At 34.1% G+C, this 144,179-nt stretch overlaps 1 protein-coding gene across 2 annotated transcripts; it reads left to right on the top strand.

The window, feature by feature from the left end:
* The first annotated feature begins 58,396 nt into the window (after positions 1-58,396).
* On the top strand, positions 58,397-133,588 carry LOC129218200 (putative uncharacterized protein DDB_G0284213). 2 transcript variants are annotated; one of them, XM_054852416.1, is made up of 17 exons: positions 58,397-58,655; positions 62,847-62,952; positions 63,029-63,065; positions 64,812-64,885; positions 68,508-68,548; positions 70,464-70,526; positions 74,035-74,093; positions 74,185-74,341; positions 74,423-74,496; positions 76,738-76,903; positions 86,377-86,448; positions 90,329-90,395; positions 110,992-111,130; positions 111,957-112,050; positions 123,778-123,928; positions 124,888-124,942; positions 133,469-133,588. In XM_054852416.1, the coding sequence occupies exons 1-17, from the start codon at positions 58,602-58,604 to the stop codon at positions 133,527-133,529; spliced, it is 1,470 nt and encodes a 489-aa protein (XP_054708391.1). In that variant the 5' UTR covers positions 58,397-58,601; the 3' UTR covers positions 133,530-133,588. The 2 variants fall into 2 exon arrangements, with proteins under 2 accessions (XP_054708391.1, XP_054708392.1); XM_054852417.1 differs by lacking the exon at positions 63,029-63,065 and having other exon boundaries at positions 58,633-58,655.
* The last annotated feature ends 10,591 nt before the right edge of the window (positions 133,589-144,179 follow it).

The following is a 144,179-nucleotide window of genomic DNA, read 5'->3' as shown; positions in this document are numbered from 1 at the left end:
TGCGTAATTCTTTAAAAAATGTGGGGCCCCTTAGGAACATGGGGGCCTAGGCCTAGTCAGCCTGTGTGGTAATCACGCCCTGGGCAGCCCCATTTTAGAAATCCCCCCTCCTTCTTGGTGACGGCCCTGCCTCCCTCCACAGACAAGCTTTAGTCCATGCGTAAAGAGGAGTTGAGGCTGTGTTTTGCGAATTTGTGTTATTCTAAACACATGCGCGCAAAATTTACATTTTGCTGTTTGTAGACAGGCCCGAAAGAATTTGCTGTTAGTTGATCGGCCCGAAGCATGACCGGCCCACCGGGCAAATGCCCGGTTGCCCGCCGGCTGTATCCGCCACTGTTCTCCTGGCATCTAATATGCTCGGCGCTCAAAATGCTCGACAAGCACATCCCCCCTGAAGCGCCTCTGTCCGCCGGAGGGCATCCTGACGAAAGTCTTCTAGACTTAACATAGGAAGATTGGATGGGTCTCAGAAAAACGCTTTTTTTTGTGAATGATCAGTTTTGTACTGACATTTCACCTTATGTCTCAAGTGCATAAGTGTATAGGCTATCACTTTTTATCATTTTTGGAACTCTAAGCGAGATATTGATTTAATTATAGAGTATTGATCTTGGGATTTTGGATTCCGATACTGTTGCCGGGCTTTTTAGCTTCACTAGCGTTGCGGCAACTATTCTCCGCTTCAGGAGCGTTTGATTTTCGGGTTTTAGAAGTTAGTTTTGCTTATAAATGGGTTTCATCCCGTAATATTATCACTCAAATGAAATAATTATGTGAGAATAAAATGCATCTTGATTGTAAGAAAAAGAAATATATATTAGTTATTATATGGAAACTATTTAAAGTTTATTCTATGAAGCTGCTTATTATTTATGATTCATTATAGAGAAAATTGAAACTGGTGCACATTTTTATTATTTACACACAGAAACCATAAAGGGGGGGGGGTGAAACTCAATTCCAAAACCTCACAGTGTGGAATGTTCAAAATTAAATAAGTTTAAAATTAACTAAAATCATTCATATTCATAGTGTGGGGTATATCCTAAAGTACTCAAATTCAACTCAGTATTTTTCATACTGTTTCGAAAAAAACTCAAGGAATTAGTATCTCTTCACGAAATTAATATATCATTAAACCACCATTTCGTAAAACATTCAACTTTACGCAAATTTAAAATTACCTAGTTGTAACAATCAGCTGACGATATACTTTTTATTTATTTTTTTCTAATTTCTTCGAAGATAAAAGTTTTTTTTATTTTTTTTTTTTAAATATACGTTGCGATAACCATTCGAAGTGAATTGTTTATTTTGTTTAGAATTTGTCTACATTTATAGAGTGAGAAACAATTGAATTATTTTATCAAGAATTCTCAATTCAACATTTTTAAAACAGTACATTTCAGTTATCTATAGCTAATAGTTTGTTTTGATCTTTTCAATTCTTATTTTCGTAAAAATTGGATATAGCAGAAATTAATTAAACTTATTCGTATGCATGTATCTGTACCTGGGAGGGAAAGGAAATTTAGTCACAAAAACAAAGCCAAGAGACGAGTTAGAAATTTTTCTTTTCTGATAATTTTTATTACTCGATTGGATTGCCATTTATGACCTTATAGAATGAAAATTAGTTCGTTGAAATCTTCGCATATAATTCTTCTTGTACTTCTAAATAGAGATTAAAATGATGAGTAAGATAATGCAAAAGTCTCGATCTTGAATCGGGTGATTTGCCTTGAACCGACCAGCTATAGATGTATTATGTTTCCTAATTTGCTTCAAGAGAAACTTTTTTTTATTGCACGTTGCAATGAGCAATGGAAATTAATTATTTATTTTTTGAATTTTTTCTCGTTGAAAAACAATTGTCATAGCTTTTTTTTTTTTTTTTTTTTTCAAGAAGACTCATTTTTAACCCCCGACAAACAATGGAAGGGGTTATAAGTTTGACGTGTCTGTGTATTTGTGTATCTGTTTGTGGCACTCTAGCGCCTAAACGGATGGACCGATTTTGAAAAAAAAAAAATGTTCGAAAGGAGAGCTGATCGAGAGTGTTCTTAGCTAGGTTGCATCCTTGGATGACATTCAATAACGAAGATATTAATTAAACCCGTCTAAAACGGTTTTTCGCAATTTTTGCAGTGAAAACATAGTTATTTTTTTTTTTAATTTAACACCAAAATGAAGAGAATTTTTTTCCGCGTCGAATAGAATGTGTTTGGAACTTCCATATTTCATAGAATTCGAATTATAACTTTTTTAAAGCATATTTTAATAACGACTAAGCCTTTATTCACGCGATTGATAAACGAATTCATTGTTGGCCGACAAGGAAATTAAAAGCAATGATTTAAAATGATATTTTAATATGTTGCCAGTTTCTATTCAATAGCAAATAAAATACTTGACATTGATTTTTAATAATATAAGGCTTTTAAAAGGATTTTCAATTTTTCCTCTTGATTCTACAGTTGCGACTCAGTCGGGGTTTTTTTTAACTTTTAATTTTTAAAGTAATGGTCTTCTTCTCTGATTCGTTTCTTTTGTGAAAGTTAAAATTTGTCATTTACTTTGTTTTCATTCGCGCACACATAGCACATAATATGTAAAGGAAATGGTGATGTCGCTTATCATTTTCAAATTCGTTTTTCATAGAAACCTTATGTATGTATTTGTTTTTGGAGGATAAGTGAAAAGAAAGAATGGAGAGAAACTCAGTAGCCTCTGCGAAATGCTTCAGAAGCTGAAGTCACGTCTGCTGCCAAAACCGCGATAACGATTCACACTTGGTGGCAAATCGCCAAACGGTCAAAATTTTCTCTCGTCGCATCTGGACGAAAGTTGCGGCCGCGCTTGTCCGGGGGGAAAAAACACCGTTGTTGTCGCCACTCTGTTCTCAAGGCACTCTAGTCCCATCAGCTGTCTGTCTGCGGGTATTTTGACCAAGTACGTAGTGTCAGCATGCTGAAAAGCTCGTTTTATTTAAAGATTACTGAACTTCATACGCATAATGAACATGCTTAGGACTTAATCAGACTAGTGAGTCAATGTTGCCAGATTGGGGGAAATTTCCCCATTTTGGGGAAATCTGGTGCTCTCTGGGGAAATTTTGGGGAAACGGGTTTTGAGGGGAATTCATTGGGGAAATATTTTTTCCTTGGGGAAAACCTGGGGAAAAAAAACCTCGGGAAAAAAGATTTTTTTTTTCGTATTTAAATTCGCGTCAAGAAGTAGTGGGAACATTGTTTGCATCAAACAGCTCTGGGTTAGCTTTGCTCAACTTTATGGAATTCGCATTTCGCATTATGTGGAATATTATACTATGGAATTCGCATTAATGTTCTGCGTGAGTAACTAGTGATACGTGAAACAGGTAAAAATAAGTGTGATGAAGAGTGTTCTTGGATAAATATATACAAAAATCATAGTTTAAATGTACATACAGAAGCAGAGTAGTAAATGCGAGTAGAAAAAAAATATTTGATTATTTCTTATCTCTCGGTCAGGCGCTTGTATTTATGACTAATGGCACTCGCACGGCTTTGCCCGTAGTAGAAAATTAAAAGGTATTTTGGTTCCCCTGTATATTTACAAATAATGCATAATGAATTTCTCGCCAATTGGATAGCCCACGCTACGGTTCCACGTTATGATAACTTGGTAATTTACTCGTCCATCTTATGATAATTTTGCTCGGGAAAATGTTCTTAAAATTGGAATAGAAAAAGAACAAAATAAAATTTTCAAAAAATCGCTTAAAGGTGCACACCCCCATGCTACAAACTAATTCTTTGCCAAATTTCATGAAAATCAACCGAAAGGTCTTGGCGCTATATGCGCGTTAGAGATCCTGACAGACAGAAAGAGAACCGGACAAAGAGATATCCAGACAGAGAGACTTTCAGCTTTATTATTAATAAAGATAAAGAAAGATAAAGAAGGCAAAAAAAAAAAAAAAAAAGCGAAAATGTAAAGAAAAAAAAAAGTTGGGGAATTTTATAAGAAAATTTGGCTATTTGGGGAAAAAAAATTTTCAAGAGACAAAAATATTAGAGGAAGTCGATTCATTTTATGAAAATATTAGTGGAAAAATAATTTTTGCATTTGGGGAATTTTGGTAGAAAACATCGCGTTTTGGGGAAAAGTTGGAAGGGAATTGGGGAAATCTGGATTTGACCATCTGGCAACACTGCTAAATGACTGCATGAAAAAAGCTCAGAAAAGGGAGAATCCGAGTTCTTTCACCAGGTTTCTGATCAGGAACCAGATAAGCTAAAACCCATGATAATACGATAATAAAGAGTATCAAATGAATCGTTCTTCATTCTTTTACAACGTTTCTTAGTTAAAAACTTTTTTAAAAAAATCTAATTTTTAAGTAGAAAGAAGAGTTTATAAACCGCACAAAAGCAAGTGTTATTATACTGGACGTTGTTAAACTGCCTTCACGAACAATAGAAAGATATCTCGCCAGGTCTCTACTTCGCGTGGTTTATCGCGCACTTGGCAACTAAATTGTTTCTCTGAAAAATGAAAAATTTTCTTCTGAATTGCCGTTGCCAAAATATTTTCAAAGAAAGTAAATTCTTATAAAATGTAAAGGCACAGCGCGATTCACAAATACAAACCCTCATTTTGTTTATGTGCGTGTGTAAATGGAAATTAATACATGTACCAACGTTATTTCTTCCTTAAAGTGTACATACCAAGTTTTAACCAGGACCAAAGGCCAAATAATCGTGCTTTCCCCTTATGTGTGGGGCAGGAGGACGTGGATTAGATTCCCATCAGTCAAGGCCACGTCAACCTAGTCTAGTGTCCCTATATGAAATCATATAGGGACTGTAGCAAGGGCGGATCCAGAAAATGTTCAAGGAAGGGGCGATTGTTTTTTACTTTTTACTCTTTGGAACTTAAATTTCTAAAAACTTTCAAAGGATTTTCCTGGGCTCTATCGCTTATCCGTAAATAATCAAAGGTGTCCTACAGTTGCGTTTCTTTCAAAAAATATCCGGGGTGACCCCTTTGAAGCTGTCCATAATATCATCTAAGATAGTCTAAAATTGAAATTTTGGACCTTCAATTTCAAAAAAAGTTCTGGTTCCGATTCCCAGAGTAATGGAAAAGGGCCACGATTGCGTTTTCAAGGTTTCAATTCTGGGAGAATTCCGGGGATGAGCTAACTTTCTTCTAATACCATCGAATGTTATGTAAAATTGCGTTTTTGGAACTTTAATATCGAAAACATACCCGAAGAAAATTCCTGTATCTCGGCTCAAGGAGGGGGCGATCGCCCCCATCGCCCCTACCTTGTATCCGTCCCTGGACTGTTGCCTAGTCAGAAACTAGGGTTCCGCCCATTGAGGGGGGGGGCTGTCTGAGAATCACAGCAATGTAGATTTTATAATTTTTAAAGGGAGAGGGAGCCCAGCAATCATTTTCGGATTTTTTTTCTGACGATTCGATAACTTTGGGAACAACATTACAGCATCGAGATTCTTCAATCATTATGTTGTTTTACGTTATGTATGCATGATGTTTATATGTATGTATGCATTATTTATATATGCATTACGTTATGTATGTGTATTACGTATGCATACTCGTATTTCATCATTCGATAAAATTGAAATTTCATTCAGCAGAATGTTCCGACTTCCGAAAATTTTAGTTCAAAGCGTCCCTGAATGTGTGATCTAATATCTATTCCTCCTTGAGAAATAGATAATTTTTAATCCAAATTTGTGTATGATCAGGCTCATCATTTCCAAGTCTTCATGGAAGGGGGGGGAGGCAAAGGGTTTGTGTTCAATACGGTTTCATAGGGAAAAAAAAAAATACTTATAAAATGCCTAATTTTCATGATGTTTCTAAATGCATGAATGTTCATAATGAATGCATGAATGTTTCTAAATGCTAAATGCATTTCATGATGTTTCTAAATCCAGGACCCTCGGATTACCTAAATGACGGGTCTGTGTATAGCATTTTAAACTTTTAAAACCTTTTATGTATCGTTGAAAAAGAAACAAACATTTAAATATTGATATATTTCGTAAATTTTCAAAATATTTTTAATTCTTTATTTCCGCCACCTGCACACGACTTATACACTTACTAGACGGACACGAAAACTATTTGCTTTCTTCTTCAATCGGCACCCACACAGCACACTCGTCTATAAAACGACTATTTCTCGTCGAAACTCATCTAAAACTCAGCTATACTCATCTACATCTAAAGGTGATATCTATTCTGCGACTAATAAACGTCATTTCTAGATGTTCCATTAAACGTCTATAATTGGACGTCTATTAGTTATCCATTACAGACGTAAATTAGATCATCCACAAGGGTCGTCTACTAAACGTCGAATAGAAGTGTCCAGTAGAATCAACACAAACAGTGATTGGTGAAAGCGGATTGCGGTGGTGCTAAATGCTGCAAAAAGTGAATTAAAAATAGTTCATTAGTTCATGTAACAACGGTTAAAGGGCTAGAACTTTATTTTCAGAAAATATTAATGACAATGATGATATTTATAATTTATTGACATAATTGGCAACACTTGTTGCTATGTTATTAGTGTTGAAGCACGTGCTTCAACGTACGTTGAGCAGCACCGCCGCTTTTTACTTCTGATATTTTAGCGTCTGTTTTATAGCGCCTTATTGATTTCGGTAAGCTTATTCATCTTGTTGATGATTTCTGGTTCAAAATGATATATGGAAATAAGACTGTTGGATAAAAAAATAAGCTTACACACATGAAAAATTGAAAATAAGGTTTTAAGTTTAATAGTGTAATTGCAATAAGTACTAAAAAATTGAACTATTGAACTGGCAGATTAGACAAAAATGTATGAATGTTAAAAGGTTAAGGAAAATGTAATGTGTCGTATAAACATTACAATTAAGAGTCCAGAATTGAAAAAAGGTGTGCTGCGTTAATATAAGCGCACCTAGAAGACGTTTTTTAGATCATCTATAATTGTTCTTGGTAACGTTATCTAGCGCTATGGATATTGTCTATTATATATCTAATTCCACCATTTTTCATTCATTGTAGTCGTCTTTTCGACGTGTACAAGACGACTTCCGACTGTTCTGAGGGGACATTTCGACGAGTTACAGACGGTTTTTAGATCAGTTATAGACGATGTTTAGACCAGATTCGACGACTTTTCAACGTCTATTCCACCAGTTTATGTTGTGTGGGCAAATTCATGTGCAGTCACGTCTCCTCCTCGGTTATGACCAAAGACAACCTAAAATTTAGTTTTAAGATTTCCAATTTTGGAATGTTTCCAAGACGGGAGTTGTTTTGAAGTTGCAAGGAAAATGTATAAATATATACGTAATTTTTCGCTAAATATTTTCCCAAATCCAGTCGTGTTGCAGTGGAGAGCAGTAGAAGCAGCGAAGCCCCCCCCCCCCCCATATATGCCTGCATTTACTGATTCCCCCAGGTATTTTTAGACGAGTTTAATGCGCTCTGCTCTAAAATTTTGGCAATCTTAAGTCCATTTCTGGGTTTTTCACAATTTCGGTTTCCCATTTGTTAAAACCCTCTTCCAACATCAGCCTATTTGCGGGGAAGGATTTGTAAATTTATCAACGTTCTCAAAAAAAAGAAAAAAAAAATGAAAAATGAAAAATATCGAGGAAAAGTGAAAAAAAAAAAAAAAAAAATGACAACAAAAAAAAAAAAAAAAAAAGAGAAAAATCGTGGATCGGCGGAAGAATTTCGATTGCTTTTCCTCATTTTTACCGCAATTTCGATTGTAATTATCTAAAACTAAAATAAAACTGATTATAAATGCCCAACTATGTCTTCCTTCACCAAGGTCCTTTTTTACATTATAATAATAATAAAAAAATGTGGTAAATCTGAGATAAGGCACACTTATAAATCTTGTAGAAGGAGGGTGCGCTGCGCACCTGAGCCGATGTACGCCATCATTATGTCAATGTCTTTACAGAGGTTCCAATCTCGAAATTATCACAAAGACCGCCCCCCCCCCCCCAATGAGAAAAATATTCCTCAAAACAGCTCCGCCCCTCGCATTTAAATGGCGCAGTCTGCGCAATGACAGACTAGGTGGGCACTCCTGGTCTATTATGACTATTTATAAGAACTCATTTAATCATTTTTTGAAAATCACTATATGGATATTCTGAATTCAAGAAAAGAATTAAACCTTAGAGAGAATAAACTTTTATTTTATTTAAATAGCCATTTATAAAACCAGCCAAGATGCAATTCAGGCTCAGAAAAAAACACATAAAACCTGGTTTCCCTAAAAAATGATTGGTGAAGCACTTGAAGTGCTGAGTGACCATGATCCTCTTTTGACTTTTTATTAAGCCTATTTTAGCCCTCTTACACCACCAGTAGGGGTTCTCAAGAGAAAAATAACTTTTCCATTTCAGAATTGGAAATTTGCGATTGCTTCCCAGTAAGCAATAAACAATTTTGTTAAAATCTATCCCATTTGAAAAAATTTAAACACTTTTTTTTCCTTTTTATTTGTGGATTAAAAATACTCTGGAGTTCTGGCTTTCGGCTCTGCCAATGCTCAATTTAATGCAAATACTGCCCCAAGTACAAAACAGTCAACAAAACTGTACAGATGGTGTTAGTTGAAAACAAAATAACGTTCATGGTACAAAGATCAGTCTTCTCTGCAAAATAACAACGCTTCAATGCTTCTATGGTTTGAGACCCCCCCCCCCTTTTTTTTTCGTCTTATATAATGTAAGCGTGATTTTATTGAATGCAATAATAGCCCTTTAATTTTCTTCCAAAAAATTGTGAGTAACATCGTTATGATTTGCACAAATTGCAATGACATTCCTTCAAGAAATATGAATAGTTAAATTTAAAAAATAAAAGTTCTTCATCTGTTGGGCCAACACTATTGTTTTGTAATAACAATCCCTTTTCGAAGGGCAGTTTCACCAGAAAGTAATAATTTTAAGTATTTGAAAAAACTGTCAATTTGTTTGATGAATTAGGTAATGTTATTCAGTTCTTTTTATCAAATTTTGAACACTAGGTAACAAAGCAAGAAGGGTTGTTTATTTGGCAATGGAACATTGTTAAATCCTCAATAACCATAAGAATTTTTATTGAATACTAATTTGTTAAATGTTAATAAGAATGAATTTCTAATTAATTAATACTTTTCAATACCCCTGCTATTTAATATTTGTTGAAATGTTCTACTTATAACATTGCTAAAGCAGTTAAGAATATTTTGTCTTCTAAAAAATGTTTGAATGTTCAGAACATGTAGAGTGAAACTGAATAGTTTAAACAATATTTTTCAGAAGTACCATTTTTTTTCTTCTGTGCAATTTTTAATTGGAAGTTTGCCATTCTTCCTCAATTTTGAATAAGTTATAACTTTGTTTTAACTAAGTTATGCTTTCACAATACATTAAAATATGAATTTTGTTTTAAATTCTTATTTAGTTCTTATTTTTAAGTGCATTAGTTTTTAGTGTATACTTGCGTATTTTTTCTTGAACTTAGAAAAAGTAAAAATTAGGTTATAAACTATAACAAAGCATTTATTAGGTGTAGGATCAGAGTTTCAGTTTTAGTTACTTAATTCAATTTCTTCACACCAGATATGCTACATAAATACAAAAGGCTGTCCATAAATGATGTCACTTTTTTTTTTCAAAATATTTGATCCCCTCTCCAGTGTCACACTACATTACAAAAATATCCTTATTTCAAACCATGACATACAATGAATCTTCTTGTATGTTACCCCCTCCTTTCCCCTTGTCAAAAATTCTGATTTAAAACCCCTCTTTCCTCTCAAAGCATGACATCATTTGTACACTACCCATAAGGGATAAAATGAAAGTAAAGAATAAAAATTCTACCAGTGCAAAAAATTTAGAGGCATATAGGAAGCTACAAGCACAAAATAGACAGCATTACCACACACATCAAGGACAATTTCTTCCCAATTGTGTGTCATAGACAATTCAATAAAAGCATGTTCTGAAATTTCAGGGAATAATATGTATTATGTACAACAATATGATACTTTGAAACGAAGTAAAATTGTGTGAATACATTTTCAGTTTATCATTATTTATCTGCCTATTTGCAATTGCTGCCCCAGCACACAAAAATTATCATTAAAAACAACAAAAAAGATTTCATTTAAAATACTACATGTTTATTAACAAAATGTGGCCTTATTAGGTACTATAAAAACACAAGTAATACAATGTTTGCACAAAGCTAAACATTTTTAAGGAGAAATAAACATTCCTTTAAAATTCTTGATGCAATTGTTATTGTTATACATTTTATTAAATTGTAAACAAGTATTATAGTAACTGATTTTTTTTAACTCTTTCATTGTTGATAACTTGTAAATAAAAATTGAAAACCATAGGTTAATTATAAGATGAATTTCTCCTACTTGCCATTGGCAGAAGTTCACATATTGAGAAAGTCAACATGTGTACATAAAAATATAAAAGGAAGTTCATCTAATTGGTGGTAAAAGGTAATATAAAACAACAAATCAAACAAAAGAAGCAATACTAAATAAAGTAATAAGTATGTCCACTGAAAAGCTACAACAGGAATTGATGGAGTGCAATACACAAAATCTCTCTGTATATAACAATTCGGTATTAAAACATGCAAAAAAACAGCAATTCTTCAAGGCTTCTTCTGAGAAATCACACCAACAACAATTGATTGCTAATCAATCCTAAAACGGACATCAGGAAAAGAGAAAATACAGAAATTAGTTGTACATGAAATATGTATTTTTATCAAAATTATGCAAAAATACATTCTATTAATAAGCAAACAAATATCCTTGCAACAAAGAGGCTGTCTTGCAAAAAATAATAAATAGCTTAGTAATATTTACATCTCTTTGAATTAGAGCTACAAATAAAACAAACTCTAGATAGTTCAAATTTTCTTTCAAGGTCCTTAGTTTTTAATTATCAAGAGTAGACTGTGGTAATCTTATACACTTGTGAATACGCATACAAAAGCAAGTTTATCTAATGCAGTGATAGGTGAAAATAAAACACCAAACCAAACAAAAGAAGCATCTCTACACAACTACTATGAATCGACTGAAAAGCCGCAACAGAAGAATTGATGAAATGCAACACACCAAATCTCACTGTCATGAAACCATTCGGTATTAACACATGCAGAAGAAACAGCAATTCTTCAAATCTTCTTCTGAGAAATTGCACCAACAGTACGGTCCTAAAACAAACATCAAGAAAAGAAAAAAATGCAGTCATTAGTTGTTTCAAATACATATTTGTATCGAAATAATGTGCACATACATTTTATAAGTAAGCAAGCAAGTATAACTGTATGCAGAGAGACTCTCTTGCAAGAAACAATGTACAGCTTAATACATACATATGTTGTAAATTAGAAGAACTACAAAAAATCAAACTCTCGTTCAAGGTCTCTTGAGTTTTCGAGTCAACTATACTACCCTAATATACTTACGAAATGCTTGCAGAAGGAATGTCACCGAATGCAGAGGTAAGTGAGAATATAACCTCAAACCAAATAAAAGAAGCAGCTCTACACAACTACTATGTGTCCACTGAAAAGCCACAACAAAAGAATTGATGAAATAGAACACACCAAATCTCACTGTCATGAAACCATTCGGTATTAACACATGCAGAAGAAACAGCAATTCTTCAAATATTCTTCTGAGAAATTACACCACAGCAAGTGATTGCAAAGCACAGTCCTAAAACAATCAGGAAAAGAAAAAATGTTATCATTAGTTGCATAAAATACATATTTGTATCGAAATTATGTACTCATCCATTTTAATAGTAAGCAAGCAAACATTCGAGCAAACAGATAATCATGCCAAAAAACTTAAAATACAGTGTAGTCTCGAAAATCCGAGGTAATTGGGGCTAACGCCACCTCGGATTACTGAAAATTTGGATTATCCGAAAATCCTTCCAGATTAAAATTTTAGACTTTTTGATGTCGTAAGGAGAACTTTTACTTCCTTATGTAAAGAGCAAGTGTTGCCTTCACAAAAAATATTATCACTAAAATTTCAGAATAAATTTCTCTTAATTACCTTTAAACGAATTTTGAAAAAAAAAAGAAAAAAAAAAGAAAATTCTGTGTATGTATTTATGTATGCAAATTTGAATGTTACCAAGCCTGCATTTTGAGTTCCCGAATCCATATCTATGAGTTTTGTCATTACGTCTATATCTATGTGCTTGTATATCTGTCGCATGAGACATTATCGGTCACTTGTAAGGTAATTTTTGTATATACGACTGGTGCAGCGTCAAGTTGTGAATCTTTTTTTCAGTCCTATCGGGTGTTCCTAAAGGCATGTTTATACGTTCTTTGTGGTTAATCAATGTCAATTTTACGTATCAAATTATGATTTCCAAATCATCTCTCAATCCGTATTTAGCAGAGACGATGAATATTTTGTGGCAGTTCTCTTTTCAAACTGTTAACTCATATAGAATACTCTTTACAAATAATTCTAAGCACACAAGCATTTGAATGCACACAGAATCAAGAAGCAGAAATTGACCAAAATGACTCTGGCTTCTCAAATCCACAATATCAAAGATGCTAAAAAAAGTATGGCAATCCAAAACTTCCAACTCATAGAATATTTACATTTTACATATTACGTTGGGTTTTTTCCTCACAACTTTCTCAAATTCTTTATCTTTTTGTGACATTGAAAGTAAATATTCCAAATTAAATAAACAGAATGGCATTAACATCACAGTACAAATGGTATCTTTCACCGATTCAGAATGCAATTTGATGAAACTCGTAGGAGTCCTTCGCAGATTAGTTTCAGTGTGTGGTTCTGACAATCTGCATGAGTTTTAGATATAATGTGGATTCAATAAACGTGCAAGGGTCGCATGTTGCTCGAGTTCATTTAGCATTATTACTAAGAACCTTTAGCAAAATAAAAGAAAAAGAAACAGATGTAATTTAAACACACAGAATTTCATGAACTGATTCAGTATTTTCATAATTCATAATCAAGTAAACCCTGAATAACACTTTTAATGTAATGCATATGTAAAGAAAACCACTTACTGCTATACAAATGTACTTCCAACTTCTTAGAATATTCTTTTTTGCTTCCTCCGGTAGTTCAGAAAGAATAAATCTGCCTTTGCACATAGACACATTCATTCAATTTAATTACATAAAAACACTAATATTTACCACTACAAAATGTACATTTTTATATACACATGCCAGAATTACAACAACGTGCTTCGTTTCATACAGCAAACCTACAGTATTTGGAACCTTCGACCGAAATCACGCCAAGTTACTAACCTTCAGTTCAAATTCGGTGCTTGGCGAGAAGGCATTTTAACCACTTCCTATTATACTCTGTACTACCGGATTTTCGTCTGCTACAGTTCCCACAATGCACTGCAGTGACAATTTTGACCCGCAGTGACGTCAGGTGAATACTGCTGTCCATTGCTGAATGCAAACACATACACCGCGTGGTTAGTCCGGTGTGGTTATGACGTATCTGGAATTTCTCTGGGGAGTCTGATGGAACAGCTGTATTTCCGAACGTTCATGGATTCACCGCGGTAGTTCTAGTTCAGCAGCAAACGACGCTCCAATCCAAGCGTAACTTTCGTCATGAGAAAGTCACGTGCGTTACGATCAAAACATGAAACCATGGAGACTATAAGCATGAAACACGACTGGATTGGCCAACACAGACTTTGTGATCTCGCTAACCGCGTGACACATTGGCGCACCCAGGATTTTTTTCTGGGAGGGACTAGAAGTTTCGTAAGGAGCTCCCATTCGTAAAATAAGGGGCATATTTCGAGAACGCCCCCCCTCCCCCGATTGACGCCAATTTTTTTTTTTTTTTTAATTTCGTTTTAGTGTAATTTAAATTTTTTGTCGACATTTACAAACTTTAAAAGAACAAAATAGTTTTATTTCCTCTTCTCAGAATTTTTTTTTATTCGTCTGACTACGAAATTATTTAACATTTTTAAGTGGTAATAAGACAAGCATTTATCATTCTGAAACTAAGAAAAAAATTTGAATAAAGAAAAGTGCAAATAATATTATCTAGAAAAAGACGTGGTGTGTTCCACAGTTGTAAAAAAAGCCTTTTTTTTAAATGAAATATCTCTTTTAATTAAATTTTCTAAGTTCCGTACTTTTTCCCTGAAATTGAAATCAATTTTAGGTTAACTTTGATGATTTTAGGGGGTCGAGGATTCATCTGGAATTTTTCCGAAATGGAAGCTTTAAAAACGCAATTTTAGGCTGTCTTTGGTGATGTTGAGGAGATGGAGAAAATTCTGGGGTTCTCTCTCCAGAAATTTTTCAACGCTGAAATCTAAAAAGCGCAATTGTGGGCTCTGTCTTTGGAGACATTAGAGGGAGCAATAAGGGATCTGCTCTGAATTTGTTAAAATCGGTCTTCTTTAATAAGACACAACATTAGACACACATAGAGCGACATTAAGAATCCGACGGCTCACCTCCGAGAAATTTTCACCATTGAACTGTGACTTTATTTTACTCTGAAATTTACGACTTTGGGCTTCGTTTGGAACGAGGATGCAGGATGTTCGGGGTTTCCTCCCGAAATCCTTTTCGCAGTTTTTGGGGGCAGTAAAGCAGCGGAAATACGGAGAACAAAATTTTAATTTATTCGAGGCAACGTTTCATGGGAGCGGGTTCCCCCATTGCAAAATCTCGGAAAATTTCGGAATTGAAGTTTTAAAAACGCATGTTTAGTCTATCTTTGGGAGAGACAGTTTTGGGGGATATTTAGGAATCTCGTTCGGATTTTTTTCGAATTTTAAATCTTAAAGATGCAATTTCGGGACATCGTTGGTAGTAACGTTTGGAATAAATTTGAGGATCATGCAGCATTTTTTTTTTTTTTTGAATTCAAGTCCTAAAAATGCATTTTAAGCTATCTTTGTCAACGGAACAAGAGGCCCAGGATTCAGGGGCTCTGGATCTACCCTAAAACTTTTTACCAGAAAATTTTTGGTAAAGTTGGGTGGTTAAAAGTGGTTCCGTTGAGACACGAGGAAGGCTTCCTAGAGCTGTGTTTTACAATCCAAAAGACAATCGAGACCGTGTCAGACCCAAAAAACGAACCAAGAATTCAGCATAGGCTTTTATCTTGGGCCTTGATCATGATGAGAATTTTGGAATGCGTCTTTCTCCTTGATTTTTTTTTTTTTTTTTTGAAATTGTAAGACTAAAAATGCACTTTGAGGATTATGTTTAGTGATAAGGTTTGTGTTCCACAGAAATTTTCAGATATTGAAGTTCTAAAAACGCAATTTTAAGCTATCTTTTGTCATTTTTGTCATGCCCAGGGGTGCGAGATTCGGGATTTCTCCATCCTAAAAACACATTACAAAGCTATCTTTTGGGATCTTTAGAATGGGGAAGCGGGAGATTCCCTGCAGATAATAGTTTGAAATAGAAATTCCAAAAAAAGTCATTTCAGGCCACGTTTGGCAAAGTCAGGGAAGAAAGAGAGTGAGTGGATCTAATCCTAATATATATATATATATATATATATATATATATATATATATATATATATATATATATATATATATATATATATATATATATATATATATATATATATATATATATATATATATATATATAACTGAAATCCTAGAACAATTATTTAAACTCATCTTTGGGAAAATTAGGAAGGGGTAGAGATCGGGGGCCCCCTCTTTCAGAAATTCCCCGAAATTAAAGACCAAAAAACGATATTTTATACGTTCTCTTTGATCTGATCAAGGGATTGAAGACCCTTTTTGTATTCCTTTGGCTTCTGGAAGGGGCTTAAGCCTCTTAGTCCCCTCCGTTGGTGCGTCACTGGTGCGACAGGTTGCTACCAGGTCGACCGCAGCGTTTCCGAACGCGGTTAAGTGATGTAAATGTATAAAATAAATCAAAAATAATAAATCATCTTCGTCCTGAAATAAGTCACCTTTACCGCTGGAAAACTTTTAAATTGTAAGCTAAGCTCTGGAAACGATTCATGGTATTACTTATAAATGTTATAGTTGTGCATTCATGAAGCAGAATGTGGGCAGTGTTTAATTAGTTTCCCGTATTACCTCCAGGGAGTCACTTCTACACAGGGATTCAAGTGAAACACGGCCGATCGCAATGCACCGATGCGATCGCTATTTCCCCAATTTGAATTCAAGTGTAACATTGCGATTGTCTTCAGTCCCGATTCCCTCGCAAAATTTGCAATTGCTCTCGAGCTCTTGTAAGTCTGGAAAATCTCTCGCAAGTGCAGAAAAACATCAATGGCGTCTGTTTTGAATGCAAAGTTGATTTTAGAATTAATGGAATGTTATTGTTGAAAATTTTCAATTCTAAATTGGCAACTCAATGCAAGACTCGTTTTTTGTTTACCATAGCATTTTTGCAGTAGCCTTCATTTTACATTGGAAGTAAAATTGGTTTTATTTACTTAAAATATACGATACTTCTTCAATTTAACATTGTTTTCATCCACAAATGCAGTACTTATTTTAATTATGACTTAATACTTGATGGCATAATATTCTGCATAGTCATTATACTACTTCGTCGTTTTGAAGAAATCAACGGCATTTTTTCCCGGCTGAACAACAATACAAGTTGAATTACGACTGTGATGAGAAATTATAATTAAATTCTCTTCATTGTTGTAATTTTACTAGTTAGTACTATACTAAATGAGAAAGAAAAATAAAAGGGATTGTTGAAAGTGAGTAAATTTGTTTAACGTTCACTATCTTACTAATATAAAATCTCAATTCTAGGCTAGTATTTTTCAATTATTTGCTAAAATTGCATTTACTTGCGCGTTATGGTACAATAACAAAATGCATCAAACTTAGCTACATGGCCCCGGCATAAGTTCCTACTATGACATGCATTGTACTCCCATTAAAGGTAAATTGTGAAAGTCTGAAAACTGGTAAATGTCGACACTAGTCAGTGCATATTAACATACACATACCAAAGGCATCGGTGATATACTTAATATTTCTGGTGAATCGTCAGTAAAAGTCGACATTCTTTAATTTTGGTATTTTGCAGTAACATACATGTACTGCATATCCACGAAAAAAAAAAGTAATTGGCAGAAACATTTCGCTGTAAATAAATGAAGATTCAAATCCCGTTGTTTTTTTTTCCAATGAGGAAAAAAATAATGGCAATACTTCACAAAGGTGCTTATGCAAAACGTAGTCAGACAAGGGGGGCAAATTTCGAATTCAGTCATTTAATACTGGTTTGGGAGGGGGTGATAGTGAAAAAGCGAGCAGTGCCAGATGTTTAATTTTTCAGTTATTTTTATATGTCTGTGGCAAATGTTGAAACTGATGCCCTCACTAGTGATGGGCATTATCGAGACCTTTTGATAATCAATATCTTTCCAAATTGAGTACTTGAGCGATTGATAAACCAGATCTTTTGAAATCGAGAACTCCAGCTGAGTCAATCAATAACCAAGAATTCGTGACAATAAGAGTTATCAAGTGATTCGATTATGCCCATCACTAGTCCTTACCCGTCTACCTTCAAGGTTTTATATCAAGTTTGAACAAATTTGAAGAAAATAATTATGGTGAATTTTGCCGCCTTTCAGAAGTTGCCGCCTGTAGCAAGGGCTTGCTCCCATATATGTAGTACAGTCCAACTCAGTAAAAACAAGCGCAAAGAGACTGCAGCATTTGCTTGTTATATATACCAGAGTGCTCGTAAAAAAAAAAGGGTTTGTGGAAAAAATCATGAAAATTTATACATACTGAGTTATTTTTATATTTCAATATAACACCAAAGTTAGCTATTTTCTTTGAACTGTCTTATTTCTCTCTTTCTTGTTATTTTTTCAAGGATTTCGTGATATGAAGAACATCGCCAATGGCATCTGCGGCTTAAAATAGTTTGAATTTTTTCTGCACTTTAGAAACTATTGAATACTGTAAGCCCCGCTTAATCGGGTAACGGATAAACGAATAACCCGTTTATACGAATAAAACCTCCTGGAACCGAATATTTCCCCATAGATGCAATACTAAAGATCCCCGCTTAATCGAATAATTTCCCCGGATAATCGAAAAATATTAATCAGCTTTCACAAACAATTTTGATGAGAAACATTTTGAATTCATTAGAAAAAAATTAAGTAAGAACACTTATTGTTTGCATTCGACGAACCTCACCGGTCGACCGGTGAGTAACGGGTTACTAACCGTAACGTTCTATCATCTTTCGGTTACCATTTTAAGCTGTTGATTGGTTGATTAAAGCACATGATCGGTTAACTGGTTGAGCCGGTTGCAAGAAAGCATCGAGTTAAACTATAAAGTAATATTTATTGCCAACTATCTTTACATTAAGAAAAATAGCGCAGTCGATAACCTGATTAAATAACACAAATAAATATTGTACACAATTTAGACGATGATAAATTGACAAATATTTAAAGTAAGATACAGTAGACAAGGAGGGGGAAAAGGGTGTCAGAAAGTGTTCCCAAAAGATCTTGAGCGAGCAATCGCCTATTATGGAATTTTTCAAAAAACAATGTTGTTCTGAAAAAAAAGTGCCAAAAATAAAGATTTCATTACTGAAGTTGTAAGCTACTTTTCATAATTTTCATACGTGCTTGTAATGTACTTGTTTATATAAGAAATTATTTTGTTGTTTATTTAGCTTATTTCTAAAACTTAAGAAATAACATTAATTATTTCCCTTAAAAACTTGTTTTTTATTATTATGTTTTAAGACAAGTTGTAAATTTAAAAAGATAAATAAAATTTCCCCGCTTAATCAAATAATATTTCTTGGAACCGACGATATTCGATTAAGCCGGTCTGACAGTATGTCCAAGGCTTAAGGCTTAGAGCTACAATATCCTTGGAAGTATATCTCGGAAATGATTTAACATTCGCTTCAACAAATATAATTTCTAAATCCTCCTAAACTCCACAAATTTTTTTAAAAAAGGCTGTGTCACTTTTTCTCAGGATTTATGTCTTTTTTTTTTAAATTTAAAATGTTAATGAAATTTTTCGAGAAATAGAATAATGTTTTCTGCAGTGGAAATTGACAGAAATTTTATGACTGACAAAAATATTCTTGCTTAAAGCGGGGTTTGCTCGATAAGGTGAGTTACGCTCTTATAGGCCAGCCAAAGTACCAGCCATTGTACCAGCCAAAGCTTTTTGATTCCCTCGCTAAATCCAAGTTCTCGTTAAAACAGGGCTCGTTATAAGCAAATTCGACTTTATTAACCAGATACACTACAAGAAATGGTTCCGTAGGTAATTTAGACCTTTTAGGAAATAGGCAAGTGCTCGAACAAGATGCAGGCGCGGATCCACGGGAGGGGAACTGGGGGAACATTCCCCCTCCAAAATCCCAAGTGGACCTAAAAATTTTCAAAAGAGAGTACGGGAAAATAATTCCATTTTTCAAAACTTGAACTATAAGAAAGGCGCAAGAAAAAGATAGGAGAGATTTGCAAAAGCGGATCTAAAGAGGAGAACTGGGGAATGTTCCCCTCTTCCCTGCATAAAAATAAATTGTTACAAATCCTGTAAATAGTAATTATTGTAGGAACGTAACCTGTAAATAGTTTCCCGTAATGAATATACAACCCCTTTTCATATGGCTAAAGTATACGACCCCTATTTCCTTTTTGTTCATTGATAAAATTTGATAACGGTCTACTACTTTACAGAAGCGTGTGGAATATTTGAGAAATTTCTTTTCGGTGTCTATAATAAGCCGTTAGCGATGGATAAACAGGGGAGTTTGGATTGAGATTTCGAACTGAGAGCATTTTTGCTCTGTTTATTGCGAGGCATTTCGCTGTGTTGTTTTCGTATTTGGAAGTAAATACGTGTGTAAACGTTGAGTTTACGGTGTTGTGTGATAATTGCTTAATTGCTGATGAATAATTTAGCAGTTGTTGACGATCTTTCCTGTACATAGTGTAAATAAATTTCCTGTATTTTTTAATCAAGAACTGTGTCATCCTTTCGAGAAAGTTGGAAGCCGCACCGAATCCGTTACAATTTGGCGCCCAACGTGGGGCTTCTTCTGGACTTTCTTGGAGTAAGTGTGACTTTGGACATTTTTTCATAAAGACTTTTTTTGAATTAGGACTTTATTTTTATGGTGATTACTCGCGCAATGGATGAACAATTAAAACAACTTCTTGACGCAATCAACTCTGTAAAAAATTATATGGCGACTAACCAAGAACAATTAAAAAATGAATTGGCGACTAACCAAGAACAGTTAAATAGTGATTTAACTGCTAAAATTACTACAAGTCAAGATGAAATAAAAAGTGACCTAACGTCGATGAAAACCATGATGGAGAATCAACTAACCGCCATGGGAGATAAAGTTGATGCTCTGGAAGAAAAATTTGATACTGTGGAAGAGCGTATCGCCAATGTGGAAAATAAGTTGGAAGAAGAAGACAAGAAATTTACCTCATTTAAGGAAGAAATAATTAAAGACATGGAAAGGAGATTGGCGACCGCGGAAAGCAGCTCTGTACAGTTTTGCGCTCCCACATCTGTTGCTCGACCGTCCATTAAACTGGCCACATTTGATGGGAAAAGTTCGTGGCAGGTGTACAAGACCCAATTCATGATAGTGGCGGAAGCGAACGGATGGGACTCTGCTACCAAGGCCTGCCATCTTGCAGCATCCCTGAGAGGTGACGCAGCGGACATTCTTCAGACCCTTCCGGACGGCCAGCGCCTGGATTTCGCCGCCCTCACATCTGCATTGGAGCTTCGCTTCGGTGAGAAGTGCCAGAAAGATTTCAGCCGACTCCAGTTGAAGTCCCGTTTCCAGAAAACCGGGGAAACCCTGCAAGAGCTAGCGGCGGACATCGAGAGACTGTCTCATCTTGCTTTTTACGACTGCCCTGCGGATGTTCGAGACAACCTGGCACTCAACTACTACATCGACGGGGTTCGAGATCCGGAAATCCAGAAAGCTCTACGGATGGCGGATGTCAAAGACCTGAATTCTGCTGTTGTGTATGCGATGAGATACGAGGCCGCCCAAGAAGCAACCCGTGTGGATCGCTATCTAATCCGGACTGAGGAAGCTGATGAGTGATTCCAGGTCGTCCCATCTCGCTGAACTTGAGAGACAACTCGGTGACTTGACAAGACATCTGAGCAGCATAACAGCCCAAAAGAAACAAGAGCAGAAGTGCTGGAAATGCGGTAGTGAAGGACACCTGCGAAGGAGTTGTCCGGCTCGCCAAGCTACGCGAGGGAAGGAAATCACCACCATTAGAGCTCTGCAGATTTCCTCTTCTAGTAGTGGCAGTGATGGACTTTTCATTTACGCACATGTAAATGGGAACCCCTGCAGACTGATTGTCGACACTGGAGCCAATGTGACAATCATTAGGACAGATGTGGCTCGTGAATTTGGATTGAAACTGCTGTGGACATCGCCACGCGTAAGTCTCCAGACTGTGACAGGTGACAAGATCGACATTGACGGTAAAGTGGACTTGGAAATAGTGTTTGGGAATGCCACCTACCATCATACGGCATTCGTCGCTAATATCACAGACCCCTTCATTCTCGGATTGGACTTTTTGAAGAAATATGACTTCACTCTCGACTTCAAGACTAATGAGCTGCACTCGATGAGAGAAGACATAGCCGTTTTCCCCGCAGGAAGTGATGTAAAATCCGCTCATCAAATAATAGCCCAAACAGATTTATCGATTCCCTCAAGGTCAGAATCATTAATACCTGGCTCCATTGAAGAAAGCAATAGTTTTCGATTTGGACTCATTGAATCCCCCAACTTAAGCAATAACCCAAAAGGAGTGCTGGTAGCATCTACGCTTGTGGACCTTTCTAAGGATGTAATTCCTGTAAGAGTCGCCAACGTGAGTGAAAGGCCAAGGAATATTCGGAAAGGTGAAGTGTTAGCAACTTGTACTCCAGTAAACTGCATCATTAGAAGAATCAATTCCCCCGAAACTGTGTCTTCTGAGTCCTTGACATCGAAGTTAATTGGGAGTGCGCCATTATCGAAAGATCAAAGAACTGCTGCGGAACAATTGGTGGACGACTTCAAGCATATGTTTTCATGTACATCGGAGGATGTTGGCCGTACGAATTTAACGCAGCATAGGATCTACACTGGAGAACACCCCCCAATTAAACAGCATCCAAGACGACTACCGTTCGCCAAGAAGGAAGAGGTTGAGACCCTCCTGAAAGAGATGAAGGAGAATGATGTAATCGAACCTTCATCCAGTCCTTGGGCCTCTCCCATCGTCTTGGTCCGAAAGAAAGATGGCTCCACCAGATTTTGTGTCGATTACCGACGGCTGAATGAAATCACCAAGAAAGACAGCTACACTCTTCCACGGATAGACGACACCTTGGACACTCTTTCCGGACACAAGTGGTTTTCGACCCTGGACTTGAAGAGCGGCTACTGGCAGGTTGAGATACACCCTGATGACCGAGAGAAGACAGCGTTTACAACTGGACAAGGCTTATGGCAGTTTAAAGTGATGCCCTTCGGCCTCTGCAATGCACCAGCTACGTTCGAGCGTCTTATGGAGACAGTGTTAAGAGGACTTTCTTACGAATCCTGTCTGGTCTACTTAGACGATATCATCATCGTGGGACACAGCTTCGAAGAACATCTGGCAAATCTTAGGAAGGTGCTGCAAAAGCTTAAGGAAGCCAATCTGAAGTTAAGCCCGTCCAGGTGTAATTTGTTCCGCCAGGAAGTGAACTACCTTGGTCACATCATCTCTTCTGAAGGTGTACAAACCGATCCAGAAAAGGTATCCGCGGTCAAGAGTTGGAGTCGTCCCGAAAACATCCATCAGCTGCGAAGTTTTCTGGGGCTCTGCACGTACTACAGGAAGTTTGCGAACGGTTTTTCCAACATTGCACGACCTTTGCATAAGCTGACGGAGAGCAAGCAAAAGTTTGAATGGTCCAAAGAATGCGAAGATGCATTTCTACGACTGAAGGAGGCTTTAACATCAACGCCTATCCTCGCCTATCCTCAGCCTGAAAAATCCTTCATCCTAGACACTGATGCGAGCCACGAGGGCATCGGAGCTGTTTTATCCCAAGAAATTGACGGAAATGAACGTGTGATCGCTTACTGGAGCAAATGCTTATCAAAGTCGGAGCGAAATTACTGCGTCACCAGAAAGGAGTTATTGGCCATAGTGAAAGCTATAGAACACTTCCATCATTACCTCTACGGCCGAAAATTTCTGCTTCGGACAGATCATGCCTCATTAACTTGGCTTTTGAACTTCAAAAATCCGGAAGGTCAGATAGCCAGATGGATACAGCGGCTCCAGGAATATGACATGGAGATCAAGCATCGAAAAGGGTTATCTCACGGTAATGCTGACGCTTTATCAAGGAAACCCTGTCCTGAGAACTGCCACTATTGTTCCCGAATCGAGAAACAGTATGGAACGACTAGCCCTACCGCCTATCAGGTGACAGTGACTCCAATATCATCAGAACCTGATCCATGGAGTGACGACCAAGTTCGAAAAGATCAACTTGAAGACCCCGACATAAAACCAATTTTGGAGTTCATAGAAAGTGACAGTCGTCGACCTAGCTGGCAGGACGTTTCCATCTTCAGTTCTGCAACAAAAAGATACTGGACTTTATGGAACTCGCTCCATTTACGGAACGGCGTGCTACACCGAAAATGGGAATCTGACGACGGCAAAACATCTAGGTGGCAGTTACTACTTCCCCAATCAAGGATTTCAGATGTTCTGAAAGAAATACATAGTAGTGCGACTGGAGGACATTTTGGTGTCTTGAAAACCCTCAATAAAGTTCGGGAGCGCTTCTTCTGGAGTAAGGCGAAGGATGACGTGGAGAAGTGGTGCCATTCTTGTGACGCCTGTGCTGCTCGTAAAGGACCGAAGAAGAGAAGCAGAGGGAAGCTACATCTGTACAACGTTGGAGCTCCTTTCGAAGGAATTGGGATCGACATCCTGGGTCCTATACCAAAAACTGCTGATGGGAACAAATACATTCTTGTTTCCATCGACTACTTCACCAAATGGCCGGAAGCATATCCCATTCCAGATCAAGAGGCTACCACCGTAGCAGAGACTCTAGTCCAACATTGGATCTCGAGATATGGAACACCTTTGCAGATTCATTCCGATCAAGGGAGGAATTTCATCTCTGCTGTGTTTAAGGGACTATGTCAAATTTTCGGAATTGAGAAAACTAGGACAACACCACTACACCCACAATCGGACGGCATGGTGGAGAGATTTAACCGCACAATCCTAAATAATCTCTCGCTTATGGTATCCAGAAATCAACAGGATTGGGACAAGAAGCTACCTTTGTTCCTGCTGGCCTACCGCAGTGCTGTCCACGAGACTACCGGATATGCCCCATCTCAGATGCTCTTCGGACGAGAACTTCGGCTACCTTGTGATCTCGTCTTCGGTCGTCCTCCGGATGCGCCTGCATCGCCTGAGGAGTACATCCAGGATCTCCAGGCCCGGTTGGAAGACGTTCATAACTTCGCACGAGAGCGAATCAACATCGCGGCGGAGAAGATGAAGACCCGATACGACACAAGGTCTACTGGACATGAATTCAACGAAGGCGACAAGGTTTGGTTATGGAATCCCATCCGACGGAAAGGTCTTTCACCCAAATTGCAGTCGCATTGGGATGGACCCTACAAAGTCCTTAACCAACTGAATGACGTCGTAGTGAGGATCCAAAAATCACCTAATGCAAAACCTAGGGTTGTACATTATGATCGGTTAGCCCAATACTATGGCCATAGTTCATGAGCATTACGTAAACAACCATGGTTGATAACATAAAAGTTGTAGATAATTTTTGCTTTTAATGTTTAGTAATATTTCTTGTTATTATTGTGTTTTCTGTATCTGTTAGTTATTAATTAATGTGTATATTTGTAAACTTGTGATAGAAGTTTGGCACCCTTTCTGGGGATTGTACTGCCCGGGACGTGCAGTTCTTGGGAAGGGGGCAATGTTACAAATCCTGTAAATAGTAATTATTGTAGGAACGTAACCTGTAAATAGTTTCCCGTAATGAATATACAACCCCTTTTCATATGGCTAAAGTATACGACCCCTATTTCCTTTTTGTTCATTGATAAAACTTGATAACGGTCTACTACTTTACAGAAGCGTGTGGAATATTTGAGAAATTTCTTTTCGGTGTCTATATAAGCCGTTAGCGATGGATAAACAGGGGAGTTTGGATTGAGATTTCGAACTGAGAGCATTTTTGCTCTGTTTATTGCGAGGAATTTCGCTGTCTTGTTTTCGCATTTGGAAGTAAATACGTGTGTAAACGTTGAGTTTACGGTGTTGTGTGATAATTGCTTAATTGCTGATGAATAATTTAGCAGTTGTTGACGATCTTTCCTGTACATAGTGTAAATAAATTTCCTGTATTTTTAATCAAGAACTGTGTCATCCTTTCGAGAAAGTTGGAAGCCGCACCGAATCCGTTACAAAATAAATAAATAAAGACAAACCTGTTTAAACTGTTTTTTGCATTTATTTGGTGAAGGATTGATCATTATATTTAAAGCTACTGCAATTCAGTGGCGCTATTAGAGGTGGAGGCTGGAGGGGGGGGGGACACAGGGCGACAGGATCCGTGATCCCCCCAGAAGGCCGAGTAGAATGTTTTTGTAAAACATTTCCTATAATTAAAGAGAACAATAGAACGTACCTTGGAAACAGTCGCCTTTTTTAGTCGGTATAAAAATAAGAAAGTCTTCATAATGTCGGAAGTCCGCTTCCTCTGCCAATACCTTTAAAGCGCGTCTCAAATCTTGTTTTCAGGACTTCAATTTTGAAAATTTTAAAGGGGAGAACTACCTAACACCTCGCATTCTAATAACATCGAGAATCGTTTAAAATTGCTTTTTTGGAGCTTCAATTTTGAAAAATTGCCAAACCCCTGACGTTACCAAATATGGTCTACAGTCATTTTTTTAAGATGTCGATAACGAAAAATTTCCGGACAAGGGTCCGAATGGTCCTGTAGAAAATCTGAACATTAAAAAATTAAGGTTTTGAAAAATTTAATGGGGAAAGCGTTTAAATCCTTTATCACCGAATATCGCTCAAAAACTTCGTTTTCTAGGACTTCAATTTCGAAACATTTTTTGGGAAAAGCCCCAGAACCGTACTGCTCGATGTATTGTCAAAGTTAGTCTGTAACTGCGTTTTTGGAAATTCAATTTCAGAAAATTTAGCGGAGGGATTTTCGATTTAAATCTATTTTACAAAAAAACGGAGGCAGCCCCCCAAAAAAATCTCATCTCTGACCCTACCGTCAATAAATATCGCCTATAGTTGCGTTTTTAAAACTTTAATTTCCGCAGGTGGCCCCCAAACCTTTCTTTTTCGTAACATTACCAGAAGCCGTCTAAAACTGCGTCCTTAAGACTAAAATTTCAACATTTTTTTTCAACAACCGCCCTATCAGATGGTGAAAATTTTAAAAGTGCACCCTCTATAAAACTTTTGTGGTTGAACCACTGGTGCAAATATTATTTCCTTTAAGCACATACAAATAGAAAAATGAACAAACTTTTTAAACTAATTATTTAAGAATTGTACTTTTAGAATTTGTAATGAATACATTTTTTTCATAAGAGGCATTAAGAAGCAGTAGATACATTGTAAAACTCAATATTTATGGTTATTTTTTAATGAGTAATTTCATATAACTCCCCCACCCCCATAAACATACTTGCTAGAAAAGTTCCCCTCCCAAATCCATAGTCTGGATCCGCCCCTGACAAGATGTGCAGAAACAACTTCTGCCGTAGCCTCTGATAGGATGGAAACAGCATTGTATCCTCGATGGCTATGTTTTTGCCCATTTACTTCAAAATTTGCACAGTCGGTGGCTGCAGCTGAGTTTTGCATCTAGTTATATTACAACATGCTTCCTTCACCCTGGATCCGGCACTTGATGTACGAGAGAATAACCTGCAATTGTACCAGACAGTCTGTTTATCACATCCAAAGACTGCAGTTTGGTTCTTATTAGAACTCATCAGTCTGGAATAGTGTGAACAACCGAGCTGGAGGCAGATATCAACTCATTGGAGCTGAGAACGCCAACAAACTGGTAGACAAAGTAAATTTATCTCACCAGTGAGTGTCCGCAGCATGGTGCGGTTGACATGTGGCGGGTTATACAGCATGTAGCTCTGTAATACTACATGAAGTACATATGGCTGGTTTAAGGCCAATGTATGCCTTTACGTGCGGCAGTGATGGGAAAATTGTATTACAGCAATGCATTTGAATTTTTAAATCTCAGACTTGTTTACGCAGGGCCAACGAGAGACCATTGCAGCCTAGTCGAAAACTAGGGGTCACAGCTCAGAGTTTTATGAGGAGAGTGGGGGCTGGGGACCAAACTAACAACAGGTTCGCCTTGGCTCTCAGCTGCCCTGCTTTTACCCCAAAAGCAAACCAATTTCCACTATTACTCCGTATCCCTGAAACAGCTATAGTCTAGAGGGTAAAAGATTCCAAATTCCTAGAATTTCAAAGCTTCCAACTTGTATCTCCTAACCTAAAATTGGCCTGACACTGCAAGCCCGGTTATAAGTAAACCTTCACCTCCATATAAAAAATTTCTCGTCATGCTACAATGCCCAAAAACACTCCTTTGTGTCCATTTCCAGGGCTCGCAGGCCCCTTGTGAGCCAGCTTCAAAGTTTTTGCCTGGCACATGGCTGTCCAAAGAGAAGGATGAGCAGGGCATCCCCCGCCGGGCGGGAGTGAAGACATGACAGCGAGCTCTAAACTGAGCTTTAGCTGCATTAAAAAGTATTCTTTTGACTTTTATTCAGTACTACTAGTGGTACCCACACGGCTTTGCCTATAGTAGAAAATTAAAAGATCATTTGGTTCGCCTTTATATTTAAATAATGTATGGTGAATTTCTCGCCAATTCGCTTGCCCATGTTACAGTTCCGCGTTATGATGATTTCGTAATTTACTATTCCACATTGTGATAATTTGTTCGGAGAAATTTTCTGAAAATTGGAATAGAAAAAGAACAAAATTGATTTTTTTAAAAATCGCTTCGAGGTGCACACCCTCATGCTACAAATTTTGCTAAATTTCATGAAAATTGGCCAAATGGTCTAGGTGCTATGCGAGTCATAGAGATCCAGACAGAGAGACTTTCAGCTTTATTATTAGTACAGATTTAATTTAAAATACTAACACATTCCTATCTTTTTTAATAAAAGGAAAGATAACATGGTCAGTCTCTTTGGACGGCCCTGCCCCTGCTTTCCTACCCTCTGTGCGGCCTTGGTCAGGCCCGGATCTACATACTCGCAGACCCTGCAGTGTGTGTGGGGAGGGGGGCATGCCACTGAAAGTGCCCCCCGCCCCTTAGTTACATAGAAATTTACACAGGGATTCAAGTGAAACACGGCCGATCGCAATGCACCGATGCGATCGCTATTTCCCCAATTTGAATTCAAGTGTAACATTGCGATTGCCTTCAGTCCCGATTCCCTCGCAAAATTTGCAATTGCTCTCGAGCTCTTGTAAGTCTGGAAAATCCCTCGCAAGTGCAGAAAAACATCAATGGCGTCTGTTTTGAATGCAAAGTTGATTTTAGAATTAATGGAATGTTATTGTTGAAAATTTTCAATTCTAAATTGGCAACTCAATGCAAGACTCGTTTTTTGTTTACCGTAACCATAGCATTTTTGCAGTAGCCTTCATTTTACATTGGAAGTAAAATTGGTTTTATTTACTTAAAATATGCGATACTTCTTCAATTTAACATTGTTCTTATCCACAAATGCAGTACTTATTTTAATTATGACTTAATACTTGATGGCATAATATTCTGCATAGTCATTATACTACTTCGTCGTTTTGAAGAAATCAACGGAATTTTTTTCCGGCTGAACAACAATACAAGTTGAATTACGACTGTGATGAGAAATTATAATTAAATTCTCTTCATTGTTGTAATTTTACTAGTTAGTACTATACTAGTTGAGAAAGAAAAAGAAAAGGGATTGTTGAAAGTGAGTAAATTTGTTTAACGTTCACTATCTTACTAATATAAAATCTCAATTCTAGGCTAGTATTTTTCAATTATTTGCTAAAATTGCATTTACTTGCGCGTTATGGTACAATAACAAAATGCATCAAACTTAGCTACATGGCCCCGGCATAAGTTCCTACTATGACATGCATTGTACTCCCATTAAAAGGTAAATTGTGAAAGTCTGAAAACTGGTAAATGTCGACACTAGTCAGTGCCAGTGGTTGGAAGTAGCGCGCTACAAGTAGCGACGCTACTGTAGTAGCTACATTTTTTAGTAGTTTGTAGTGTAGCGCACTACTTTTTAAAAAAAGTAGTGTAGTGAGTAGTTAACTACAAAAAATAGTAGTTTGTAGCGATTTCTGGAAACTACTTTTAAATAAACTGAAAAAAAAAATCAAGGTTCAAACGAATTTAACTGGCGTAAATTTTACACAAGGTACATCATCAGATGCAATGAGAAATAAGACTCATAAAAATACCAGCTGACCTCAGGCATTTCATTTTGACGCCATACGTTCTATCTGTTTGACGCCATTAGTTTGTCATCATAATTTTCATATTTCACCAATATTTATATGGAAAAAAGCACTTATTTTCGCAAAAATGAAGATAGCGGTGATTTCGCAAGTTGAAAATTTTGTGAATTTTATATGAACAGACCGAAGATTGTAAAATAAAAATATTTTAGCGAGGCTTAAATTTTCGACAGTATTCACCTAATAAAAAGAAGCTACTAAAAATGTTATAGAAAAGGAAAAAAATGAACTGTTCTGGAGGACTTACAATAAATACCAGCATTACAGTATATGAGAGTATGATAACGGGCATTTTTCATAGTGTCTTCTGATGAGTTAATTTATCAATCGTTTTTTGTTCAAACCTCTTACGGTGTGTGTGTATAAGGGTTCCCCCCCCCCCCAAAAAAAATCGAAAGTTGGTTTTTCAAGTCGCATATTTTATCCTTTTACGTCAAAAAAAAAAAAAAAATCATAATTTGAACAACGGCAACAAGTGCCGATTATGTCTGAAAGTGAGAACCAGCACTTGTAATGCTAGGCAAAATTAAAATAAAATGTTTTTTTAGAAACTAAAAATTTATGTTGATAAAACATTGCTCCTATACCCCACATATGCACCTCAAAAACATGTATTTAAATTAAAAGCCATTTAGATATCCCACACGTGGCCTAACATTTATAATTTTCATCAAAAAATTAAGTTTTTGATACACATTTTCAGAAAAGTAAGATTTTACGAAATTATCAAGCTGAAAAAAAAAAAGAAAAAAATACAGTAAAATAGAAAAGTGGGTAATTAGCGTTAAATAGAAATTTTTGTTTTCCTGCAATTTTTAAGTCTCCCACATAGTACTCAAAGATATGGATTTTTTCCAGGTTGAGTTAAAATTTTCATTTAAAATACTATATTATGTATTTATTATTCGCTTGTAATTGTTGATTTGTAAATGTGTTCGCCAGTAATTTTTGAACTTGATATTCTATTTAAATTTATATGGAATTTTTTAAAAGATAACTGACAAAAAAATCATTTTTTTAAATAAAATTATAAATTTTAGGTCAAGTGTGGCATATCTAAATGTTTTTTAATTTGAATAAATGTTCTTTTGGTACATGTGGGGTGTTGGGTACAGGGGAAACGTTTTATTAACAGAAATTTCGAGTTTCTAAAAAAAAAATTCTTTTTTTCTTTTTTTTCGATTTGGCATAGCATACAAGTACTGTTTTACACTTTCAGGTGCAAGTCGGCACGGATTGCCGTTGTGCAAATTATATTAAACTTTTTTTCACAATTGTTTTGACACAAGAGGAAAAATACAAGAGGGTATACGACTTGAAATATTGACTTTAATTTTTTGAGGGACAACCTAATGTGTATGCTTTTTATTTACTTATTTTTTTAGAAAGTAGCGAAGTAGCGACTACATTTCAAAAGTAGTTTGTAGTTGCTACATTTTGAAAAAAGTAGTTGTAGTTGTAGTTAACTACATTTGTAACAAAGTAGTTGTAGTTGTAGTTCGCTACAAAAAAAATGTAGTTTTTCCAACCACTGGTCAGTGCATATCAACATACACATACCAAAGGCATCGGTAATATACTTAATATTTCTGGTGAATCGTCAGTAAAAGTCGACATTCTTTAATTTTGGTGTTTTGCAGTAACATATATGTACTGCATATCCATGATTTTAAAAAAAGTAATTGGCAGAAACATTTTGCTGTAAATAAATGAAAAAATAAATGACAATCCAAATCCCGTTGTTGTTTTTTTCCAATGAGGAAAAAAATAATGGCAGTACTTCACAAAGGTGCATATGCAAAACGTAGTCAGACAAGGGGGGCAAATTTCGAATTCAGTCGTTTAATACTGGTTTGGGAGGGGGTGATAGTGAAAAGCGAGCAGTGCCAGATGTTTAATTTTTCTGTTATTTTTATATGTCTGTGGCAAATGTTGAAAGTGATGCCCTCACTAGTGATGGGCATTATCGAGACCTTTTGATAATCAATATCTTTCCAAATCGAGAACTTGAGCGATTGATAATCTAGATCTTTTGAAATCGAGAACTCCAGCTGAGTCAATCAATAACCAAGAATTCGTGACAATAAGAGTTCTCGAGTGATTCGATTATGCCCATCACTAGTCCTTACCCGTCTACCTTCCAGATTTTATATCAAGTTTGAACAAATTTGAAGAAAATAATTATGGTGAATTTTGCCACCTTTCAGAAGTTGCCGCCTGTAGCAAGGGCTTGCTCCCATATATGTAGTACAGTCCAACTCACTAAACACAAGCGCAAAGAGACCGCAGCATTTGCTTGTTATATATACCAGAGTGCTCGTAAAAAAAAGGGTTTGTGGAAAAAATCATGAAAATTTATACATACTGAGTTATTTTTATATTTCAATGTAACACCAAAGTTAGCTATTTTCTTTGAACTGTCTTATTTCTCTCTTTCTTGTTATTTTTTCAAGGATTTCGTGATATGAAGAACATCGCCAATGGCATCTGCGGCTTTAAATAGTTCGAATTTTTCCTGCACTTTAGAAACTATTGAATACTGTAAGCCCCGCTTAATCGAGTAACAGATAAACGAATAACCCGTTTATACGAATAAAACCTCCTGGAACCGAATATTTCCCCATAGATGCCATACTAAAGATCCCCGCTTAATCGAATAATTTCCCCGGATAATCGAAATTAAGTAAGAACACTTATTGTTTGCATTCGACGAACCTCACCGGTCGACCGGTGAGTAACGGGTTACTAACCGCAACGTTCTATCACCTTTCGGTTACCATTTTAAGCTGTTGATTGGTTGATTAAAGCACGTCATCGGTTAACTGGTTGAGCCGGTCGCAAGCAAGCATCGAGTTAAACTATAAAGTAATATTTATTGCCAACTGTCTTTACATTAAGAAAAATAGCGCAGTCGATAACCTGATTAAATAACACAAATGAATATTGTACACAATTTAGACGATGATAAATTGACAAATATTTAATGTAAGATATGGTAGACAAGGAGGGGGAAAAAGGTGTCAGAAAGTGTTCCCAAAAGATCTTGAGCGAGCAATCGCCTATTATGGAATTTTTCAAAAAACAATGTTATTCTGAAAAAAAGTGCCAAAAATAAAGATTTCATAACTGAAGTTGTAAGCTACTTTTTATAATTTTCATACATACTTGTTATATACTTGTTTATATAAGAAATTATTTTGTTGTTTATTTAGCTTATTTCTAAAACTTAAGAAATAACACTAATTATTTCCCTTAAAAACTTGTTTTTTTATTATTATGTTTTAAGACAAGTTGTAAATTTAAAAAGGTAAATAAAATTTCCCCGCATAATCAAATAATATTTCTTGGAACCGACGATATTCGATTAAGCTGGTCTGACAGTATGTCCAAGGCTTAAGGCTTAGAACTACAATATCCTTGGAAGTATATCTCGGAAATGATTTAACATTCGCTTCAACAAATATAATTTCTAAATCCTCCTAAACTCCACAAATTTTTTTAAAAAAGGCTGTGTCACTTTTTCTCAGGATTTATGTCTTTTTTTTTTAATTTAAAATGTTAATGAAATTTTTCGAGAAATAGAATAATGTTTTCTGCAGTGGAAATTGACAGAAATTTTATGACTGACAAAAATATTGCTCGCTTGAAGCGGGGTTTGCTCAATAAGGTGAGTTACGCTCTTATAGGCTTAACATTGTACCAGCCAAAGCTTTTTGATTCCCTCGCTAAATTCAAGTTCTCGTTAAATCAGGGCTCGTTATAAGCAAATTCGACTGTATTAACCAGATACACAACAAGAAATGGTTCCGTAGGTAATTTAGACCTTTTAGTAAATAGACAAGTGCTCGAACAAGATGTGCAGAAACAACTTCTGCCGTAGCCTCTGATAGGATGGAAACCGCATTGTATCCTCGTTGGCTATGTTTTTGCCCATTTACTTCAAAATTTGCACAGTCCGTGGCTACAGCTGAGTTTTGCATCTAGTTATATTACAACATGCTTCCTTCGCCCTGGATCCGGCACTTGATGTACGAGAGAATAACCTGCAATTGTACCAGACAGTCCGGTTATCACATCCAAAGACTGCAGTTTGGTTCTTATTAAAACTCATCAGTCTGGAATAGTGTGAACAACCGAGCTGGAGGCAGATATCAACTCATTGGAGCTGAGAGCGCCAACAAACTGGTAGACAAAGTAAATTTATCTCACCAGTGGGTGTCCGCAGCATGGTGCGGTTCGACTTGTGGCGGGTTATACAGCATGTAGCGCCGTAATACTACATGAAGTACATGGCTGGTTTTAAGGCCAATGTATGCCTTTACGTGCGGCGGTGATGGGAAAATTTTATTACAGCAATGCATTTGAATTTTTAAATCTCAGACTTGTTTACGCAGGGCCAACGAGAGACCATTGCAGCCTAGTCGAAAACTAGGGGTCACAGCTCAGTTTTATGAGGAGAGTGGGGGCTGGAGACCAAATTAACAACAGGTTCGCCTTGGCTCTCAGCTGCCCTGCTTTTACCCCAAAAGCAAACCAATTCCCACTATTACTCCGTATCCCTGAAACAGCTATAGTCTAGAGGGAAAAAGATTCCAAATTCTAGAATTTCAAAGCTTCCAACTCGTATCTCCTAACCTAAAATTGGCCTGACACTGCAACCCCGGTTATAAGTAAACCTTCACCTCCATATAAAAAATTTCTCGTTATGCTACAATGCCCAAAAACACCCCTTTGTTTCCATTTCCAGGGCTAGCAGGCCCCTTGTGAGCCAGCTTCAAAGTTTTTGCCTGGCACATGGCTGTCCAAAGAGAAGGATGAGCAGGGCATCCCCCGCCGGGCGGGAGTGAAGACATGACAGCGAGCTCTAAACTGAGCTTTAGCTGCATTAAAATGTATTCTTTTTACTTTTATTCAGTACTAGTGGTACCCACACCGCTTTGCCCATAGTAGAAAATTAAAAGGTCTTTTGGTTCGCCTTTATATTTAAGTAATGTATGGTGAATTTCTCGCCAATTCACTTGCCCATGTTACAGTTCCACGTTATGATGATTACGTAATTTACTATTCCACATTGTGATAATTTGTTCGGAGAAATTTTCTGAAAATTGGAATAAAAAAAAGAAACAAAATTGAATTTTTGAAAAATCGCTTCGAGGTGCACACCCTCATGCTACAAACTTTGCTAAATTTCATGAAAATTGGCCAAATGGTCTAGGTACTATGCGAGTCACAGAGATCCAGACAGAGAGACTTTCAGCTTTATTATTAGTACAGGTTTAATTTAAAATACTAACACATTCCTGTCATTTTTAATAAAAGGAAAGATAACATGGTCAGTCTCTTCGGACGGCCCTGCCCCTGCTTTCCTACCCTCTGTGCGGCCTTGGTCAGGCCCGGATCTACATACTCGAGACCCTGCAGTGTGTGTGGGGAGGGGGGCATGCCACTGAAAGTGCCCCCCGGCCCTTAGTGACATAGAAATTTAGTAGGCAGTTAGCCACCGTGCTGATTTTTGGCAGGGGGCCTCAAAATTGATAGATTCGGGCCCGACCCTGGTCATACTGTGTTCTTTCATTGTTCGTATTACAGTACATGTAGGTGTAATTAGTTTTATGATTTTGTATTTGAATAAAATTTCTTTTTTGAAGCTACACTTATTTCAGGGTAACAAGAAATTAGTTTACATTTTACTGATGAAAAAACAACTGACTTCCCTTAAGAACAAAGAAGATATACTGCAATCACACCTGTTTAAACGAAATCAAAGAGACCTATTATGATCTAGATGAACTAAAATAAATAAAATACAGTAAAAATGTGTTTAGTTGAAGTAAAAAGAACTTATCTCTGCACAATGTGTATCAGCATTTCAAAACTGGATGTATCTTATCAATGTGATTATTTGTAACTATTCTAGAAATTGGCTCCAACTTTTGAATTTAAACTTGTACATAACCCAAACTATTAACAAAAACTCTCATTTTGCTTCATAAGTAAACATATTTTTACTTACTACTTGTGCAAATGTATTCAACGTAGGGAAATAAACATGTTCAAATCAAACAGATATTACAATAGGCAGTTTAAATTCAAAATTCTCTAAGTATTATTCAATTGTCGTTGTGAGAAGATTATTTGAAAATCTTTGATCCTCATCAGATTCATTCTCATCGGATGATTATCAAATCGTAATTTTCCTTTAAACATCATGCGTTTTATTCAAAACAAATACAATATGCATGTGGAACATATAAAGCATTTCTTAAACTGCAACATTTTTTATCCAGTTTGCTTTCTTTTCTAACTGTAGAACTGAAAGTTGAAAAAAAAAAAAAATAGCACGGAACATATCCATTACGCGAGCGAATATGAATTCAACATCAAAACAAATATTGCATCACGATTTTAACCATCTCAAACCCAGGGAGCGCAAACCTAATTCTCTCATTGGTTGACATCAGTTAATCGCTCCAAGTACATGCGATTATCATCGACCAGTAGCTCCTACCCCGACTTCTCACTTGCGATTGTCCAAATTGTTTCACTTGAATTCGACTGCCAACAGCGATTGCAAATCTCGACGATTGCGATTGTCTTTTTTGCGATTGTGTGTGTTTCACTTGAATCCGGCCCCTAGGTAGCATTCGATGAGCGACCGGTACCCACAGATCTGAACTAGAATTTCTGGATAGCTCACTTCCCCTTCGCCGGGGGAAGCCGTTCGCCGCCTTCACGGAGAGGGTTTCCGGTGTGGTTCCAGCTCCTAGCGTGGCTACTTTATCGCTAGTTTGGCAGATATTTGGCGAAGATGCCTTTTGGCGAGGGCTCTTTTGTTGTTCATTGTTGCATTGTTCAATGTGGTTCCAGTGTTGGATTTTTAATCGGATGCGTATAGCTTTTTTTTTTATAACAATCAATGCCAACTTGTAGTGCATATAATTGCTCTTATATAAGCATCCAAATGTTAAAACCTCAGAGAAAACGGTTCATCTGTGACAGAGGGGCGGATACAGAAAAAACTTTTGGAGGGGTCTGGAAATTAAAGAGCGCACCCCCCCCCCCCCCCGCATACAATGTTTCATAACAAAGTTTTCATGACTTTATTTTTAAATGTTTCTTTTAGGATCACTTAGGGCCTTTTCGTCTACTTTTAGGTACATAAATATTATACACTAATATGCTTTGAATGTGGACGTAAAACATCTTTAATATTTCAAGCTAATCAGGGGTGCCCACAGGAGGGGATAATGGCGCAAGTTGCGCAATCAAAAGTTTTTTTTTGGGGGGGGGGTTTGTTTTAATGTTTTAATTTATTTTTTTGAATTTGATTAATTTTTAATGATTATTTTTTAAAATTTAAATTTATTGATCAATTTTTAATTTAAATTGTTTATTTATTTTTTTTTAATTTAAATTTATTGATTAATTTTTAATTTAAATTGTTTATTTCATTTAATTCTGTTTATAATTTATTTCATTTATTTATTTAGTGTGTGTGTGTATGTATGTCATTGGCGTAGCACAGAACTTTTCTGATAAAATAATCACAATAGCAATTAAAATTAAATAAATAAAATAAATTAAAAAAATAAATACAATAAAAAAGAGAGCAAAAACAAATGAAAAATTTTAAAAAATGGAAAGAGGATTGAGAAACATGGGGGGGGGATTTGTGCCATTGAATTTGGGGGGGGGGCACCCCTGAAACGAATTAAATACTAAACCCAATATAACATCACTGAGATATTATAAAATGAACGCTTTTAATTAGGAACATTGTCGTACTGATTATAACACGAGGGCAAGGCTATTAAATAAACCCATACCCCTTTGAGTTTTTATAAATTAATTTATATTTTAGCTGTAAAATGTCATGTAATTAAGAAAATCATAACACATAAGTTTTATTGAAGAATTCAGAAACTTTGTCCTGGATCTACGTACCCGCAGACTAGGGACGTATCCACGGGGGGGGGGGGCGGACCCCTCCCCCGAATCGTTTTGCAACATAAAACAGAAGAAAGGTTTTTTTAAAGTCTTAACTGGGTAACTATTAAACGAGTGAAAATTTGAAGAAATGCAGAATAAGCAATTATAGTTTTCATTAGCTGCAAAGCATACTTAAAATTTCGACACTTATTAGAGCTTCCTGCTCTCTTTCCCAATTCAATTCAGAGCCGTCCAAGACCAAGGCAGGTGCTCAGTCAGTTTGGTAGACTTCCCCTCCTCCCCCAAAAACTCTTATAAAACTTACAGTACACCAATTTCGAAACTCCTCAAGGGTCGAGCCCCTAGATTCCGATTAGGCAATAAGTGTCTGATTACCAAGATGCGTCTAATTCAGCTCCTTCCTGCCTAAAAAATGCAAAAAGACGATTCTCGCGTTTTTGTGAACTCAATTATTGTTGTGTGCATAACTTTTAAAAGGTTTTGTTTGCCTATTTTTCTTCATATTTGTAGTCTCAATTACCACCATATAAGGCCTCAAAATACAGATTTTTATATCTATTTTTTTTAATTTTCTCGGAAGAGAAACCCCCAGAACCCCTGAAATTATGCATGTTCTACATCCCATTTAAAGGGCCACTCTCCTGTTACCAGGTGAATTAAAGATAATAAGAAATTAAAATAAAAACAACGGGGAGCATTAAAAAATGTGTGTGTGTGTGTGGGTGTGTGCTAGGGCAATTGTTCGAAAAGAGCGATAACGAGCCCCTCCCGAAAAAAAAATTCTGGATACGGTCATACCGCAGGCCCCACAACACTAAAAGGCCGACGGCCCAAGAAACCAAGAAAAAATCAAAAAATAAAAGAAACCTTCACAAAAATTTTAAAGGATTTAAATATTTTTGTAATGTTTAGTAAAAAATTGAGGAAAATTAAACGCATACTACGCATCAAGAACAAAAGCGAATCTTAACTAATAGGAGCCGACATTGAAATTACAAGAATTTTTGAATTTCGGGAGAGGGGAGCAATGTTAAATTATGGGAGACTTGTTACTTTGCTGACATAATTCATAAAATCTTGTTTAAAAAGCCCACATAACTATCTAGGAGGTAGAAATATTAAAGCAGTTTAAAATATACTACAATCACTCTTTTCATTATTAAGGGGGGGAGGAGGGGGAGGTGAGCAATCCCGTAGGCTATTATGGGCATTGCTGATTTTTTTGCAGGAGGGCCCAAAATTTTCTGATCCGGGTCTGCAAAAACTATTTCTTTGCGAATTTCAAAGCAGTAACAGATATGTTTTTAGAGCCATGATGCAGTTCAGGTGACATTTTGAAACTACCTGCTGTTTCTATTAATATAATTGTTTTACAAAGAAACTACCATGTGAGTTCTTTCATTTTGCATTTTTATGAGCTGAAAAAGAAATCTATTATTTTGAAAATAGCTTCTTGATAGAAACAACTGTTTTAAGAACGTCTACATATTATTAATTCCATCATTAATTATTGATTCCATCAAAGAAGAGTTAATGGACGAATTGCGGTATTACGTTCCCTTGAATTCGAAGCGAGTAAAAATGCTTTTTTTCAAAATATGCTGTTTATGTTTCGTGGTCTTTTTAAGCAAAAAAAAAAAAATGTTATACAGAAGTCAATTAAAAATAATAAATGAATTAATTTATCCTTTTTTTGGGGGGATCTGCCCCCCCCCCCCCACTCTTCCATAATCCGCTACTGATCTGTGAGTATGGGAATCATTTTGATTTGTAGATATTTTTTCCTGCTAAGTTTTCGGAAGAAACACGTTGAATTATTTGAAGCTTTTGTTAATAAATAGTTTAAACTAAATTTTATTTCATACCCATGTATTAAAAAAAAATAAAGATAATGAATGCTGTTTAATGGATAATTGATTTACGTTTTTTTTCGGTAAAGGTAAGCGGTAACCACTTTGATAGTTTGGACTTTTAATTGGGTGATTTCATCTTGAGGTGGATTTAAATCAAAATTCATAACTCATGTGTGTGTTTTAAGTAGTTATCATATTAACAATAGAACATGAAGCATTTCACGTATGACAAGAAAATATATGCAAAGTTAATTCCCAAAATTATGCAAAGTTAATTCCCCCTGAAACACTCACAAACTTTTTTTTTTATTTTTTTAAGTTTTATTTTTTCAAGAAAAATCTGTTTTACAGTTGTTTGAAAATATAACGGAAACTTGTTCAAATCAAAACACATTATCTATTTCTCATCAAAAGCTCTTTCTTACAAAGTTTTGTTGAAGCTAAGTCGCCTCTAAGTTCAAAATTTATATTTGTCTTGAATTTTATTTTATTTTATTTATTTATTTTTTTTTTTGAACAGTTCAATACTGAACGAAAAATTGTTCAAATAAAAAATAAAATGTGGGAATGAGGTGTCCTCTTTCGATCAAAAAAAAAAAAAAAATTCTAATTGGACCGTTCACTCAAAAGTAATAGGGGGGACAGAACAGACAGACATTTTCCCCCATCTCAATACCCTACTTTGAAATTTTTAATTTTTCGATATTAATTTATCTATTTTATTTATTTTTGACTTTTTTTTTTTTTGTTTTTCGCAATGTATTTTTTAAGTTGCAGAAAACCTTTGATGATATTTTCTTCTTTACTGGGAAAGTAAGCTAAAAATGAAAATATACAAATGTGCGCAGATTTAAATTGTATATTTAATTCAAATTTTTTAAAATTTGATTTAAATTTTAATTTTTTAATATGTTTTCTATGAAAATTATAGGTTTTTTGAATCTTTAACTGAAGATCATATTGCTTTTAAGAAATGAAATCAATCCCCTTAAATTCTGCTTCAAATAATTCTTAAAATTTAGAAAAAAAATTTAATTGATATTATTAAAAATATGTTTTTATTGTTTTAATATTAATTATTTTTTATTAGTTTAAAATCATAAATTAATTTTAATAACTAAACTATTAATTTATCCCAAAAATTAATGTAAGAAAATAGAATTAAAATAATTAGAAAATCACTTGCAAAATGAGTGATAAAAATATATCAAAATATATATTCGGAACTCCAGCGCTCGAATACGCTACCTTGCGGTGATTTACAAAACTGCAAATGAAACTAAAACATTGCCACGTTGCGTTCCACGTGTGTCTGTTGACGTAAACACAGGCAGTTTGTTCTGAGTATTTATTAACGCAATCGATGTGTCTTAGTTTGCTTTCAGCTACAGAAATTAATTCGTCCCTTAGTAGTATTCTCGAGCTTCTCAAAATAATGATAGTTTTCATTATTTCCTTAATAATTTGTGAAAGCGAAAATTCTGGATTAACAAACTTGGATAACGTTATACAAGGTAAAAAATTTTATTGTTTTGTATGAATTTGTAAGAATATGGGGTTTTTTTAAATCTTAAATTAATTAAACTTACCATATTTTACAGCAGCATTTAGTTGGAATGGACAGTATGCAAAATATTTTCTTGAATATATTATCGTAGAACAAAATGAATAACCGAGAAAGAATTTACTTTATTCCTTTTATTCTCAGCTGAAAGGTTTCGCCAAATTTGTTTAGGGTTATAGTTTTAGTATAGTGCGAGCAAAGTAGCCTTGGCGAGATTTCGCGTTTTTAGTTAAACCATTTTTAATTTTTATCATGAGTGGAATAAAATGGTAGTAAGATTACAGAATTCGATAAGTGAAAAGAAATAATGGTCAATCAACTGAAAAGAAAACTACCACCATATATCCGTGAGAATTTTGTTGATGATTTGCATAACATGACACAATTAAATCGTAACTCAGAAATTAGAAAAATCGAAACAGAAAATTTTTAAATTAACCGATTCGGGAATTCGAGAGAAATAACTCAGCTACAAATGGAAAACAATAAGCGCTAGCCAAGCAAGGCAAAAAAGTATCATCTTCTTTCGATAACAATTTGTAATGTCATATTGAATTTTCTAGCATTAATTGTTATTCTTGTCAGGCCACAATTATTGTTTAGTTTTATCAAGAATTGATAAATATCGAATTCAACATCGTGGAAATAGCTGCTTAGAACTACGAACTACGTAGTTTGCATTAATCTTTGACGTTTAGTATTGCTTCTTGAATTCTCATTTCTTTCTACGTGGGCCAGAATATCCACAAGACTTTGAAAATTAATTTAAACAGAATAAAGCGAAAAAAATCATACGTACGAACAAAAATCACAACACTTTTAGCATTTTCTTCGTTACCATGTGCGTTTGTTTTAGTTTTTAAGTCCGCCATTAGACAGTGACTTCAGTGCCCCCTATAGTTCGTTGGAGTTGCGAATATAAATCGAAATGCGTGATAATAACAATTTTATTTAAAAAAAAATCAACTTTAATGGTATTTATTCGTATATGAAAAGAATGTTATACCTATGTCATTAAAAAAAAGTATATCCGTTATGTCATTAAAAAATATTTAGTCGATACGTTATGTCGTAACAGGTTACAGAATATTATTTTTCATAGTCTATTTTCAACAAAAAAAGAAAAACGAAACTTAATTTCGCTCTTCGCGACGCGGCAAACGACGAAACAAAACTTGGCGACAAAAATATCTTCAAGATTGAGCTACGTTTTGTAAAGTATTTAAAATAATTCGTTGGCCACAGAAAAAAAATCAATCCTCGTAGCTCAGAAAATGAAGAATTTTTAATCACTTATTGCGTTTGTAACTTTCGAAAAGATTAAAATAAACGTTCTGCCCGCATTTAAAGTCGAGCAAAATTCCGTAGGACTCCATGGTCAAGAGTGTCCGCTCGGGTGGGGTAGGGGCGTTTCCTCTAGGGGGGGGGGGTTGCTGGCCTTCATTTCCTCCATGAGCGGCGGCGGGGTTTAATCCTTCCAGCTGTATAGAGTTCTATTCTATTCTATTCTATTCTATTCAGAGTCACAACTGACTACAACTGTATTTATGTCGAGGACTGCATACTAAGTGCCTTGCCTCCATTATTTTATATACCGATAGATGGCAGCACCATCACCGGATCGAACAGTTGAGAATTTAGAACTATTCCAAGAGCTAATAGCTACCTGGTGCTAGCACCCCCAGAGGTATCGTTTCACTTGGAGGACATTGAGACCACGAGCATATTTAGCGTCGCCCAGTCCCCTTTAATGACGACGGTGGGTCTTCGACCAGCGGGGATCGAACCCGAGACCCTCCGGCCCCGAGTCCAATGCCTTACCGATCAGGCTACCACGGCCCCCTGTATAGAGTTCAGTGTCGGTACCTAACCAGCTAAAATAATGACGTCACCTCCAATGCATTAGATGACGTCACAGCTGTCAAGTGAACATCTTCGAGTTGAACCGAACCATTGCTTCGGTCACTCGTCTGGTCTGCTAATTCTATATTAGCTACCTGTTTGTTTTGCACTCTTTGCTTCCTTAAGAGGTTTTCCATCTCCAGCTCAGTCACTTTCCTATGCCGGGCTGTTGAGTGCTAATAAGCACGAAACTGCAGTCCTCGGTTGGAAATGACTGAGCTGGCGGTGTATTTCACTAGAGTCCCTATATGAAAACGTAGTTTTCAAAGTTGCGACAACAGCTACGCTCGGAAAGCGCAACCGGTTACAGGGGGAAGATAGCGTTGCCGCCGAGCTGCAAGATTGGCTCCTTGTTCGCTTTCGAGTTTCCTTTAAAAAAATATTCACAAGCGGGAGCGGGAAGAGTGGCTGAAACGGGTTCTGAAGGATGTGAGCACGCGGATTCGAAAATGCATGCTGTCAATAAATGAAACGCTCGATTTTGATTCAAACATTAAAAAAAGACAAAATGGTCCTGTGTTAGCAGAATTAAAAACAGATTTTTTCTTAAACCTTATTCTCTTTAATACGATTAATTTTAATTTAATCAAAAGATTCAGAGACAACGAAAATTATATAGTTTTAATTGATTCAAAATGATTGAAGGAATAAAAACTGATTAAGAAAATGAAAATTAATAAATAAGCAACAAACAACGAACATAAAAAATTGCTTGTTTTTGCTGCATTAAATTAAGCGTTATAAAGATTTTTGAACATAGAAATATTTCCTATATTGATATCAAAAGCATTACTTTTTTTTCTTTTTTTTCTATAAAGGGGAAAAAAATACAATTTTCTGATTTAAATGGAAAAAAAGTTTAGCATTAGCTTAAAAATTCCGAAGGGAAATATATGCCTGGGATGCCCACCTAGGGGGGAAGGGGGGTTGTGGGGTGCTGTTAGGGGTGTGTCACCCATGTATATGCAAAGGAAAGTTTGAAAGAGTAATACTAGAAATATGTAGAAGCTTAAAACAAGGTATCCTATCAGGTTCGGTCTATACATTTTGGGCCTCCCTGCAACAAAATGTGTGTGGCCCTCACCAGAGGCCATCAGTGTATATTTGTAACGTTAAATAAGTCTTAGTGCCAGTTTTTTTTTTCCAAGTTTTTTTTCCTTCAATTTCATTGGCTGTTGGATCCTTTACGACGTGAGCCACCCCACACTGCGGGGATCCTTTCTCACTCCCCCCCCCCACTCCAAAAAAGAGATTAAGAACCTCTGAATATTTTAATGGTTTAGTGGGCAGCCCTAGTTAAAAGATTAATTTGTATAAAGTTGAAAACTGAAATTACATTAATCAGAAGTCATTTTTATTTGAAACTAGATGCAGATAGAAATATTCAGAAATAAATTGGGAAGTTAAGGGGGGGGGGCATGTATTTTAACACATTATATTTTTTCAACATTTGTATATGCAGGGCTCCCAACACATTTTAGCTTCAGAAAAGGGTAAAAGAGGACCATTTTCAATCAAAAAGGGGACTAAAGAGGACCAGTTAGGATCAAAAAGAGGACCTTGGGAGGACTACTCATAGTTAAACTCAGGAAAGCACCAAAAGGAAAATTAGTTGCCAACTGCTAAATTCGTGAAGATAATTGGTTAATTAACTATAATAATGATACAATTCCTTTATCACCTGTGAAACTGATCTTTTTATTCGTTGAATAATATTATTTACACAAATATTTGAATGGGAACGGGGCATTTAGTTCAGCACTTAAGGCAGTCTCTTTAGAACTAACCCAGTAAGCAAAATATCTTGCCTCAGTATTGCATAAAGGTTGACATGCAAGAAAAATCATCTTGCATTAATACTGCCTCAATGTTGTTATGTTACTCCCTTTATGCTGTCAGCAGGCTGCCACAATATTGACTGACAAGGTGTATGCAGCATAATATCAGGAAAATATCAAGGTAGGCTGCTTTTGTAACATTGCATACGTATTGATATGACAGGATAATATCAAGATGTTGTCATGACAGCATGAAATCAAGGTCTAGGCAAGATGATCTTGCTTTTGTAATCTTGCATACGTATTGATATGACAGGATAATATCAAGATGTTGTCATGACAGCATGAAATCAAGGTCTAGGCAAGATGATCTTGCTTTTGTAATATTACATACGTATTGGTATGACAGGAAAATATCAGGATACATTGACATGACAGTATGAAATCAGCACGTTTGCAAGGTGTTTTATCCATTTATTTATTTGTATCATTTTCACTTCAAACTCGAGAATTAAATTTCATTCTTTAATTATTTCTGTTATTCTTCAAGATAGTTTTCTAGTCTGAGAATATTTTCGTAAAGCTGACATCTGATCGGAAATTCATATAAAGATATTAATAGTACTCGTATTTTAATTTAAAAAAATGAAAGTTTCTTCGTTTTGCGTAATACTTGACTTATTTTTTAAATTCTTGCTTCTAATTGTATTATAAAGACAAAAATGCCTATTTAGAAATAATTGCGGAAGTTTTTATAGCACATTTAAGAGTAAAGGTAGCAAAATAATAAATAAATACAATAAAGTACATTTTCAAATGGATGTCAGCATTGAAAATATCCCATGGACAAAACATATGAATTTATCTCAAAGAATAACATAAATAACCATTGAATAAAATTAATCTTACTTGTGAGATTGAAGTGATAATACGAAATTCTGGACTTCATGTCCTTTTGTTATTTTCGGCCATTTCTAACATTGATCGCACATCGTCTGCGATATGACTTGTTTAGTACTATATTAATAAACAAATGCAAATATCAGTTATTCATAAGTTATTCCTAAAACAATACTATTCCACACTAATAACTAAGCAACCAACTTAACGAAGCCTAAAAAATGCAAAGCCACGTGCAACTCCTCTGAACTGACTGAATCAATGTGCCAGCAATGCGAGGGACGCTGGGTAGAAAGAACTGTGCGGATGCGCAAGTATCAACGAAGGTCCATCTGCTGTATTGTGTACTAATTACCTTGACGGCGACAGCATGAAATCAATATCATCTTGACGGCATCAACATGTATGCAATGTTGTTATTTTAAGATAATATCAATATTGATATTTTAAGATGAATGCAATGTTGCATACGTGTTGTTATAGTAATATTGCTTTTTAATCTTTATGCAAGCTTTATGCAGTATGAAACACGTCAATATTGACGCCGTCAGTATAATATCAAGATCTGTCAAGGTTGATGCAAGAAATTTTGCTAGTAGGGAAATAAGCATAATGATACATTTTGACTTGAACCAGGGATGCTGGTAGTCTCTCACTGAAGCATAGATGAAGCTGCGCTTCATCTTCATTTAGTTTAAAATTATTTTTATGTTTTTCTGTCTTGTAATGCTTCTTAACAGCATTATATCCCTTCTCAACCGATATTAATCTATCATACACCAAACAAAAAACTTGATTCTCTTGTTGTTTTCCCCAGTCTCTAATTTTGTTTCCATCGTCATCAGTTTCATCTAACTATTTGCTGAGAAATTTGCACTTACCCATAACTCACATCGAAACCTAAAATATATTGTTTTGATTTTCAACAAAGCTACAACTGAGTTTATAATAAAATTATTTTATATTTGAATTTCAAATTTCATCTCTTATCACAGGGTTCATACCCTTTAGGGAGAAAAAAAAATTAAGCACTCTTCAAGAGTAAAAAAATATTTTTCAAGGCACTACCCCCATCGCACTATAAATATTACATGCAGGTTTCATTTAATGCTAACTTATAAATAAGAGAAAGTAATATAAAAAGTATAGGAAAACAAACTGCTTTTTCTACAAGAGACACTTTGATAAAAGATCTACTGTATTGAAAGTATTCCTAAAAATGTCTGAAATGCTTAATCACAAAAAGAAGCAAATCACATGAGGTTTAGTTTTGCAATTTTCATATTCAAAGTATATTTTTAAGAATCATAAAGCTTAGATTAAAAAAAAAAAAACCCCTCCATGATTGCAAGGCCAAAAGTTCAAAGCACATATGAGTGCTTTGAACTTTTATGGGTGGAGGGGGGGGGACTAATATTCCCCTCTTTAGCAGGCAGCATGACAATAAAATGATGTATATGAATTCAACTTTATAAAATTTTATAATTCAACTTTGTTTCAAATACAAACACTAAGTTAAATTGTTATGCACTCAATTGTTTACATTTAATATCCCCCCCTATAAAAAAAATTATAACCGAAAATAAGCTAATAATAATTAAGTTTACAAAACTAGAAATTTGAATTAAAAACAAAATATTATTAATTTTTTAGTTATTTAAATAAAAATTAAAACGAGTTAATCTAATGTAGCATGTCAAAACAACTTCAAATTGCCAAAAATATAAAAATATTTATTAGATGCAAAACGATTGAAAGCTCAGATAAGCAAATTTTCACGAACCAAGTTCAATTTTGGCATGTTTCCCATAAAAAAAAAATTATTTATTTTCTAATAAATTAAACATAAAACATGCTAATCTAAGGTAGCATTTGGGAAAATAACATTCGATTGGGCAAAATATTTTAAAATTTTCATGATGCAAAAGTATTGAAATTTCAAACACTAAAACTCATTTTCCGCGAAGTTCGAGTAAGTTCAATGTCACAATGGTTTCCAAAATAATTACTTCGTTAATTATTGAAATTAAACGAAAAATAAGCTAATCTAAAGTAGCATATGTCAAAATAACTTCCTACTGTCATAAACATAAAAATATTTACAAGATGCAAAAGGATTGAAATTTCAAACGCGAGAGGCAGTTTTCCGCGAAGTCTGAGTAAGTTCAATGTTGTAATGGTTTCCAAACTAATTCCTTAGTTAATTACTGAAATTAAACGAAAAATAAGTTAACCTAAGATAGCACTTGTCAAAATAACTTCCGATTGTAAAAATCGTCAAGATATTTACAAGATGCAAAAGGATTGAAATTTAAAACGCGAGAAGCAGTTTTCCTCCGCGAAGTCCGAGTAAGTTCAATGTTGTCATGGTTTCCAAACTAATTCCTTCGTTAATTATTGAAATCAAACGAAAAATAAGCTAATCTAAAGTAGTATATGTCAAAATAACTTCCTACTGTCAAAAACATCAAAATATTTACTAGATGCAAAAGGATTGAAATTTCAAACGCGAGATGCAGTTTTCCGCGAAGTCCGAGTAAGTTCAATGTTGTCAAGGTTTCCAAACTAATTCCTTCGTTAATAATTGAAATTAAACGAAAAATAAGCTAATCTAAGGTAGCACATGTCAAAATAACTTCCGACTGTAAAAAACATCAAAATATTTACAAGATGCAAAAGGATTGAAACCTCAAACACAAAAGTAACTTTTCGCGATACTGCATATCGAACATATGTTCAGAAAATTGCACTGATGAAATATTTTTAAAAGAATTACAAGCAATCTAAAGTATGCTTTAGATTGCTTGTAATGATTTTTGAAGGAGTTCAAGCAATAAAGAAACTTTTCATACTTTTCCAAGGCTTTCAATTCAAACACTTGGAAAATGAACTCTTTTTTTCCCCCCAAGATCTTTTCAAGGGCGTAAAATTTACAAACATATGCGCCTGTAAAAAAAAAAAAAAAAAAAATGGCGCATGCGCCACGAGATTACTACCAAATTCATTTGCAAAAGGGGTGGTTCATAGCAGCGTTACTATTGCAGTCAACGCGCGACTAAGGCTAAAACGTTGCGAGTTATGGGAAGTTTCCACAACAGTCTCAAGAGCTTGGGATCCGATGAAAACTTTGAAATAAAGGAATATTCGAGTTTTATTCGAGATCGGAAAGTTCATTCGTTATTGCAAACGTGAGGCTATAATTCCGAGAAATATCGGTAGCACCCTGCTCCGCGATTCGACGTCATAACTCCTCCCCCAAACCTCTCTTTTTTGTGGATTTCCATGCTGCAGCGGTTGAAGGAGGAGTAATAACGTCAATCTGAAGCGACATAAAGTCAGGTTAAGGCGCCGCGGCCGCGTGTTTGGGTGTACAATATCTTTTAACGAAATAGAAAATTTTTAAAATTCTGATTTTTAAGTAAAAACAATATAAAAGCGCACTAATCGGACCAAAATGTTAAAAAGCGGTCTAAAGCGGATTTAATCCTAAAAAACGGACTTTGGCGGGAAAAACGGACCATTTGGGAGCCCTGTATATGCATAAGAAACAGACGTCTCCATTGTTTTATATTTATTTCTAGAAAGTACACTATATATTACTTAAAATTTTCAACAACATTTTTATACCAAAACAATACTCTAATGAAAGGTAGTTAGGTAGTAGACATTTTTTTTAATGAAACAAAGTTAAAACAATTCAGAGCACCAAACAAGCACTTGTATTTATTTTGAATTTTTATGAGAAAGCAAAAACAAAAAATTAAAAACAATTGAGCATGAGGAAAACTCATTTACTTCATGCTAAGTCTTCAGATCAATAGCATGATCTTATTGTTGTAATCTTGTTGTTGTTCTAAACAACATAGATCTCTGTTGTTCAATTTATTTTTTGGTGTTATTGTATCTATAAACTTTATTTAAAACACAAAAATTCCAGCATTTTCATCCCCCCCCCAAAAAAAATGCATTTTCTTAATGGAGCAATCAAAACCAGAGTATCAAGACAGGATTTAAAATTAAATGTTCGTGACTATTATATTTATGTGGCAAAGAACAGTCTTAGTGTTTTCTGAAATGAAACATAACTTCAAAATAGTTGATGTACAAAATGTGTTTATTATTACAAAATGTTTAAAAATCCCCACTTCAAAGTGTCGTTTCCCATAACTGTTAACAAAACATTAGTTTAATTAAAAACTTCCGTCACTAATGGGCAAGGGCAAATGACAACTTCTTTGCTTTTAGTGCGTTTTTTTCTTTGCAAAAATGTATGAAAATTTCTTTCCCAGCCATTAATAAAAAAGTTATAAAAAATGTAAAATTTTAATGTCCCTAATGTGTACTGAAATCGGTTTCCATGGGGGAAAATAGTCTGCTAAACCATAGGGAAAACTTTTGAGCCTCCCCCCCCCCTTAAAATTTTGCATATGAGAGCCCTTACTAATGGGCTAATCTTCAAAAAGTGCAACTTTGCTGTCACATGCCTTTTACAGTCAAAACTAAGGAATAATTGAATAACGAATAAATACCTTTGTGCTGAAAATTCAAAAAATCAGTAATCCAACGTCAGAAAGCACAAATATTTGCAAAATATTGCAGACACGTGTTTCGGTGTCACAAGGAACACCTTTTTCAATGCAAAGAAATGTGAGCTTCTGGATCATCCAGAAGCTCACATTTCTTTGCATTGAAAAAGGTGTTCCTTGTAACACCGAAACACGTGTCTGCAATATTTTGCAAATATTTGCTTTCTGACGTTGGATTACTGATTTTTTGAATAATTGAATATTTTTTAATTTCAGCAAAAATATATCCATTTAAATCTGCCGACAGGTTTTTCTTTTTTGTAATAATTTTCATTTATTTATTTATTTTTTCTTGGTTTGCAGCATGTGAATTCTCACCTCCATGTATTAGAATTTAATTGATTCAAAATAAATGAAAAGATAAAAAAAAAGGTAAGAAAATTAAAATAAATAAATGAACGACAAATAATGCACATTAGAAATTGCTTGTTTTTGTTTCGGAAAGACAAGCATTATAAAGAGTTTTAAATCTAAAAATATTTCCTGTAACCATCTAAAAAGCAATATTATTAGTTAAAATGGTTTGCTATTAAAAAAATTACATGTTTAAGTTTACCCTGTACAATTTTCTGATTTAAATGTGATTAAGTTAAACATTAAATTAAAAATTTGAAAGATAAATATGCAAAGGAAAATTTGAAAGCTTAATACTAGAAATAGGTAGATGGTTAAAAATAGGTAACCCCCCCCCCACCCCAAAAAAAGAAAGAAAAGATACCAAGATCCTCTAAATATTTAATTGGTTCAGTAGGGACTCCTGGTTAAAATATTAATTTGAATAAAGTTGAAAATTATTACTTTAATTTGATATAGATAGAAATATACAGAAATAAATTGAGGAGTTGAGGTGGTGTAATTTTAAACATTACTTATTTTCAACTCATGAATAAGAAACAAATACATCTATTGTTATTTATTTATTTCTCTGCATCATACATCTATTACTTAAATTTTGAACAATATTTTCACATCAAAACAATATTATAAAGAAAAGAAAGACACTTTCTTAATGAAACAAAGAAAAATATCATTCATAGCACCAGTAGAGGACTTGTACTTATTTTCAATGTTGTTGGAAAAGCAATGTTTACATTTAATTTTGACAGAGATTTTAAATACAACTTAGCATGAAGAAAACTCATTCATTCCATAATCACTCTTCAGGTCATTATCACATAAAGATTACAACAACAGTCTCTAATATTCATTTTTTTTTTTTTTTTTGGTGTTGTTACATATGTAAACATTATTTCAAACACAGAATTTCCAACATTTTTACATGAAAAAAAAGAGGAAAAGAAGACATTTTTCTCAATGAGGCAATCAAAATCAAATTCAGGGCACTGAAACAGGATTTGTAGTTTTTATAAATTTTGGGGCCAACTATTATTGTCAAGAACTGCTTAAGTAACAAAATAAGCAAAGATTAATCTTTGTGTTTTTTGAAATTCAACGTAACTTCAAAATATCTAGATGTTCAACATGTGGTTATTATTACCAAATTTTTAAAAATTCCTTTCTTCAAAGTATCATTTCCTAAAACTAAAAACTATGGACCAAACATAAGTTTAATCAAAAATTTCAATCACTTATAAGCATAAAGGAAATAAATTTTGTTACAGGCTTTACTCCCATCTACTCAATCAGGGAGTTTTGATTAGACAGGGCAAAATACACTGATGCTTGTAATTTATTTTCTTTTATACTATTTCTGAAGTGAATTTTTTGGGGAAAAAAACCCTTGAATGAAATAAATTGAATTTTTTGTTCAGATTTTTTCATATAGATTGTAATTCCATTTATTACCCCATATCATGGATGGATGAACACGACCTATGTTCCAACATCCTGAAAAATGCTTCCAGAACTCAGTCAGACACAGAACAGGTGCATTGACAGTCGGAAGTGGATCAAGAACAGTTGCTACCTATCCCTTCCAAAATTAGAGTTATTCGAAGTTATTCAAATTCTGTCCTGTAGTTTAAGTGGGCAGAAAAATCTCTTCTTGAGAGGGGGGAGGGGATTTCTGCATAACTACAGGAAGAGAATAAGCATCAATGAACTGTTCATTTAATGCTGAAGTAAGGTATAACAATAAACAAACCTAATTGCATCTTTCATAATTTTATATATACCTAAATTTTTTAGCCTTGAATTAAATTCCAAAAAACATCTAAATTGAAAACAATATTTTTACATGACAAACAAGCATGAACCTTAAGAAATCATTTGTTTTACAAAACAAATTCAAAACTCTAAATTTGGAGAATCAAAACAGAATTCCAGCTATTTCTCAATTTCTGCTGAATTATTGTTTGTTTAACCTCTTTACATTTCAATATTATTATACAAATGAATGATAATAAATTTGATAATAAGCGTGACAAACCAGAAATATAGCATTGTTTGTATGAAGAAGATCAGAAATTTAATTTAATTACACTATTTAGCATTTAAACACAAAATTTTCGTTGGTTTGTACGTCCTTGTTGAAAGTCAAAAGACCATTTCGGCAACAAATTTTGCAAAGTTATCAGCATACAGTGACGCATAACAAACATGAATGGCATATTATGTATGGAAGTTTATTATTTTTTTGAAACAACTTCATTAAAATTAGTTTTGATAAAGCTGTCAAGCTAAGAAAACTTGGAAAATGATTTCTGGACATGTTTGTAAACTTAAAATTGGAGATCATTCTATTATACAATTCTTTAAGCGAACAGTACAATACTATCATGAGTTTTCTAGAACATCTGCATCAGGGCTATAATTCAGCTGGTAGTTGAGCTTTCTTCAAGTTGCAGAATATCTGGAAGAAACTTAAAAAACATTAAGGGCAAATTAATTTAAAAGCAGAAGTAAAACACTTCAAATGTGCTAAATCATCAATACGGCTGAACACAATTGGCAGGAATGTTTTTTTAAACTAGTTCATAAAATTATAAATGGAAAATAAATAAACACACTTTAATCGAAATAGAGCTGTATTTCAACTACTTTGCATTAAGTGTGTTGTAAAATTTAATTTCAAATAACAGGATGTGTTTTAAAAACACTTGAAAAAGTAAAACACATATTACAGGGGAATATTTTACCTAATTCATCACTCTCTTTTGACTAGCATAGATTGTTTTTCATTCAATTATGTACATAAAATTATGTACATATTTGTTACTGTGCATCATCTTTGCTCTTAAGAAGAGAAATCATCAGTTTATGATGACTAAAACAAGTAATGAACGTTCGTGATTCTAAATTTTTTAGGGACCGTGAGAAAACTTGCTTGTTTTTTCTGCACCTCACTTAGGAATATCCACAACAAAATTGTAGGGGGAGGTGGGGCACGTTGGACAGTGGGGCATGTTGTACGGGTTCCAATTATTTGAATAATATTAATGTTTTTTATTTTATTTTTGACCAACAAATAGCTCCTATGGTCCTACAAATCCTAGAATGAAATCACATGGTACAGTTATATTGAACAAATTTTATTCCAGAAAGTGTTATTTCAGCAGTCCTGAGTACTTTTCAAAAAACTATGAATTAATTTTTTTAATGGTTTTAGTCAAGATTGCGGAAAAAAAAATTGAACTCCTATCTTAAACTTTTACGTGAATGCTACTACCTCATCAAAGCGTTTACTTGTGATTGTGATTGAAAAAATGTGAGTGCATACTAAAGAAATTAATCATAAACTGTTTTTGTTTGTTTTTAATATATAAATTTAAGTGAAGTAAAAATATAGAGAATGCAATATACTGATGCTTGAAATTAAATTCTTTAAAATAAAGCCACATTTTTTAGTAAATTCATTTATCTATACCTGATATTTCAGCTGGCCACTTGAATCAGTTTTGAAAGCCGTATGTTGGGCACCACTGTTTTAGAGCATTTGAATTCCCCTTTATTTCAATGTTCTATTTCCTGACAAAAGTATTGATTTTCTAAAGACTTCAACAAATTAAGATAAGCTCTGATAAATTGAATATTTATTTATTTATATATTTATTTTTATGAGTGGTTGAAATGAACTCGGATGCAATTGAATTACTTTTTGAGTGGGTGAGGCAAAATCATGAACATGTAATAAATGAATATAAATAATGAAAGAAAAATTACTTTTAAAGTTGATGCATTATAATAATAATATAAGAAAATAAATAACTCTGATTTAAGGAAGCAGTTACTAAACACTTTATTTTGCATTGGTTGAAAACATCGGATAAATATCAAAATATCCAATATACAGTCGACTCCCGTTACCGATCCGACTTCTGCGCAATGGCTATAACGCGATTCTTTCAACAGTAAAGAATTTTTGAGCTAGCGCGAATTCCTCGCCCGCAACATGAAAATTTTCGGAAAGGAACCGCGGTGAGTAAGTTGTTTTCATGAACCGACCTTCATCCCTTTAGAATCACTGAGAGCAGAAGTACCCACACTGTACTAGTCTTTTATCGCTTATATAAATAACTACTTATCATTTTCCATTATTTTTTTTCATTCTAAACGCGAACGTTAACAAAATATAACGACACCTAGGAGCGCTGCTTTATCTAAAGTTGGTGAAGATAGAAAGAAAAAGAGAACGTTTCTGACAATTAAAGAAAAGGTAAAGCTTCTTGAAAAGCTGAAGTTGAACCAAAAAATGCTTCGAAGGGTAGCACAACAATTAGGTATGACGGTATGAGTGAATCTTCCATACGTACAATTAAAAGTCAAGAAAAGGAAATCCATAGAAGTTCACCGAGTAATAGTATCCACGCAAAATGCAAAAATTACGAAAATGGAAGCTGTTTTTTATTGTAAATTAAAGAAACCAGGAAGAGGGATAATGCCATAGATAGAAACTTGATAAAAGAACCAATGAAGCAACTGTATTTAAAAATATATCAGAATAACTGCAGCATAAATCATCATTTTCACTTTTTTTAAGTTACAAATATCATTACTGAATCAACTGTACAGAACAACTATAGGGCATTTGTTCTCCTTACTACATGCCATACGTACAGTACTGGTTTATTTTATGTCTTTCTTTCCCATTGATCATTGGTTTTGTGCATCATAGCAGTATTTTATGTTGAATAAAACGGCTTTTTTAAATACAAATGAAAATTCAGCTCTTTATGTAAGAAACAGTAAGGTATGGTTAAGAAAAGATTTTTAACTGTTTAAGGTTGTGTTTACACGTGTCTAAAATGATTGGTTATGTTTATAAAAGTTTTTACACATACCTTTTTCCACAAGGCGAAATTTCGACTTACGCAAGGGGTCTTGGAACACATCCCTCGCGTAAGTCGGGACTCAACTGTATATCAAAATATTGGATATTTTCGAACCCTGATCTTTAAAGATAATCTCAAAACCCCACGATGACAGCCTTTAATTTAAAATGCAATTCCACACCAGTTAAAATTTAACTCCACATTAATCGAGATAGGATTATTTTAAAATCATTTTCCCACCAAATATCGAATTTTTACGAACTTGATGTGGGGTGAGAGCTTCATGTACTTTATTTTTCTGCTGATCTAGAAGAGTAGAATTCTTCTAAAGTTTGATTTCAAGAAACAGGTTGTGTCATAATGACACACGATAGATGTGAAACATTTTAACTATTCATCAAACACTTTTGAACAGATTGTGTTTCTTATTCATATTTTTACATAAAATTATATACATGTGTCCACTGATAATGATCATCTTCTTCCTTCTTAAGAAGAGAAATGATCTGTTTACGATAACTAAAGTAAGTAATTACAAATGTACATATTGATCTCCGAGCTGCGTGAACGCAGTACATGCAACCATATAAAATGAGAAAGGAAGCGAGAAGAGTGTAATGTCTCACTTTTCTCCAATACCTCAAGGCAAGCAAGCAACTGCTTTCCTTCTAACCGACATTGCTTATCCCCACCGCTTTTCGTCACACAAAAAAGTTGGATCATAACTTCAAAGCACTCGCAGAAAAAGTTTCACTTAAAAAATCTTTGATTCAGCATTTTATCATAAAAGTATTGATATTTCAACCAGCAAAACTTTAAATGTACCTAATTTCTGACAAACACGAGCTGTGGCTGGGAGGACTTTTACAATCTCAAAAACCCATGATAACGGTCCTGATCTCAAAGGTAATTCAACACTTGTTAAAACTTAATTATGTATCAATCATGGCCATAATTATTTAAAAATCATTTTCTCAATAAAAATAGTAATTTTTACTAACCTGAAGTGGGGTGATAGCATGCACTTTATTCTTCAGGTGATTAAGAAAGAGTAGCATGGAAAGGAAATAACTAGGTAACCTAAAAATTAGTAAACCCTAATTAGAGCATAATAAAAAGTAGCAACACGCTACTTGAAACGAACTTAGAACATCTCAGTTTTCTGTTTATGATGGAACACACAGCGACTGACATGCTTGTTGAATAAAAAAAGAGTAAATTACCAAAAAAAAAAACCTACAGTTCATTAAATTTTTAATAAAATAGTACATTTTAAATTGGCTCGCTCAACCTAAAAAATTTATAAAAACTGTGCCGTGTGTCAAGCAAGTGTTGCACTTCATATCCACCTCAAACACTTTGGCAAATTCATGTGGTTACATTAATTTCATAATCGAATTGACATTTCTTTTACAAATTTCAACTACAGTAGAAGACCATTATAACGCACACCTTGGGACCAAAGCTTTTGCATTATACAGGTTTTGGCGTTATATAGGTCTTTTCACAAATTTTGGAACTAATATTCAGAATATATCTATATTGGCACTTCAGAATGGGTTTTATCTGCAATGAGTAGTAAAGCACTAATTATAGAATTAGTTATTCACAAATAAATATGTTTCACAATCAAAAGAAAGTGAATTAATTATCTTGCATTTCTTGTAGCTTCATGGTTTGCATAACAGCTGCATTTTCAAGAGCCATCTGGTATTTTCTTTTTACTGTGAATAATAGTTTACATTTAAATGCTTTGAATTATGATGGGAAGATGAAAAACTGTTTCAAAATTTAATTTGCCTAACAATTTTTATGTGTGCAAAGCAAAACAGAGGGATTTTTTTTAACTTTAAAACCTATTGTTTACTTCTGAAAAGTTGTGCGGTGGTTTATAGAGAATTGCGTTATATAGGTCGGTGTAATAAATATTTGGCAGAAAATCATAACAAATCGTTTTTCCTTAAATCTAAATGGTATTAAAAAATACTGCCAGCAATCATTGAAAGTTCTATAATTTATAAGCATTTTATTTCCTCAGCATCTCCTTTCAAAAAACAAAAATTTGACACTGTAAATACTTACGTTGCATAAAGAGAAGTTTTAACTTGGAGTTTAATAGCTTGAAGGAACATTAAAAACGATACATAAGTCAATTATTGTCGAAGAAATGATCAGGAAAAATAAAAACCTTAACATTAAAACATAAGTTAAAATGGGTTTTAATATCAAGTCACATTCATTTAAAATAAAAATTTCTGCAACATACAGCATTTATAATACAAATCACAAGTTAAGATCTCCTCGCATCACAAGTGTATGTTTTGTTTACTTTCACTCGTCGCCAAGCACGAAATTGATCGCGCCAAACCGAATACAGAGATCTATCGTTAAAAAAAAATTTAATTTACACAATTTAAACTTTTGCCTTGTCTTAAAGTGTTGTTTTTCAATAACGTTGTGATTGGAATAATTGATTTAACAGGAAAACTAACTACAAAAGACCCAAATAAAGTGTCAGAAGGGAATTTTAGCACACCGGAACACATGTTCTTGATATAATTACGCGATAGTTAAAGAAATAGGAATGGACTCACTCAAGTAAAGCTACACACGTATAATTTGAACATTGTAGAACAGTAATATGAGCATTAAAATCTTGGACTCACCTTTAATTTTCCGGATTCTGGGTTTTTCCACAGCACTGTCATACGCTCCATGTTAATCCTACGGGAGAAGAAGAAACACTGCCTCAGGCGGTCTTCGACCAATAGGAAAATGATGCCGCGTTGTTGCACGGTTCAACCGGTTGTTACCGGCGAGTCGTCTAACTGAATCCTAAATTGCAAGCAGGGTTTTGCTACTCCAACCTCTAAAATCTCTCCTCGGGGGAAAAAAAAACCAAAACAAAGTGAAAAAAAAAAAAAAAAAAAAAATGTCATATGTGAACATCTTTCGACGCTGTGACGTTTAGAAGTGCAATATTTAATTTTTGAAAGATTAAATCTTTGATGTAATGTCGCTTCAAATGAACTTCCTTTTCGCGAAATAATAATTAATGGCGCTCACATTTGATGATCTGGAATTCAATCAGTTTTTTAAAGAATTACAGGTATGTGATGTGTTTTTACTTGTCTTCTGTCTCTGTTTCTTTTCATGTTAGTTTTCTGTAATATTTCATAACAGACAAAACAATTGTTCACGAGAATGAAAGCATTTAATAGTTTCTTTGAGAATGTCAAACTGAAGTAGTATTTTAACTTGTAATTTATGAATAACTTCGGTATGTTTTTAGTCTTCTCCAATGTCAAGTAATTCCTCTTTCGATTCTGTTTCAGTTCTTAAAAAGAAATCACCATTTGTAGAGCTGTGGAATCATTGATTTTTTTTTTTTTTTTTTTGTTTTCTAGTTTTAATAGTAAGATGTTCAAGCTATATTTATGGTCATTATGGTCTGTGCTGCTAAATATTTTAGAGCTTCATGTTGCTCGCTAAATTTCCAGTTATTTCTGATTCAGACTGCATTGAAATGTAGTTGTTGAAATTATGTAATTACTATGTAATAACTGCTCTCATTTTCAAAATTAGTTTGAATTGAAGTTAGTAATATTTAGAGTGCCTTGAATGATCAGAGCGACGACAAGCACATCCCTCTTGAGAAGCAGGGAAGCGCCTCTGTCCACTGGAGGGCATCTTGACGAAAGTCTCGTAGACTTAACACAAGAAGATTGGATGGGTCTCAGAAAAACGCTTTTTTTGTGAATAATCAGTTTTGTACTGACATTTCACCTTATGTCTCAAGTGCATAAATGTATAGGCTATCACTTTTTATCATTTTTGGAAATCTAAGCGAGATATTGATTTAATTATAGAGCATTGATCTTGGGATTTTAGATTTCGATAGTGTTGGCAGGCTTTTTGGGTTCACTAACGTTGCGGCAACCATTCTCCGCTTCAGGAGCGTTTGATTTTCGGGTTTTAGAAGTTAGTTTTGCTTGTAAATGGGTTTCATCCCGTAATATTTTTACTCAAATGAAATAATTATGTGAGAATAAAATGCATCTTGATTGTAAGAAAAAGAAACATACATTAGTTATTATATGGAAACTATTTAAAGTTTTCTATGAAGCTGCTTATTATTTATGATTCATTATAGAGAAAATTGAAACTGGTGCACATTTTTATTATTTACACACATAAACCATAAAAGGGGAGGGGGATGTGAAACTCAATTCCAAAACCTCACAGTGTGAATGTTCAAAATTAAATAAGTTTAAAATTAACTAAAATCATTCATATTCATACTGTGGGGTATATCCTAAAGTACGCAAATTCAACTCAGTATTTTTCATACTGTTTGGAAAAAAACTCAAGGAATTAGTATCTTTTCATGAAACTAATATATCATTAAACCACCATTGCGTAAAACATTCAACTTTACGCAAATTTAAAATTACCTAGTTGTAGCAGCAATCAGCTGATGATATACTTTTTATTTTTTTTCTAATTTCTTCGAAGATAAAAGTTTTTTTCATATTTTTTTTTAAATGTACGTTGCGATAACCATTCAAAGTGAATTGTTTATTTTGTTTAGAATTAGTCTGCATTTATAGAGTAAGAAACTATAATTGAATTATTTTATCAAGAATTCAATTCAACATTTTTGAAACAGTACATTTCAGTTATCTATAGCTAATAGTTTGTTTTGATCTTTTCAATTCTTATTTTTGTAAAAATTGGATACTGTAGAAATTAATTAAACTTATTCGTATGCATGTATCTGTACCTGGAAGGGAAAGGGAATTTAGTCATAAAAACAAAGCCAAGAGATGAGTTAGAAATTTTTCTTTTCTGATAATTTTTATTACTTGATTGGATTGTCATTTATGAGCTTATAGAATGAAAATTAGTTCATTGAAATCTTCGCATGTAATTCTTCTTGTACTTCTAAATAGAGTTTAAAATGTTGAGTAAGATAATGCAAAAGTCTCGATCTTGAATCCGGTGATTTGCCTTGAACCGCCCAGCTACAGATATATTATGTTTCTTAATTTGAAAAAAAAAGACCGATTTTGAAAAAAAGAAATGTTCGAAAGGAGAGCTGATCGAGAGTGTTCTTAGCTAGGTTACATCTTTGGATGACATTCATTAACGAAGATATTAATTAAACCCGTCTAAAATGTTTTTCGCAATTTTTGCAGTGAAAACATAGTTAAATTTTTTGAAAATTAAACACCAAAATAAAGAAAATTTTTTTCCGCGTCTGATAAAATGTGTTTGGAACTTCCATATTTCATAGAATTCGAATTAAAATGTTTTTTAAAAGCAGATTTTAATAAGGACTAAGCCTTTATTCACGCGATTGATTGACAAATTCATTGTTGGCCAACAAGGAAATTAAAAGCAATGATTTAAAATGATATTCTAATATGTTGCCAGTTTCTATTCAATAGCAAATAAAATACTTGACATTGATTTTTAATAATATAAGGCTTTTAAAAGGATTTTCAATTTTTCCTCTTGATTCTACAGTTGGGACTCAGTCGGGGTTTTTTTAATTTTTTAATTTTTAAAGTAATGAATTTATTCTCTGATTCGTTTCTCTTATGAAAGTTAAAATTTGTCATTTACTTTGTTTGCATTCATGCACACATAACACATAATATGTAAACAAAATGGTGATGTCGCTTATCATTTTCAAATTGTGTTTTTCTTGGAAATCTTATGTATGTATTTGTTTTTGGTGGATAAGTGAAAAGAAAGAATGGAGAGAAACTCAGTAGCCTCTGCGAAATGCTTCAGAAACGAAGCTGAAGTCATGTCTGCTGCCAAAACCGCGATAACGATTCACACTTGGTGGCAAACCGCTAAACGGTCAAAATTTTCTCTCGTCGCATCTGGACGAAAGTTGGGGCCGAGCTTGTCCGGGAGGAAAAAAACACCACTGTTGTCGCCACTCTGTTCTCAAGGCACTCTAGTAATATTTAAAGGATAAAGATCAAGTTTAGTGGTGGCCACTTACCATGTGGTGCGTGAATTTAAAAAAAACTATCGAGTAAAAATATTAGTATCATTCGCAACCCAATCACTTCTCTCGCCAAACCCACCTGTATTATCATCTATCTCCAGCAATTTTACCCAAACAACATATCTTCACCACAAGCAGTGCAGCATGATGAGGCTGACACAATGAAATACAAGTTCATTAACAGTACTGAGACAGAGGAAAAAGTAAATGAGAAGTTTCCTACAAAGTATGTATTCATTTAAATACTTTGTGTTTAAATTATTTAATAGTTTGATAACGGCCTTTTTGCCTTGGTTTTTTTTTTTTCCATGACTCTTTGCAAAGAAATAAAATAAAATTTTATCAGCATGGGTATGATCTAGAATGCACAATGTTCATGTTAAAAAAACATTTATTTTTAAACTCCAATTTACTTGCCATCAACAATGCCCGACATGCAAGTTTAATGTTCAGGGCATGATGAGATTATTGTCTGAAGCAGTGATTGGATGTCCGCTTGTTTTGTGAACAAATAAGGCTTTTCTATGTTTACAATCACAAAATTTTATTGAAAATTGTTTCACAGTTCACAGTATACCTATCAACAGTATCGTCCCCAAACCCAACCAGAAATGCCTTCTGGAGGGGTTTTTTTAATCAAAAATAACTTCTGAAAGGCATTTTTTGATCAAAACAGACCTTTCACAGTCATAAACTACTGTGTTAGAATTTGCATTTATGTTAAAACCAATGCCTCTGGGGTGTGTTTTCACCTCCATACCCCCCCCCCCCCCTTCGCTGCGCTACTGGTATCGTCACAATAAACAGCCTCTAAATGACGATGAATCTCACTAGGTTTCACTTTCTCAGCAGTTAAAAAATTGATAACAGTGCGGTATTTAATTTGTGTTGACATTGCACTAGAACAAGCATTTGTGCATTACTGATCAGCCCACCCTTGTGTAATTTGCGAGCACTCACAGACATCCGTAGTGATCAGAAGTGTTTTTCCGAAATATGTCTGGCAGTATATTTGTACCCCTAAAAACACAAGAACAGGAACCATGGATGCTTTTCAAGTGTTATTAAAAAATATCATCCTACATCGAAGAAAATGTTTTTTATGTGCATTCAATGCTACTGGTTTTAACAACATGATGACTTTCTGAAGATGATCTTGTGCTTAAGTGTTCATTGGGCGTAACATTGAACATATGATTAAAAAAACAAAAAAATTCCTTGAAAAATTAAGAACATGTTGTGTCCTTAATTTTATTTATTTACCTTTTGTTTCAGACTAAATATATCCAAAAGTTTAAAGAAGCACAAAAAAAATTGTGGCTCGTTTGCGTTCCTCATCAAAGTAGCCTGAAAGGGTGTGAAGTTTCTCAAGATTTTATTGGTATGAATTAATTTTGTGAATTTTTGCTCATTTATGCAGTTTTATTTATGTTGTTTAATTTTTTTTTTCTTTTCAGATTTACATATTTTAAAGCCATCCCCATTTTTCAAAAGGTTTGTTCAAATTTGAATAATTCGCTTTGAAATCCTTTTCTTATGGGAATTTTTCCGTTATAACTCTAGTTGGTGACTTATCTACTTTCTATCTTCGTGAAAATTAGAAAATAAATGAATTACATTGCTACCATGTTTGCTCCTCCTTTTTTTAACAGTACGTTATAATGGATTTTTTAATGTTTATTAACGCCTTGATATATTTATTAGGCGAATTTTTTAACATCTTATTGGAGCATTTAATACTCTTTTATTTAGTTGGAGGATTATTTCAATCTATTTGTTCACATTATTTAGTAGCTTGTTTTTTATTTGGAGTCTAATTTTACCTTCAAATGGCTTAATTTAATTGTTTAGTGGATTGTTTTTTTCTTTTAATGGAACTATTTGTCTTGTTCAATAGCTTGTTTTGTTTAAAATTTCAGTGAAAAGGCAAAATAAAATATGGTATCACTATACAAGTCTTTATATAACTTTGATATAATATGGTGGAAATTAAAATGAATAAAACGAAAAGTAATCAAAAAGGTTAGGTTCTTGGCTTTTAAATTTAGCTGTGTTTGTACTTAAAAAAATATACTTAAAGCGAGTGATGCAATCAAGATAATAAGTGTTTAAGCGAATTTTATTAAATAATTCCAAAAGAGATAATAGATAATAATAAGGCATTGTTAGTACTAAAGCATAAAAGCTGTTTTTTTTTTTTTTTTTGAAGTGATTGAAAGAGTTTAAATGAACACTTTAATGATATCTAAAAAAAAATATCATTAATTTTTTATCATACCGCATAATTTTAAAAATATTATTTTCAATTTTTTTTTTTTTTTTTGAGCGATCACGATTGCTTATTGTTCTCACTTGACTGTTTTTGGCGTCCTATCATTTTATTTTCCACTGCCACCCTCAGCACCATCACCGTCGACCGGCTCCTCACGATGCTGCTCCTATAGCGAAAGCCGTCTCCAGGTTGCATCCATGTCCTACACACATGCGCATACATACACAAACACATACACACACGCACGCACGCATACACAAACACATACACACACGCACGCACGCATACACAAACACATACACATACACATACATACAGACACCTACACATACATACATACACCTACACACACACACACACACGCATACATACAGTCACCTACACATACACACACACAAAAACATACGCACAACTACCCACACATTTATGCCTGCACACAGACACAAACACATATGCCTACACACACATACACATACCCCCCTACACACATTCATACACACAACTACCCTACACACATTCATACACACAACTACCCACACACTTATGCCAGCACAGGGACACCAACACACATACATATACCCCCTACACACAAACACACATACCCCACACACAAACACACATACCCCACACACAAACACACACTCGTGATTGCGAAAAACATAATTTGAATTCAAGATGACAAAATTCAAATTATTATTATTATTATTTTTTTTTTTGTATCACTAAAGTACTTTAACAAAATCAAACTTGAACTTTCAGCAAGGTGTTTCTAATGCTTATTGAATCATTTCTTTACTCATTTGCAACAAAGATTCAAAGTTTTTTTTTTTTAAGTTAAGGCAACATTATGAAATTAAGTGAATCTTATTCTTGTTCAATATTATTATATTGTTATTCAACCAAACTGTTTTCAAAAGCATTATATTTATTACTACTTATTTCAAAATTATTTAATTTTGTCTTTTTAGTCATTATGTTTCCACTGATACCAATAACAGTGTTAGTGTGGAGATTGATGATGGAAACATCAAAACACCCGATGGTATGTCCACATTCTCTTTTTACCTTCTTTCTTTTTAATAATAACAGTGGAGCACACAAGGGGGTGTCCAGGGGGTCCTGACATCCTCCTATTACCCTTGATGTTTTTTCAATTGGCTGTAGTCTTATTTATATAGTTTCATCCCACTACTTGCACGAATAATTTCATGTGAGAACAAAGTCGAAAATAATTTTATTACTAGTATTTCATGATTCTACATGACCAGACCCCAAGAGTTCCTATTTTTCCGACTTTTTCCTACTTTTTAGAGCTCTCGACTTGTTTTCCTTCTTTTTCCTTTTCTTTCATACTTTTTTTTCTCTTTAGTATAGCACTTCTAATAGTGCACTGATTCTTAATTTTACAATGCCGCACTGATAATTTTCTGCGTGTTTCAATTTTGAAAAGCAAAAGAAACAAGTGGATCCTCAGCTTTTCAGTGACTGACTACAGTAATTTCTAGAAGGAACGCCACTCCGTTTGCTTGTTAAATTTTTGTTAGTGACTTTTTTGCCATTGCAGCGTTTAAGATCGACTTTTCTTTTTATCACCCCGACTTCAGTCCTACTGTTTTAACAAAGCAGTAAAGAAATAGATACTGGCACATTCTGATGCAATTATATATTATTCACCCGTCAATTAGAAGCTTCATTTGAAGTAAACTGGCGACTGTTCAAAACGTGCGGGAAACGCCGAATTTCCTATTCAGCAATTTTTTGTATAGTTGATTACAAGTGAAATGTAGCTCTATTTAAACAGAAAAACAACCTAAAAAAGAGTGCAAGGAAGCAAAAAATTAAAAAGCCTGTACACAGTACATATTATTTTATTGATTTTCTCCGAAAATCGGAATTTAAAAGCGAGATTCCGTTTTTATGACATTTTTAAAAGTTTGGGTATAGAGCCATAAGCAAATATATACTTTTTTTCTTTTTAATGGGTATTTTCTACTCTGATATATCATCAATATCGAGGAGTTGCTCAAGATTTTTATGTGCTGCGTTTATGACAATGCAGCATTTCTGAACATTTAAAATTCTTTTGACCGACTCTTTCTCTTTTCGGGTGCGGCAATTATACCAATGTGGCATATCTACTGTAAGTTATTGTACTCAGGGTGCCTGATCAAGGGGGAGAGGAGAAAGAGATATATGCAGGCATTTGATGCCAGGTGCTCCCCCCCTCACTCTCACTTTCAGAACAATTTCCGAATGAATATTTTTGTTGTATGGTGAGGATTGAGAGAAACTACCTGCCTTCCCTTTTAATCACAGAGAAACATTAGTAACTGATCTTTATCTTTGATAAAAATGCGTTGTTTACCATGTGTGGATTCCCCCCCCCCCCTTTTTTTCTGTGACGAAAATTTTGGAACAAGAAGGTGAGAAAAAATCATCAAACCAATAAAACAATATTCGTTTTTTTGCTTGATTAAAATCAAAACTGGCCCATCATTTTGTTTTTTCCTCGGGGGTGGAGAGCAACGGATGTATACTAGATGCAAATTTTATCTGAAAACAACAAAAACCTCACAAACTTGTATAGTTAAGCATTTATTTTCCAAAGCCAGGGAGGGGAGAAATTGACCCCACTGACCCACATAAATGACGTGCCTGAAACAAAAATTTGTTAAATGCCAAAAATACATATAACATAATACAAACCCTTTAGTTTACTTATTTTGTTATTTATTTAATTTAATTATTTTATTATAAATTTTATGTCCCATATTTAAGAACAAATTTATTTTAGTTCTGCATTTTCAGTCTTTTTCCCTTTTTTTTTTCAAATTCAAACATCTGTCCCTGTTTATGCAAGAATGCATGTCAGCTGCTGATTCTTTTTAACTAAAACTAATTTAATACTTGCTTTGCTTTTTGTATCATAGTTTATGACAACAGGGGCTGAAAGTGTTAGTATTTTCAAATACTAATGAATGCTCCTGAAGGAATGTTTTCGTTTTTGACAAAACAAATCTTTAGCAAAAATGGTTTTATTACACAAAAATATAAGTTGATTATTATTATTATTTTTATTTATTTATTTATTTATTATTTTTTTTGCAATCATTATATTGCATTTTATTCTTTTACACATAAAATTTTTATTACTGTATTTTTAAAAGGGGTTTCTTTGGATTTTATTTTCATATTTTTGTAATTAATATATGTTTCCGCCAGTTTATTTTTCATACTAATGATTGTCAGCTTGTTTCTTTCGTGTTGTTTTTCCGATTCAGTCTTTCATTAAATCCCTTTAATACTTCAAAAGTACTGTTAGTTTATTTTTGGAACAGTTTTAAATCAAAAATACTCTTAGTCATACTCTTGGAAGTCAAAGAAGATTCTCGGTCTGCCACAAGTGATTTGCCATTTTTAACTTTTGAAACATGAAAAAAGTAAATGCATAATATGTTGTGTTTTCTGGTAATTTAATTACGTATTTTTTATTGATAATTTATTTGGTTAGCTAATGATAACACATGGGAACAGTGATTTTTGTGCACAGGTATTTGGAGATGATTTAGAGGGAATTTGGTACACTGAGTTCAAATATCACATCAGTTTTTACACAGGAGCTCAAATTTCTAAGATATTGAACTTTAAATATGTGTGACATAGGTTTAATTTACACCCATAGATCAAATAAAAAAGAAACATGGAATTTTTACTCCTATTGTATGATACAAATAAATCAGAGCTCAATTACCAAATAAGGGCCCCAAAAAGACTAAAATTGTAAACTTCGATTATTTAAGAAAATCAAGGTATTTTTTCTCTCCTTTATTTATTTACATATTTTTAGATGTACAAGTGTGGGGTGCTTTGCCTCCCAACAGCAAGTATTTTGAATGAGTGGTTCAACACAACTCAACACCCTGGAAATCACCACCCCAGATTCTCCATTAGTGCTAATGTTTTTTTAGGTTTGACTGAAGAGATCCCCCCAAAAATGTTTGTTTAGAATTACCCACTATATTAATCGAGCCCTGAAAATATTATATACAAAAATCTGACTGTCACACATCACACAAAGCGAATATATGCGAAGCAAGAACTTACAAGCTGACCCTAATTCGTTAAAGCATTGTTACTGAACGTGCCAGATATTTACTTCATGAAGTGAATTTTTATGAGCGTAACTGAACTGCAGACTGACAATAGGGCGAATATGCTGGAAGCAAACCTTGTTTTAGAAGCCTGTACTAGCTTTAGAAGTGCGCAAAATGGAGTTAAAACTGTATATTTTGGGTAAAACAGCAGTATTTGTCTAGAAAAAGAGAGCTGCGTGAGAAAAACTAATTTCATATTTTGATTCAGAGCCCCAAACATATCTAAAATTAGTTTTCAAACTCTGGGTGCCAAAGAAAAAACATTTTTTTTTGTTCTCCTGTGCCATTTATTTGTTCAAAATTTATTATAAAATTTTTTTTTGTTCCAGACAATCGTTAAAATCAAAAGAATATGTTTTGCAGCGTATAGGAATGGTATGATAAGAGAATGTTGTATTTTTGATTGTGGGCTCCCGCTTAAAAATATTCCTGTGTGCGCCACTGAATAATAATGATAATAAATGTCCTAAGATGTAAAGGACCATTATAAAACTGTTTTTACTTTTGTAGGTGTGGTGAAAATTTTAATGGAGGAAATTGGGTATAATGATGTAAGAAAACTTTGCTTTAAAATTTTAGATTGCTTTAGTAGCTCTGTTTCGTAAAATTCATTCATAAATTTATCTTTCAAATGCATTTTGAAAATATATTTTTATTATATAACTTGATAGCAATACATAAGAATTTTTTTGAATTGTAATAAAATTTGCAAACATAATGTTCTAATAGTAATAGAATTTCCAAATATATTTCTGACATCACTCTCTATAAAGGGTGCATAAATTAATGAATTTTTTCAAAGATAAAAGCAAGATAAGCTTTTTCTTCTTTTTTTAATACTGATTTTAATTATGTTCTCTTAAAAATACCAACAATATGAAATGAATCGAAAGTATCTTAAAATGATACACCTCCTTTTAGGTTCTTAAAATACATTTTTATTCATCTTAAAAGAATTATGTTAATATGCTCAAACCGTTTACTGTACTGCAACCGTTATATATCAGAAATATAAGATATTTTGCAAAACCATTCCACTTATTATTAAGTATAAAAAGTTAAACTATAATAGTAAAATAAGCTTAATAATAATATATGAAAGTAAATGCAACTTTTAATATCCATATTGTACATTTTCAATGAATGCTAAGATTTCTTGTGTATCCCATGAGTTTTTAAACTGTTCTATAAAATTGGTACAACTAGTGATATCCTGAAGTTTTGTGAACTAGTAGTACAACAGGTGCTCTTCCCGTTCAAAGTTTTAAATCCATAGGATCATAGGCAACAATTAGTAGCATTTCATGTGTTAGTATCAAAATGATCATGGTCATAATTTCACAATGCACAACCTTTTGCTGTTGCATTTTGCTTCAAAGACAGTAAAAGTGACAAAAGCTTTTAAAATGTTGAAATTAGCTAATTATAGTTCTATAATGTCTCCTGCTTCTGGTTTTTTTTTTTTTTTTTTTTTTTTTTTTTTTGTGGTATAAACTTTTTGTGGAGGATAGAGAGTCATCTAAAGATGACAAAAGGAGCTGACAACAAATGCAGTAGGGAAAGCATTCTTAAAGCCACAGCTTTGCAGATGTGTTAAATGATCTCAATAATGCAAACTCTAGGTTGATAGAAAAATTGGAATCCCAAAATTCATGGTAAAAGGCATTGGAACAATTTGCTAGAAAGAAAGTTGTAGGCTTTCACAGTTTCTGTCTTTCCCCTCTCAAAACTGTCTTCAAAACACAGTTTTAAGATACTCTCTGGATTATTATTACTTATTATTATTTTTTTTATGAAATTCACATAAATATGGATTTTTGATTAATAGTTGAGTACACCAAAAGAAATTAAAGATATATTTTTACTATCAAGATATTTTACATTTTTAATTTGTGCGACTTTGAATTAATTCATGAACAGTTATAATGTTCAAAAAAATTGTTTGTTGCTTTTGATATTTTGTGATTTTAGGCATGAAGGAACTTGATTAACTCTAAAACCAAGTTGAATTTCATTTAAGCATCTCTCACTTAAGTGCCTTTTGCAGCACAGATATATGAAGGAGAGAGTACTGTCTATCTCATAAATAAATTGGTTAGTTATTATGTGTGCAGTACAGGAACATTATATTTTCACCTACATTTGTGCAGTTTAAAAGAAGTACATAATATATATATATATATATATATATATATATAAGTATATGTATATATATATGTGTATATATATATATATATATATATATATATATATATATATATATATATATATATATATATATATATATATAAGTATATGTATATATATATGTGTATATATATATATATATATATATATATATATATATATATATATATATATATATATATATATATATACTTTTTGAAGAGTATTTATAAACTTCTCTTAGAAATATTGTGGTTCAGTCGTATTGAATATTTATTTGAGTTTTGTTATATTTTTCAGGATTATAAACAGTATAAAATTTTAATTATTCAGAGACCTTTAAGCGGTTCTACCAGGCTAAAAGTATGTATGCTTAATTTTAATAAAACATTCCTTGCTTTATTATTATAAAAGCAAAAGCTATGCACCAAATTTTTAGTAATAATCAATATGTTATCAATTCAGTGTTTTTTACTATAATAAACCAAAGTAAATTTTTCATTTTTTAAGTTTTAATTTTTGTTATTAAGAGAGAAAGATTATTTACTGTCACTGGCATGCAGAAGCATTAGGTTTTTTTTTGAGTAGCCTACATTTTATGCTGACAAAGAAGTTTTCCATAGTTTCTGAAAATATTGTGAACTTCTCTGACATCCTTTCTGCTTGGAAATCATTCAGAACCTTTTTCTTCTTTTCTGTAGCATTTGTGTTCTGTTTAATAATTTAAACTAGGATGGATATGTCCAGCAAAAAATGCTTATCCTACGTCTAGCTATAAATATTTTATTTGCCAGGTAGGACTTGGTATGGTTCCATTACAGAAAAATCTTAATCGCTCAAAGTGGAAGAATCATGTTTATGTGCAAGCTGTGCCATCAATAATAAGCCAGATTTCTTTTTTAGACAGTATGCAATATACAAACACATAGGGCTTCCAACTGTTCCTTTTTTTTTTGTTTAAAAGTCCCTTTTGTAGTCTCAAGTCCTTAAAAGCCTGTTTTTTTCTTTTTAATGAATCTGATTCTTTTCCCCACTTTTCTTTAAAAATGGGGGTGTCATTTTCAATTTTCTCAGTAATTTCAACTATTTTGTCTATGTGTGTTTTGTAATGAGAAGTGAATTTACTTAAGATGATCATTAAGGAATTTCAGTAAAAACTGTCTTGCCTATCAAGAGAGTGACTTTAAAAAAAAAGAACAAACCGTTGGATACTTTGGAAAAATACACTGTATGGCCCTGCCAACTTTTTAGCAGTGTCTAGTAGTGGTTAGCACTTACAGTACAAGTTGTAGGAAGTCACTTGTATTTCAAGTGTTTGTGTGTTTTGAACTCTCAAGGACTTTTTTTATGTTGGTGTTTTTTGAACTATATATTTCATGTACACTTTTGGGGGGGAGGGGGGAGAGGTGCAAAGCAGTCTCGTGTAAAAAGTTCTGGTGGGGTAAAGTGGTCTTAAAATCCCAAGTTTTTCAACTTAAGTGGGTAATTAAATGCAAGACTTTGCAGTAATTTTTTTCTTTTTTTGCATTGCATTAATAAAAAACATATTGCACTAAATTTTATAAAGAAAAAAAAACTGTTATGACACTTTATTTTTTTATATGTATTTATGACCTTGGGTAGAGTAAGTGATCATATTTAAAACTATCATACACAACCATAATATTTAAAAATAATCAACACAGCTTGTTATTTTAAAGGAATTTATTTTTTAAAAATAAATTAAAAATTTGTGATGGTCAACTATGGTCAAAAGGAGGCTCACCGCAAATTTTAATCAGATTTGGCTCTTCAATTCTATCAATGTCATGAAGGAAGGAGTGATCATTTCTAAAGTTTGTCAAATGTTAATTTCTCTACAAATTTTCTGGAATGAAATTAAAGATAGCATCTGCACAGTGTCTAAATTTTTTAAATTATATATTGCAAAACTATTATTTCTAAAGAGAGTTTTGATAAAATGTTGTTTTATTAAACCCAAAGAAAAATGTTTTGACTAAGCTTTGCCTAATTCTTCAATTTATGTGGTGAGATTTGATAACATCGCTTTGGTGTATTTAAACTTAAAAAAATATTACTGTTTGAAACAAAATGTTTACTTTTGTGCATTAAATGATAAAGTTAAACATTATTAATGTTGCAAAAGTTATTGCATATCCCTTTTTTTAACATAACTTTTGAACCTCTGATGTTTAAGCAGCAGTCACAAGGAAAGCTGCTTAGCATTTAAAGTTTAAAATGTTTCCTGCATGGAAAAAAAATTATCTTTTTACTCTGAACCATGCATATACAATATTTTTTGCAATGAGTGTTTTAATTGAGTTATTTTCTCCATCTCTAAAAAAAGTTGTTTAGTAAAAGGAATTTATTGTTTCTATATATATATATATATATATAGGCTTTATTATTACTTGGCTTTTTAGTTTTGCTGCGTTGCGCATCTATGGGCTCTTGGTGTGGTCTTTTCAATATTTTTCGCTTTTATTATTATTTATATATATATATATATATATATATATATATATATATATATATATATATTGATTCCAAATAAGAGTGAAACTGCTATTTCTGAGTAGCCATAATGAGCTGTTTGGTATTTGCTTCCAGTTCTGCCTTGCTTTGACTGAGAAGTTATTTTCTGCTTATTGAATAAGTTTTAGTTTTAACGATACCTCCTTGCTTATATATGGTCACCTGTAAATCACCTTTAATTAAAATATCTTTAAAGGTGAACAAAGAATAATGTTCTTGATAATAGACTTTCAATGTAGTGACTGTGATAAATTTTTACAGTACTGTACTAGTGGTATAGTCCAGTAAAAAATAAAAGATGGTGGGACACTTACAAATAAGAGACTGGGAATTCCAGTACACTTGTGTACAAGCATAACTTAATGAAATTGAAAAAGTGGGGTTGTTTGTGTTGAAATCTTTAAAAAGAAGGATAGTGTCAAAATAAGTTGATGTGTCACAAAATGAGCCAAATGAAAAATTTATATATATATATATATATATATAAATTTTTCTTTTGTTAATTAGCATCAGCAATACTGGGGCATGCAGCCAGACCTCCACTAGTATACCTGTAACATAAATTGCCTTCATTGAAAAAAGTTGTGCACCCCTAAAATAAACTATTTCAAGTTTTGAGAATAGTATGAATTCATTCTGAACCCATTCAATAAATTCATCAACTGCTTATTCAACGGTTCAGTGTTGAATCTGTAGGCATTTTTTGTCTTTTTTTCCCCTTCTATTTTTTAATAGAAGGAAAGGTTTTTAATGAGAGCTTTAGTTCCTCCAGCTCTGTTATGACTATTCCAGACTTGATTCCAAATAAGAGTGAAACTGCTATTTCTGAGTAGCCATAATGAGCTGTTTGGTCTTTGCTTCCAGTTCTGCCTTGCTTTGACTGAGAAGTTATTTTCTGCTTATTGAATAAGTTTTAGTTTTAACGATACCTCCTTGCTTATATATGGTCACCTGTAAATCACCTTTAATTAAAATATCTTTAAAGGTGAACAAAGAATAATGTTCTTGATAATAGGCTTTCAATGTAGTGACTATGATAAATTTTTACAGTACTGTACTAGTGGTATAGTCCAGTAAAAAATAAAAGATGGTGGGACACTTACAAATAAGAGACTGGGAATTCCAGTACACTTGTGTACAAGCATAACTTAATGAAATTGAAAAAGTGGGGTTGTTTGTGTTGAAATCTTTAAAAAGAAGGATAGTGTCAAAATAAGTTGATGTGTCACAAAATGAGCCAAATGAAGTGATGTAGAACCCCAGTAATTTCCTCAATGTACATAAAGTGTTTGAATATGTGTTGGGCTATGAGCTTTAAGTTTTTTTTTTCTCTTAGGATGAAAGTTGCACCAGTATAATAAATGGTGGCAAAAACTTACTGCTTTCTTTAAATGAGTATGTTTTCCTCTTTATTTTTGCTGTATCCTATAATTTTTTTACTATGTCAAGTTTTGGTAATTTATTGTGATAAAAATTCTCTCATCAGGTGTACTTTGTTTCTTCAATCAATTACAGAATGCTCAAAAGTCTTAAGGGTCCTGGATAAAAAAATTAATGTTTTTAACACATCATATATGATACTACCGGAGTACTTGCCAGATGCAGCGGTTAAGTTGCACAGTCTCTCTCGCTGGACAGTAGAGGTGATCACCATGTCTATATTTATTTTATAATAATGTACAAGTTGAAAGCTAATTAATATTTTTGCCATTCCATTTCTGCAGGAATTTTTCAAGTCTTTCAAAGCCGAATCTTTCAATAAGTATTCGTCAACAGAGCTGTCTGCAGTAGTTGAAAAGTAAGTGAATTTTACATATATTTCATAGCTCCAAAATAAATTTCTTATCTTGACTGAACTATCAAGTATCACTCATATCATTCAAGTATTATGCATATTCATATCCATGTTTAAGCAGCTGCAAAAAATAAAAGTAAAGCATGTAGTTTTGGGCAGCAATAAGAAAAATGAAATGTAAATAAATAGATAAAAGTAAATACAGTACAGTCGAAAATCCAAAGTAATTGGGGCTCACACAACCTCGAATTACTGAAAACTCTGATTATTTGAAAAAAATCGTGATTAAAATTTTACAGTATTCTGGCAACAGAACTAGCTTACATTTTACTTCCTTGTACTGAGAAAAAAGAAAGTATTGTCTTTAGAAAAATTTTACCACTTAAATTTCAACAAATTTAGTTACAACGAAAAAAATGTTTCAAAACTTCCTGAATTTGTTTCTACAAATTTTGTTCTGATATCTGTATCTATGTGTGTAGGTGCAAATATACATTTTCTTAAACACAAAAACGGTTAGTGGTAAATGGCTTAAATTTTTTATTTACAACATCAGTTGTGCACTTCCTTTTTAGAAAAAAATTGCAATAGGATATTCCAAAAAAGTGTTACACGTTCTTTATGTTGGTATCTAACGTATGATCCACTTATTATTTGTGTACAAAACTTTATTTGTGTACAAAACGCAAAACCCTGGAGTTCTTTTATATGTTTATGATCTCTTTAATCCTGTAATCCTTATAACATTTCATTTAATAATAATTATTTGCATTAAAACGTATTGAAGAAATTATTAAAATAGCAAATTTTTTTTCCCAGCATTCTATTTCTGGATTTCATAAATAAGGAGAAAAATACTTATTAAATAAAATTATTCTTTCAGAAAATAATATACACATCAATCGGTTAAACTACATTGAATCATGATTTGTTCAGTATTTTCTCCAATTAGGCTTTTGCTTTTTCATTCAATGTCATTTATAATGATTTTTCCTTTTCTCATTGGCTACCAGTAGAGTCAGTATTTGTTTTCATGAAATCTTTTCCCTTGTTATCTGATTTTTCCCTTTTTTCTGAAGAACAAAATGTTTATTTTTAATTGCTTTGAAATTGAAAAAAAAAAAAACCCCTGTCTAAACTCAAGTGTGAAATGTGACAATATGCACTTATTTTTAAAATGTTCCATTTTTTTATGCATTGTCGAAAAGAGCAAAAATATGCAATTGCATAAATGCATTTGCATGTAAGCCAAGCTCTGTTTATAATGCAATAAAATAAATAAATAAAATAAACAGAGATAAGGGCATACTCAGGCCCGCGCCAAGCCTGGTGGCCCCGTCGTGCAAATGGTCTTTTGAGCGCCCTTTTGCAGTAGCATTCAGCAAAAATATATTTAGGCTCTTAAATTCCGCAAAGTGCACAAGTAAAATGTTTGCAAATGGGTTTACAGTATTTTTATGTAAAATAGCATGAAATATTCAAATGACCGAAAACATAATTAAAAATCACAAAAAGACTTATTGCACAAATTATAATACAACATATCCACCTCAAGATTCAAAATAGGGAATGAAAATTTCTTGCGCCCATCATATGCTCAGTCTTGTGTACTGAAGACATACCCGAAACAGCAATTCATGCAGGGTATTCACAGAATCCCACACAATTCAGGAAGAAAAATGCTAATGTATGAATTAATTAGCGTCATGTGTTTTCAGTTTCCTTAGATAGACAGCAAGAGGATTGCTTGTTTCAAAATGAGCAGTGTTCTTTTTACCACCACCCATTAAACATAATCAAGGCCTGATGAACGCACGTTTCGACAGATCCAAGGACCTGGGCGGCACAATTTTAGAGGCATCAAAATGAGATAAAATTTCTTTATTTCTTCCTTTTTTGAAAATTTTCTCTTGAAAAACGTGAAGATTTTCTTGTGAGTGGGGGCACCCAAAATTTTTCCCTTTGGCTTGATCGGAACTTGGATGATAAAAAGCTCAATTTAATTTTTTTGGTTGGAGAGATCCCCCCCCCCCCCCCCCCGCCCCATTTGGAGAACTTTTGATTTTTAGAACTCTGCGCTTTTTTGACTCTGGCGCCTTCGTGCGCGGCAAGACCTCGCACATAGGGACGGCGCGGCTCTGGGCATACTTTAGTAATAGTTGCTGTTGCATTTATTTGTTTCATTACTCGTATGTATATATGTATCAACTTTACAGTTATATTCAATTATAATATTTTTACTAGTTATATCCTTTGCCACATACATGACAAAGCATTTCCGGCAATAAAGAAGTATTGCTATGAAGAGGATAATCTTTTGAATCAAAAACTATTATCGCTGTATGAGGGAAACATCACACCTGATCAGCTGGGTGTTAAAGAGTCATTTTGCTGTCAAACACCTAGCGCAGTAAGTTTTTCTTGCTTTCTGAATTTCTCAAAATTATTAATTTTCACTAATTTGTTTAATGGTGTTTTTACTGCTTCTCAATTTATCTTCAAACTTTTAAAGAGTATTGAAAAAAAATGGGGGGGGGGGGGGGGAGGTTGAATATTATTTGGATTTATCTTTGCTCACAAAAATAATAGGGCTTTTAGCATTTTCCACCCATGGGTGATTGGATTCTGTATTGTTCTGAAGGCTGAGAATTTTTGTTGCTTTTTACTTAGAAAAATTTTCATGATTTATTCTATTTATGGAGAATAAAGAAATTTTCAATTATTTTGGGGATGATTTAATGGATGAACTGAAAACATCTGTTTAAAGTTATTGAATTAAGCATGTTTTAAAATGAGAAGTTCTGTGTAACATTATTTTCAACATGAAATGGTTACTTCAAAACTCTTCATTGTAAAGTGGTATACTTATACGATTCAGATTTAATTTTTTTTATTGTGATGTATAGTGGTGTATTTTGTGTGCAGCTATGGATACTGTTATGGAGGGTCAAGTTAACCGATTTAAAATTAAATGTTTCAACTTTTTAATTGGCTACATGGGTGTTCAAAGTTCAAATGCTTCCATAGCTACAGCATGTTGTAGCACTTGTGTATCTTTCTTCTAAGCATTGATCAACTATGTGTAAAGCATTTTATAATGTACAATGAGTGAACTTCGTATTTTGTGTTAGTACATTTAAAAAAAATGAACTTAACTCCTTGCTTGAAATAAATTTTAAAACTCAAAAGAACGGTACCAGTACTAACCTTAGTCTACTACTAATCTTAAAAATATCAAAAACAGTACCCTTACCAGTTTTAGTGGTCTTTTGAGGAAAATGTAAAAGAAAAGTTTGATATATTATACCCCAGTGCACTAAAAAAAAAAAACTTATTAAAAACAAGCATCGTTTTTTGCAGATGCTTATGTAGCAGGGTGCTAAAAATGCTGACTGCATACCAAGGCATGTACGCACATCAAGGAATAGCTTATTTCTCTTGGTTTTTTTTTCTTTGCATTCAATCTGACACCATGCTTCGTTCTCAGGTTTTTTGGAAAGCTATAAGTCACAGAAGTATAGTTTCTTAGGTATTTTTTACTTACTTCAAGCGTGTAGTCCTGATGTACAGAGTTCATGCTATCTTAATGGGATACTTTGTACACATATTGAAGCCAAGCAGTTTAATTTATTTGTGAAGGAGCTACAAATCAATTACACTGGCAATTCTATAGGAAAGTGACTTGATTCACTAAGGCTTGGTTTGTTTCCCTGATATTACTATATCTAGTTTACACGTGGCATATATGCCAAAGTGTTAAGAATGTTTAAAGGTATTGTCAACTGTTATGTTCAAAAAATCATTAAATTTATACTGAATGTTGACTTATTTTTAAGTGAATTTCAATACTAGAAATGAATTTAATCACTAGATAAAGTTACTCAGACATCTGATAGATATTTTCTAAATTATTCTCGAAGCTTAATGCTCATTATTAGAAATGCAGCTTAGGTGAGAAAACATCTATATTCAAAATTTAATGCTTTGTTGCAACATTAGAGCAATTAGTAAATCCCATTATTGAAGAATATCTTGTCTATGGGGGGGGGGGCGGCGAAGTGCACAAAAAGTGCTGTTTTAGTATTTTAATTTTTTTTTCTTGCCAAATAATTTTGCAATTAAAAGAATGAGGGAAATTTGAAAGATGCAATGTCTGGGAAGCCTGACATCATGCAGCTTTAGTTTCTCTAGAAAATTACAGAACTAGGCTAGGGAATTCTTTTACATCCATCATACTCCTCTGAGTTTGCACTTTCTGATTTTTGCTTATTCTTGTCTTTGCAAAAAATGTTGGTGAGAAAGAAATTTAAAAAAATGAAGAAGAGAGACATCAAAAGAGCACTACTTGAGTTCTGAATCTCCTCCAAAGACAAGGAATTTTTTAAGACTTTAATTTACAAATTCCCATCACACTGGCAAGAATTCATAAGCAATGATGGAAATTATGCTGTTTAGTATGTATTGTTAAATGTCTTAAATACTACTCCGTAGGCTGAAGACTCTAGCCTCTTCTTATCTTACTATCAGATAAATTTGGTTTTCCTCTGGGTCCCAAGAACTTAGAGGTTTAAAATACTACTTAACATTTGAAACTAATGAAATAATAGAATTTTTTTTTAGTAAGTGATTGAAACAGACATGTTTTCTATCCAACTGAATTTGATACAATTTAAATTGTAAGTTTAGATTCTTATTTCTTAAAAAGTACAGTCGACTCTCAATAACTCTAAGCCTTATAACTTGAATATTCCTTTAGCTCGAAGTTTAAATTGAGTTCTAAAATAATTTAGTGTTTTCAAACACAAAATTGTCTTTATATCTCGAATGTACTCCTTATAAGTCAAATTTGTTATGAAAGTTTTGTTTTCATTTTATGCATAAAAATGCAGCCAAAATAAGTAAAAAAAGTTTATTTAATACGTTGCTTTGCTTATTAGCTTGTGTGAGGAGTATAATTTATTTACAATAGTGCTCCTTAATGTATACAGTGTTGCAAGATTACATGAAAAGTAGTGAATACGGAAATGATTGCTGCGGTTGTCTAACAAAAACTTTATTGGTGGCTAATATTTGAAAGACTCAAAATTTTGTCAAAAATTGAAAGCAGTAGCCTTTATTTTCTAGATGACTCAATCATGCTTTTGCAACAGAAACTGCCTATAAACAAAACATTAGTTAAAATTGCTTTTTAAATAAACAGCAATGATAACAATTGCTAAAGCCACCAGGGAATGGGATCATTTAGAAATCTTTTTTGATGTAGACTGGGAGAAAATGAGATTATATAAATATTGAGGAAAATGTAACTACGTGTGAATCTTTGTTCTACGAAGTGATCATGCAATGTATTCATGGAGAGTCTGCTTATGCAATTTCTGATGAAGAATCTTTACCACTACCAACTAATCTGCAAGTATCACATTTTGTAAATAGTTTACTGCAGTACCTGGTAAGTTCCGAAAAGGGGGCAATAAGTAATCCTACCCAAGTGTGGATCATGGATTGGAATAAAACTTTCCACATCGATAGGACACTTAAAAATATTGAACCCTTTTTTTTTTGTTTTTGTTTTTTATTGGCGACAGACACCTTTAATCGGGCGAAATTTGCCCTTAAATATTGGATAATTGGGATATTAGAGAGTACAATATAGTCTTTTATTTTAAATTTTAACTACAAGAAGCCAAAAAATTTGTTTGAAAATTTGAAAAATCTAAGCTGACGTGTTTCAGAATTTTTCTGAAAATACTATTAATAGGGGTAAACCACCCTTTGCAATATCGCCCCGGCACTATTAATGACCCTAAAACTTAAATCTATCATAAGGAGGTCTTGTTATATATCAATAGAAAGCTGTTTTTTAGCTTTACACTATTTTTGAAATTTTCATTCTACTATAATTAGGAGCAAGGATGGATACAAGGGAGGGGGGATGGAGGTGATCGCTCCTTCCTTGGGAGATCTTGAACCAGCGATTTCAAATCAAAGTTCTAAAATGCAAGCCCAGTGTAGACCATCTCTGACAACATTAAGAAAAGGGATGGGGTTTGAATCTCCCTCTCGGAAACTTTTTGGGATTGAAGTTTCAAAAAGGCAATTTCAGACAATTTTTGGTGTTAGGAGGATGTGTTTGAATTCCTTCTCTCAAGCATTTCAAAAAATTTAAGTCCCAAAGACATGCTTGTAGCCATCTCAGGTAGTGTTATTAAGGGAAGGAGTGGGTTCAGTGGCTTTTCTCCGGTAATTTTTCAACGCTGAAATTCCAAAAAAGTGCAATATCAGATGACCTTCAAGCATGTTGGGGAGGGGGTTCCGAAACATTCCCCGGAATTAATACGAAATTGAAGTTTTAAAATGAAAGTTTGGAACACCCCTTTCAATGGGAAAGGAAAGAAATAGGTTCGGGACCTCCTTGGAAAAATCCATTAGTTGTGATAGATAAAAATGTGACCCCCCCCCCCCCCAACACATGTGTGAATCAGGAAAGTTGAAAATCAACTGCCCCCTCCTTGAACTATTTCTTGATCCGTCCTTGATTACGAGTGATGTTAGTCAGTTGTAATAACATACTTTTCTTTTTTTTTCCTTTGCACATTTTGAGTTTTTTACTTATTTATAGTGCAGACAATTTTCAGAATGGAAATCTAAAAATTGGCCGAATTACTTATCTTGTCATATGTGTCCTTCATGCCAAATTGTATTGAAATCGTAAATAGTGAAGTCAAAAGGTTACTGCTCTAAAGCTTTTTTTTTTTTTTTGAAAATGGCAGACTTTCGCGTTTTTTTATTCTGATTATATGTGACCTTAAGGAGTGGCATAACTACAATGCTTGTCATCCAGGGCGGTTTCTCAATTTGCCATTCTTTCGTCATGAAGTAAATAATACAATAAACTAACAAAGAGGTATAAATTAAAACTAGAAACTTAATTCAAGAAAAAAAATGATAAGTTTTATTTATATTATTCTAAAGAAAAAAGAGACGAGGGGGGGGGGGGAGGAGGATCAGGGCCCAAACTTGGAAAAGTTGCTGAAAGTTAGTCGAAAGTCGCAATTTGATTTAATTTTTAGTAATGTTCAGGGAAAGAGAGGGTTGACGTTTGCTCCCAATTTTTTTTCTAAATGAAAGTTTGTTTTAGCATTTTATTTGTTGACATTAGGAGGTTGGAGGCACCACGTAGAAATTTTCTGAAATTAAAGTTTTAAAATGCAAGTTTCGGCTATTTTGGAGATGTTAAAGAAATCTGGAATGTTTGAATACTCAATTCAAACACTCTAAGCTCTAAAATATGCAATTTTAGGCTATCATTTTACAACGCAATTGTTACAATGTGTATTCTAACACAGTTGTACACATCAGGAGAGAGAGAGTGGCGCTGAGGCTTTTTATTGAAATGCTTTTGAAGTTTAAATCAACCAAGGGGGGAGCTAAGGAGCTATAGTTAACATTTAATTTTATTTTTACATTTAATCTTTAGCTGTATAGGATTTTTTTTTTTTTTTTTTTTTGAAGTATCCCAAATTTGCTATTGATCCTTCAGATCCAAAAATATACTTTCTCTCATAAATCCCCACAATTTTCCTCCCACCTTATTCCAGACACTGCAATAGTTTGCCTTCTGGGTAAAATGGGGAATTAGTCTTCTTTGTGGTCTAGCTTTTGTAAATTTTGCAAGATAGTATTTTTTATTGTTTGTTTTTCTTTACTCCTTTAAGTGCAATACATAGACCCCTGGCTGTTTTCAAAACCAGTTGACAGATCTGAGGGGCAAGAATCTTGTCTCTTTTGTGGTTTTTATCATACTTCACCTTCATCTGTCTCAAAACGGGATCTGCTATATCCCTCCCCCCTAACCCCTTTGTCCCATAGCTCTGTATATGTCCCAAAGTTTCGGTAACATTCTATCACTAGAAGGGCATATTCCTGCTCATATCCATAAGTATGAAGAGTCAAAAATTATAAAAGCTGCAGAAATGTACGACCAATTCTTAGAGCCTTCACAGCTTGCTGTCAAGAGTGAAATAAAATTATGGGAAACAAATACCGCCCCCCCCCCCAAATACATTAGTTGAGACATTAAAGTGCTGCAACAAGCAGTTGTTTCCAAATGTGTTTAATTTGATTCATATATTTCATACTCTTCCTGTTATGACAACTACACCAGAGAGAAGTTTCTCTTGCTTACGCCGGATAAAAACTTACCTAAGATCGACCATGGCCAAAACCGATTGAACCGTTTAGCCTTGGGGCATGTTCACAAGGAGAGGAATCTTTCTATAGATAATGTTATAAAATTAGTGTGATAAGAGGAAACGCCGACTTTCTGTGAAAAATCGGTTTTTACAGGGATAGAAGTAGTCCTTTGTATCCTATATTTCCTATATTTTCAAAAAAAAAAACATCAAATGTGTCCTATATTTCCTATATTTTTGAAATTGTCCTATATTTCCTACATTCTTATAGTTTGTTATAAACAATTGTAGAAAATTATCATTGAAAAGCATTTTGGTCACTTGATTCGCACTTTCTTTCACGACTTGACAATTCAAGACTGCTTAAAAACAAGATGCTTGTTGATAAAAAATTTTTTTTTTTTTTTTTTTTTTTGGAATCTCTGCCAGTACCCGTCTTTTTAAATTTTGTAAAGTATTTTTGACAAAATTTTCAATTTGTTTTAAGAGAAAGCTTCAATGATTTATATTTTATGACAAGCTCTCCAAACTTAATGAAGCACTTTGCCAATAAATTTTTCACTAACAACAAAATGTGGGAAGATTCAGCTGCTATTAATGTTAAAAAAAAGGTCTATTTGAAATATTTAAATGTAGGTAATTATGCAAAAAAAGAAAAAATAAATAAATAAATATACAAAAAATAAATAAGGGATAAATTAACCCTGCCTGGATTCAAAATTTGAACTTCTTACTAAAATCAGAATTTAACATTATTTGAACACTATATTTTTAGCAGAATTTGTTATTGAAAAAAAGGTTTTTCAGAAATTTAAAAAAAAATAAAAATTTTACAGGATCCTTCCATTGATATGTCACTATCTTGTTAAAAATTTTGAGTAATGGGGATTGGATGTTACTTGGATGTAAATTAATTGATTTTGGAAAAATATTTCGTAATGATAAAAATTGATCAGCTTTCTAAATGCAAATACTTAGGTTTTTTAGTAGTGAAAATCTTTAGCTCCTTTTATAAGATGTAGCATCAGTTGAAAGAGGTTTTTCTCACAAACAAAAAAATACTGGCATAAGAAAGATCATCTTAAAGCATTGACTCTATAATAAGAGTTTTAAGGCCAATTAAGGTACTGCAATTGGGAAAGCAATAAATTATGCATGCATTACCAAGGAAAGAGTTCCGTTTCATCATGATTTATCATAGTACTAAATACAAAATTCATAAAGAAATGGAAAATTCTTGAAGAGATGCATAACAATCAGAGGCAAAAGAAAAGGTTCATGTATCTTCCAAGGAAAAAAAATAGTGAAACTTGGAGAAAAAATTGATTTTGCACAGTCTGATTAACGTAGGCAGTCAAGACATAGAAAATGGCCTTAAGCGTAAATACGTATATATATGTATAAACTTTTTTTTTTCTGAAGCTATTCATTCAAGAACTGCAGACTCATTCTAAGTAAAAGTTATAACTTTTATTTGGATTTTTTAACTGTATGCAGTATGATTAATTGAAATCATTGATAATAATTTATGCAAGAATATCTAGATTATATATACTATGTATTGTTTATTTTTTCATATCAGTATTATTCATAAAACGTGTCCTATATTTGTCCTATATTTTTGGTGGAAAATGTCCTATGTATTAGAAGTTGACCACTTCTACCCCTGTCTTAATGTTAGAAACAAATTTAATTTTTCAACTAGTATAGAGTATGTATTTACTCTTCATTTGATCATAAAATGGTTTCCTTTGTTTCAGAATCGTTGAAATATATGGGGTAAATGATGTTTTTAAATTTTCGATTCTAGCTTCCCCCTTGGGAAGGGTTTAGATCCACCACTGAAATCAACTTCAAGGATATCTTTGGTGGTTTGGTAGAATGGGGAAGGATTGGGTGCTTTCTTTGGAAAATTGCAGCACCAAAGTCTCAAAAACGCAGTCCTAGACTGTCTTTGCACCAAAAACGTTGTGAAGTCGATCTCTCCTAGAAATTTTCCATAACTGACCTCTGACTTAAGGCTTTCTTTGATAATGTTAAGAGGAAGAGGGAAGCAGAGAAAGTATTACCTCCCGAAATGTTTTTTGAAGCTGAAATCTATTTTAGGCTATCTTTGAGAAGAAAGGGTTAGCGGACACTCCCACAGAAATTTCTAAGAACAAAATTTTAGGCTATCTTTGGAGAAGCTAGGAAAAGGGGTGAGTTCTTGTCTCTGAAAAGTTCCTCTTCTCTCCCTTGGAAATTTTTCGAAATTGAAGTTTTAAAAATGCAATTTAATTCTTTGGAGATGTTAGGTGAGAAAAGGGAGTAGATTTAGAGATCTCGCTCTGAAATATTCCAAAATTGATGTCCTAAAAATGCATTTTAGGCTAAGTGTGGTTACATTAGGAGATTAAGGATAGTCGTGGTTCAACTGTTGTTTTTGAAATTTCATTTTGAAATATTGAAGTTTTATGTGCTTTATGTTGAGACTTTAGAAGAGAGGGTGGGCGTTTTCTGCTGGAAAGTTTTCGGAATTAAAGGTTTAAATGTGTACCTTTAGGCTGTTTTAGCTGATGTTAGAGAAAAGGCAGGGATCAGGGCTATACCCATAAACATTTTGACATTGAAGTTTAAAACGTTTTCTAAGTTATCTTTGGTAATATTAAGGAAAGAGATGGGAAATTTGGGAGCTTTCCTGCCTTAAAACTCATTTTGAAACTCTCGTTCACAATGTTAGATAACAAGAGTGGAAGTGGGAGAGGTTTCCAACCACAAATTATTTGAAATTGAATTAGCTATAGTGCAATTTTATGCTATGTTTGCCCAAGTTCAGGGACCAAACCAAATGTTAAAAAAATGAAATTCACTTACTTTTCAAAAGGAAATGATTAACATGTGATCCAAAGTTGTTGAATAGATTTTCTGCTCTCAAAAGCATTCTTCCCTACTTCTTTTGAAGTAGAGAACTCTTGTAACAAATGGGAAATCAAAGCAAACTCTGAAACATGTAAAACCACCCTTGTGATGGGCCCCAATCAATTGTTTGGTGTACCATTTTATGCCTCTCCCTCCCTTTCTTACTCTTATTACTATTTTCCTGATATTAAAAAGGGAAATTTTTGTTTGACGAGGAGGTTTTCTGGAAACTCCCTTAAAATCAAGTCTTCAAAATTTTTATTAAGAATATTGTAAATTCTTCAGTTTTCTTCCTCGTATAGTTTACCGCTACAGTGTTTAAAAAAAACTCTAGTTCCATGAGTTTCCACTGCCACACCCCTCAGTAAAAAACAAGAAATAGTACTGATATACTACCAAGAAAAGCTTGTTTTGTGTCAAAGTAGTTTTATTCTGGTAGTGATTTCAAAGTGATGTTCTTTTTGCCTGCAGTTTTGGTTCAAAACATAATTTCCTCATTGGGAAAATATGTTTTTTCTTTCCATTTCAGAAGGGTCAATTTTCCGTTCCTAAACAAGTGCTGCCCTGTGCGGGCAGCGCCTCCTCCCCACCCTAGCTACGCCACTGCCTTAAGGGAGTTAACAATTTTATGAAGTCTCATTCTGTAGTTGATTTTCAAAGTCTTGCAATGTCTGTAAAAATTATTGCTAATATAATTATAGTGCTGTACTATTCATAACATCATCCTTGTTTTCATCACAGGTCAAAGAAATTTCCATGTTTTAAGTTGACTTTATTTATCTTTCCCCATTAGGTTGTCGAATTAGCATCATTGAATTCTAGATTCTCTCCTGTTGAAAAGCTGAATTGCTTAATGACAACTTTAGTAAGTTTTTTATTAATTACAAAAGATTCTTAGAATTTCTGTAAAAGTATTTGGGAGCTAAGAAGTTCAAGAATGAATGTATCTAGATTTATCATTTCTCTTTTGTTCCTGTATTTATGTATACTTAGTCTTGCCAAGTTTCTGAAATGTTCAACCGGGACACTGGAATCCCCCCTCCCCTCCCTTCCCTTGCCAGCATCTCTAGTATTTAAAAGGTTATACACCTGTGGCAGATTTTTGGAGTGTTTTATATGGCAGTTTATTCTCAATGCTATGAATAAATGGTTACTAGTTATGAACCTAAAACAGGGGAAACAAAAAATGACCTAAGCAGATAAAATCCTAATAATCCTTCACAGTTAATTATTTTTAGGCCTTTTTGGTTATTTATAATCAAATTTATCTTTTTCCAAGACGTGAAGTAAATCGACCGGGCCACCGGGATTTTATCTGAAAACCAGGACGTCTGGCAAGCCTATGTATACTGTATGTTTCATAATTTTATGCAAACCTCAAACATCCATAATAAAAAGAAAAATAATATTGAAAAAAAGTTCAGTTTGCGCAAATATAATTAAGAGACGTGTTATTTTTTTTATTTTTTTTGTATATGAAAAAATGATTGCAAAAGTAACCAAAAGTAACCAAAAGAAAGTTGTTTTGGAAGTTACCTGTCATGTTGAAACATTTTATGCAAACCAAGTGAGCATCAGCACTATTGTTGTGGAAAAGTTTAAGCACCAATGCTTGATCTGCTAATGATAGCATGCTGCTGGCATTGAATAAATTTCATTTCAAGCAAGGCATTTTGTTACTAACCTGATTTGTATAAAATGTCTCAGTGTATTATGATTGCCATCCTTTGATTACTTTTGGAATCACTTCTATACATACATAAGAGGAAATCCAATGTTCTTCTAACTGTTACAAAATTTTCCCAAGCATTAACTTATTTCATTATAAAATTTTTAGGTATGCATGACCTTTTGATGCACCTCATATATTAATTGACAATAATGTCATGACCCTCTTCTAGGTTTAGCTATTTTTATGTTTCAAAGATTAAACGCCTCTGTGCTAAAAGTACTAATACTGCAAAGTACATTTTATTTAATTTATTTGGTCAAAACTGATTGGTAAGTGTAAGGGGCTGCCCACAAATGATGTCACATTTTGAGGGGGATCTGGTTTCATGAAATTGTGACTAGGGGGGGGGGGGTGACTGACTAGAAGTGTGACATGACAATTTTTTGCAGCCATTTGCCTATGAAAAATAGCATGACATGTGAGTAGGGAAGAGAAGCAGGTAAAGTGAAGTGTGCGCGACACTTGGTGACAAAGGAGGATGGATCAAAATGTTGAAAAAATGTATGACATTATCCATGGACACAGCCCCTATATATCTCTAAAATTATGTTTCAATCATTTATATCATGCTGCTTATAAATAGCTTTAATGGTTCCAGATACTGATGTATTCATTTTTGACTTTGAAAAAAAAAAAAAGATTTTTATTACTGGAATTATTATTTTCTTCTAAGTGTATTCTTCCCTTGGTTTCAATATGAATGGCCTTTGGATTTATAGGAACAAGAAATGTATTTAGTTGTAGTTAAAACTATCATTGAATGATGTATAAGTTTGAATACTTATGTGAAGAATTTAAGTGAACAACATGACACTACTCAAAAGCTTAGTGTTGGAGTACATTTGATCTTTAAAATGAAGGACATATCTTTAAACTATAAAAATGTGGATAAAAGTTCGGAGTTGCGCCATTTTTTTTCTCATCACCATGAAGATAAGTAATTAACACCAATAAATGTTGAAACATTCTTATTTTGTGATTCCTCAGTGAAATTATGGTCTTTTTTGCATGATACAGTACAATCTTGATATCTTGAGGAGGAGAAAAACTTGAGATGTCTAGTTTTTGAGCTATCAAGTTATTGAGAAAATTAATCTAGTAACTCTCACAGTTACATACACATACATAATATATATTAATATATATACTATGCCACCATTTGGCATAAAAATTAACAAGTTATTCTTAAACATTTTACAAGGTTTGAAATTTATTTACGTCCTTGTTTCAGTACTGCGATATCTAGCTTTTTTTTTTCTTTTTGACTGGATTTTAAATATTGTTAAACTGAATTAGGGGGCTGCTTCTGAAAAAGCTGATTTTCTACTTTTCATTCCTCTACAATTTCCTTCATCACAGTTATTCTCAAAAACTTGATGTTTTTTTTTATTATTGCTGAAATTTTACTGGAAGGGATTTTGAAATAAGCAGCAATTTTAACTTGCTTTTTTTTATTTACTAGCATCAATGTTCTAATTTTTCATCATGCGTATTCAATATTAAATTTTCACCTGCCATTTCATAGGAGTTAAAAAAATTGGAATGATAGTTATTACACTTCCTCTTTTCGTTTCAAAAGTGGTTAGCTACAAGAAATCAATCTCCTATCCTCTAAGTTTGCATGTGTTCTGAAGAAAGGTTCAAAGAATCTAACCTCTTTGGAAATATGGAGATAAAAAAGACCACACACACACACACACACACACAGCTCCTCCCTCATAACTAAAGCCACACTTCCTTATTATTTCTTCTCAATCTAGTTCTTATACTTTCAAAAAAAAGGATGAAAAACTAAAAACGGATGTCTTTGAGACTGGTTCTACTACAAAAATTGGCATTGGTGGTAATTGATACTTGCTTCCATCCAAAAAATTTCCACATATCAAGGGTTTCACAAAATACATTTCAAGAAAACTATGGAAATTAGGTAAGAATTTTTATGTAAAATTTGGGGGATTTTTTTCGACATATCAAGTACTTTAAGATAAAGAGGATCTAGATATCAGGGGTTTAACTGCACAGGCTATTCAGAAAGTAAAGAACGTTTTGGAATTTAAAAAAAACTAAGCACAAGAATTTTGTTTTAAATATACATCTGAAAGAGTGACTAAAACTCTGCTTTTCTACATAATCATCAAACAAATTGATGAACTTTTCATAATGTTAAACAACCTTTGAAAGTTTTTTGTGATAGAGTTTTGCCACCAGTGATCTCAGCCACTCAGTGATGCACACCCAAAGCTCCTCTTTGTCATTGTCAAAGCGCTGTGTTGCTAATCAGTTTATCATTCTTTGAAAGTAGTGAAAAACCACTGGGTGCAAGATCGCACTATAAGGCCAATGGGGGAAATCTCTCATCATTAACCTCCTTTCATCACAAATGTAAATTCGCCTTTTTTCAAATGAATGCACAATTTCCAGAAAGAGCTTCATTCAATCCGTTGTTTACCTTACACTCCATACACTTGCCGATAAATTTCTATCAATTTTAGTTTTTTTGCCAACAAAAACCAAATCACAGACTGCACCTCACAACTCAGGGGATTTTCAATTGCAACGCACATTTTAAATTTTAATATAAAAAATAGGCAGCTAGGGAATGTTCCCATTGTGATGGCTGAATGCAGACAGATTCTGAGCACACAGACACCAAAATATACGTGATTGGCACACTCCCCGTGGTTTGAGATGTAAAGGTTCTTTAATTTCTGAATAGTCCTCGCATTTTGTAAATATTTTGTATTTTAACTTTCTATTCATAAGTATAAAAATTATCAACTATTTCATTTTTGAATGTTACCATTTTGTTTTGTCACCAACATGAGAAATAATAACTCAGATATTTCTTTAGGAATTCCTTATTTTGAGTGTTACCTAAGTGAAATTGTGTTCTTTTGTACATCATATTTATTAAATATTTGGTGAATTAATTTTTTTTACATGAATTTAAAAATTACATGGTAAAAGTAAATGATCAATAGCTTGTTTCTTTTAAATCTTGCAAATATTTCAGGAACTCCTCAACCAAGACATAGAACAGTTTTTGTTGGAAACATACCATCCGGTGAGCTACAAGAAAGGTAAATTGTTTTATATGTAAACATCCTTTCCTAGTGATCTTTGTCTTGTACCACTAACTATTTTTTCACATCTAATACATAATAACAAAAACAGCAAGAAGCATTTGTTAATGCATATTACTTGAAAAACTATGCTGTAGAACTCAGTTTTAAAATTATTCAAAGAAATGTACCTGCAGACTCTTTGTGAAGTTATGACATGGCCACTGAGTAACACAGGCACGCACACGCATACACATATACACACACACACACACTCATATAGATATATATATATATATATATATATATACACACACACACATACAGTGGAACCTTTATAACTCGGCACCCTTAGGGAACATGAAACTATATTGACTTAAGCAGATGTTAACTTATTATTTCAATTGTTCATTATTTTAATTCCTAAATATAATAGTTTGTAGAAAAATAATGCAATGCTGTGTAAGAGATGAACAGAATGAATAGAAATGTGACAAACACAAGATTAAAAAACAACAAACCTTTATTTTCAAGCACGGAAACTTAACTGATTTAGTGTTAACATTGCCAATCAAGAAGTTTAAACTAAACATCAAATATTGATACGATATAAAATTGATATATTACAGTATCCCCTTTCAAAAAAATGTATAAACACTATAACACAATAAAACAAGTAAAAGCCAAGTCTATGTTTCTTCCTATTTCTCAATTGGTATCTCCTAACAGGAATTTTAGCATCAACATTTTCATTTTTATATTACTAACATTATCTTGTACAATGCAGTCGGGATTTACATTATTATCAAAAATAGGAGAACTAATACTACAATCTGGTACATTATTATTAGAACTTGACAAATTGTCAAAAAAGGATGAATTGTTATCCAAACATGGTGTATCATTAATTGGTTGACTGTCCTGAATAATGTCATTTGAACGTTTTATTTCATCACAATCAGACAGTTCTTTATGCATATCATCTTCAACTATACTTGAATCGGTATCAATAACAGAAGATGGACGGATTTGCTCATTATGCACTAAAAAAATTTTACCATCAATGTTGACTACCCATGTGTTAAAACCTTTTGGCTTAACTAATGTGCCTCAGCTTGTTTCTTTTCAACTTGCGAAGAAGTGCAGGGATGGAGTAAATGTAATGTTGTTCTAATATGATGCCCTAAAACAAGTTCAGCTGGTGACTTTCCAGTCGTACTGTGAGGCAGGGGCACCGATTTGGAAAAATTATTGGGGGGGGGGGCGATGTCACCGGGGTCTGGGGAGTATGTTAAAGCACGGAGCCCCCCCCCCCCCAAAAAAAAAAATTTAGATTTTTGTGCTTTGAAAATGCCAACTTACATATTTTCTGGTGTGTATAATTATACAAACAAACAATATCTGACATGGCATTTTCAAAGTAAAACAATCTAAAAATTGGTACACGAATTTTCTGCTTCAATTAGATCATGTGATTTGCCTTAAGTGAAGGACAATTTTACTGTTCCATTTTGTGGGGAGCCGTGAAGTGCCGTCATAGCTAAGCTACAGCACATACAAGGTAGTGCACTTGACTTGCACGGAAAGGAACTCCCAGTGGCACCAATTTATAACAACTATTGGGGGGAGGGTGCCATGACGGGGGCCTTGCCAGGGGAAGTTTTCTAAATTTGAGATAAAAAATAGTGAGTTTTAAAGATTTTTAAGCATTTTAGAGTCATATGATCAACATTAGAACCTCAAAAACTCGACTCTCGGTAAATCGACACTCTGAGAAACTCGCCAAACTGACACATTTTTTGGCTTTGAAATAAGAAAAAAAAAAAAAAAAACAAACAGTCATGGTATTTTCGAAAAAAGCTAATTTAATTTACATTAATAATTATGCTTTTAGTCTATTACAGAGCAGTGAATATGTAGCTCTGAAAAGAGTGAAATAATATTTAAATAAATCTAAACCATCATTAAAAGAATAAAGCATAAAAGATTGCTGTCGCACTTTGATTACTATAAGTGAAATAACTAATTTAAGCTTGCTTTGAATACGGCTCAGAGTTCATTTAATAAAAATAATGTCTCAAAATAAATTCTTTGATAGAGTTAAAAAAGATAATACAGATTACTTTATTAACTCTAATAATTGAAGAAAACTATCACGCCTTCCATTGAATGTACAAATCAAACATTGATATATTTTTTCCAGATCATCAACACTTAGATGAGAGCACCGCCGGCGACAGACTTACCCGGAGGTTCGCGCAGTGGGACAAACTCTATGAGTGCTCTCAGCACCGTAACACTATCATTATTCACACCACTCGTTTTCAATTAACCTGTTTACTACCGCAATAGTGTTTTGTTTTAATTTATTACTGAATGTATTTTACAATGTAACTATCTTCAAACAAGGAAAGTAAAAAATACCAACATAATTTTGTGATTTTAGAAACCATAATATAACAAATAATGTTCTTAAATTATTGAGGGGGCTCTGCCCCCCAAAACAAACCATTGAGGGGGCTTGGGCCCCCTCAAGCCCTATGGAGTCGGCGCCACTGCTGTGAGGAGTCGAACGATACATTAACAAAAATCGCTGAATTTTGTTACCAATAGATGAGTTATCATTCCTATCAGTTGATATTTTATCTAGAGCGTATTTAAATGTTTGCACTGATCTTTTGGCTAATCCATTAGATTTTGGATGATAAGCAGGGATCAGGGTGTGCACAACACCAACAGATTTTAAAAACTGCGAAAGTTCATGGGAAATAAATTGAGGACCATTGTCCGAAACAATTTCTAAAGGAAATCCGTACCTTAAAAACAATTGCTGTAGAACTGCTATAGTACTTGATGATACCATAGAAGAAGACATTTTGATTACTTTGATCCATTTGGAGAAACTGTCAACCACGATTAGGTAATTAAATTGATACTTTGAGCAAAATCAATATGGACAAGATGCCATGGTGCTTTCGGCCAGTGCCATGGTTGAAGCGGAGATGCAGGAGGATCTCTAGCTGTTTTCTGACAAGCTAGACATTGAGATGAAATACCTTCTATGTCTTTATCCAAATTTGGCCACCAAACATGGCTACGAGCAATAGCTTTCATCTTTGTTGCACCCTGGTGCATACTCTGCAGCAAATCCAATACTCTGCTCCGGTATACCCTTGGAATAACAACATGCATGCCCCACAACTAACAGTTCTTTTCACACGAAAGTTCATCTCTCCTGTTGAAGAAAGACAAACTCAGGATTATCTGTACTTTCTGGAAATCCACTCTGAACATACTTCAGTATTACACCAAGAACTTTATCTACTCGCGTAGCACAAGCAATGTCATCCGACATCAGAGGTAATTCGTCAACATAAGATACCTGAAAAATATCAGAAGGATACATATCTGTTTCAATATTTTCATCAGGTAATCTAGACAAAGCATCAGCATTCTGGTGTAAAATTCCCGTTTTGTACTTAATTGTATACTTCAATAAAGATAATAAGAGAGCCCACCTTTGCAATTGTGCAGCAGACATTCTGTTTTGTGAGTAATTACTTTCAGTTTTAGTCAACGTTCTAGATGCATAAGCAACAGGACGTTCCTCCCTTTCCACTATATGCGATAAAACTGCCCTTAGTCCAACAGGGGAAGCATCACAAGACAGTTGTAAAGGCAATCTTTCATCGTAGTGAGCTAAGACAGTTTTAGAAGTTAGCAAAGATTTACATTTTAGAAATGTTTCCTGGCACTGCTTGGACCAGATCCATGGGACATCCTTGTTAAGTAATTCATATGGGGTGATAACAATGTAGATGAACTTTTAATAAATTTAGCATAATTTAAAAGTCCTAAAAAAGATTTGAGCTCTGTGACATTTTGTGGTGTTTTGATATTTTTTATTGCAGACACCTTTTCCTCAGTTGGACAGATTCCAAATTCATCTGTTATATGTCCTAGAAACTCAACCTTAGTTTGCACAAAAACACATTTATCACCATTAAGATGCACATTGTATTTTAAAAATTGTTGTAAAACTTGCTCTAATAAACGAAAATGTTCTACTTTTGTAGTTGATGAAATTAAAATATCATCCTGAAAGCAAATAACTGAAGGAAAACCTTGCAAAATTTGTTCAATAATAGATTGAAACATTGCGGAAGTGGAAGTAATACCATACTCTGATCTAGTAGGTTACCCAAGATGAGTATTAAGTGTCAAAAGTTCCTGAAATGCGTCATCTAATTCAATTTGTTGATATGCATGAGTCAAATCCAGCTTCGTAAAAAACTTAGCTCCCCAAAGTGTTGCAAATAAATCTTGCTGGGTCGACAGAGAGTACTGATTTGCATCCAACATTTTATTGACACTGACTTTGAAGTCGCCACACAACCTGACTGTTCCATTCTTCTTTGGCACAACAACTAGCGGCGTAGCCCATCTTGAATGCTCAACAAACTTCCAAATACCTCTTTGCTTCAGAAGCCTTTTCATCAGAAACAGCTCTTTTACTGCATACGGAACCGGTCTAGCCTTGCAAAAAATTGGCTGAAAGTCATCCTTCATTTTAAGAATAGCTTTAAAATGCTTGATTGGTTTGTCACTCACTTGAAAAATATCTTTGTATTTTCCCTTAAGAGCCTCAACACAACTTTCACTTTTAAAGGATACTGAAAATATTTCACTCCAATTTAATTTGAAAATCGACTATCAGTTCCTTCCAAAAAGAGATGCACCATCACCCTTCACAATAACTAGCGGTAACATTTCGAACTGATTATCGCACTTAACTTCCATGAGAATTTCTCGCACTACTGGTATTTCTTTTCCATTGTAATCTTTCAGTCTAGTAGATGATGTCAAAATTTTTAGAATTTGGTAAACTGTTCTTTACCCGTACTTCTGATACAATAGAAAAGTCAGCAGCTGTATCAAGTTCAATGTTTAAATTTTTGCCATTAATAATGATCAGAATTATATATTTCTTATTTCCAGAAGCTTGATTTACTGATTTCATAGCATAGAGCGAAAGCTCAGAATCACTTTCAACTACTTCAACCTTCTTAGCTGAAGAACCTCTACTTCTACACACTGGTGAAATATATCCTATTTTGCCACAACTGTGACATTTAGCATTTTTGTACTGGCACTTAGCAAACTCATGTGTAGCACCACAACGATATCATTTCAAGTTTTTCTTGCCATTAGTATTTGCAGCAGAGTTCATACGTGGTTGAGGGTTTTTATTTGCGTTACCGTGTTCAGTCTTACGAATTTTATTCACAGCTGGTGTGAATGTTTTCATATTAGCGGAATCCCTTTAAGTAATTTCAATTGCAACAGCTGTTTCCACCGCATCTGATAGCTTTAAATCTTTTCGCGAGAAGTCGTTTTTTTATATTTTTATTACACAAATCATATTATGAAAATTCATTTCAGTAAGTAAATTTTCTTTTTGTTTTCTCTTCTTGAAAAGTACATTATAAAATCACTAATATTATTTGAATGCCTCGTGAGGAATAAATCCATAACTTTTGAAAAGAGATAAAAACACTTCATGTCAATTAGGTCCATTGAAGATAAAAAGTCCTGCTGACACTTATTTCAAAAACATATGGTGTCTTCTGTCTCTAGAGTACTCCCCTGGGTACATTTATCCAAGCCTTTTAGAATTGCACAAACAGCACAGGGTGCGGTGGCCTATTCCCCAGGTTAAAAGTTGAAATTCTCTAAAAGAGTTTTCCAGAAAAGGATTGACTGACCAAGAAACCACAGCATAAAATTCTGAGAATGGTCAATATGAAGTAAAGTTGGTAGCGAAAATTGAACTAGAATAGTTACTGGATGTTGACTTAAAGGATGGGCTAACCATAGGAAAGATAAATGTTGAGTTACCAGGATAGTCAAGTTATCCATGTGTCAAGTTACCGAAGTTTCACTGCATATACATAGAAGGTTTGTTGGTAAAAGTATCCACCCTTTAGCTGAAGACCAAAAAACTGGCATATCTAGAGAGGTTGAAATCTAATTACAGTGATCTCTGGCTTATACACTACCTCTGTTATACGCGTTTTTCACTTATGCGCATTTTTCTCACGGGCCCGGCCAGCAATGTAGGAAAGTAATGTTAACTCTTATTCATTTGTACGCAAAACCTAAAATGCACCTTTCACTTATGCGTGAAATTTTTTTATTCAAGTTTGTTGAGGAGACTTTCTAATCTAATAATATCCCCTCTATATTTCCTTGAATATTTGCAGAGTGAGTTTTGAATGAGACTAATATACTATATCAAACTTGAACGATGTTTATAAAGCAACAAGATGTGAATATAAAAAAGTCTGTAAACGATAAAATGTACTAAAAACTTAACAATTAATTCCATTTCACATTTATATTCAAACTATGGCACACCACGTGCTAGGTGCTACTATGTACGAGATGACTAACATAAAAATGATGAAATCTAAACTGCATGACTGTTATCAACTAAAGCTTCGATATAAAGCTATAAGCCCATTTGAAAATAAGCTGCTACAAGCTCGTGATATTGCAGAGTGACAAGCGGCTCGAATAAGCAAGTTCAAATGCTGACAAAGCAACCGACTACGATGATGAGAGATAAGCAAAGAGATCGGACGTAAAGTGCAAGAGGTTTAAATATCCCAAGGTCATTAGCATATCTGAGTCACATGAAGACACTCCTCACTGCTATCGCTGAGCACACGTGCCATCAGATTCTATCTAGAAGCTTCTATGTGACGCCATCCACTACGGAGTTAAGCTGAGGTGAACAACAGTGAAACAAACATTTGGTCGATTCGACCAACGCGAATTAGTGCTGATAAGCGTTTTTGCCTCAGTCATGCAGAATGATAGATAAAACATTGTAAGTAACAAAAACATACTCTTTTACTATTGTTCCTGTGAGGTGGTGAGATAGAATTGTTTTACTGTTGTTGCTAACAGGCATTTATGCCTAACAAAGTTTTAGTTAAATCACATATTCATGCTTTGCTTATCGGAAAATTTGTACCTGCCTTCTCTCTCTTGGAATGCATTCAAACACCTTTATTCCATTGTTTGGATTCTTTCAAGAACGTATTGTAACGGATTCGGTGCGACTTCCACTTTCTTGAAATGAAGACACAGTTCTTGATAAAAACACAGGAAATTTATTTACACTATGTACAGGAGAAACCGTTAACAACTGCTAAATTATTCATCAGCAATTATCACACAACACCGTAAACTCAACGTTTACACACGTATTTACTTCCAAATACGAAAACAACACAGCGAAATGCCTCGCTATAAACAGAGCTAATACACACACTCAGTTCGAAATATCAAACGAAACTGACTGTTTATCCATCGCTAACGGCTTAAATACACCGAAAAGAATTTTCTCAAATATTCCACACGCTTCTCGAAATGCGTTGACCGTTATCAAATTTTATCACTGAACAAAAAGGGAATAGGGGTCGTATATTTTAGCCATATGAAAAAGGGGTTGTATATTCATTACGGGAAACTATTTACAGGTTACGTTACTAAAATAATTACTATTTACAGGATTTGTAACATTGCCCCCTTCCTAAGGACTGCACGTCCCGGGCAGTACAATCCCCAGAAAGGGTGCCAAACTTCTATCACAAGTTTACAAATATACACATTAATTAATAACTAACAGATACAGAAAACACAATAATAACAAGAAATATTACTAAACATTAAAAGCAAAAATTATCTACAACTTTTATGTTATCAACCATGGTTGTTTACGTAATACTCATGAACTATGGCCATAGTATGGGGCTAACCGATCATAATGTACAACCCTAGGTTTTGCATTAGGTGATTTTTGGATTCTCACTACGACGTCATTTAGTCGGTTAACGACTTTGTAGGGTCCATCCCAATGCGACTGCAATTTGGGTGAAAGACCTTTCCGTCGGATGGGATTCCATAACCAAACCTTGTCGCCTTCGTTGAATTCATGTCCAGTAGACCTTGTGTCGTATCTGGTCTTCATCTTCTCCGCCGCGATGTTGATTCGCTCTCGTGCGAAGTTATGAACGTCTTCCAACCGGGCCTGGAGATCCTGGATGTACTCTTCAGGCGATGAAGGCGCATCCGGAGGACGACCGAAGACGAGATCACAAGGTAGCCGAAGCTCTCGTCCGAAGAGCATCTGAGATGGGGCAAATCCGGTAGTCTCGTGGACAGCACTGCGGTAGGCCAGCAGGAACAAAGGTAGCTTCTTGTCCCAATCCTGTTGATTTCTGGATACCATAAGCGAGAGATTATTTAGGATTGTGCGGTTAAATCTCTCCACCATGCCGTCCGATTGTGGGTGTAGTGGTGTTGTCCTAGTTTTCTCAATTCCGAAAATTTGACATAGGCCCTTAAACACAGCAGAGATGAAATTCCTCCCTTGATCGGAATGAATCTGCAAAGGTGTTCCGTATCTCGAGATCCAATGTTGGACTAGAGTCTCTGCTACGGTGGTAGCCTCTTGATCTGGAATGGGATATGCTTCCGGCCATTTGGTGAAGTAGTCGATGGAAACAAGAATGTATTTGTTCCCATCAGCAGTTCTTGGAAGAGGACCCAGGATGTCGATCCCAATTCGTTCGAAAGGAGCTCCAACGTTGTACAGAAGTAGCTTCCCTCTGCTTCTCTTCTTCGGTCCTTTACGAGCAGCACAGGCGTCACAAGAATGACACCACTTCTCCACGTCATCCTTCGCCTTGCTCCAGAAGAAGCGCTCCCGAACTTTATTGAGGGTTTTCAAGACACCAAAATGTCCTCCAGTCGCACTACTATGTATTTCTTTCAGAACATCTGAAATCCTGGATCGAGGAAGTAGTAACTGCCACCTAGATGTCTTGCCGTCGTCAGATTCCCATTTCCGGTGTAGCACGCCGTTCCGTAAATGGAGTGAGTTCCATAAAGCCCAGTATCTTTTTGTTGCAGGACTGAAGATGGAAACGTCCTGCCAGCTAGGGCGTCGACTGTCACTTTCCATGAACTCTAAAATTGGTTTTATGTCGGGGTCTTCAAGTTGATCTTTTCGAACTTGGTCATCACTCCATGGATCAGGTTCTGATGATGTTGGAGTCACTGTCACCTGATAGGCGGTAGGGCTAGTCGTTCCAAACTGTTTCTCGATTCGGGAACAATAGTGGCAGTTCTCAGAACAGGGTCTCCTTGATAAAGCGTCAGCATTACCGTGAGATAACCCTTTTCGATGCTTGATCTCCATGTCATATTCCTGGAGCCGCTGTATCCATCTGGCTATCTGGCCTTCCGGATTTTTGAAGTTCAAAAGCCAAGTTAATGAGGCATGATCTGTCCGAAGCAGAAACTTTCGGCCGTAGAGGTAATGATGGAAGTGTTCTACAGCTTTCACTATGGCCAGTAACTCCTTTCTGGTGACGCAGTAATTTCGCTCCGACTTTGATAAGCATTTGCTCCAGTAAGCGATGACATGTTCATTTCCGTCAATTTCTTGGGATAAAACAGCTCCAATTCCCTCGTTGCTCGCATCAGTGTCCAGGATGAAGGATTTTTCAGGCTGAGGATAGGCGAGGATAGGCGTTGATGTTAAAGCCTCCTTCAGTCGTAGAAATGCATCTTCGCATTCTTTGGACCATTCAAACTTTTGCTTGCTCTCCGTCAGCTTATGCAAAGGTCGTGCAATGTTGGAAAAACCCTTCACAAACTTCCTGTAGTACGTGCAGAGCCCCAGGAAACTTCGCAACTGATGGATGTTTTCGGGACGACTCCAACTCCTGACCGCAGATACCTTCTCTGGATCGGTTTGTACACCCTCAGAAGAGATGATGTGACCAAGGTAGTTCACTTCCCGGCGGAACAAATTACATTTGGACGGGCTTAACTTCAGATTGGCTTCCTTAAGCTTTTGCAGCACCTTCCTAAGATTTGCCAGATGTTCTTCGAAGCTGCGTCCCACGATGATGATATCGTCTAAGTAGACCAGACAGGATTCGTAAGAAAGTCCTCTTAACACTGTCTCCATAAGACGCTCGAACGTAGCTGGTGCATTGCAGAGGCCGAAGGGCATCATTTTAAACTGCCATAAGCCTTGTCCAGTTGTAAATGCTGTCTTTTCTCGGTCATCAGGGTGTATCTCAACCTGCCAGTAGCCGCTCTTCAAGTCCAGGGTCGAAAACCACTTGTGTCCGGAAAGAGTGTCCAAGGTGTCGTCTATCCGTGGAAGAGGGTAACTGTCTTTCTTGGTGATTTCATTCAGCCATCGGTAATCTACACAAAATCTGGTGGAGCCATCTTTCTTTCGGACCAAGACGATGGGAGAGGCCCAAGGACTGGATGAGGGTTCGATTACATCATTCTCCTTCATCTCTTTCAGGAGGGTCTCAACCTCTTCCTTCTTGGCGAACGGTAGTCGTCTCGGATGCTGTTTAATAGGGGGGTGTTCTCCAGTGTAAATCCTGTGCTGCGTTAAATTCGTACGGCCAACATCCTCCGATGTAGATGAAAACAGATGCTTAAAGTCGTCCACCAATTCTTCCGCAGCAGTTCTTTGATCTTTCGATAATGGCGCACTCCCAATTAACTTCGATGTCAAGTACTCAGAAGACACAGTCTCGGGGGAATTGATTCTTCTAATGATGCAGTTTACTGGAGTACAAGTTGCCAACACTTCACCTTTTCGGATATTCCTTGGCCTTTCACTCACGTTGGCGACTCTCACAGGAATTACATCTTTAGAAAGGTCCACAAGCGTAGATGCTACCAGTACTCCTTTTAGGCTATTGCTTAGGTTAGGGTATTCAATGAGTCCAAATCGAAAACTATTGCTTTCTTCAAGGGAGCCAGGTATTAATGATTCTGACCTTGAGGGAATCGATAAATCTGTTCGGGCTATTATTTGATGAGCGGATTTTACATCACTTTCTGCGGGGAAAACAGCTATGTCTTCTCTCATCGAGTGCAGCTCATTAGTCTTGAAGTCGAGAGTGAAGTCATATTTCTTTAAAAAGTCCAATCCGAGAATGAAGGGGTCCGTGATATTAGCGACGAATGCCGTATGATGGTAGGTGGCATTCCCAAACACTATTTCCAAGTCCACTTTACCGTCAATCTCAATTTTGTCACCTGTCACAGTCTGGAGACTTACGCGTGGCGAGGTCCACAGCAGTTTCAATCCAAATTCACGAGCCACATCTGTCCTAATGATTGTCACATTGGCTCCAGTGTCGACAATCAGTCTGCAGGGGTTCCCATTTACATGTGCGTAAATGAAAAGTCCATCACTGCCACTACTAGAAGAGGAAATCTGCAGAGCTCTAGTGGTGGTGATTTCCTTCCCTCGCGTAGCTTGGCGAGCCGGACAACTCCTTCGCAGGTGTCCTTCACTACCGCATTTCCAGCACTTCTGCTCTTGTTTCTTTTGGGCTGTTATGCTGCTCAGATGTCTTGTCAAGTCACCGAGTTGTCTCTCAAGTTCAGCGAGGTGGGACGACCTGGAATCAGACTCATCAGCTTCCTGAGTCCGGATTAGATGGCGATCCACACGGGTTGCTTCTTGGGCGGCCTCGTATCTCATCGCATACATCAAAGCGGATTTCAAGTCGTTTACATTCGCCATCCGGAGGGCCTTCTGGATCTCAGGATTCCGAACTCCGTCGATGAAGTAGTTGAGTGCCAGGTTTTCTCGAACATCAGCAGGGCAGTCACAAAAAGCAAGATGAGACAATCTCTCGACGTCCGCCGCTAGCTCTTGCAGGGTTTCCCCGGTTTTCTGGAAACGGGACTTCAACTGGAGTCGGCTGAAATCTTTCTGGCACTTCTCACCGAAGCGAAGCTCCAACGCAGATGTGAGGGCGGCGAAATCCAGGCGCTGGCAGTCCGGAAGGGTCTGGAGAATGTCCGCTGCGTCCCCTCTCAGGGATGCTGCAAGATGACAGGCCTTGGTAGCAGAGTCCCATCCGTTCGCTTCCGCCACTATCATGAATTGAGTTTTGTAAACCTGCCACGAAGTTTTCCCATCAAATGTGGCAAGTTTAATGGACGGTCGAGCAACCGATGTGGGAGCGCCAAACTGTACAGAGCTGCTTCCCGCGGTCGCCAATCTCCTTTCCACGTCCTTAAAGATCTCTTCTTTAAGTAGATGAAATATTCTATCTTCTTCTTCAAATTTATTTTCTACAGCATTGAATCGGCTTTCAACGGTATCAAATTTTTCTTCAATAGCATCAACTCGATGCTCTATGTCATTAAATTTATTTTCCATCACAGTCTTTACCGAAATAAGGTCGTTTTTAATTTCTTCTTGGTTAGACGTTAAGTCCTTTTTCAGCACCGTTAAATCGCTTTTTAACTGGTCTTGATTTGCCAACATACTTGCAGTCAGATCACTTTTTAATTGGTCTTGATTAGCCGCCAAACTTTCGGTCAAGTCACTTTTCACAGCATTAATTGCTTCCAGAAGTTGTTTTAATTGGTCATCCATTGCACGAGTAATCACCATAAAAACAAAGTCTATAAATTCAAACAGTCTTTATGAAAAAAATGTCCAAAGTCACACTTACTCCAAGAAAGTCCAGAAGAAGCCCCACGTTGGGCGCCAAATTGTAACGGATTCGGTGCGACTTCCACTTTCTTGAAATGAAGACACAGTTCTTGATAAAAACACAGGAAATTTATTTACACTATGTACAGGAGAAACCGTTAACAACTGCTAAATTATTCATCAGCAATTATCACACAACACCGTAAACTCAACGTTTACACACGTATTTACTTCCAAATACGAAAACAACACAGCGAAATGCCTCGCTATAAACAGAGCTAATACACACACTCAGTTCGAAATATCAAACGAAACTGACTGTTTATCCATCGCTAACGGCTTAAATACACCGAAAAGAATTTTCTCAAATATTCCACACGCTTCTCGAAATGCGTTGACCGTTATCAAATTTTATCACTGAACAAAAAGGGAATAGGGGTCGTATATTTTAGCCATATGAAAAAGGGGTTGTATATTCATTACGGGAAACTATTTACAGGTTACGTTACTAAAATAATTACTATTTACAGGATTTGTAACAGTATTCTTTTTCGCACAAGTGTGCAATTGGAATATTAGTCTTGATTGACATGGAGAGGGGAGAACAGGTTACGTACGAAAAGGTAGACGTCACTAGAAGTCGTAGTCAAGTGGTAAGCATTTACGTACCCAAAGGAGGATTTTTTGCATCCTTGTAGACTATAGCTTTGATCACGTGACATTTTTTAGGTTTTGGGGAATTCGCTTACTTACCGTACAGTAGGGTGGAACGAAAAAAAAAGTTTTTGATTTTCAATTTGCCGTAGTGCGGAAAAGTTGCCTTTTCATGCAAACAAGATGTAAAAAAATATGAAAAATATTGAAGCATGTCTTGAGGTGCCGCAAAGAGCATAAAACTTTGCAAAATTGCAATTTTTGCTACATTTTAAATTTTTTAAAAAAATTTTCAAATTTATATTTATGTTTCAAATGCTGGTGAAAAGCAATTTTTATGCTCAACAGGTCTCACAATAACTTTTTTTTGTTGTTCGGACTATGTATTGAGGTGCCGCAAGAGCAAAGTAAGTTTCGCAAAAACGCACTTTTTGCCGAATGCACTGCCATCTGGGAGCTTGAGTCATTGCAGCAGCGGATGTTTAAATGGGTGGGGCTGGTCAGCAGTGATTTGTGTGAGTGTGGCCAAGCTCAGATCAGGTGTCGAATTCTTTGTCGAGTTGAGTTAGTGAGTAGCGTAAAATTTCGTTAGTTGGTAAAATACTTCACTGTTGTGATTTGCAATGGCTCAGTCTAAACAAGTGCAGACGAGACAAACGTCAGAATGTCCTATTTTTGGAATATTCAGCGATTTCAATGAAGTTTTACTACCCACTTACGAAGATGTAATGAAATGCTACTATTTTATTAGACATGGCCTAAAACGTGCGGCTGGAAAAGATCTTTCTGTAAGTGAAATATATATGACTTTTTAGTTTCCAGAATAGATTACATTTGGTCAAGAGCTTCTTTGAGACAACAGGAATATAAGCCTAATGGATTCTTAGATGTAAAACAAAAGAATCAAACGAATTTAAAGACAAACTAAGTCAACAGCTGGAAACCTGTTCTAATCTTCCTGTGGTTACTTCCTTACCCATTGAAAATAACCTTCTTTTTGAGAACATGCAGGACATAAGTACCGATCACAAATATGTATTGGATATGTGTTTCACTATATCAAGTGGGACTTGCTCACTAGATTTATCTTCAAGGAACCTGGGAAAACTTCTCCACTCCAGATGACTTACATTTGCAAACCGTATATTTCGATTATACGTGGCATCTAAAAATCTGACTGAAAATCTCATGATTCTGACTCAGTACATTGTTAAAGTGTAGTAAAGTATAGTTTCCTTTATATGGGCGTGGCATTTCGCTAAAATTGTTTAAAACAAATAATAATACTGAACTATATTAATAGTAATCATTATTCATTCATACATTTTCAAGAAAGGATCCCTTTCTTGTACGGATCAAGTGGGCAATGCGTATGCTCCTGTGTGGTTTAACATCAAGTTAAAACCTACTCGTACTTAAGGCTCTAAACATTTATTTGAACGTATCTTACATTCACGATATCTCTCTCATGATTTTAAGAACATTATAGACCAGGTTACATAAAGAAATGGGTATTTTGATGCAACAGAAAATCTCCATTTGGCTATGTTATGCAAAGAGCGTAGAAATGTAAGAGAACTTGGATTACGACGTGTGTTGAATGCAAGAACAAAAAGTAGAGGCGGGGCTAAGAAGTTTAAAGTTTAACAAATTAATTTTTGCTGCCAAAGATATTACATCGATTTGATTTCATGGGGTGAAAATGAAATAACCAAACCCCCCTTGGTAAAACATTTGTCTAGTGAATCCCTCAAAGTGAAACTTGTAACCCGTAAGCGGCTCTTAAAAAGTATGGTTCAGTCGCAGGAGACGAAAAATTGACTCAAGAGTTATTTGGAAGAAAGAGTTATTTGGTACAGAAAAAAAAAACACTTTAATGTGTCAAAGTAGACACAAACATCATACAGGTTTAAACATTTATTTACAATCATTAAGAATACTTTGAATGGTAAAAATGGAATTGTTAATGTCTTTTATAGTATATTAGTGATACCTGCACGGCTTTGCCCGTTGTAGAAAAATTAAAAGTTCATTTGGTTTGCTTGTATATTTACAAATAATGTAAGAAGAATTTCTCGTCAATTGCCTTGTGCATGTTACGGTTCCACGTTATAACAACTAGGTAATTTACTCGCCCATCTTATAATTTTTCACGGGTAAATATGATTAAAATTGGAATAGAAAAAGAACAAAATCGAATTTTCGAAAAATCGCTTTGAGGTGCACCCCTCCCCCCCCCCCATGCTACAAAATAACTTTTTGCCAAATTTCATGAAAATCGCTCGAACGGTCTAGGCGCTATGCGCGTCACAGAGATCCATACATAGATCTAGATCCCAGACAGACTTTCAGCTTTATTATTAGTAAAGATTATGATTTTTTTTTATACTGTATTTTTTAATTAGTATTTTTTTCCTAATGTAATGCTTAAAAAATATATTCACTGCTATATTTTGTGCCGTTATATACAGTAGGAAAGCATAAAAAGGAATTTCATTGTTAAATGGAAATTTCGGTAATTATCAAACATTAAGCTCGTTGCGGCACCTAAAGATGTTGTAGTAAAGCAATGAAATTTCTTCTGCTTCTTTTTAAACGTAAATGACAACTTTTCCCCCCTACGGCAAACCAAAAAAATTGAAAAAAAAATTTAAGGTCATTTTCGTTCCACCCTACTGTACAGTGTATAAAAAATGACAAAAAGTACAATTTCCAATTTTACATTTTTATTAAATTATAATACATTAATGGAAATTATGTGCATATTTATTCAGTAGTATTTGTAGTGTACTATTAGTAGCACTATAACTGATGTTAACTTATTGCATTTGAGCTGATTTTTGGGTTTTTCACTTATGCGCGAAAATTTCGTTGTCCCTTTTGGTCGCATATAAGTGAGAAGTCACTGTACCTTCAATGTTATCTCTTTGGGGCTCCATTGGGGGTGCTGAGATTCTTGGAAACATTCCAAGTAGACCTATTTCGGAATGGAGCTTAGCTCAGCTGTTGTTGTAGCTATAATGTCCTCTCTTGTCTGAAATTTTATTCCTTTTAATCAACTCTTGAGCATGGGGAACAACTAAAAGTTGCATGGGCCATTTATGGAGAGTTAAAAACCTGTTGAATGTAGGAATTTGTTTTTGTTTTTTTCAAAACTTCTTAATCAAATGTGAGAAATGTGCTGGAAAATTGTCGGCAAAAGCTTTGAGCCTGCATCTTCTGAATGGTTTCCACTTGATTGCCGCCCAGTTTCTAGTAAAGTTTGATGCTATAGTGCTGCACCAGTTAAAAAAGGTTTTGTAAATAGATCAATTTTTGTATTTTTTTATGAAATTTTTGAAAAAAAACGTTATTTTGAATCTTTTTCTGGGTTTATTTTCTTCTAAACTCATCCCACTTAAATTATAGAGGCCTCTTTTTTAAAATTTAACCATGTAATAGTAATAACATTTCACCCTCTTCAGTAAAAATGTTTTAATAAATACGCCTTTGTTTTTTTTATTTTTTTTATTCGAAGCACCGGCAAAACTTCCAATTATAACTGAAGTTTTAGCAATCTTCAATTTACGATGATCATTTGTCATAGCTACGTGATCGAACTGCAGCGCTTGCTTTTGCTTTTTTTTCATTTAGGAATTTTATTCATTTCTCAGCCCCCCCCCCTCGACGTTTTCCTGCTCTGATTTAACGTTACATATTTGTGGGAAAAATACATAGAAAAAAGATTGTTAAATACCTTCAGATTGTATAGATAGATCGATAGATAATTATAGAGGTGGATATAGGTAGATGGTCAAAAAGAGATAGATAGGCCCAGATTTAAGGAACTTCAAGGGGTGATCAATGCCCCCCTCCCTTAACTATGAAACAATTAAGCATTTATATAAAAATGGACATGCTTTTTATTATTTTCTGACAACATGAACATTGAGAGTACCCCCCCCCCCCTCCTATGGGGCTGGAAAAGGTGTGTACGGATTTTAGTTGAAGAAAAATGATCATTTCACATGAGAAGGGGGGGGGGGGCATGGATTTTTTTTTTTGTTCAACAGACTTCCTCTAAATTCTTAGCATGGGCATCACTCTGCAGGTACTGCTAGTTATCTATATTGAACTATAACTCATTTAAAATTATGCTTGAAATGCAACCTGTGCTTGTTTTTAGACCAAAACAAATTTAACTATTTGTCTGCTGAATAGCCAAATATTTAATTTTATTTAGCTGAATATTTGGTATTCGGCTAAATTACTATTTGTTGCATCACTTCTGTGTAATGTTTTTAAATAACTGATAATGTAAGTTTAACCTTTATTTGCATGGAAATCTTTTGAATAATTATCTGGAAAACCTGAAAAAGCCAGAAAATTTTGTTCTGTAATTGTACTGGCAACCCTGTTGTGGTTCAAAACTGTTAATTACTTTAAAATATCTAAGCCTTTTTGTTTAAAAAAATGAAAAGATGTTTATTTTAATTGCTAAAAGTCTGTTGAATAGAACCCTTCCAGATAAGGGGTGCACAGATCTTTACTGAATGTGTATTTAAAATGGTGCCCTTTTTCTTTGTAGATGAAGAATTTGTTCTCTTTAACCTTTTTTCTCTCTTTCATTTACTACTTCTGTGAACTTGAAATGTTCAACTTTTTTGCATCATTAACAGAAAGTAGAATCTTATCCTCCAAAGTTTTTAATAGTAATGTCTAAAATTGCAGATCAATAATTTTTGATATTTTTAGTCAAACTGAACTTTTTAAGCACTTACATGAAAATAAACCTTCAAAGCTTGCATCTAACTTATTTGTAATGCATGTAGCTCGTTATTTAAATTATTATAAACAGTCAAGGACAGAGAATGGGTTAATTTACTAATCTAGTCTACTAAAAATGGAGTTTGTATTTCATGTAGATTCAAAACTTTTTAATGTAGTTTTGGAATGTTTGTACAATTTTAAGAGAAATGGAATCAAGGAATTTTTTTAAAAATTGGATTAAACACCGAATAAAAAAAGCAACTTATTGAGCACAATTGTAAAGAATGTGAAAATGTGCATGAATAATTAAACTATAGTTTAGCAATTGTTTTTGCCTCCTAAAGCTTTGTGATCTCCTCCATACACCCTCCAAAGCTTGGAAAGTAATTTCTAATCAAAAATATTTTACCCCTCCATGTCTTTTTTTAACCTGATTTTAATTTTTCTCTCGAAGAATTCTTATACAGTCAAACCCCGCTATAACGAACCCTCAACGGACCGACTTGAGAGATCGCTATAACCGGGGGTTCGCTACATCCGATTTTCCAAAAAAATAGTCAAAATTCGGTAATATTTTACAATAATAAATATCATACTTGCACAATGACTTCATTAGTAGTTAGGGTAATAAAATGAAGTTTTAGAAATAACTAGTAACTATGTATATTTTACTCAATAATAAGCAAATTAAAATTTTACCTTTTTTTTATTTATCAGTAGCATGGAAGAAAGACGTTATTTTCGGTTGAAAACTTTTAGATTTTATATACATATCATTAATTTTTTTCTCAACTACTGCAAAAGGATCCACAATATATTTGTCAATGTTTCCAGTCGCAAAAAAATTGTTCAAAATATTTACAGCTGCTTTTGAAGCGGAAATGGACGGTCCTGGATTTGCATCGTCTGTTCCCTCATCATTGTCCGAAGAATCATCATTCATATCTAAAGTCAAGTTCATCTTTTTGCTTACTTCTGATACGATATCGTTGTCACTAACTTCGCCAGATGTAGAAACATCGTGATCACAAGATTCGAAATGTTCAATTTCACTTTGAGGAAATACGTGCACTCCGTGTTTTTCCAGCCACTTGAAAATGTTGTCATCGTCGTCATCATTGCCTTTATCTTCATCCTGTTGTGTTTTTCTAAGTCCAGCATGACGAAATCAGTTTTTGATAGTTGAGTCAGATACCATCCTCCAAGATTTTTCAACCAAAACAATGGCATCAAGGAAGGAAATGTCACAGTCCTTGTTGTTATCGTAACATTCTAAAATGCGCAAGATTAGCTGTTTTCTGTAATGACATTTAAGGCTACGAATTACTCCCTGGTTTCAACGTGTGCTGAACAATCACAACAATTTTTCTTTTCCCTTGGGACAGCTCCTTATCCCATAGTTGGAGATACTCTTGGAACAAGTCAGCAGTCATCCAAAATTTTGATTTATAAACTACAGGGAGTTTCTTCACGTTCTTAAAGCACCTGGGCTTATTCGATTTTCCAATAACCAACAACTTTCGTTTTTCAGAGTCAGTCATGTTAGCACAAACAAGAATGGCTGGAGTGTTTTCCGCCGACACATTTTTCACATTTTAACTTCAATGTTTGATTTGGAGTCAGCTTATAAAATAAGCTCGCTTCGCCAGCGTTAATGATGTCCGGCTACACATTTTGCATCCAATCCTTCACATCAGAAGAGCACACACTTGCAGCTTCACCCACAACATTTCCACTTGTTATGTTGTGCCGTTTCTTGAATCTATCCAACCACCCGTTAGAACAGACAAAACCTTTTTCATTAAAATGTTCGGCAAATTCATTTGCCTTTGCCTGCCGAGTTATCGGCACAAATAGTCTTCCAAATAGTGGCTACAGTAGATTTTGAGAGCGAAAATGTTTTGCAAAGTGAGGATTGGGTTTCGCCACTTTCTAATTAGCGAATTAATTGCACTTTTTCTTCAACAGAAAATGCTTTGCGTTTATTTCCACTGGCCATGATTTCTACCTAGTTCACACGATTATCCGCAGTGGAAAGGAAATTAAAAATCAGAGCAAACGCACGAGTGACCAATGAGCTTGTCTTCTGACTAAAACCAGTTGAGAAAATTGAGGGAACTTGAAAACCGGCTAGCCTCCCCCCACCCCCACCCCTGAAGAAGCAGCTGCTCTTGCAAGGAACAATAAAGGATGAATGTGGTTTGGACTGGGGATTTCCTAGAAAAAGGGGTGAGCATTGTAGAAGATGGAGTTTGCTGAAAGAACAAATGCTAAAGAATTTCATTTGGGCATGTGCAAAGAAGAACTTAAAAATTCAGACCTTTTAGGATCGTTATAGCCGATTTTTTCGTGTTTCTGGATCGTTATAAGCATATGGAATTGTATTAATGACATAGGGCTTCAGTTCGGACCAATTAAAAGGTTCGCTACAACCGAGGGATCGCTATATCCCGGGTTCGCTATAGAAGGGTTCGACTGTATATTCTCTAGTTTTGCTGTAGTGATCTAGTGTTTAACTACTTTCTGTAGTTTGCATCCATTACCAGTGGTGCTATGTTGCTGTATAATTTTTTTTCTTTGGAAATATTTGGCCTCCTTAAATAGTTCCTTATCATTTTTACAATCTATAGTTATTCATGTTTTCAGATGTCCCTAAATTAACCTCTGATGATTTAATTCCATTGCTGGTCAGTGTGATAGTGCAAGCCAGGCCTCAGTATTTAGCTACAAACTTATACTATATTCAGAACTTCTGCTGGGAAATTCCATCAATTGACAAATACAGGTAAAATCCTGCATATTAAACATTTTTATTTTCATCATTTTTTTCTCTTTACTACATATGTGATTCGAGACTACTGACAAAATATGGTCTGTTGTATTTGAATTATTTCCTTCTTCCTTCCGACTCAATGTGAGTAATAATTGGACACCTGCAAAATAAGTTAAATGTAAACTTGAAAAAATATAGCAGATGTCATATTAAAAAGACAATGCGTTCTTCATAGTAATACAGAATGCGAGCGATGTTCTTTATGTGGAAAGAAAAAAAATTAGATCCAAAATGATACTTAAATCAGCTGAATTGATCAAAAGAAATAAATAAACTAGGGATAGTTTTTTAAATTCATACTAAAAGGTGACTCTAAACATTGATCAAAAATCGAAGTTTTGAAAAAATTCTTCAAAATTAAATTTTATCCAAAAAATCTGAAAAAAAAAATAATAAAGAGTTAATCTCAGTTATTTATTTTAAAAAAGAAAAGATAAACATCTAAGATATGGTAGCTAACACTGAATGAATTGATGTAAAATGAACCTGTTTAGTTAGCAATGAATATAAATTGTTTTTCTCGTACAAGACAAATATTATAGAACTAGAGATCTTTTAGTCTATTAAGTGTATGCACACTGCATTTTTAGAAGTATGCATACTGCATTTTTAGAAGTATGCATATTGCATTTTTAGAAGTATGCACACTGCATTTTTAGAAGTATGCACACTGCATTTTTGCAGCAATGTCGCTCTCCACCCAAAAAAAAAAATGTATTTTTGTATCATTGTGATAATTCTATTATAGCAATTTTTATAATACTTATTTTTCTTTCAGTTATGGCTTAGTTACATTTCAAGCTGCTAAAGAATTCTTAAGGAGCAGTGAGTTTGAGTTTCTTAAGCCTTCAACAAGAAAGATTAAAAAAGAGGTATTTTACTTGAGTGAAATTTAAGAAAAAAATTATGCTTTGTCTAATTTTCAACCAGATATAATTTTAAAATTAAGGAAAGTTATATGGTAATGTGTATGTTAAGTTTAAAAATCTTATTAGAAAGAAGAATGTTTTGAATGTTCATAACCAGAGTCATGTTGAATTTCAGAAACTAGAATTTCAACTACCTAGCTGACTCCCATGAACCATTTGCATTTGATAGCTGGAATTTAAAAATCCTGTTTTTAAGGGTAATTTTTTGGAAACTAGACCAAATATCCTTTTGTTTTTTGTTGATAGTGGAGAAAAAACTAAAATGATATCTTACTTACAAATTTTGATGAAGTATTAAAAGAAGCTATGATGTACCCTTAAAATACATCCCTGAGATGATATATGCTGCTGCATTTGTTTTATCATGCTAAAACAAAAATTTTCTTTTCTGATTTTAATGCAGTAGCATCAGCTCCCAATGAATTAAAGTTATATATTCATAGAAATTCAGCTCAGAATTCAGGTGACGAAAATTAGTCTATCAAAGACTATGTGTTCTTGCCCATGAGAGGATTAATCTCATGACCTTCATGTTATTTACAGGAGGCTCTTATCAAACAGAATAGGGCTCATAAGCATCTATTTCAAGATGCTATGAACTAAACCAATACCTAATATTGCATGAAATAAATTGAAATTGATGCCTGTATTTTGTTAAATGTTTCTTTAAAACATTATTCTGCCATCATGTCAAAATTAATATTTATTTTTCCTGTTTTTAAAAGCAACAGAATGTCTTTTCAGAATCCTGCACTACTTTAGATCATATATTCATGAAAATTTAGATCAGAGTTCTGCTGAAAAAAGTCAGTTATTAAAATGACATTTTTTCTCCCATTGATATTAAAACTCACGATTTGCCCAATATTAGCATGATGCTGTAGCCAACTAAATCAATTGGGCCTACATTTGGGGCTGCTACACATTAAAGCAATGCATAGTAAATGGCAAATCACTTATGACAAAGTAGCCAAAATGTGAATTATCTGTTTATTTTTCACCGAAAATGTTGAAACAAGTCTTTAAATTTATGTCTTTCTAACAAAATTTGATAAAATATTCAGGAAGTTATGGTGTTCCTATATAAAAACATCTTTAAGAATATATATGATTTTTATATTTAAAAAAGAACTTGCTGATTTTTTATTTGGTACAATCATTTCATTATTATTATTTTCCAAACTTTGCTAAGAATATGCAAATCATACTTATCTATTATTTTGCTCCTTAACTTCTGTATTATGATTTCAAACAGATACTTTTTAAATAGCTAATGTAAGAGAACACTGCCTCAGTCAGAATTGACCTTTGAGGAGGGGGGAGTCTGGTCATAACAGTCGTTACATGCACAGTCAACTCTCGATAACTCGAAATCCAAAGGGACCAACTAAAATGTTTGAGTTATTGGTAGTTCAAGTTATGAGAAGTTTCCACAACAGTCTCAGAAGTTTGGGACCCAATAAAAACTTTGAGATAAAGGTATATTCCAGTTATAAGCTTCGAGTTATCAAGAATCGACTGTATAATGCTCAGTCCATTTGCAAAAATATTTTTATGCACAATTTGATATTTGAAGAAGAATTTTAAATTTTGGCTTTCAGTTTTTGTTAATTTATACATAAAAATAATTATGTATCATAATATAAAGTATTAAGTTTATATTATGATGCATTATGTTTTCTTACATGCAAGTATATACACTTAAAAACCAAAGTTTGAAATTCCAGGAATAAAGTGCAAATATAAATGTAAAAATGTGACACCCATGTAAGTGGAGTGGGTATTCGTAGGGTCCAATCCTGAGGGCTAGATCACTTGGGCAAGTGAAAAAAATACCTTACCAAAGTGTTCTTTCATAATGAGAATCATTCAAAAACTATGCTGCATTGAAGTTTTCTATAAACTCTGAAAAAAAAAAAAAATGTTTGGTTCCTAACTTATTTTTTTTCCTGGCTCCTAAGATTTGCAATTTTTGTTGGTCTCTGTGCATTACAATTGACAATATGTGGCTAAAACAAAGATTCTGATTGGGTTGCTGCATTATTCTAACAATGCTTCCCTGAAAATACCATGATTTTGCAATGAATTTAGGACCTAAAACTCAATGTTTAGTTTTGAGTGGTGTCACTTCATCTCAATTATTTTTCAAAACCATGTAAGTTGTATTGCTGTACGGGTGATTCTCCAAAAGCTGGACATTTTCCAATCGCAAATTCTTTTAAAATAAAAATGCTTAAAAAAATCTTTAAAAAATCTCATTCTTCATTTGTTAAATTTAACTATTTTTGATTAAAGGGGATATCACACGAGAAAAATTACAGGAAATGGCAATCACAATAGCAACTGTCAACGCTATCTGGAACTGGTTTTTCGTACGGGAAGTTGTCTACAGGGTTGCTGCCGGTTTCGCGGACGGTTGCTCGATTTTTTTCACAATGGAGGCTACCATTTTTTAGTTTACATCCATGTGCTTGCGCTTATTCATCGCTTTTCGTCAATTCCGCATTTGGTTATCACACTGCGTCACTTTAATTTGACACTTATGGATGAAATTAGTAATTAAATACTTAATGCAGCTCTTGCAGCTTTAATTGTATGTGGATTTGTGAAAAGATGGCAAAAAACAGGGAAATGATCAAGGCAATGATTTCAGAGCTAAAGCATCAATTATTATTTCATGCAGTCTCCAAAGCTCCTCCTGTTAAATTCATATTTGAGTTTTAACATTAATTTGCAGAACTTATGATGAAAATTTCAGAAAAACAGAAAAATTTTAGAACTCTTAGTTGAATGATTGATTTAAAGTGATACTCTTTTTGCATTTAAAGAAGACATACAGAATATATGACTTCTCTAGGCTTATTTTTCCCCATAACTACTAAATAAAATCTTAATATTAGATAGGAATTATTAGTCACTTATTGACAGGTAAGAAGAAATTTTAATTCTAACAAATTATACCTGAATACATAGCAAAAAACAAACATGAAAAATTCAAAAACAAAATGCCAGCAAACTCTGATCAATAGGTCTTTCATAGTTATTTTTTTAAACTTCAATTTCATAAATATATTGGAGATGTGCTAACACTTTAACCTACACAAATATAACGCCACTAGATACATATTGCGCACAGAAAAATGTGTGGCCGAGTTTATTAAAATAGTTCCAGATATTTAAAAATAAAATGACTCTTTAAAAAATGTGATGAAGCGCAAAAAAGCCAGTATTATTTAATGTACAGTTTTGTAACTTTTTAAAAACATTCTTTTAGTCGACTAATAAAATCATTAAAATTTCAGTACGCGTAAATAACTGGGATTGCAGACTGAACTCTCATAATTTGAGCTGCAAAACTGTTGAACACAATCTGAACCTTGCCTAGTAACATTAAAAAGTTGAGAAAATTAAAACTTCTCATAATATTCTAGATTTCTATTGTACAATAAATGTTTGCTCTACATGCTACTATACACCATTCTGTATAGAATGATGGAAATTTCATTTTATTGTAAAAAAATTAATATAATAAATACTATTATCAGAGTAATAAATTTAAAAAAAAAAACTGTAGGGGAATGTAGGGCAAAGTGAAATAGTTAACTTACTTTTTTCAAAATGAACAAATTAGAAATTCCTTCTGAAAATTACGGTACAGAAAGGAAGGAAAATATGTTTTGCATTAAAACTCGCATTGAATAAGTATTTTTTATTTTTGTTGTTAGTTTGCCTCAAAAAAAAAAGGTGGTAATTATTCATCTTTTTTTTCCATGGGGCATAGTGAAAAATTAAATATTTTTCTAATGAAAGTTTTTTCACTCTATCATTAAAGATATTTTTTGTCAAATAAGTGTGTAAATAAAAGAAAGAATGAATAAGTGAAAAGAAAATGAAGGAATAAACGAAAATAAATTAATGAATGAATAAAAAAAACGAATTATTAAGAAAATAAGTCAATAAATGAATAAATAAGGGAAGTATTGTAGAAGGAATGTAAACTAATTAATTAATAAATGAATACGTAAGTGACTTGATCAAAGACCGAATATGATGCGAACTATTTCACTTTGCCCCGCATGGACATGCTTAACTATAGACAAGCATTTATAATACAAATAAGCTTAATACTGAGCAAATAAATAAACACTGCATTGAATATTAGTAGGTCTCAATCAATATTTCAAATCTTAATAAAAATAACTTTATCATTTAATAATGCCAAACATATTTTTTGATATCTAGACAAAATATACAATGTGCGTATCATTTTTTTAAAATTCTTTGTATTATCATATTTTTTGATTATTAGAAGGATTTTTTTTTCCTTAACTGGAATAGAGTACACGTATTACTACACAGTCAAAATATTACTAAATAAGTGGCGCTAAAAGTACAGTAAATATTTCACGATTTCACATTCCCCTACATTTCAAGTATTTTTAAATGGTACATACTGTATGTACCCATCAGTTTGAATTTTAAAAAAAAGTACAGCTTCAATGCTATGATTTTTAAAAAGGAATTTCACTTAACTTTTTCAAGGAAAAAATTTATTGTCATTGTTCAAGTATCAGAATGGGGTGGTTTCCTCCAGTCAAAAGTAGTACTTTTAGTCACTGAAATTGATAGAATAAGCAAAAAAAAAAAAAAAAACTTGGATCCAGAAAATACTTTCATTTTCCCAACTTTTATTTTTTAATTAATTTTTTTAAACGTCTGAATTTTCAAACAAGGCGTGGTCTTGATGACGTCACAAATGATGCACTTTGCCGCATCTTTTACCAGGTTTCCAGGTTGTGATAATCAAGAAGCGAATTAAAATTGCGCTATTCGCTTGCTGTCAACCCTATCGGTACCAATACACGTGAGTAAAGATGCAAATTAAATATTTTGCTCTGCGAATGGCAACACGAAATGGCATTTCATCATTTGTGACGTCACACGGCAGAAATGTAAACATGAAAGCGCAACGATTTAAGTAATTTTTTAAAAATATTGAACAAAAACAAATTATTTAAAAAATGGTCAGATCCTATGTTTTTAAGCATGCTCTTTCAGAAAAAAATACTTTTAAAATTTTGGAAAGGACTCAATTGTAACATTTGTGCAAAACAATTTTCAAAAACCCAATGAAACAAAAAACACCAATATAAATTAAGAAATGCATTAAATTTGCACTGATGTTAATTAACATATAAGTAGCAATTTAAATTCAAAATCAGATGCAAAACGAAAGATTAAATGTCGCTCATCCGTTTTTTAAAGTTTAACTGAAAATTTTTGAAACATAAAATAAATAGAACAATAAAAAGGAATTCCCACATTTCTGTCGCCACTATTGCAAATGTATTTTACAGTGACGCTGTCTGATGTCACGAAATCCCAGCACCCTGATTGGTTCCATCGTAACTTGCCTAGAATTAAAGGCAATTTTTTTCTAGCATAGGAAAAAATTTGCCCCTATACGAGCAACTGCGAATTTCCATAGCACACGAAAATTTTGGAGTAATCATTTCTGGAAGTGAGTAGAAAAACCGGCTCCTATTGTGGTTGCGATGTCCTGTAATTTCCCTGGTGTGGTATCCCCTTAAAGTGTGCCCCAAAAGTTTAGAGACCGAAAAAGTTTCATGTTTTACAAGTTAAAAAGAGAAGAAACGAATTTAAAACAATTTATAATCATAAAAAATATCAGTACAGTATTAATACTTGATAAAAAATATTTACACAATCAGACTTTGTGATAAAAATTTAAACTTAAATTTTAATGTCCCAAAAGACAGACAAATCATTATTTTCCTTTAATATTCAAAAGTTTAAGCCATATTTTCTGATAACTTCAAAAACTCGATCAGGCATACTTCAAACAAGAGATTGAAGAACTTCTGACTTCAATGAAAACCAACTGAGTTCAATTTGCAGTCTAAAATCTTGAACTGTTGCAAACCACCTCCTATTAACATATAGGGTAGACCAACCAGTGAATGAACAGTTAAGCACTATTTCATTTTTTAAAAACCCTAGTAATTATAAATTCTATACTATACAGATTGTGATAGCTAAAACATTTTAATTGATCTATGTAAATTTCTCTAAAAACTCGCGGGAACATAAATGGTTCCGCTTCCGACTTTTTTAGGTGTTTAAAGAAAAAATGGCACAAAGACCCAGTGAATGAACACCTCAAACCAGTAAATGAACACAAATTGGTCCAGTGAATGAACATGATAAATTTTGATTCAAAAAGAAACTAAGTTTCTTTGAGATCTATCTATCTATCTATCTATCTATCTAACTACTATATCTATTTATCAATGTACTTATCTATTTTTCTATCTATCTATCTACTTATCTGTATCTAGCTATGTATATTTATCTATCTATCTATCTACTTATCTATCGATCTATTTATCTACTTATTTATCTATCTATATACTTATCTTTCGATCTATCTATCTACTTATCTATCTATATATATAACTACTATATCTATTTATCTATCTATCTATTTATTTATATAACTATCTATATCTATCTATCTATTTATATATCATATCTATCTATCTCTATGTCTATTTACCTATTTATCAATGTACTTATCTATTTTTCTATCTATCTATCTACTTATCTGTATCTAGCTATGTATATCTATCTATCTATCTATCTATATACTTATCTTTCGATCTATCTATCTACTTATTTATCTACTTATCTATCTATATATAACTACTATATCTATTTATCTATCTATTTATATAACTATTTATATCTATCTATCTACCTATATGCTCATCTATTGATCTATCTCTCTACATATCTATCTATTTATCTATCTACTTATCTCTATATATATCTACTTATCTGTCCACTTATCTATCTATGTATGTAACTATATATCTATCTACTTATCTATTTATCTATCTATCTACTTATCTATCTATATGTCCACTAATCTATATACTTATATACTTATCTATCTACTTATCGATCGATTTATCTACTTATTTCTCTACTTTTCTACTTATCTATATACTTATCTATACATCTATCTACTTATCTATCTGTCTATCTACCTAACTATCTACCTATTTATCTGTCTGTGCATCTAAATATCTACCAATCTATTACCGTTCCTCCTAATCAATCTATTTATTTATCTATCTACCTGCTTTTTTACCTGTCTATCTACCTATCTGTCTATCTATCTTATCAGCATATCTACCTATCTATATCTATCCACCAATCTATATCTAAAGGTCTATCTACCTGTCTATATATCTACCTACTATCTATCTCTATATCAGTCTCTCTACCTAGCTATCTATCTCTATATTAGTCTCTCTATCTACCTATCTATTTGTAACCACTACCTATCTATTTATCTATCAATAAATCTATCGATCTATCTATCTACTTACCTATTCTATCTCTATATTTATCTACCTATATATCTATTTACCTATTATTTTTTATATATCTATCTCTTTATCTTCCTCTATCTATTTATCTATCTATATACAAACATACATACATATCTACCTATCTATTCTCTCCCTTTGTATATATTTCTATTTCTCTATCTCTCGATCTATCTGTCTATCTATCAAGAGAGATAAAGATATAGAAAGATAGATGTAGGTAGGTAGGTTAATATACAGATAGAGATATAGATAGACAAAAGATAAAACTCAGTAAAAAGTGCATTGTTTACAAAGACAAAAATAAAGAAATTATAAAATATATAATGAAATCTTTACTAATAATAAAGCTGAAAGTCTCTCTGTCAGGATCTCAGTGACGCGCATAGCACCTAGACCGTTCGGCCGATTTTTATGAAATTTGGCACAAAGTTAGTTTGTAGCATGGGGGTTTGCACCTCGAAGCGATTTTTCGAAAATTCGATGCGGTTCTTTTTCTATTCCAATTTTAAGAACAAAAATATCATAAGATGGAGGAGTAAATTACGAAATTATCATAACGTGGAACCGTAACATGGGCACAAGCCAATTGGCGAGATACGAAATTATCATAACGTGGAACCGTAACATGAGTAAAAGCCAATTGGCAATAAAATTTACCATACATTATTTGTAAATATACAGGCGAACCAAAAGACCTTTTAATTTTTCTATTACGGGCAAAGCCGTGCGGGTACCACTAGTACATAAATAAATAAGCATATAAAACTATCTGCATTACAAATAAGTAAGAAAATTAAAATATCTCAAAGAAACTTCAAATTTCTTTTTAAATCAAAATAAATTTTGCCATTGTTCATTCACTGGGTTTTCGCAATTTTTCGAACCCAGTGACTGAACACCCCTCTACCTGAAAATCTACGCAATCTGCATTGACTGAAACAATTTAAATCCATAGCCTAAATATGTATACTTAATTTTTCTTTCGTAAAGTTAAAAAATAAAATTTATCAATAAAAATAATATTCCTCAAAATAATTGCTTGCGCGAAACCAGCCTTATTATTTTAAAAGAGAAAAACAACGATTCACGGCAGTAAAACTTTCACATTTTTTTCAGGAAAAAAATACGTATCCAAAGTAACCGATCAGGTGTCAGATAACTTAGAATATCAATAAAGAACACTTTTGTAGTGAATTTATTTAGAAAAAAAAATTTGGAAGCTTATTTTTTTTTTAAAAAATGACGCGCTGTTCATTCACTGGGTGGTGTTCACTCACTGGTCGGTCTACCCTACATCTTGAGCTAATATTCCCCAGAGGTTCGCATTGGGTTTAGGTCAGGACTAAAAGCTGGTCTGTCCATAAGAGTTACTTGCTTTTGTGTAAACCACATCATTGTAGAGTTAGACTCGCGAATGGAGCTGTTTGTTGTCTTGTTGGAATTACCATTGGTTCTCACCAAGCAATTTCCCAAATGGAAGTAACTATTCTTCGAGCGTTTTCCTATAATCTTCAGAACATTGACGCCCTTTCAAAAAAGATATACCAGTTCCATTAAAAAAGAATGCACCTCAAACCATGAGTGAATCTTCCCCTTGTTGTCTGCTGGAAAAAGTTTGGGGTTCCTTGCAAATATCGTGCCAGTAATATGCCCAATCATCAGGACCATCTAAATCGAATTTCTTTTCATCACTAAAAAGAACCCTTAACCATTCATTTGTTCCATTCATGGGATTTTGGGTCCACTGAACACGAGTATCTTTATGCAGTTTTGTAAACTTCGGCGAACGACGAATTTTGCGTTAGACAAGAAATGCAGTTGTCAGTGTACTATTGATTTTGATACTAGAAAGCTTACTTCTTTACAAACTGACCATTTTGACAGGCTATGGGTTGAAACTAATCTTTTCATCTCTCTGTCTTGTCGTTTAGTTATTTACTTCGTTCTCCCAGAACGAAAGTTTGCTTCAAACTATTATCTTTTGACAAAGTTTGGTAAATACCAGCCCTACTGCATCCACTTTTACTTGCAATATCCACTATTTCCCATCCATACACTTTCAGACAATAAATTTGCAAAATTTCCTTTTTAGACAACTGCACATTGCAGGACATCTTGGCAATCGTTCAGAAATGGAAGCGCAGGTTCGTTTTTATGTCAGAAAACTTTTACGTCATAAGTAAATGACCTTGTAGTATGCAAATTTTGAGTATCAATACTAAAATTAGGTTTTTCATCGATTGTCTTTATACTTTTTGGACAGCATTTTTTCGTTTATATTTTTTAATATTAGATCTAAGATCAATGAAAGTTGTTTGAGCGTTTTATCATTTTTATGTCATTATTTGTTATTTGCATAGCTTATTTCATCTTGCTTACTCGTATAGTTAGCCCGTGGTTTCAATAAAATGATTGTCTATAAACTTTTGGGGTGCACTTTATTAGAAATAATCCTTGTATTCAATTGGATGTATTACCAGTGTTTTAAAAATAATCCACTGAGGGGGACGTTTTTTGTAATAAAAACTGCAGACAAATCAGATTGACAAATACTCAAGGATTCCGAAATAGTCAGAAAAGACCGTATTGTCGTGCAGCAGACTCAAAATTCCTTCTTCTTACTTATTACTAGGCCATAAGACTATTGTTCTCCGGTGGATCCCAGGCCATTGTGGCTTAGGTGGCATTGAGCATGCTGAGGCATCAGTGAAGAGGGGTGTTGGTCTTTGGCAAATAACACACAGCAATATCCCATTTTGTGCATTAAAACAGCTCATCAAAATTTGTTTTGTTCCCAACATCACGAGGAACTGAGGTCTCGAAACACTTCAAAAAATTGGACTGTTCTGAAAAAATCCAACATATGTAGTTGGCCCTGCTGTGAGGAAGCTGCTATGTTTACACTTTCCATACACCATGACTACCTGGCTGGACACCTTTTTTAAATTGAGGCTGTGAGAAGCAAAGGAATGTAAGTGGACTATTTAAATTTTCGAGTAAATCACGTTTAAAATTCAGATCATAGGTAAGCTTTCGTTAATAAAAATTTCTAAATCATGCTGTACAGAAGCACCTACTAGGGCTACAAGTACTATCTCTTGCCCAAAGACAGAGGAGAGGCCCACCTACCATTTGTACTGGTTATCTCCAAATTTTTAATTTTTTCCACTTACATCCCTTTGCTTAACACTGCTTCAATTCATGTCTATGCGGATCAACACTGTACCCTTTACCGGGATCTCATCTTTATGAACAGCCACCATATTTCCTACTGTAGCCTTGGGACTTCCTCGGTTGAGCAGTGCAGGGAAACAATAAATCGAATGAAACAATCTTTTCTTTTTTCTGTTGTTTTTATTAAAGTTATTTTTGTTATCTTTGGTCAAGTTCTCTGCCATTTAAAATAAACAGATAAAAATAACTTATTCCCAGACTATAAGCATGACATAATAACCTTGAGACAAACTTAAAAATGATGTACCTTGGTTATTTGAATGCTAAAATAAATTAAAATAATATTTTTTTACACCTTTAAGTTTGCGGAATTTAGTGCTGCAAATCAAATTTGAAATGTTGATATAAAATTTAAAAATAATTTAAAGTACATCTAAGAAACTGGTTGGAGTAAACCTGGAGAGTGACTTCCTAGTTATTCAATAATTTTCTTTAAAAAAAAAAAGAGTTATTGTTTTAGCATGAACGGGGGGAAAAGTATTTCCAACAATTAAAAAAAGAAAAACTTTCTATGTTGAGCAATTCTTGTGCAATCCTTCTTGGACATGAAATTGTTTAGGTTTTGGAAAATCACCCATATGTCAATTAAAAGTAAATTTGAACTCATATAATTATAAAACATTAATCTAGCATTTCTTTTGTGCATAAATTTGGGGCATTTTTCATGTGTCATTAACATAATAAGGCCTTCATTGTTGTGCCTATTTCCTTATTGGAAACATTATTCTTCCGTTATGCATTGAAATATGACCTATTTTCAAACTCTTTAACTTAGGAGAACTTTTTCATTTGAGCTGTAACTATTATAATTGTTTTTGGTAACAGTTACAACACAACTCAAATGAGTAACTTCTGTTCATTTGAGTTGTTAATGAGTTACTGTTGCTCATTTTCTTATTGTTTTGTAACTGTTGTAATTTATTTTAAAAAATGTTTCTATTTTTATTAAAAGTTCTTTTTTTTTTCATTTTCTCCCCTTCATCATGATGTGTACGTTTGCTTTTTGTTCCTAATGTAGCTTTCTTTGGAGGAACTGATGGAAGTTACAGTAGAGATACAAAATAGTTCAAAGTCATCTGTTGAAAGAAAGTCTGCACAATGTCAATCTCCAATTGATCATCAACTAGAGAATGTAACAAAAATGATTGAAGCTTCAACAATGGAATTAGGTGAATGGAGCCATACTAAAGATTTCTATCATTTTATTTATTTAGTTATTCATATTGTGCATTGTTTCTATTGATTTCTACTATAATGTAGTTTTCCTGGTGAATTTCCTGTACCCTTTAATTATTCTTTTGGATTAGAAAAAGCCATTTAATACTGTACTTCAATGTAAGAGGTTTTGGAATGTTCTGTACCAAATGTTCTGTAGTGCAAAGTATCATCAAATTCGTCTCATTAAAAAGTTTGCGATATTTTCTATGCTGCTATTTTGAACATTTTTTCCGCAAGGGAACTGGTATTAAATACGGTGAATAGAGTTCACTGGAAAATACTGGGATGTGCCAGCTGCGCCGATCACCGAGCTTTGCAGACACCCGATTCCACGTTCACAATTTTCCGGCTGTAGTTCAATGTACACCCACTTTTTTCAGCATTTCTTCTTTGTAAGGTGATCCAGTTATGATGCATGTCTTTGGTTTCTTGCGACCATGATTGTTCTTTTTCTTTGCAAGTGTGGAAGTTGGAGATATTAAATATGGACTAAGTGCCCGGAAAAATAGCCTACATAATTTGCTTTGATTTGAGCTAGAAACCACTTATTCTACTGAATAACATAGAAGGATAGAAATTAGCTTGCACAAACTTCTAAAAGTGTTGAGTTCTTCAAAAGCAAGTTTTTTTTTTTTTGTAAAACAGCTCTCCACAAAGAATGTGTGTCAACAGACAAGGTTATTTGCTTACTACTCTTTTGTCCTGTCCGGTTGATCCATTCAGTACCATTCTTGCAGCTGCTCACAACCCTCTTCCCGTATTTAGATCCTAACCTGTTTTTGCACCACTTTCTCTATATTGATACTGCGTTGAAAATTTATTTACATACTTAGAATAGACATTGCATTTCACGCTAAATCTTACTCTCATCTCTATTTGTTGTAGAATGTAATTTTATTTATTATTTTAGGAGATACCTGCTATGTGAACAGGAATTCAAAAGTCGGAAGGGAGGAAAGTGTTGGGTAATTTCAAATTTCCTATTAACACATTAAATTATTCAATTTTCATTGATGTAGTGCTTAAGGTTTGCTGACAAGTCCAAAGAATTATATTAAAGTATGTAGCATTGTATGGCTGACAAATGTTATCAAAACAAGTTTGTTAAATGAATCAATTCAAGTATAATGGTTATGTCATATCATGGAAATATTTCTCTTCCTTTGGTTTTATCTTTTGGTTATTGCAGGGGTACCCACTAGGTAAGGCTGGTAGGAGAGACTGCACCATTTAAATTTTTAGTTTTAAATTGCCATTTTAGAGGATAGTATTTATTTTGAAGGGATGATTACTCCTGTTTATTGTGCATGTCACCTATTCTTTAAAGTCATGCTGTTATGTTGTTACATTTTAGGTACAGTTAGTAGCAATCAGTCAGATTCATTTTTTATGGCAGATTCAGTTAATACTGCACGGGATGCAAATGGGCGATTCTCAAAAAAATGTCCTGTGCGTAACACTAAGTTTTTTATTTTACTCAAGTAACTATTAATTAAATATGGACTTTTATGCTTTGATAGTATATTAAAGCATGTAATATTTCCCATCAGCATTATTTTTTGAAGGCTTTGGTAAGCAGGAAAAAATAAAAAACGTAGGCTTACACATGGGACATTTTTTCGTGAATCACCTAAATAGTGTCTTTCAATGGGTCTCCAAAAATTATGTGAGCATATTCTGAGTCTTTAAAAATATCTAGATGAGTTTACAGGAGTCTTTGCAGTAACAAAATTTTTTTAGCATTTAAATCATAAATAAGAAGGTTGATTGTATGTCATTGTTGAAAATTTGTGCATGCTTATCTTTGACTCTTGTAACAGTTGACGTTTCAAATGGAGAATTATTGTGAAAAAAAATACTGGTTGTCCTTCCCAAGTTCATGGCAGCTTTGACTGTGGCAAAAGATGAAGGCCTACGTTATTAATTTTTGAAAAATAGTATTATTGATTAGATCATGATTTTTAAGACACCGTATGAGTTATAATTATACTTAACCAAATACACAAAATAATATATATAACGTGCATAGTACTAGAATGGAATATTCAATTGGGTGAAAAATTTTATTTTTAATTCCATCCCCTTTTGGTTTACAGGGGTCTAAAAATGTCATTTTTCTCCATTTTCTGATCTTTGAGGAGCTGTAATTTATAAAGGGTAAACAAACACACAATTACAGCTATATTTTCTCATTAGTGTGACTCCAGTGATTAGTTTTTGCCATATTTCACTTTGTGTTTTTATCCCCTAAGCGAGTTATGACCCTTTGAAATGAGTAAAAATTTTACATTTGACCTTGAACTTTAACCTGTTGCCATTATTTTAATTATTAAGTTACAGCCATGTAACTCAGCATGTAAGACTATCATCTTATGCACTTTAACATCAAAGCGTAAAATTAACTGCCATAAGTGTAATTCAAATAGATTTTGGACAAAACGCAAAGGTCTAAAAGTCCCATTTTTGACTGCGAAAATCACTTTTGATGACCTCTAAAAAATCAAGGGTTAAGGTCAGAGAAAAAATAAAAGTGGTTTTAAACATCATTCATCTGCATCTTTTTGGGATATGAGTTTCAAAAAAATTAAAAATTGTCGAGCGCACTCATCCATTGAATCTGTATGGAATGACCCAAAGACAAAGTTGATGACATATTATTGTTTGTAAAAAGCGGAATTAAAAAAGATTACAGAGAATTCTCATAACTTGTAATAATATTTCCTGGTGAAGTCCCTCCTACAGGGATATGTTTTTGGCAACCTGGAGCTTATCCCTAAGCCAGATGGGTTGCAAAAGGAATTTATTGTTTGAAAATTTATATATTTAGGAAACAATTTAAATGGACCTTACATGAAGAGAAAGCCGTAAATACTGTTTTACAGTTAAATGTTGTATGAAGATATGGTTTTTCACAGCAATCCAATCTAGGCTCTTTTTTAAATAATATAATGTGTCTAAAAAACTAGCAGCGTACAAAATGATGACAAACATGCAGCAGAAGCAGTGATTGGGAAATTCATAAATCACTTATGGTATTTAGGGGATGAACTAGTAGCTTTGTCCGCATTGGATGAAGGAATTAACTTTGAAGATAGGAAAAGACTACTCCAAAACATTCTTGCTGATAAGGAAGATCTGATGACTGCATAAAAAAATTCAGATAACAACAACATCACAAAATACCCTGGGGCCTCATCGGGGGGGGGGGGGGCGGTTTCAATTTGATTGTTCAATTTGATTGAATTGTCCAGGTTCCAAATACAGTTTATGATAATGTTTTCTACACACACATATACAGGTAGTGAGCAAAATAATGGAAACACCTGTGAATAAGAGCGACCTTTTTGAATGCGCTTCGTAAGCAATAAAGAATAAAACTAGGTGTCTGATTTTTTTTTATAAAGAGCAATGAATGTATTCTGGTTGTATGTGGTGGCTTAGTTGAAGTTCTGGAAGGCTTGGATTTTTTTCAATCGTGCGAAATGTTGGACCTCTCAAATTTTAAAAGAGATCAAATTTTTGGAGCATGTATAGCTGGAGCAAGTGTAACTGAAACATCTCAACTTTTTGGTGTTTCTAGAGGTGCAGTATCTAAAGTCATGACAGCATACACACAATGGGATAAGACAAGCTCGGTAAAGCAAAATAGTGGGCGGAAAGAGAAGCTCAGTGAAAGAGGTCAACAGGTATTGAAGCGGATTGTAAGGTCCAAAAAGCAAACAACAGCAGCAAAAATGACCACAGAACGAAATCACCACTGATTTCACCAGTGTGAGTGATTACAGTTAGAAGGCACCTTTATAAACCAAACATTTACGGAAGAATAGCGATTCCCATAACACTTGTCACAAATGTTAATGCTAAACGTCGTTGGCAGTGGTGCCACACTCACGCACTTTGTAAGTGTGGCACCATGTATACAAATCCTGGTTAATTGATGAGTGGAAGAGAGTAACATGGTCTGACAAAACGTCTTTAGCACTTTTTCGTACTACAGGGCGGGCACGAGTTTGGAAGACACCAACTAAAGCGTATGATCGTGATTCTCTCCTTCCAACGGTCAAGCATGGGCTAGGATCTGTCATGATATGGGCAGTCAAGTCGTGGGTTTTTGCTGGACCAGTCATAACCCTAAAAAGAAGGATCACTGGGGAGAAGAATAGACGCATTTCAGCTGACCAGATCCATCCTATGATACAAACTTTGTTTCTTGAAGGAGATGGGAGTTTTCCAAGCTGATAGTGCTCCAATTCATGCAGCGAGACTTGTCCAATCGTGGTTTCATGAACACGAGGGTGAGTTTAAACATCTCTTGACCAGCACTCTGCCTTGACCAGCACTGTCACCTGACCTTATTATAACTGAACCGTTTATGGTCTATTTTCGAGCAATCGATATCTTCCACTAACGTCTCTCCCAGAGCTTTCACTATATCTCCATGAAGAATGGTACAAAATTCCTCTGAACACTATTCAACACTTTTATGAATAGATTTCTAGGCCACTAGAGGGCGCCTGTGATGCAGGGAGTGTTATTGCTGCTAATTTGATAAGTGTTTTTTTACTATAATTTTTCATTATTACTGTATAGTTTTAGGTTTTTTTACTTCAGTTTATCATGTAATTTAGTTTTATTGTGTTTTGGGGGCTCATTTTTGCTGTTATTGTATTCTTGAAGTGTTTTTGCATTTTTTGGAGCTAAGCCTAACATGTGGTGAGCTCCTGGTTTTTGATCTTGTGTGCTTTATTGGGTGTAGCAACTCTGTTTATTTACTGCTGTTTTTAGTATTTATTCGGTGTTTTTTTTTTGCATTTTTATCTTACTGTTTTGCCTTTTGGAACATATTCACTGAGTAGAAATGGGTGTTATATGCAATATGAAAGAGGTAAAGAGTGGGAAGGGGGACAGGTGGATCTCTTGTGATTTATGTCATATGTTCTGCCTGTATAAGGGGGAAAATGAGTCTATTTTTGAGGAGGATTATATTTGCACTAAATGTGCTGAACTCTCAGACTTATGACTTAAGATGCTAGTTTTGGAAGCCCAGTTAGCATTAGGGTGTAAGCCAGTTGTAGAGGGTATAAATGTTCCAGAGTTTCAGGGGGAAGTTTCAATTGAGGAGTTAGATTGGGAAACTAAGGGTGTAATTTTGGGGGACTCTATGGTAAGGGAGGTGGGTAACACAGTTGGGAGAGTAAAGCGTAAGGTGGCTAGGTGTTGTTTACCAGGGGCTCGGGTAAAAGACGTTAATATGGTTGCTGAAAAGAAGGGAGTATTGAATAAGGAGGACATGGTTACTTTGTGGGTGGGAACAAATGATGTAGGCCACAGTAAAAATGAGGAGTTTTCTAGGGAATGGGAATCCCTGTTGGATAAAGCAACCAGCTTTTCGACGAATGTCCAAGTGGTTGGTTTGCTTCCCAGGTATGGAGTGCATAGGAGCTGGCTAAATCAACGTGCGAGGTGTATGAACTTGCTACTGAAGTCAATTTGCGAAAAGCGCAGTATCAAGTTCATTGATGTATGGAGTCATTGTAAACGGGATTGGATTGCTAGGGATGGCCTGCATCTGAGCTCTACAGGGGTCAAAATGGTTAGTGGATTAATTTTAAGGGCTTCGGAGTCAAAAAACTAAGTTGGAATGGGGGGCATGGTTCAAGCATCAGGTATCGAGAGAATGAAATGTTTTTGGGTATTGCTAGAAATGGAAATAAAGTGACGAACAAGAGTAGTAATGTTAACAATTGTAATTTAGGAAATTTCAGGGTGTTAAATAAAAGCAACTTAGGCATGCTTAAAGTTTTCTATACCAATGCTCGCAGTATTAGGAACAAGATGGATGAATTGAATAGCATAGTTATGGATGAGAAATTGGATGTTATCGGAATTACAGAGACATGGGCTACCAAATCTGATGCAGAGTTATTACATATTGCTGGGTATAATTTATTCAGACAGGATAGAGTAGGTAAAAGAGGTGGTGGGGTTTTATTTTATGTTAGAGACAATTTTATTTGCAATGAATTTGTCATAAATGATAAGCCTACTGATATTGATATGGTTTGGCTGGAGTTGATGAGCAGTAAGGGCATAAAGCTACGCTTTGGAAACATTTATAGGTCACCTAATTCAAACCAGGGACAAGATGAACAGATGTACCGTATTATTAGTGACATGTCCAGTAAGGGATCCGTTATCATAATGGGGGATTTCAATTTTCCGGGTATTGATTGGAATAATTTTTATCCTGGTAATGGCAACGAAGAGGAATTTTTAAAAGTAATTGGTGACTGTTTCTTAGATCAAGTTGTAACTCAGGGAACTCGAGAGGAGGCCATTTTGGATCTAGTTTTTTGCGACATAGGTAGTTTTGTTCAGGGGTTGAGTGTAGGGGAGCATATTGGAGATAGTGATCATAACACCATTAGGTTCCGGGTTAAATTTGAAGTGTGCAAAGATGATAATTTTAGGTTTGTGCCCAATTTCAGAAACACCGATTTTGTTGCACTTAGGCAGAGCTTGAAAGAGGTTTTTTCGTCAGGGTTGGAAAATAGCGACGTAGATCAGCAGTGGACGGAATTTAAGGATAAACTTGCTAAAACCGTTGGGGACTATGTTCCATTTAGGAGAAAAGGTGTTAGTACCAAAATTTGGCCCATGTGGTTCTCCAGGGAGACTAAAGAAGCTCTTAATTATAAGCAAGCCACTTTTCGTAAGTTTAAAGAAACTGGTCAGAGTGCGGAGAGGCTCCAGTATGGTAAGGCAAGGCGAAATTTTAAGTATTTGGTACGGATTCAGAAAAGGGAATTGGAGCAAAGGCTGGCAGATGACATTGATGGGAACCCTAAGAGGTTTTTTGCTTACGCTAATTCTGGGAAAGCTCGAAACAGTCAAATTGGGCCTTTGGTTGATGAGTATGGAAATTTAATCCAAAACGATAGGGATATTGCAAATGTTTTAAATAACTTTTTTTCCAGTGTGTTTAACGATAACTGTATCTCAACAGTTGACACTAACAAGACACAAGCAATTATACAGCTTGAGGATTTTGTATTTTCCAGGGAGGAGGTTTTATTTCATTTGAAAAAGATTAAAGCAACTAAAGCTCCGGGACCAGATAATATCTATCCAAAAATTTTAGTTGAATGTGCAGAGGAATTAGTGGATGTTATTTTGAAAATTTTCAATGCTTCTTATAACTCGGGGACGGTGCCAGAGGACTGGAAGCTGGCTAACATAACGCCACTCTTCAAGAAGGGGTCTAAAGGTATTGCTGGGAATTATAGACCTGTAAGTTTGACTTCGGTGATTTGTAAGATTTTCGAAACTTTGATCAAAATTAAGATCATGATGTTCTTAGAGACTAATAGTCTGTTGACTAGTTTGCAGTATGGTTTCAGGAAAGGTAAATCCTGTACTACTAATTTATTGCATTTCTACGACAAGGTTACCTCAGCTTTAGATAACAAAAAATGTGTGGATGTTGTTTATATTGATTTTCAAAAAGCTTTTGACAAGGTACCGCTGAGAAGAGCATGTTGCTCTTCTCAGCAAGTTAGCTGACATTGGAATAGGAGGAAAAACTTTACTTTGGGTTAGAAATTGGCTTACTGGTAGGAAGCAAAGAGTAGTTGTGAGAGGAAATCATTCTAATTGGAGTGATGTTTTAAGTGGGGTTCCTCAGGGATCAGTTTTCGGGCCTCTTTTGTTTATTATATTTATGAATGACATCAATGAAAATATTTCTGGAAGCATGAATTGTTTTGCTGACGATGTAAAAGTTATGGGGATTGTCGAAAATGAAGAACAAGTAAAACAGCTGCAAGAGGATTTAGATCATATTACTAAGTGGGCAGATAAATGGGGTATGGCAGTTAATGTAGGGAAATGTCAAGTGCTACACTTAGGTCATGGAAATAAGCATATGAGATATCGTTTACAGGGTTCAGTCATAAATCAGGCAGAAAATGTTATGGATCTGGGTGTCTTTATAAATCAGGACTTCAAGTTTAGTCAACAGTGCAGTATTGCTAGTAACAAAGCCAACAAAATGCTTGGGTTCATCAATAGATCTATTTCAAACAAATCTAAGAAAGTTCTTCTGCCTTTATATAGGAGTTTAGTAAGACCTCATTTGGAGTATGCTGTTCAGTTTTGGTCGCCTTATCTGAAGAAAGATATTTTTGTATTGGAAAGGGTTCAAAGAAGGGTAACTAAATTAGTAAGGGGACTCTCAGATTTAGATTATGATACCAGACTTAATAGGCTTAACATGTATAGCCTGGAGCAAAGGAGAGTCAGAGGGGACATGATTCAGTTATTTAAATTTATCAAAATGAAAGAAGTAAATGGATTAAATTTTTGCGGGGAAAGCAGGACAAGGGGTCATTGTTTTAAGCTATTTAAATCTCAGGCTAACTTGGAAATCAGGAAAAACTACTACTTTAGCAGGGTTGTGGGCACTTGGAATAGCTTACCGGAAGAGGCGGTAATGAGCAAGGGAGTGGATAGCTTTAAGAGGGCCATTGATCTTCATTGGGGACTAATTAATTGACTAGGACCAGCCTAGCTGGGCCCAGAGCCTGTTGCTGGTCGTCACATTTATTTATGTATTTGTATTTGAATCCAAGCTGTATTGCATGTCAAAGGTGATCCTACACCATACAAATAAAGAATTCTTTATAAACCTCAAGTGTTTCCATTATTTTGATAACTACCTGTATATATATATATATATATATATATATATATATATATATATATATATATATATATATATATGGTGCATGTGTGTGTATTTGTGAGAGTTATCAGTGTAACTTTTTCAAAACTTTGATAACCTGAAAAGTGGGCGCATGCCCACTTGTGACCCCCCCCCCCCCCCCCCCCGCTGCGCTTATGATTTTTGATTATATTGATAGGTATTGGGGACTTTTCGTGCAATTTAAATGCTACTTTTATGAGTATTGACTTGTTTTTCTACTTTTTTTTTCTTAATCATCTTGTTCCACTCTATGTATTATAGTTACTAGACTACTTTACTTTTTCTCTTTATGGTTTTATTCCACACAAACTATATATTTAACGTGGAGCACTATTTAAGTGGTAAATTGTCTATTTTGACTAAATTGCTCTTTAACAGTTAAGATAGCAACAAACTGCAGCAGTGGAATTGCTGAAGTTTGTTGCTATCTCAATAATATGCAGTGGAAATGCTGTATACAATATATTTTACCTAGATTTTTAACTTTCTTAAACAAAGTTAATTTTTACAAACAAATTTTATTAAAATTGAAAATAGTTATTTATGTGTGAGCAAAGGTTTTTTTTCCATTGATGTGTATTAAATATGTTTTTTTCAAAGCTTTTTAATGACACTACTGTCGTCTCAATAGCAAATTTTTGTGATCATATATTTGTGTTCGAGTTTAAGATTGATAACTCTGATTATTAAGTCCGCTCTTTTTCATAGTAATGAATTCTGTTTTTAGGGATTTTCTTTCCAGTTTGCGGCTGAACAGTCTTGGTCATACATATGGGAAGCAAACATAGATTTTTCTTTGAAAATAGAAATATGTATATAAATAATTTATGATTTGTGAGAATAAAATTATTTATCATTTTAGTTTTAGAATTTCTCTTTCACGTATGGTGTTCTCTGCTGAAATCCAGAAAGCTGGAAAACTTGGAATTAGCACGGGAAAATTGAAATGTATAAAAATTGTGATAAAATCTAGTGATTGAAAAAATCCTAACTGTTGTTTAAGTATTTCGACAAAGTAATTTCCAACAGTAAGCATGCAAGCTTACAGTAATTTAATGTTTAAATAGTTTATTTGAGCTGAAATCAATGAAATATTTTCCATTTCTTAGGAACAATAGTTGATATATTGCTCACTCCTATCAAAAATGTCATGCCTCAAAAATTAGCGATTTTGAATTGTTCCTTTTTTTAGTGGACAGTGGTGGGGCTAGCCGCAGTGGGACCCTTGTAATATAGCACCATCTTTTTATAAGGGGCCATGGCTCCTAGAGTCATGAATGGTACAGGACTCTGTCAGGTCGCACATTCATTCTCTATTGCCCTGTTGCCGCAATTGGTATGGGTGGCACAAACGTTTTCTTCCACTAAGTTAAAGGACCTTAAAAACATAAGAAAAAATTCACTAACCTCCAGTGGGTAAGTTGTATTGCAGGTTTTTTTTTTTTTAAACAGTAGGAGCAATTTGATGCGTTGCTTTCCCATTCAAAACTATTGTTCAGACAAAAATTGCATCTTATAAATAGTATGTTCTATACACTTCTTGTGTTTGAAAGTGCGAGAAAACATATGGTTATTTATTTATTTACTTTTGTTCTGGCATAATAAATTTGTAGCCTAATTATTCATTTTATTTTTCATCTAATCAGTTTAATTTTATTGCATTCTATTTTTTAGTTTATTTCACTTATAATAAACTAAAAAATTTTCATTCGTAACAATAATGAATTAGGTACTTATATCATTGTATCCCGGAAGCTCGCAACTTTCAGCATTGATCAAATGCATTTCTGCAACCACAAAACTGATGTCTGTGAATGCCTTCTGAATATTTGATGTGACAAAATTAATTTCGGCGATATCAAAATTTTAAAAAAAGAACGAATAGAATTAAAATTTTTTGAATGTTTGAATGCGTTTGGTTTTTTGACTTGCAAGTTTGGAATGACTAATGTATGTGTATAGAATAAATTTTTCGAACAAAATACTAAATACTATTCGTGCATATCCTTCTTTTAGCAAATTTTTTGAAAGCTATTTACTGTCTTCTTTGTATTGAAGAATAATTTAACAACTATCCATACATTCATAATTAAGAAGCACAATAGACTCCAAATGCAAAAATAATAGTTATTCTTACTGTTATATAATTTTAAAATATCAATTTAAACTGTATCTAGATTTTTAATTTTTCCCTGTTCTTAGAGTTTTTACTTGAGATTTGTCTTGTCTTAAGCCTTTAGATCAGTGTTGGGCATTAATCAACTAAATCCTCAATCGACTAAAGTAATCTGACTCCCATTTAGTTCAGACTAATATTTTAAAAATTTAATTCAATTGCAGACGAAGATTAACGTTAGTTTAAACTAACTCGTTAGTTGACTAAAAAAACTAATTTTGTTCAGATTGATTTAGTTCAGATTAAAAGTAATCAAATTGATTTGATTACATTTTTAATTCAGATTAAATTCGTAAAATATAAATGTCACATGAACAGAGACACATTTGTATTTCTACATGTATGTACATATTTACGCAAGCATACACGAGTTAATACGTGTATATACAATTTTATGCGTAATTATATGTATATAAACGTGTTATCCCTCGTATGTTCGTGTACTTAGGTATATTTGAATTTTTAAGTGAATATACATATTTATGTGTGCATACACGAGTAAATATGTGTATATACGAGTATGTACGTGTACACAAGAGAATATGCATATGGATATGTGTTACCCCCGAGTATACTCGTGTACAGAGGTAAATTTGCTTTTAATTGTGAAAACACATACTTATGCGTGCACACAAGCGAAAATACGTGCATATACGTGTACACATGAGAATATGGCGTATAGATAAGTTTTACCCCGAGTCTACTCGTGTAAAGAGGAACATTTGTATTTCGACGTGCATATACATATTCAAGCGTGCATATACGAGAAAGTACGTGTATATACAAGTATGTTCGTGCACACACGAGAATATGCGTATAGATATTTGTTACCACGAGTATACGCGTGTAAACAGGTATATTTGTATTTGTACGTGTATATACGTATTTGTGCGTGCATATAGGAGAAGGTACGTGTATATACAAGTATGTTCATGTACACACGAGAATATATGTAAACATACGTGTTACCCCCGAGTATACTCGTGTAAAGAGGTAAATTTCTATTTAAACGTGTATATACATATAGATGTATGCATATAAGAGAAAATATGTGTATATACGAGTAAGTACGTGTACACACGACAAATAAGTGTTTAACCCGAGTATACTCGTGTACGAAGCCACATTTGTATTTCTACGTGTGTATGCATATTTAAGCGTTTATAAACGAGTAAATACATATATACGATTATGTATGAGTACACACGATAGGTATTCGTATAGATACGTGTTACCCCGAGTATACTCGTGTACTGAGGTAAATTTGCTTTTAATTGTGAAAACACATACTTATGCGTGCACGTAAGCGAAAATACGTGTATGTACGTGTACACATGAGAATATGCGTATAGATACGTTTTAACCTGAGTATACTCGTGTAAAGAGGTACATTTGTATTTCTACGTGTTCATGCATATTTAAGCGTGCATATACGAGAAAGTAGGTGTATATACAAGTATGTTCGTGTACACACGAGAATATGCGTATACATATTTGTTACCGCAAGTATACTCGTGTAAAGAGGTACATTTGTATTTGTACGTGTATATACATATTTGTGCGTGTATATAGGAGAAGGTACGTGTATATACAAGTATGTTCATGTACACACGAGAATATATGTAAACATAAGTGTTACCCCGAGTATACTCGTGTACAGAGGTAAATTTCTATTTAAACATGTATATTCATATAGATGCATGCATATAAGAGAAAATACGTGTATATACGAGTAAGTACGTGTACACGCAACAAATAAGTGTTTAACCTGAGTATACTCGTGTACGAAGGCACATTTGTATTTCTACGTGTCTATGCATATTTATGCGTTTATAAACGAGTAGATACATATATATACGATTATGTACGAGTACACACGATAGTATGCGTATAGATACGAGTTACCCCGAGTATACTCGTGTACAGAGGTAAATTTGCTTTTAATTGTGTATATACATACTTATGCGTGCATACAAGCAAAAATACGTGTAATACGTGTATGTACGCGTACACATGAGAATATGCGTATAGATACGTGTTACCCCGAGTATACTCGTGTAAAGAGGAACATTTGTATTTTGACGTGTATGTACATATTAGTGATGTGCTGGATCGTTAAAAAAGTCGATCCGCGGATATGGATACGGATCTCAAAATATTTTTACCCAAATCAACTACCCAAGTGTAGAATTTCCTACGTAAAGTATCCCCGTTAGGGTAATGGAACTGTTTCTTCAAAAAATGTCATCTACGGCGAATATATAATCAAGACTATGATTTACTCTTTAAAGAAATATGCGTTAAAATTGAGGGGGAGTAAGCTTATTTCTAGATAGCTTGGTAGATGTAAGATACAGGAGCAAGAATGTAAAGCTGCTTCTGGACAGGCTAGAAATATTTTTTTGCATTTTATTTCAGCATAAATGCAGCGCTGACCCATTCCACCCGACTTACCCTGACCGACAAAATAGCAGAGCCGGGAACACCTTTACAAAGAGTGAATAGAGAATTTAGTCTCACTTTTTTGAAGGATGCCGAGAAAAATCAAAAGAAAGAATAACATAACAACAATAACAAAAACTAATATTAAGTTAAAAAATTTAAAAAAATAAACATATTCCAGATGGCCGACCTCATATTGAGATGAACTTCGCGGGTCAGAACACGTATTACTGACAAATATGAACTGACAGCAGTTAGAAATTTTAAATCTTTGAGTTTTTTTTCCTTATCTTCCGACTATGAAATCGCTACCAATCACACGTATAAAGGTTTAGAATAGCATTTAAAATTTACTTAACAAGATTATAGCTCCTGCTGTATATAACTTGAAAGTTCCAAATAAATATGAAACGCAGAAAACTTCGTTTTTTCAATTAGGGTCAATATTTTTACGTACGGGTAGATTTTACTACCATAATTCTAAAAAAGTTAAGTCGGTTTTGAATTAATATCTCCAGTAATTCAAGTTCTACAAAAACAAGGCCAAGCTAAGAACACTTTCGAGCAAGTTTTCTTTTGAACGAAAAAAGCAACTATCAAAATAGGTTCATCTGTTTAGGAGCTACGATGCCACAAATAGACACACAGATACACACTTTTGAAACTTATTACCCTTTCCTTTTTGCGCCGGGGGGGGGGGGGGGTAAAAATTGGCTTCGGAAATGATAACTTGTAATTTAAATAGGGAATAAAATCTAATTTAAACGGAATTAGAGTCCTTTATTCAAATATTAAAGAATTTTTAGAATACAAAAGATCCGTTTAAGATCCGCCAAAAAAGTAACGGATGCAGATACGGATAGAGATCTTTTCCCACGGATATCCGCGGATACGGATACGGATATCTGGAGCATCACTAGTACATATTCAAGCATGCATATACGAGAAAGTACATGTACATACAGGTATGTTCGTGTAAACACGAGAATATGCGTATAGATATGTGTTACCCCGAGTATACTCGTGTAAAGAGCTACATTTGTATTTGTACGTCTATATAGATATTTATGCATGCATAAACGAGAAGGTACGTGTATATTAGGGTGTCCCGAAAAAAAAAATTTCCGTTTTTCTTAATGCAAGACCTCTCAAAACTTGCGAAATCGATCGTAAATTACAAAAATAATTTAAAAAATAGAATAAAACTATATCTTCAGGGCTCTACCGATCGTCAAAGTTTTGAAAAATTGTCATTTTTATGGCAACTGAAAAAGAAGTACTGTGAATAAAGTTATAAATTTACTGTGAAATAAAAGCTCGACAGCTGAAATAAAAGGATCGTGATTCGTAATATCAACACGAACAGAAAAAAAAAAAAAAACGTATGGTGATTACTACTGTAAATGCCTATATGGGAATAACCCCTATTTCCGCAGTAGAATCGTCCACGAAGCTTGGCGCCACGCCTCGATTTGCATGCAACAATATGTTACTGACGACTTCGACTTTGTTTGGTTTCAACTTGCTAGTTCCTTTTACTTGTTTCGAGGGCTTTCTTGGCCTGACTCACGGGTGTTTTCTTCGTAGCCAAAGTAATTTTAATGCTATAAAAGTACAGTTGCAATTGTTAGTGTTATATGCCGATTCTGTTAGTTTTAAGTAATGAGTTCGAAACGTAGTGAGACTACTTGTGCTATACTGGGACCCTACAAGGAACTTGATGATCGGCAGCTACCTACTGTAAAAGACGTCATAAAATTTATTTTACTTGTCAGGAGCGAACAGAAATGTATGCATAATGGAAAGGACCCTTCCAGTTCAGATATATGTACAATTGTTTCTGAAAAAATCAACAGTATTTGGACAAAAGCTTCAATTCCAATCGTAACTAAGGAACGAGTAATTCAATTATTAAAATTTTATTTCGAAAAGTACGTCAATTTGAAACGATAATCCAGAAGCAAACGAAGTGATAGTTTTGAAAATAAACTGAAGTGCTTTTTAGAGTCATCTGAGAAGCTCTTCGACGTTGCGGCTTGTAAGTGCCCTGTATTTGAGTCTTGTTCGTGTTTAAAACCTAAAAAAGTTCCCATCAATGAGAGAAGTTTCTTGTTGGATCAAAGAAATGACAGGAAAATGGTGATAAGAGGTGTCGATAAGAAAGAAACAGCTAGATTAATGAAACAACAGCTGAGAAAACTTGAAAGGGCAGCAAAAAAGTCTTCTACTGTAAATAACGAGTCTGTCTAAGCAAATTTTGATGACGATTCGATGCGTGAATTTTCTCCAGAAACATATCCCATAACAGAGACGAATACGGCCTCTACAGGGACACCATCAACTTCAACGACAAATAGGAATACACTGATCTTGCCAACAGTTGCTAAGGTCTGTGATAGATACGGTTTGTCGACGCGATCTGCTGCTGCTGTTGCTTCTGCAGTTTTAGCTGATGTCGGCTTGGTTTCAAAAGAAGATTTAACTCTAGTTGTTGATAAAAACAAAATCCACAGAGCTGTAGCTAAAGCTCGGAAAGAAGCTTCCAAAGATATTGGAAGTATTGTTATAAAAAGCATTTACTTTGATGGACGTAAAGACAAGACTCTGATAAATGAGAAAATAGGAGCTCGTTACCATCGCAAAAAAATTTTAGAAGAGCACATCTCAATTTTAGCAGAACCCGGATCACTTTATTTGGGACACACAACGCCAAGTCGTGGCACTGCAAAGGCAATTCTAACTTCGATTACAGCTCTATTAGGAGGTCAATGCTTGAATTTAGAAGACGTGATTTGCGTTGGATGTGACGGAACTGCAATAAACACCGGTTGGAAGGGTGGCGTGATTCAATATTTAGAGGAGTATTTGGAAAGACCATTGCAATGGTGTGTGTGTATGCTTCATGCCAACGAATTACCCCTTCGTCATTTATTCTTGACCTTAGATGGTTGCACTTTGGGTCCTAAAGAATATTCCGGACCTATTGGAAAACAGTTAGCTGGTTGTGAAAATAAAATGATTGTCTTTTTGCGCGGTGGATGGTAATTTGCCTAATTTGCCGAAAAATGTGGTTGATGAACTAAGCACGGATCAAAAATATCTTTATGAGATTTGTCAAGCTGTATCAACTGGTTTCTGTAGTCCTGAGCTGGCAAATCGCCAACCTGGAAAAATGGCGCACTCGAGATGGCTTACTTCTGCTAATCGTATACTCAGACTTTATGTAAGTACTCTTAATCCAACAGAAAATTTGCGATTACTTGTTAACTACGTGGTTAAAGTGTACGCTCCAGTTTGGTTCTTAATCAAGCAAAAGTCATCTTTTAAGGAAGCAGCCAAACATCTTTTTCAAATGATTGTGTACTCTCGATTTTTACCCGAAAACTTGAAATCTGTTGTGTATTCTGTTATCGAAAGAAATGCTTTTTTGCGCAATCAGAAAACCTGCTGGTCAGTATGTTGTTTGATGATAGGGAGCACATTCGGGAGTTAGCATTACGAAGAATAAAAAAAAGCTAGAGAGGCTGAAAGTAGCACTAAACGCAGAATATTTAAAACACCAAAAATTAACTTCTCTGCTAAAGATTATACGGAAATAATTGTCTGGCAAGAGTGTCAGGTTACAGCACCACCGGTTCTTCGACATACTTCTAACGAGAACCTTCAAATTATGGCAAAAGATAATAGCTTGGAAATCGTTGACTTTCCTTGCCACTCACAATATGTGGAAAGATGTGTTAAACTAATAACACAGGCTTCACAAAGTGTTACTAACGCTACTTCTAGAGATGGCTTCGTTAGAACCAGGTTGCAATCTCGCACAGAAATGCCAAATTTTGGACACAAAAATAAGTTTAAATTCTAAACTTTTGACATTATTTATAAACTGTAGTTTGTTTATTTTGTTTTCTTGTGCTTTGTTTCATTAGTTTCTTAAATAAAATGCTTTCTAAACTTTATTTTTGTATTTTTTAAATCATATCGTTTAGGTCTGTCAAAAATGTAAAATATGCAAACCTTCAAAGAGCGGTAGAGCCCTCAAGATGACACGCAATTCCATTTTTTTTACCTTTTTCGTGATCTGTGAAAAATTTCGCAAATTTTGACACCTCTTGTGATAGTGTAGCTCAAATTTTTGTTTTTCTCATATATGGACGGGACACCCTAGTGTATATACAAGTATGTTCATGTACACGCGAGAATATATGTAAACATACGTGTTATCCCGAGTATACTCGTGTAAAGAGCTACATTTGTATTTCTACGTGTATATACGTATTTAAGCGTACATATACGAGAAAGTACGTGTATATACAAGTATGTTCATGTACACATGAGAATATGCGTATAGATGCGTGTTAACCCGAGTGTACTCGTGCACGAAGGAAAATTTGTATTTGTGATTATACATACACTTTTATGCGTGTATGTAAGAGAAAAGACAAGTATATACGAGTATGTACGTGTACGCACGAGAATATGCGTTTAAACCAGTGTTGTGCATTAATCAACTAAATCCTCAATCGACAAAAGTAATCTGACTCACATTTAGTTCAGATTATATTTAATCTGATTTTTTCAATTGCAGACTACGATTAACGTTAGTTTAAACTAACTTGGTTAGTTGTAGGAAAAAAAAAACTAACTTAGTTCAGATTGATTTAGTTCAGACTAATTTAATCAGATTGATTTAGTCAAACTAATTTAATCAGATTGATTTAGTCAAACTAATTTAATCAGATTGATTTAGTCAACTAAAGTAAGCAGATTAAACTTTATACTAAATCTAGAGAGATTGAAATAAATCTACACCGTATGTACTTGTATTTTCTCATGTATGCACCCATAAAAATGTAGGGGTGACCAGGGCAAGATGACTACGTTAACAATTTTTGTTGTTTATTAATTTATTTTTAAGGATAGTAAAATTAATTTCACATGAGCTGTTAGAGTAGTCCTTTGTGGTATTAAATATATTACCATTTAATTTTTCAAATAAAAATAACGAAGGATATTTTTATTTTTTCATGACCTTAACAAATCGTTATCTTGCCCCAGTACTGGGGCAAGATGACTTTGACCTTGGGGCAAGATGACAACGGCGAAAAAGGTTGAACACATTTTATGCTTTGAATATGTTTCCTAGTTTTAAAAATAATAACTGTGTTTTTACGTCTTACAAAGTATCAAATTAAGCCTAATGTTGTTGTGTTAAGTTGTGCAGCTAACAATAGACACAAATAAAAATGTCATTTTCATAATTTGAACATGCTACCACTCTTGAATTTTACAGCACTGGGTCCACTCTTCTGTTGGAGGGTCGCAATATTCCTCTTTACAAGCGGGACATCTTTTAACAACATTCTTTGAAGTTGATGCAACTGAATTGCTTGGCATGAATTGAATGGATTTGGACCTATAGGAACTTAGTTTGAGTTTTTTTACTCCCTTTTTAGCTTTACGAGTTTATTTTCCCTGTTTTTTTAAATAATCCTTTTTTTCCTTCCGCTTTGCTCCTTGTTCTGACATTTCTTTTATGGGTGTGCTTGTAAGAATGTTTGAGCTCAGTTTTCTACTTTTCCTTTTTCTTTTCTGACATTCTGTTGCTTTAGGCAATGCATTGAAATCAGAAACACTAACAAGCTTCTTTGGTGCATCGGAATCAGCATTTGCAATAACTTCTGCTTCGTCTGGAGGGTTTATATTTTGGTTTTCTACTCCCAAGATCTGAGAATTAGCACTATTATTCTCAGTTTAATCGCCAACAACATCATAGTCCCCCTAAAAATAAGAGAATTATGAGTCTCAATCACTTATTCTTTAAACCCTTTATCGGCATTGCCATCAGTAGTTGCTTTGAAGTAAGGGGTGCTCAAAAGCTCACCAATATTTTTGTCTGTGATAATTTGTCCGAGATTAATGACCATAAAGTTGTGACATGCTTAGCTATAGTAGGTTTTTAATGAGCAGAAAAATGACGCATCAGGAGCTAGAGACGACGCGATGTGTGAAATGGCAACCCAACCATGATAATGTTTTTTCACTCCAGTATAAGATAGCCTGCAAAGTTATGCGAGATTTATGATTGTCAGTAATGAACAGAGCAGTAGATTCTTTGCTTGCTTTAATTCAGTCAACTAGTCATTTGCTCAACTTGTTTTATAAATAGCCTCCGGTCATCGGCTTTCGAACGACTCCTCCCTTGATTCAATACGTCCTTTAACCCCAGATGAGATAGAAGCGCAAGGTTGCGTGAACAAACACACAGACAAATAAGCGTTTAGAGGATTTAATAAAATGGACAACATAGTTAGTCTGATAAATTTCGAAACACGGGGCAATTTGACGAGCTCGTCATCTTACCCCGCGTTTCGGGCCGTCATCTTGCCCCGGACTGCCTGTTTGAACGGATTCTTCTCCATTGCCATAAGAGTAGGCGATCAATTAACATTTATTTACGGTAATAGGTAGTATTTAGACTAAGTTACTCATAAATACTACAGAGACACGATATAACTTATGTGTATCTGTAGCAGTGCTTATTTACAAATGCATAAAAGTTAGATCGTAGCAACGGTAAACGATCAGAGCTTCAGAAGTGACACAAATATGGCGATTTCAGAGTCTCTATACTATTGCTGAACGCACAGCGGATAGGAGAGTCAGTAGTATGCAGCAGACGCTGTTAACTAGGGGAAAACGGAAGAAATAAGGAATTCGACATCTTGCCCGGCTCGTCATCTTGCCCCGGTCTCCCCTATGTACAATCTTAAATACAAATGTGCCTCTACACACGAGTATACTCGGTGTAACATTTATC

Source organism: Uloborus diversus, chromosome 3 (assembly GCF_026930045.1).
Source record: "Uloborus diversus isolate 005 chromosome 3, Udiv.v.3.1, whole genome shotgun sequence".
In the NCBI taxonomy this organism is placed as follows: Eukaryota; Metazoa; Arthropoda; class Arachnida; order Araneae; family Uloboridae; genus Uloborus; species Uloborus diversus.
Note: the sequence above shows the minus strand (reverse complement) of the source record. Positions and strands in the feature narration are given on the sequence as shown.

Excerpts from the sequence above, each read along its gene's own strand:
- LOC129218200 (XM_054852416.1), top strand. The coding sequence starts at position 58,602 with ATGGCGCTCACATTTGATGATCTGGAATTCAATCAGTTTTTTAAAGAA. Across the intron at positions 58,656-62,846 it reads AGTTTTTTAAAGAATTACAG|ACTAAATATATCCAAAAGTT; the intron begins GTATGTGATGTG and ends CTTTTGTTTCAG. Across the intron at positions 123,929-124,887 it reads AGCTTCAACAATGGAATTAG|GAGATACCTGCTATGTGAAC; the intron begins GTGAATGGAGCC and ends TTATTATTTTAG.